The sequence below is a fragment of the Chironomus tepperi genome, unplaced genomic scaffold, assembly GCF_022539635.2.
Source record: "Chironomus tepperi strain 1889 unplaced genomic scaffold, CSIRO-AGI_Ctep_v1 contig_454, whole genome shotgun sequence".
NCBI lineage: Eukaryota > Metazoa > Arthropoda > Insecta > Diptera > Chironomidae > Chironomus > Chironomus tepperi.
This window is the reverse complement of record NW_027226576.1, coordinates 473,318-578,878: the sequence shown is the minus strand read 5'-3', so window position 1 is coordinate 578,878 and position 105,561 is coordinate 473,318. Positions and strand designations below refer to the sequence as shown.

Genomic DNA, 105,561 nt, shown 5'->3' with positions numbered 1-105,561 from the left:
AACTTAAAACTTCACATCCATTTGTTCTGTAATTTATGAGGTTTGAAGGCACATTAGGTCAATGCAATGTATAATTTTATGCATAAATATTTCAAAGTAAAATAGAAAAAGTTTCAGATTTTAAGGACAATCAATTAAAATTTGTAACTACTTTATTGGCAATTTAAACCTTATGGTCTATGATAAAACTGGGTAAAATATAATCAAACTTTTTAGTAATAACTGAACACATTCTCAAGCTGAGTATAATTTTTAAATCATAGAAACACCCAATACATAAATATTGTCACGGCACAAATCGAAAAATATCGATGAAAAAGCAACATTAAAACGGTGATTTCTGAAAGGCAATTTGCGTATTTAATAGAAAAAATAGTTATTGATTTTACATTTTTTTATTTTCTTCTTTTCTTTTTCGTTTAAAGATTATTATTTATTTTTAGACAATGTTCTTTGCTTTTCTGCAAATTCAACAAGTTTTTTATCAACATAAAGACCTTTTCTCTCGCGTATCGAATCCATATACGATTTAGCTTTATTCTCAAAATCAGCTTTATCTCCAAACTGTTCAAGTTCTTCTTCAGTTGTAGGAATCCAAAACGGATCTTGCTCAATTGTCTCCCAATGGCTAAAACTTAGTTGTGGCATAGCAAGTCCAGATGTTTTTACGCGTAATTCATTTGCAAGATCGAAAGATTCAATTACTGGAATGACAGCCTCCAACATCCACATACCGCTACCTTCAATCATATCTGAAATCAGTATCCGACCATTGCGCTTGGATATTTCTGCATAGCATTTTCCTTTATGATAAAAAAAATAAATAAATTAAGTGAGTGGAGTGCATGAAACAAGTATAGAAAATTGTATGTTTTCTTAGTGATCACATACATTAAATCAAGGAAATAAATAATTTGAAACAATATTTCTTTGATTTTTTTTCTCTTTCAATATACATTTTAGTTAAAAACCGCCAACTCTTAAAAGATCAATGAGAGAAATTTATTACAAAGAAGCTGTTAAAATCATTTTAATTCAAAACTGCAGAAAGAAAGAATGAGAAAATAATAATAATAATAATGTTAAAAGACAATTTTCACACATCAATTGAATGCTCATGTTCTCATCTGTGAAAGCTTTTTTTTTTTTTCAGAAATAAAATAAAATACAAATTCATTCATTCATTAACAAGCGAGTAAGTAAATAAACAAGAAATGGATTTAAGGTTGTGGCTTTTGGATAAATTGCATTTTGCAATCTCATCCATAAAAATGAACAAAGTGGATAAAAAGAAGAAGAAATAATGAGATATGTGAGGTTTTCTGAAACTAATGCTTACATATTCAAAGAGAAATGAACTAGATATAATTTTTAAAAGCACAAAACTTCAACACAATACGGTTCTCGTAGCGCATACTTTTGTGGAAATTTAACTGTTACTATTATTTTCTTTCATATTGGACATCATTTAATATAATATTAAAAAATGCAACATTGTAGCAGGCACGTAGCCAACAGGTATTGGGTTGATTAGATGAAATAAATTCAAATAAATCAGCATTTAAGAAATTTCCTAGATAAATTGCAACGTTAATCATTTTCTATTAGTTCAGAAGCATGTTTGCAATCATGACTTGAAGAATATTTGTAGAGCTACACTAGGATTAGAATTATTAATACATTACTAGCCAAAATGGAAATGAAAATTTCACTTTCCTTCATTAAGTCACATTAAGCATTTTAAAGTTTGGGATAATGACCTATTCCCTTATTCGAATATTTACATACATGCATGATGTTTTGAAAAGTAACCATGTTCATTTTAAGAACCGCAAATTGAGGAGAAATTTGTGTACCGTCCTTTTATGCAAAACAAAAATTTCACTTTTAAGACTCAATGTAAATCTTGTGATCATCTTTCTTTATTTTTTTATTATTAGTTCCTTTTCCATTTACTCTTAGATTTTCTTTCACTTTCAATTCGTTCAAAAACGTAAGCAGAGAAAAGAATCGGTGAGAAGCAAACCATAAACCATGTTACTATATACTTAGCTCAATATTATTTCTTTACACATACATAAGGCTCAAAAAGTTCCAATGTCAAGTTTCGTATTTTGATTCTTCCTCAACATTTTGGCCTCAAATTTTCTCTTTTGAAGTGCATTATTGCTGCATACACTTTGTTTTCATTATAATTATCTTAATCGATCATCAAGTCAATTGAAACCAAACATACTTTAAAGTGAAATTTTTTTTCTTATTTCCGGAAAATAATACTTAAGTTCATCCAAAATGCTCTTAACCATACTAAAATGATTACAATGGAGAAGATCTTATTACCATCAATATATCACAACAAAGCAATAAAAGCAATAATCGTATTATTATTACCATAGTAAATTATTGTGGCATAAATAAATACATAAATCTTACATTTCTTGGATGTAGTGAAACTGATCTACATGTAACATGCACATAAATCTATCACGAACGATAAATCTCCAACTTTTTTTTTTCTTTTCTTATACAAAATTTAAATTTTCTCTCAAATTTTTTTACGATTTATTTGGCAGCATGCATCAGAGTACTGCTTTTGTCACTCACAGCTGCACTTAAAAGAAATACATTTTCTTTTAATCTAAAGACAAAATCAAGTGATTTAAATGCGTGTACAGCATACATCAAAACCGCTAGAAAATTACAATAATTGAACTAACAGCTAATAACAAAAACAACAAAATAAGCTTCATTAATAGAATTACAAAAGAACCCTGTGATATAATGAGCAGAAATGGAAATTAATTATATCTGATATCCACAAAAATGTAAGCTGGATCATCTAACTTCGATGAGTATCTGTTTTAGTATGATTACCGCAATGATGATTTAGAATAGTGATACTCAAACTTTGATCCGGTTTTTTTTTTTGGTTGACAGCCTGTTTTCCGCCAAAAATTTTGGAAATGCTTCCAACTGTATCCCATGTATAGTTGTGATTGAGGCGTATCACCAAGGTGTGTCGCGAAAAATATAAGGTTATCAAGCAGTAACATATAGCGATCAAGAGTGTCGCAAAAAATTTGAATACAATTTCAATTTTCATCAAAAAAAGGCCATACTAAGTTAAGGAGAAAAGTGTGTCATTTGAAAACCACTGATTAAGATCTATTCTTTGGATAAGAACAAAAATGTTAGGAATGTTTTTGATGACAGAAGAAGCAAAAAATGTCATTGAACAATTGAGAACAATTGAAATCTGATGGTTCCTTTTTCTTTAAATATGAAATAAAATTATGAAGATTGATCATTATTCATTATTACTATTTTCATGAGAAATTTTGTCTTTTTTTGATTATTTGGATTATTTGTAAGATTTATTTGATTTATAAAGTTTTATACAATTCAGCAATGAGAGGCAGCTATAAAGTTGGGATTTTTTTTTTCTTGAGAGTGAAAATTCTCTCACCATGGTTATGCTTTATCCATCAAAAAACAATGAGAATTCGAAACTTCTTGATCATATTCAGTGTACGCGCATAGACTGGCGCTCGAAAATTTTACTTTTCATTCATAAAGTATTGTGAGCATTTCTTTTTCATGCATTTTACTTCATGCTTTCTTTCTCAAAAAAATTTTATGCTTATAGCTGAGTCTTAGCTTTCTTCTCGAGTTGGATTTAGTTTTCATTATTCCGCGGGCATTAGAAGCAGCAAGTTGTAATTTTTTTATAGATTGTTCGCGCAAGAAATTTTAGTTTACTATAAGTATAAAGATATTTTTAGGGTAAGAAAGGAGAAGAAAATCAAAATCACGTAAAGCGTGTAATTTAATTCTATTGAATTTTAATTTAATTTATGTTGAAAAGAGAACAATGAAGTAAATGAAATTGTTGATCGTACTGGAATTTTTATTTTCAACTAATGCAACGGAATTCAATTAGTTTTTTATTGAAAATTTTTATGTTAAGCAGAGCAATAATTTCAAAGGAACTAAAAAAGCAGTGATTGAATAAATGTAAAGTTTGTGAATATTGAAGGAGACATAAATGAAAATAGTAAAAAATAACAACGAAAGTGAATGTTTAGAAATAAATTTTAGTTTAGACCACCAATTGTTGTTCTGAACAATAAAGAATACAGTCAGTAGTGAAGCGAAAAGAAAACAAAGGCCTTAAAAAATTGTGATAAATAAAGAAAATTATACAGAAGAAAGAAAAAAAAAAGATTTGTGAAAAAATAGTATTACCTAAAATATTTAAGAAAATGTGGGTAAAAGATTTAGTGAAATTTATATTTCTGCTCTCATTTTTCAACATTTTGTCAACATCATCGTTAAAACTGCATTTAAACGAAAATGAAACTGAATCTGATGTAGATAATGAATCGCTACCGAGTATTTGGGATGACGAAGTTGTCACTCGAATGGTACGCGAAGTGTTGGCAAGAGATTTATATCAAGAGAATGAGCTAAAGAAAACGAGACGACAGTATAAACGCGAAGTGCATTCATCTGCAACTGTAGCGCCAAAAGCCAGCAATGAATTACAAACAACCAGAAAAATGGCATCAGTAACGACACAAAAAGTAAAGAAACCATCAAAAGTTACGCAGACAGGAACTAAAAATAAAAATCGTGTCACTTTACCAGCATCAATTACTTTGAATGCCACAAAGGCTACCGTTAAACCCAACGTGCAGTCAACTGTTAGTAATATTAATTTGGGAAGTGTTAACTCTTCATTGAAGATTAAGGTAAGGAGGGATATAAAAAAAAAACAGATAGAATTATACTCAAAAGAAAGAAAAGTCTCTTGATAAAGCATACTATATAAACAAATAAACAAAGGAAAGACGAGGAAATTTAGTCATCGCTTTTACGTTCATTTTACAATCAACACACGTATAATTTGAAATTAAAATTATTGAGAAGCCTCATGCATTCATTTTATTTACTTATTCACGATTATGATGTTCATTCTTTATTTCTTTATTGTGAGCATAAAACTACTGTCATATTATTGTTATTACAACTTTGTACAAGAAAACTTTGTCAAGATTACATTGAAATGTATGCAGCGTAAATATAAAAAGTTTAGCTTAACTTGGTAGAAAATCTTTAATTGTTCACACTTTGTACACTTATATAACGTTTTAAATAACTCTATTTTTCCATAAGCATTAACTAAAAAATTGCATTCATCAAATAATTAACCCTTTCTAGAAACTAACTACATAGAAGAAATCAATTATATGTTTTAGCTCAAAAAATCATAATTATTAATTTTTTTGCAATTTCTTTTGCTTAAGAATCAAGCAATGAAAATAGTTTCGAGATTATTCTAAATATCTTATAGGTGATTTCTTTCAAATGAGTAAATTACTTAAAACGAATTTAATTAAAATAATCGCAAAGCATGAGAGAAAAATTTAAGCATGTATGTAGTTTGCTGAAATTTTAAATAAATTCTTCATCGTTCTCTCAATACAAAGAATTGATAACATTTAACTGTCGATTCCGCCTTTTCATTTCTTCTCTTTTCCACATTAGCATTGAATTTTGTTTAAAGTTTACTAGGAAATAAATTTAAGACATGGAAAATTGATTTGTTTCTTGAAACAATAAGAATCTTATGCTGAGAAATGAAATAACAGTTCTTTTTTGCTTGCTATAGGAATTTCTTCATTCATTTATTTTAGCTTTAATACTATTATAAAGATCCATTTCAAATAGATTGTGCCACATTAAACATGAATTTCTTATGTTTTAAAACCGAAACAGTGTTCAGCTTAAGAATGAACACATAAAATAAAGAGTACAAAACAAATCATTTTCTCTTGCGTTCTTCTATTGAACTTTCTGAACGTATCAATAAATATCTGTATTTTCATATTGAAGCATCGATTTTGCATTTATCTTGTGCTTTTTCGTTGCGCCAAAGAAAAATGGGAATTTGTCCTCATTATTTGTTTTAACAGCAAATTTTCTCTTTTAACAACATTATTTTTATGAATCAAAAATCATTCAATAATTAATAGAGGAAAAAAAGAAAATAAAAAAAAACGACCCACATAAGTCATCTTTAAAAATAATGAATAAAACCATTCATCATAATGATTATAGACAAAACATATCTGGCTCTAACTTTAAAGCATTTTATACACGTAAAATAAGAAAAGAGTTTGATGCTTCATTGACGACTTCCATGTTTATTAAATGCCTTAATTTATTTCTCTATAATTAGTAATAGATTTGAATCCGTTTAGACATAGATTGAAATTTTTTAATTATCACCTGAAATTATGATGGCTTTTCAATCAACATACAAATTAAATTGATTTTCAAATTGACAGCTTTATATAGCATATCAAAAATATAGGTTTTTGTTTTTCGACAATGGACATCATTACGCCTCTAAATTACACAATTATATTTTCTTTTCTTTCTTTTTTTTCTCAAAAAGTCAAAAGAGAGGAAGAAAATCTTTAGCAGAAGTGAAATATTTTGTGGCTGTAAAACTTTTACCTAATTTTATTTTTTGCAAGTCATTTTAAACGTGATTAATTAGTTTTTAAAGCTGACATTTCTTAGCTCCCACAGAGAAGCACGTGACTAGCTATCAATTTCATTATATAGCATAAATACTTAAATTAATATTATCTGTCGGATGTTATTCATTCAATAAATTTACTCATAGAATCACTAATTATATCCATAACAAGATTTGGAGCAATAAATCATTACATTGAATTTTAAATTTGCAGGCAACAACACCACCCACAAAATACCACTACTATCCACACAATCAGCATCCATATTTTCTCCCTGAATGTGCAATTCAACAGGCAAGTGAAAAACAATTTAAACATTTAAAAATTATTAATTTTTCTGCATGAAATAGGTTTGCAATGCTGTATATGTAAGACTGAATTATACACAACCCCTATGCGTCTGTCCACCAAGGTAAGAAATCATTGTAATTATTTCTAAAATTGCGAATCATCAAAAATAGATCTTAACTTTCGCAGAAAAAGACTATTTCCTTCCATTCACTTTTGACATATTGTACCTTTTCATTTGTTTTTGGAAGCAAAATTTATATTTAATCTTAACTTAATATGATTTTTTTTTCTTAATGCCAAAGTAATGAACAAATAATTGCAATAAAATTTAGATGCAATTAAATATTTGGCAAAAAGGAAGTATGAAGAACGCGATAGTACATTTATATTTGAAAGGGAAAGCTCTGTCTTGTTTTTAGCACAATATTTATTTATCTATTCTTTCATTTGAGATGCTACATGAACTTTCATTTAAATAATACTTAGTAACATCTCATTATACTCTTCTTAATTGTTTCGGAAGAAAGAAAGATATAAAGAAAATGAGAATTACTTGACTATAAGGAAATAATAATGAAAAGTAAAATCTAATTGGAAAAGAAGAAAGAAATTAAATTTTTCTTTCAATTCAGCGCATCATTGTAAAATTTTAGCTATCCAAAAAATTCAATTCATTGAATACTTCAATCACTGCGATGGTAATTGTATGCAAATTAATTAAAATAGAAAGATTGAGGGAAAACAAAAGCAGTATTAAGAACATATTTGCATGTTATGGGAAATTTAATCGAATTTTTAATTAGACTCGTGTAGCTAAGCGCTAATCAGCGATAGAGAAATTGTAAACTGAAGAGTGCCTTAAACATTACGAAGCTAAAGCTAGTAAAAGCTTTTTCATTTTCTTAAAAACATTAATCTTAAAATCTAAGTGTTTCACTATGTAGCATCATGTGAAAGTAACTTTTGAATTTCTTTGACATTTTCGTGCATTTGAAAATGGAATTTTTTTCTTTTTTTGGCATTCCACTTTTGATTTTAAATTGTTCATTCCAATATGAATATTCATGAAAATAAAAGTAATTAGCTAGTCTAAAAATAATAACTTCTAATATAATTTATGATTAAGTGTGAATTATTTTTATAGATTTATAGATATCATAAAAATTATTGATACTATTAAATTGATTAAGCTTTTTGGAATATTAACACATTGAGAGACTAAAACCACACATGATTATAAATTTCCTCCATGAGAAAGATCATTAGTTCTTGTATTTGTTAAAGGTCTTTTAGTTATGATTTATTGATTACTTTCATTAGATTTAAAGATGTGCCTGAAAAAACAAGCTTTCATTTTTGTTCATAGAATTGACAGAAATAAGACAGATCACGATCTGAAGTGCTCATTTTCTATTGTTCAATCAGAAATTCAATAAAAAGTAGGTTCATAAATCTCAAATATTTAGTTAAAAATTGTACACAACTAATCAAATGAGGTAAAAAGTACTATCTAACACATTTCACAATTTATTTATATTTCTGAATGAATCAAAACTTTATGTCAGATAAATCAACCTCTTATAAGGTGCGACGAAGATTACGAGAATGAAGAAATGAAAAGAAGTGAATTGATTTTTTTTTTCTTTAGACATGTTCATTGTTTGTACAATTAAGTATGATACAAGTTCAATGTTGTTGCCTTAATTTGTTAATTTTACATGCTAACATCACTCTTGATTGCTTGATATGTCAGTGGCGCTTAATTGAGTTGTTTATATTTTACTTTTCTTTATCCGTCTTTAACTATTGTGTATAAAGTTTTCTTTGTATTTAATTGCAAAGCAGAATCAAGTTTTTTAAAATAAATTAAAATGTAGGTACAAGGAAATAAAAATCTGATCAAAATTTGCTAACAATTTATTGATAAAGTAACGGTAAATGCAATTTTGTGTAATCATCTTTAACTGCAATATTTAGAATTGATTTTTTTTTCATTTCTTTGTATCGATTTCCATACCTACAAATAATCTAAAAATGTAAGTGTTGTTCATTTTATCTTGCTTTATAAAATAAAACCGTAAATTGATAGATTCACTGTGAGAAATTAAAACCCGGCAATGCGAGATTGGATAAAGTTTTTTCTTAAACATTTGAATAAATTCACAAAGTTATTAAATTAAAAATTTTAAAACAGCAAGTTAATAAAACGTGATGCAAACATTCACAATTTTAAAATTTCTTTTATAAATCGTTTTCTTCATGTAATTTATATACTACTAGATATCGTGATCCATGCTCAGCGAGTCTTAATGAAGATGACAATCATACCATAACATTAGTTGGAAATGCAAATAGAAGAGCAGTGACATTAGCAAAAACATGCGAACAAGGAAACGAGTTGCGTGATTGCCGAGCACCACGTGACTGGTCAATTTTAGCACTACAGAATACAAGAACCGGAAAGTCACATTATTTAGTTATTTGCAAATGTCCCAGCAATTTTAGATTAGGTATGTATAATGATCACAATTCGGTGCTACTCAAGCTGACTTTTTTGCCGATAATTTAACATCAGTTCATAATGTTCTTGCAATTATGTAGAGAAACACTGTCATGAAGTATAATAACAGATCACACAACTTTTTGCTCCATTTCTATCGGTAATAATAAGAAATAATGATATATATTTTTCTCTTCCGCAGAGGGGCCTTTACCTCACGATCAACCGACTTATGCGGGATTGCCTGGCATTAATGTTTTCGGGATGCTTTGTGTTCCTTTCAACACGCCAGCACAAGCAAGTAAGTGGCGCCCAGTCATTCATACATCATATAGGTCAAAGAATACAACCATCGAAGCAGTGAGTGAATCGCCTAATGATAGCAGTATGGAACCATAAATTTCTTCAAAAAGAAATAAGTTTTATGACAAAAAAAAAATATATATATATATAACTTTTTCGTCTTGTGTCATGCAAGTTTACATTCAATGCTTTCTTCTCTTTGTTCAGACAAATTTAATTGTTTGATTCTTTTCAATTGTTTAGGCATAAGTCAGGGAAATTGTTAGTGACATTTTTCCCATCTATTTTTACATTTTTTAGAAGAAGTTATAAAGCTTTCACGTCCATTATTGTTAAAAACAAAATATTTTCAGTATTAATGAGAAAACTGTCTTAACTGGGTACTTCGTAAATTTCGTCCAAATTTTAGACACTTTTAATTAATATTATTCAATTGTCGAGATTAACATATTTAATTAGTTTATATATTCAGTAGGAGCATTTATTGCACGTAATTTACGAATCACCCAAGCAGAAAAAAAATTATTTATAAATATATTTAAAGAGAGAGAATAAATGTTTGATAACAATGATAATATTTAAATAAGGAAAAAGTAATTATAACACTTACCAAGAACATCAGCATTGGCTATAATACTCAAGCTATACATTGGACCGACAAGACGTTGCGGCTGTTTTTGAAAAGCAATACGACACGCTTCTTTTACAGATGTAATAATAATGCCGGAAATTGAGCTGTCGCGTTTATCAATACTTTCATCAATTTGAAATTCTTGCATTATAAAACAAATTCCGTGCATTGGTTCCAAACATAATGGACCTGCTTGAATTGCAGACTGAAATCCATTAATAATCGCACGATCATACAGTCCGTCAATTGTTTCTGATGACAACAGGTTGTGATGTATATATTTACTTTTATTAATTAATAAACAGGTGCTTAATTTCTTCGGTCCAATACTCCAAATGTCCGTCATTTCAAATTGTTGTACAATCTCAGAATTTTTTAGTTCAGTTGAAAATGCATCTAATAAGTCTTTATTTACTTCGATGCCAGATGAACCTTCCATAGTACTTGCAAAAATTTTTAGCTGTTCCTTGTTAGATTCCAGAAATTTAACAATATTTTGCGGTAAAGGCGATGCAACGATTTTAATTGTGCATGTATTATTTCGAGCATTTATTGTGACAGATTTATCTTCATCTGAAGATTTTTGAATAGGCTCTACAATCGTTTCTCGAAATTGAACAATCGGTTTTGATACGTTTAATTTAATTTTAGCATAATCTTGTGTCAAATCTCTTATACATTTTTCTAAGTGGACTTCACCTAAAACACATAGCACGTGTTCTCCAGTTTCTTGAATCATAATTTGAACACACGAATCAACCTGATTCAAAAGTTTCAAGCCTTTTATAAGTTTCGGCATATCATCTATATTTGCAGCTTCTACTGCAACTCTGAGGACTGGGGGTGCTAGTATGTCTAAGCCGGAAAACGGTGGGCAACTTTTTGAAGATGATAATGTTGCGGTTTTCGTAACGTATTTTTGAAGCCCCCAAATTCCAACAATCATTCCAGAATGAGCTTCATCTAATGGTTCAAAGTTTCTGGCCATCATCAAATATAATCTTTTTACGTCTACAGGTTCTAATTCTTCTTTATTTCGAATTTTTGGATTATAATCTCGCTTTACCAAATGAACATTTGAATTTTCTCGTAAAACTCCACAGTATATTCTACAAAATGCTATTAGTACTTGTTCGTCAGGTTCATATTCATCTTCAATATCTCTTAATGCGCGATCACAAGCCATTAACTCTCGATAGGAAATTGGAACCATTTTTGCAATGAATACAACAACTTTTGAGGAATCATCTTCTGAGAATTCGACATTAGACGAAAATTTATCAGATGATATTAGCTTACTCAATTTTGATTTGTACATTTCAGTTGGACTTGTGACATGTTTGATTATTCTTTCAAAAATTGATTTTTCTAAAGGTAACCATTCAGTAAATACATTCTTGAGGATTGTCTTACGATTTGCTGATGACATTTTGGGAGGACGATATTTAAGTTTTAATTTCTCACAATAGATGCTTATTTTATCGAAATCATCGTGCATAATGTTGTTATACAATTTCCAGATATTTTCTAGTACAATTTGAACAAATATTGTAGGTTTTCCTTTTGAGTATGCACCGGATTCACATCTTTTGTGTTTTGAATTATAATAAAAATCACCCCACATTGCATCATTGAGAATGTCAGATGGAACACTTAATTTGTCTGCAAACATTGATGAAAAAGCATTCAAGCTAAATCCCTAAATGATTGAAAATAAAGGCTTATTATAAATTGGTATTCTCAATGCATATAATTTTTGCTTACCCATCCATCTTGTGCAGATCCAAAAATTACATTTCCAACTGTTGGATTAAAATATATCGATGAATCGTCGGCGGATTCTAAAGCTGACTCCTGATTATCTTTAGAAAGATCTTCTTGTAATAAAACATCAGACGCAAAAATGTTTCCTATAACAGCGTTGACCTGCTCTAAGACTCTTCTCAAATGCTCTTCAGCTTCCGTTGTACTCATATTTCTTTCTTGAATTAATCGATCGACCTTATTAAGGAATAAAATCGGTTTTAGCTTTTCATTATATGCTTGCTGTAAAGTTGTTCTTGTTTGGGCACAAAGTCCTTCAACAACATCAACTACAATAATAGCACCATCAGCAAGTTTTACAGCAGCACTAGTTTCACTGCTAAAATCAACATGACCAGGTGAATCTATTAAATTAATTAAATATTCTTCTCCGTTTGATTCAAAATAAAGACTAATATTTGAAGCTTTCATTGTAATCTTTCTTTCTTGTTCGTCAGGGCGATTATCCAAATATCTCATTGGACCAGCATTTCTTGTTGAAATTATTCCTTATAAGAAATTGTATTTTTTTATAATTCATAATTCTCACTATCAGGATATAATTTAAAGACATACCATTACTAGCAATCAAATAATCAGCCAGTGTTGTTTTGCCGTGATCAACATGAGCTAAAATACACACATTTCTTATATTGTCAGCATTTTTTTGCAGTTCCTTAATTTTCTGAATCATTTGCGACATTATTTATATTATATTTATATATTTAATATTCCCTAACTAAATCGCTGCGTTCAAGTATTATTAAGTAAGTATCACCTTTCTACAATTTGCTGAAAATTAAAATTTACTCAATCTGTTTACATTTTATTTTTCTCTTGCAAAAAAAACAACAAATTTAGCCACATGTTCGAACTTCGAAGTTTTTTATTTGAAAAAAAAAGACGTTAAATACTCAGTGTTCTCATTGGACAAAAAAGTGAAAAACATGACAATAATTATTTTGATATACCTATATTATAGGCACTAGTTAGAGTATTATTTTTTTGTGTCATAAGTGCACAAGATATGGGCTATTGGAAAGGTATTTTTTAGTGCTTTCGATCACACATGAGATACTTTTGCTCGTACTACATCTAGTAAAGAAAAATGAGTAATTAATTTCACATCATCTGTTTATTAAGGACCAAAAGTAAATACTTTATTCTCCAAAAATATTGATTCAACATTATAATATTTTGTTTAAAAAAAGCTCAAATAAACGATTACAGTTTTCAACATAAATTTAATTGTGCTATATGATAAATTATGACATGCAAAATGCTTTCCATTTTTTTAATATATGATGATTTTCAAATTCATTATAAAAAGATTAATAGTTCTCATATAGCTAGTTTATTTTCATGTGGCTTCCTTCATTTGGTCCAATAAGCTAAACGTCTAAGGCATACTGATGTATTGCTAAGGGTTTTGCATGGAAAAATACTTTACCGAAATTAAAAATAATACATTGCCAATCACTGCGGAACGCTTTTTTCTTTTCCTTTTTTAATTAAATTTTAAAATTGATTTTGTAATTTTTAATATGTTGAAGTATGTATAAAAGATACTTGTTTCATATATAAATATAAATATATTTAAAACCTATTATGATTTTCATTTTGAAACATTAATTTTCTTTAAATAAGCAATAATCGATGCTTTGCACATTTTAGCATACTTTCAAATTAGCCGTAAAAAATTAGATTATCAATACGAATACATTTTTCCTTTAAAAAAAATTATGGCATAAAAATAACTAAAAGTTAATATAAGTGACGAGAATAATGATTCATAAATTTATACAATGCGAAGAGATAAATGAAATTTTATATTGTCTCCCCAAGTAAATTAGGATTAAAATTTTATGATGATTGCATATAATTAAGCGCAAATCAAACACAATCAAAGTTAATTGCTTTAATGGAAAAAATTAAGTTCTAAAAAAACAAAAGATATTGTTTTAGGAAAGCTTCATATAGTATGTTAGGGAAGAATAATGATGCATAAATAGTTTGAAGCAACTCAAAATGATTATTTTTTGTCCTTCCTTTAAAAGAAAAATCAATTAATAAAAAAATAAAAAAAAAAAACTGTTAAAGTATTAAAATAATGATGATGATAAGATAAATGCAAGATAATTTTTTTAAGCAATGTGTTAGTGAGATAAAGAATCATTCTGTCGAATGAGAAACTTTACCAGTCCTTTTCGACTTTCAGACTCCATTCCCATTTTAAATGCTCAGTTTTATCATCATCAGTAAACAGGCTAGAAACAATATATTCTCCTCGAGAAAGTAATCCACTTGGAGCTTCCTCAAAGTTCGTGACGTAGCTTTGAATTTCCGTTTTTGGAGGATAAGAACCAACCTTTAAATGATAAAAAAAACTATGCAATAAAATCAAATGAATATATTTAAATATTATTACCATATGCGTCATTTTATCAACTGGAACTCCAAGTCTATAGGTCTTTTGGACATACTTTAATCCATGAACTATTTCCCGTTGTACAAAAAACTCAATTTTAATCTTGTATTGAATGCCTTCTTTAATTGTAAAAGATTGCTTTTTTAATTGAGTCAAGTCTCCAGATAAATCTAGTTCCAAATCATCCCGACCTTGTACAATAAGAGCCAATTTTTTCACTATTACATTCTTTGGATTATTTGGATCGACTATAACTTTATCCGCTTGAGATCCAAGCAAGGCTTCCTTGTATTTTCGAAGACTTTCATCCTCATTATCTAAAGCCAATATTTCCTCAATTGTTTTTTGTGCTGGTGCTTTATAATTCTCATCATGTTCTTCCTCTTCATGCAATTTATTCTCGTTTTCAGCAGACATTCTAAAAAATATTTTATTTAAAATTTTCTTTTTATGATTTCATGTATGAGTCATAATTAAACATAAGATTTGGGATTTTTCTGATGATTTATCAAACCGGATGATAGAAATTTGAATTCTTTAAAACGCTCCTTACCTTAATTTCTTTAATTTTCAAACCAAAAGTTTTAATTAACTGAATTTAATAATATTTTAATCACAATGAGCACAAAATGAAGCAAAATAGAGAATTTTTTGACCGATTGCAATTTTTTTTTAATTTCGAAAGATTTTAAAACTTTTTTGACGGTTAATACAATTTTCATTGAATTCTAGAAATTTTTTGTTTGTTATTGTGTTGTAAAAAAATTTTGTTCGGGATTACATACCTATCTCTAATTAAGAAGTGTCTACTTAATATAAAAAATAAAAAGAATCTAAATGTCAGGCGATTCCCCTCCTCAAAGAGTAAGCACTATGAAAATTAGTTAATTCATTATTTAATTATATATCACAATATATCATATCATTTTTTTTTTCATTATTTAATAGAGCTTAAGATCAAGTACGAAGGATATTAAACGAAGGAAATCCATTCACGAAAATGACCCAAACATAAGAGATAAATCACCACTATTACAACATCAAAGGGAATACAGCAAATCTCCTGTTCGAAATGATAACTTGTATCCGGATCTAAAACATTTGTTGAATGACAGTAATAGAACTAATGATGATAATGTTGAAGAGGAAAATTCAGAACAGTCAGTACAGTCGGATATAAATACATCAGAGAGACCTCCGAAAACGTATTTCATATCAGTTGCACTTTTTTCTATGCTAATTGTAGTTGTGGCTGTATTAATTTTGTCATCAAGTCGAGTAAACGACGAAAAATCTCTTCCACCTAGAGAACAAGTAAATTGTTCACAATTTATTGATTTAAAAGCTAAATATCCTCAACAGAACGTGAAAATTTTCAAATCACTTAAGGCTTCAATAGAAGGCGTTTTCAATAGAAAATCTAGACCGCCTGTATTTCTATTTTTCTCAACAGACAAGCAAATTCTTCAAGAATTAATGCTCGATGTAGTGAAACTGACGCAAACATGTATAAGGCATTCTTATGAACCAATTAATTTGACTGACTCAGATTTAAATCAAGAAAAGTTCCTTATCGATTATACTAAAATCATTGGAGAATATAAGAGTGAACTAGAAAAAAGAACTATTCTGGTCATCAATAACTTAGATGAATTGTCACCAAATATTGTTCCATCGCTGCATTCTTTCACAGATACTTACAATCCATTAGTTGAAAAATCCATTATATTCCTCTCAATTAGAGTACCTCAAAAACCAATTAATCCAGCGGATTATATATTTACTCATTTGCAACATAAATGGAATGTATTAGCAAGCAACATTAAAGATCCTCTTATCGCGCGCATAATAGATCAAGCATTTTTTTTGGAACCAAGCTATTAAGTTACTTGTAATTATGAAATTATTTTTTACTTACGTAAATGTTTCTGTTCAAATTTAATTATATTTTTTACTACCTATAAATAAATGGCATATTTTTTATGTAATTTTTTACATTCGTTGTCTTTCTGTAACCAGCAACAACATGAATACATTAACGCTAGCTCTTGTTCCACGCAAGTCTTTCCCATTCGTTTTGCTAGTTTTGATGCTGAAATAAGCTTACATTTAGTAATAAAAATCTTTGACAGATAGAGCATATAGTCTTGATTTAAAAGTAGAAGATATTTTGATAAGAAATATACACACTTTATTTTACGTTAAAAATAAATTATAGAAGTTTAGAAAATTTCCAATATATGACAATGCCTTTTTATTGCTCATAAAGGCATTTCATGCAACATACATAATTTTAAATTAGATTTTGCAGAAAACAAGTGTAATATAAAGCAAATAAAAACTATCATTAATTTTTAGGCATTTCTTTTTTTTCCATTCAAATTTTTTACTTAATTTCACAAATTTTCGTTAACTTCACAGTCGAATTTCGATATGAGGATCAATCAATCTATTTTCCAGCACTAACAAAAGACTTTTTTTTGAAGTAAAGATATTTTAAACGCAAGTCATTAATCATCATATCGGACTGCTTTTTCATATTAATTTTTTTGGATTGCATGAAAAATGTATTTTAGAATTAACACATGCTAGAAGTGATCTTTATTTTATTAGTCCATTTTTGTCGCCAAATTATTACTGGATATAATGAGCTGATGATTATGAAAATAGTTAATGTTTAAAATAGGTATTGAATTAATTTATCAGTTTTTTTTTTATCAATTATGAATTTTTCAAACGCGTCTTCGCGTTTTAATTTAGAATTGAAAATTACCATCACCAATGGTTTGATTTGTGAATTGAAACTCATTATTTTGCGTAGATGGTGCAACCATTTGATCTTCTTCATCATTTCCATAGTATTCTTGAAGTATACTATATGCTCGTTCATAAATTTCAGTTTTCTCATGTGTTTGTAAAAATTCAATTTTGTCAAGACCTATAGAAACGTGACAAATCGAAATATATTATTGATTTATTCATATTAAGAAGAAAGCTGAGATCTTACCATAACATTCTTCAATAAGCACAGCGTATGGGTTAGGCTTTTGATAGGATTGTTCGCCTGATTTCAAAATATTTTCAAGCCCATTTAAAGCAACTTGCACGATATTTGCGTCCATGACAGTAAGTAATTCGCACATTGGAGGTATACAGCCTACGGAGACAAGGTATTTGATTTGTTCAGCTGTTCCACCACTTGTTGAATTAGTTACTGCCCAAGCGGCCTCTTTTCTTGTTTTATATTCTGCTGTTCCTAATATTTTAATAAGAAGAGGGAAAATGTTTGCATCAATAATTGCCTGAATCTGTTGCATATTTCCAGCGGCTATATTAGAAATTGTCCAGCATGCTTCTTTCACAATCGTATCTTTTTCCGAATTCAAAAGTTGGTAGAGTGCAGGAAGAGCATTGCAATTGAGAATTACTTGTGTTTGAGCATCATCTCCCGTAACAATATTTCCTACAGCACGAAGTGCTGCAGATATTACATTACATTGCCTATGCCTAAAATTATTAGTTATTTTAACAATAAGTATTTTGTTCAAGAAAATGAGGAAAATTACCCCAAAAGTTCCACAAGTCTACGACATACTCCGGCATCAATAACAGCTTGTATTTTATTGTTTGGTCCATCGCTTAAATAACTGAGTGCCCAGCACGCATCGCTTAGAACCTCATTATCCTCGTGATAAATGAAACGAGCCAAAACAGGTAAGCACTTTGCTACTTTTTGAAAATCAGGTGGAGGATTTTTACCACGACAGAGATTTGATAAAGTCCATACTCCATTCCGACACATATTGAGTCGATTCGTTGTTTCAAGCAATTTCAAAAGTGGAGGTAAAATTCCCGAATCAAGTACCTCATCACGACACATTGCTGAATCTCCAGCAATATTCCCTTTATTGTCATTTTTTTGATAAAGAAAAAAAAAGAAATTAAGTGTCTAAAATTACATAAGTCTTAATATTTCCAATTACCTAAAGCCCATACAACTTGCTCTTGCACATCATTATTTTGACTTGTTTCTAACAATTGCACGAAAACTGGTATGGCTTTTGCTTCTAAAACAATTTGAGTTTGTTGTGATGTTCCTGATGCGATATTAGTTAAAGCCCACGCTGCTTCAAACTGCAATAATGCATAAACTATATTAATGCCATTATTTTAAACAATGACAATTCTTACTGACCTGTAACGTTGTATTTTCATGATTTTGTAAAAGTTCTACAAATCGTGGCACAATTCCTGTCTTAATTACTTCGTCAATAGGCGGGTTAGGTTCTTTGGATAGGAGTTTTCTAAACTTTTGTGTCGCATTAAGCTGATCCATAACGTTCGTGCTATACAAGGCTTGGACAGTTTCGTACCGAATTATAGATTGCTGAGTAGTTGGAATCTCCTGCATTCCTTCCATCGCCTGTCTATGATCCATAAGCATTTCAGAATTGTCACCGTCATCATCATCATCAATTTGTGTATTGAGATTTCGACGTTTAATCAATTGCTGCTCCCGTTTTTGCTTTCTTAATTGAATTCCTTCTTCCTCTCGTCTTCTCCTTAACTCTGCACTATCTAATCCTTGATTTTTATATCGAGCAACATTTCTCGAACTATTCATTTTTCCTGATGACTGTATGTGTGTAAAATGTCAAGAAAACTAAGCATTTATTAGGTAAACTACAAGAAAAATTCGCATCTTAAAGATCGATGCTTTTCATGAAAATTGATAGAAATTATGGAATTTTTTTTTATTAAAAAATTAGTCAAATTTTAACCTTTCACTTTTTAATTTTCTACACATCTTTTTGATTCTTTTCCTTACTTACTAATAAGATATCAGTATTGAATATTCAAATATGTTATTGGAACTTACTTTATATAATAAAATTAAACGTCTAAAGTTGTTAAAAAATCACACTTAATTCTTTTTACTGTGACGAAAAAAATAACTAGGAGAAAAAAGGTACATCAATAAGCACGGATTATTTTGTTCGTGAACACTTGAAATTTAGTAATAGACTGCTTATATCTTAGGTCTTTGTTATTTCAAATTAATTGAATACATTAATAAAATATTATTCCAATAAAGTTTATGAGGTTAATAAACTTTCAAAGTTACACTATAATTTCATTTTTTTTTATAAAACACTTTAACAGCTTTTAAATTTTTGAATTTTTTCATGAATATGTCAAGTGTTTTGCTATAATGTGATATAAGCCCGATCAGCATACATTATTGTTGTCCATATAGCTGGCGAACGGACAGTAAAATTAGGATCAAGAAGCGTCTGTGTGGATAACATATCGACATGCGCTGATCGGAAAGCAATATTGTGAGTTTTAACAATTTTTTCCAAAAACGCTTTGAAAAATTTATAATTCCAATTTCTAGAATTTTGCCGTTAATTAATAAATATTTAGTGGATAATCAGTTGATTTTGAAATCAGTATAGTTAATAAGAAATTACATACATAAATCTCTCTTTTAAAAGTTAATATCACGAAATATTTTGCCGGAAAGAACTCGATAGACCTGTTAATTATTTTGCAATATTGATTGAAAGTTTAGTGTAAAATACCTCGAAAAAAGGATAAGCATTCAAAATGTCTGAAAATCAGCAACCAGGCGACAGCAATTTGACTCCAAAAAAGGATTTTAACTCACCATCTAGTCCAAGTCCTTCAAATATTCATCTAATGCCATCACCAATTATTACGCGAAGAAATAGAACCGCATCGACGTAAGTAAAGTTTATCATGATTAAAATGTATGTTTACTATTCAAACGCCTATATTTTACTGGCACAATACGAATATAAGATGATTTTGAAGGTTAATTGCTTGGTATGAATTTAATTGATTAGTAAGCAAAACAAGAAAATTCATTTGTGCGTTTGAACATTATCTACAGATAAACATGTAAAATGACACTTTTATGAACGTCTTTGATAAATAACATTTTCTAATTATCTATGTATAAGAATTGTAAACATCTATGCCTAGTTCAAAAAATTTGCATCTGAGAGTTATTTTTATCATGTGATGAGAATATATTTGCAAAATGATGCTGCGTAAATTTATACTTTCATGCAAAATGGGATTTTTTTGTTTCTAAGGTATATATTGAAATACTCGATGAGAACAAATATGTTATCTATTTGAATAGGTGTTTCAAATTCGAATAAAAGAATATTCTAAAATTGACTCTTTGCAAAAACGGCAATGATACATCTTTATGCTTTATTTCTTACTTAAAATATTTTTATTTATTAGATGTGATCGTGCAATGAGAAATCCATTAATTCATGGTACAGTAAAAAGTTTCAGTCGCAGTAAAGGGCACGGATTTATTACTCCAAAAGAAGGAGGAGAAGACATTTTTGTGCATATTTCAGAGTAAGACGTGAATTTTTTCTACGGTTGTCTTTTTGATTAATCATACAATGTTTTTAAATTTATACACACTAGCATTGAAGGTGAATATATACCATTAGCTGGAGACGAAGTTGTATACAGAATGTGTGCTATTCCACCAAAGTTCGAAAAATGTCAAGCAATACACGTTCAAATTACTAATCTAACGCCAGAAGTTCATACTCGATGGGAATCACCATGTTTTGACGACGGACATCATCACCATAAGTAAAAATAAAAATATTTGACTTGTTCGTTCCACATACTGTTGATTGCAATTGCACATTATTAATTTACTTGAATTTTGGCCATCGTAAACAAATTCGTTCATTATTATCGTAAATTATATAGCCTAAGTTTTTCATATTTTTTTTATAATGATGATGCCTAAAATAGTCACTTAAAAAAAGTTTTAATGTTCATCTCAAATTAATTTGGGTGCCTGGAGAAAAACGCTGTCAACAAATATTAAATAAAGAGAAAAATTTTAAATTTTTTGAGCATGTTCTTATGACCATAATTTACTTTATTATTTTATTTCTTAAAACAACAATTGCACAATTAACAAATATAAAAAAAAAAAATAAAGAACCGCCAAAGAATGCATTTATAACGGATCACGACAGCATCCAAGTTGAAGATTGTTGAATTTCTTATTAAATGCCTTTTTCATCGAAGGAACCCAATTGCCGCCACCGTCAATCAGGATATTGTCAATAATATCACATAAAGTCATTTGATGCTTTCTAGCATTATCAATTTCTCCATCGTTCATTGATTGTAAAATTTTCAAACTTATTTCCGGATTGATGTTCAATGAAGTCATGATTGCAGATGAAAATCCTAAAGCCAATGCACCACATAAAATAGTGTCACTTCCAAGAAAAACTTGACCATGCTTAAGACACTGCAAACCCTTTTCTAAATCACCTGAAGTATATTTGATTCCGGAAAAAGTTGCTATTTCAGACTTTGCTAATTCCATAAAACTTGCCATTGGAATGTCAACATTTGTAAACATTGGAATATGATAATAATAAAGAGGAATCGATGGGCAGTAAATGGAAATTTTCTTAAGATAATTTACAAGGCTTTGGATATCTTTAGGTTTAAAATAAAGTTCTGGCAAGCACAATACTCCATCTACTTTTAAATTCTCGGCTTGCTTAGCTAAATCAATTATATCACGGAAACAGCATCCACTGATTTGAACCATCAATACAATTTCAAGTTTTTGACAAACTTGATGCCATTTTTCGGTGACTAATTTTCTCTCATTTACATTCATCGACATACCCTCTCCACTAGTTCCGTTCACCAAAACGGCAGAAATTCCACTATCTTTTAAAACTCGAGCATATTCTTCAATAATTTCCAAATTAACATCATTGTTGGAATCAAATGCAGTAAAAACTGGAGCCATTAAACCTTTAAAATTAATTAATTTTGACATTTTTTATTTTAATATTTTTCACGACTTGTTTCTGTATACGAGAGAGTTAAAAGATTATATTGAATGCTTATTATTTTCATAAAAAAAGTAAGCGATAAGAATATGATAAGATTTTTTTTTTTAAAAATAAACAGGCAATTAAATGAAGTAAACAAGAGAGTTTCTTTTACCAAAATAAACTCTTTATTTTTGCTATCTGTTTTTTTTTTGTTTACAGATTACGATAGTATGGGTACGTTCGATAACGATTTTTATATAGCGGTGTGAAGCATCTGGGAGAAGTTACATGTTTTAGTCTTTTTTGGCCACTACTTTTATGTGGTCTTAATGACATAAATTTTTGGGGACTTGTTGTCATATTCACATTTGTTGACATAAAATTCATAGATGCTGTACAGGATGTAGAGTTAGAATAACTTTGAATATCTCTTTTAAGTTGCACAATTACGTCAATCATATCATTCAGTTCACGAGAATATATTTCAAATTCGCATCGATCAATTTTCAACGCCAAATCTCTAACAAACTGATGCATGCATATACTTTGCGATGATACTTGCTTTTGAACTTCATCAAGTGTTGTGGATATTGAATATAATTCATCATTTTTGTTCTCTATTTTATTCGATAAATCAGTATTTTGAGTAGAAGAACCGAAAACATTTGAAGTTTTGAAAAGCTTTTTTAAATCATCTATTTTGTATTGAATTTCATCTCTTAAACTATTCTTGAAAACTTCAAAATTAGATACAAATCTCTGCATGCGTTCATTGATTGATAAAATTTGTTTTTGAAGAATTTTAATAGTATGCTTTATCTCATTTATTTTATCAATTTGTTGCAACTCATGACTGCGGATGACATCAGAAAAATGGCTTTGAATAGAATTAATTTTTGGGAGATCTTCACATTTAACTCTCTTTAGACAGCTACTATGTAATTTCAAGGAATCCGACAAGTCAGAAATTTGTTTCTTTAGCAATAAAATTTCCTCGCTTTCTTCAAAAGATTCTACTGATTTTTTGTTAGATAGTTCATCAAAATCATTTTGTTGTCTTTTAATCCTTTCGTGATCATTAAACATGCTGCAGACTTTGCTTTCAAGCAAAGAAATTCTTCCATCCAGATCATTAGAATTGTTAGAGCAGTTTTGAGCATTCCTTTTGTGAATTTGAATCAAAGAATTTTTACGTCCGATTGAATTAAAGACTTTTTTCTTTATTTTGGTTCCATCTGGTCTAATGTGATACTGAAAATTAATATGCTTTGATTAAACGAGAATAATTTGGAAATGAGGCTTACTTCTTTGAAGTTTATTAAAGGCTCCTGAGACAAACTATCCAAAAGATTTGTAACAATTTCTGCAGAATCACTATCTAGTCCAACACACAGATTATTTAAATTTAATTTCTTTAAAATTACATGAAGAAGTGTATGAAGAATATTAAAATTCTCGCTTTTTATGTTGTGAGGATTTCCTAAAGCTAAATCGACCAAATTTGAAATATATAGCTGCATACTGAATAATTTTTCCAAGCTTTAAAATAAGTTTTAATTAAATATTTAATAAAAAAAAATTTTTGTTTAATGTGAAAATGCCTTCTTTGATTTATTAAACTCTTTTATAATTTGGATTTTTCAAACATTCTATTGGATCAGCTTTAAAGATTGAATTATCACGAGTTATTATAAAAAATTGTTGAGGGATTGGAAACTTATCATGTGTAGTTTCTGGACAGCACGATTTTTCGAACATTTTATTTTGAAAAACTGGATTCAATTTTGTTTTTTTGGAACTTCTTTTTGAGTCTTCAAAATGGCTTTCAATTTTTGAACCTAACTCTGTTTTCATCAATACTTGATTTTTGCATGAAATACAATTTATATTTGAATTCAAACTCATTGATGTGCCTAATGCAAAAGATTTTTGATTGAATGTTGATAAAACTATTCTCAATTCATTGATAAAATTTTCAAAATTTTTGAAGAGACACGCTTTAAAATCTGCATGAACATTTTTATCCATTTTGCCATCAACTTGAATTTTGATGAGAGTAAGAGTCTTTTTGATATTGTCTTGAAATTTATCGAAAGAATTCTGAAGCAATAGCATACTTTCATATTTATTTTCGAGATCTCCAATTTTTGTTAATTCGAGCATAATGTTGTTCAGCTTAATCATCAGTTCCTCAGTAATTAAAAATTTAGCTGATTTTGTTTCTTCACAACTTTGGCATACATTCGTAACAATTCTATCATTTTCATCATTAAATATCGTTTGCAATTCTTTTAATCGTGATTCGAGGCAGTAACATTTGGATTTTAAACTGTCGATGCTTAAAATAGCCTCATCAATCTTCTCTTCATTTTGTTCGCACGCGTAAAATAAATCTTTAAATTTTTCTTCATACATTTTCATTTGTTTTTCATTTCTGCAGATTTGATTTCGTAAAATATCTTCATTTGTCATATAATCGAAATCATGGTGTTCTATTAAGCTTTTCTTTGGAGTTACCAATTTTTCACGTTCAAATTTATGCGTACTCATTAATTTTTCATGCGACTGCAAGTATTCAGTAATTAATTCGTTTTCTGCTGAATTTTCTTGCTCCATTTTTGGTTGGACTAATTCTGTTTTGGAATTTTTTTCGCCATGAATGTTTCTTTGTTTCATGAATGTATGTACTATGGATATTAACTTTTGAACTGAGATTTCTAAAGCTTCCACACGTTTTGTAACATTTAAAAGATTTAATATTTCCGTCATGGGATTTTTCTCATTCCCGTTGCATATATTATGTTTTAGTGCTTCTTTTGACATAAATAATTTTGAAACTGGATCACCAAACTCTTCACCTCGAGTGCACTCAGCTTTATTTTCAGCATTATTTTCCAACTTTTGCACTATTAATCTTATTAATTTTTCTAAATTTTTTATATGAACGGTTCCGTTATCGAAAGTGTTGTTGAGTAAACTGCAAATTTTATCCGGCATAATTGACAAGTTTAGAAGTTTCTTCGAATGAATACAAAGGTTACTATTTATATTTAAATAATTTTGTATTAACAAAAAATGAAGATTTAAAAAACAATTAATATGATACCTCTGTTTATAATAAATTAAAATTAAAAATCTCTTTTTTTAATACTATAGTGACTCAGAAAATTCTTGGGTATGAAATTAAATTTCTCCAAAGTCGTTATTGTTAAAATTTGAAAAAATTATTGATTTAAATTCATCATCCTTATTATTTTACTAAAACTGGATTTTTTTCTTGTTCTTGAATTGGACACTCAAAATGTACAATATGAAAAATTTCATTGGCCGAATTATAAGTTCCAACTATTCGAATGTACGAGATAATACGCGGCTCAAAATAAAATGATTGCCACGATTTAAGTCTTTCATTTCTCTTGTCAACAACTAAATTCCAATCAGTTTCATTTATGCTTGTTTCGATATAAAAGCTATAAGTTCTTTCATCACAGTCCCATAGAAGAATACGGAAAGAACCAATTAAATATGGTTGACCAAGTTGAATCAAAATGTTTCCACTTCCAAGTTGATGACAAGTGTATCCTAATTTACACAAAAAAAATAAATAAGTAATTTTTAATGAGGAAAATAATCGAAATTTTTTTGTACTTACCACAATCCCAATCATAATCTTTTACATTTCCATTCAATAAAGAGTTTTTATTTCTTGAAACGCCTTCTAATACAGTAGCAGATCTACATACTGTAGCAACATTATTTTTTGGAGCAATAATTCCATCAACAATTTTTGGTAAGTTGTTCGTGTACATTGCTTCTAATGATACCAGATGAAATACTTTATTTACAGTGTTGCGAATTCCTTTTATCCGGATGTATTTGACTGGACGATTTGGAAAATATAATTTTTGCCACGACCGGCAATGATAAATAGAATAATCGATGATGCGTTCCCAAAAATTTTCTTCAACAGCCACATCAATTACATAGGAATATGATCGTGTATCCAAATCCCATAGTAAAATTTTAATGCAATTTATAATAAAAATATTCGAAAGTTGAATGACAATTCCAGTATTATCATCTTTTGTTGTAATTGCATGCCTTGTATAACCTTTTTCCATGTCATAAGGATGATTACTATCATCTTCGAGAACAGAAAATCCATCTGAAAATCCTTGAATAACTTTTGCTCCATATTTACTGACTGCAATATTTTCTTCTAAGCACAGTCGTCCACGATGAGGAAGTCGTTGTATTTTTGATTGTTCTCTGACTGTGATTGCTACAAGAATACATATATTTATGATTGATTAAAGGTAATAAAATGTAATATGTACCATCTAATAGTGTGTCAGGTTCCAAAATTCCAGTTGGCCGAACGATTGATAATAAATCCATTGTACTTATTAAAGGTAGCCTTATCTTGCTGACAACTTCTTTAATTTCTTCTGCTTTTAAATCATTGTTGCATTCCATCCACCCTTGTACAGCATTGAAAATTTGAATTTCCTCCGCATAAAAACTATCACGCAAAAGTAATGCAATTAAGCTATCTTTATATAGAAATTTAAAAGACTCATGACTAAGTAGTTCTTCAGCGTTTTTATCAATAAAATTATAACAAATATTAGTTAATGAATGTAACTCATATAGTCTCGATGAATCAAGAATATTGCATACATTTGATAGGTTTAGGGAGTTTTTAAGAAAATTGGATATTTCATCTTTCAATTCTGTGTAACCAAAAAGATTCGACAGTCCCAAAGTATCTAATATAATATTCATCTGTGGCATAATTTTTTGTAAGTTTATCTTTCCCGTATAAATGTATTTTAATAAAATTTTAAAAGCTTCTTTCTGGATGTTTAGTGTAATTTCATTCTTGTTAGATTCACTTAATCCACCATAAAGCATAGCACGAAAATATTCGCTTCTAGCAGCCAAGATGACTTTATGACCTAAAATAAGAGTAACATATTAAATTCTCAGAACTTGTCAACCATATAGCAATATTAATTAAAATCAATTATTGGATTTTTTTTTTGCGCACTAATATTTTTTTCCATCAAAAATTTCTTATTGTTATGGGCTGCATTTACTTCCTTTGGGAATTTATTCAAGTTTATGGTGGTTTAATTTTATGAATATCTAAGTATAGTTTTGGATTGACTTACTTGGAATTCGTTCATTTTCCACTAAAAAAATTACATCCGAATAGTTGTGACTAAGGTATAAATTTGAGAAATCCTCACTTAATTTTTCGGTCAGTACTATTTCACCGACTTTTTTATCATCCTGAAGAAACTTGGACATTTTTTTATCCAATTAATTAAATATTATGCAAAAAATTTTCATATCAAAATATCAATGTTGAATACTTGTCAATTTTTGCCAACTAATTTTTTCACGGCTCGACTCATTCAAATTTATTATTTCCGGTAATTTATTACAAGCAAAAATATTATATTTATTTTATTTACATCCAATGCATTGAAAGGTATTAAATAATTAAATTAGGCACATGAAAAATTCACTAATACCTTTTATTATATCTTTTAGGTCGGTAGATATTTTAAAAATATAACAAAAATTTAATTGTTTATAAAGTGACACATGTGTTGAAAGTATTGCTATTAAACGAAAAAAATATTGTAATTAATAATGAAATTTGTGATAGAACCAGCAACAAAATGTGCAGGAAGATTGGGTATTTTAACAGGAATTGAGAGAATACCGGATAAATCATATAAAACACCTCTCCTCCTATTTACTGATCATAATTTATCAAAAGAGGTTCTTGAAATTTCTGGATTTCAAAATATTGCAGTTTTATTATCATTTGACTCTTCAGTGCAAATGACAAACGCGTTAAAATTGTATAAGAAAGGCATATCTGAATTCATTGGATTAAAAGAATGTCTAACGTTTGTTACAATAAAAAATCCTAGTGAACAAACAATAAGTGGTCATCATGAAAAAGGCTCACTTCCAGTATATAAAAAATCAGGGAAAATTAATGTTACACCTGAAGATTATATGACATTTGTAAAGAGAGCAATTCCTGATTTTTTTGTTACTCTTGCGGACGGAGATACATGGATTGACTGCTCGAAAAAAAGAATCATCAAATCGAATGAAAGAAGCAATGAAATGTTTGATGAATGTATAAAATATCAACAAGATTTTGAGGTCATAACGAGCAAAATGATTGGCACCATTGAAGGAGGATATAGTGATCATGAGAGAAGGAAAAGCATCGAACATATGAAACACCATGACGATAAAATAATTGGATATTTTATAGATGGTCTTCATCGAAACGGACAAGAAGCAGTGTCTTTGAATTCCGCAAAAGTCAATGAAATTGTCAAAACTATTTTATCGATGCTGCCAAATGATAAAGTTAAGATGATGTTTGGAGCATTTTTACCGCATCTTGTCCTTGAACTTGTATCTTTAGGAATTGATGTTTTCGATTCGTCATTTGCAATTCTAGTGACAAAACTGAATCGTGCATTAACTTTTAATTTTAATATCCAAAATCCAACTTTTGATAATTGTCCAGAGATAGATTTAATGGATTCAAAGTAAATATATACTGATCAATATTCTAGCTTTTTTGTCCAAAATTTATAATTAATTTTTTTTAGGTACAAAGATGACTTTTCTCCATTTGTTGAATCGTGTGAATGCTTGGCATGTAAACAACATACGAAAGCTTATACAAATCATCTCCTAAACACAAAAGAATTACTTGGTCCAATGTTGTTAACAATACATAACTTGCATCACTATAAAAAGTTTTTTGAAGCAATTCATGAGTGTATGAAAAATGATAAATTATCAGAACTAAAGAAAATGATTGATATACAGTACAATAATAGAACTTTAAGCTACGACGTACAGAAAAATGCCGCTCAAAAGAAATAATTTTTTTCTTTCATTGAATTATTTTTGCTTTTATATTCTGAATAATAAATGTATTACAGTGAAAAAAATTAAGAAAGCTTTTTTATCGATAATTTTGTAGAGTATGAAGCTGAATTAATTCCGAAAATAGTATATGATAAACGTATGATTAGTTCTTCTGTTTTGTAGATTCTCTCTCTATTGCTCGTTGTTTTGCCTTTTCATACAACGGCATCAGTTGTCCCTTTTCACCCAATATTCTCAGCAATTCCACGATTAAAGGAAGATAATTATGCTTTCGTCGAATATTTTCGATCTAAGAAAGAAATTTTAAGAAAATAAAATAGTTAAATATTAAGCAAAATTAGAGTAAAATATGCCAGTCACCTTATAACGTTTACGTTTCATGATTTCATCATCAATGTTTAATCGTAGTTTTGTTATTTCGTTTTGCTTAGTATCCGTTTCCATATCATCGTCAGACGAGTTAAGGAGAGCATCAAGCTGACGCTGGTAAATCATTTGACGATCAGACACAATCGCCATAAGATTAAAATGAATTTCTCCTTCACTGTATTTCTGAATTCGTTTTTCAATCACTGGACGCACTACATCTAACCAATTTTTATCACCAATTGCTCCTAAGTCAATTGGACCCTCTTTTAAGCCATCTAATTCATAAAGTCGTCCGTCGATTGGTATATATGATATGAAATGATAAACGTCTTCATCTTTTTGATTCTTAGTATTGTCCATTTCAAAAAGTGTTTGACGAGAGAATGAATTATGAACTGTACGGATTTGAGCTGCATTACTCAATGCTAGTCCTTTATTGTAAGCATCAAATGATTGCGTAAATTCTTTAAAATCGCCTAATGTTGATCCAATCTGCAAATCTGGATGGTTTATATTGAGTAATATACTCAGAATAGCTTGTGTTGCACAAGCATTCTGGATCACTTGTTTTGCGAAGAAAATATTTTCAATCCTATTATCCTGAACAACAGTTCCTGACGCTTCATCATCTTTTACCCATTTAAATAAAAATATTAATCCATGAACGGTGCTGAAATCAATGAATTTTTAACAGTTTTCTTCAAAGATATTACAATATGAAGCTTACCCTAAATTCTTAAACTCTTCTGCATCGAGACTCCACAATTCCTCAACCTGTAGTCCAGTAACGCCTTTATAAGACAACAACAATAACAAAAGAATGTTGATCAATAGAAAAATTAAAGAGTCATCAGTAACCTGTAAATTACTTACCAAAATCTCTGATTAACTCAGTAAATACGCCTGAAAATATATGAACTTTTATATGTACTTAATCATTAAACTTGTGCATACCTGGATCACTTTCAATTAAACACCAATTTCCAGCATCCGACATGATTTTTCTTTAATCTTTATTTATTTATTATCGACGAAAATAATACTTTACACAAAACTTGACTTTGCAAGCAAATTTCATTCAAAGCGCTTTTTAGCAATTTTTTAAAAATATTAAAAATCGTTATTAGACAATACGTAAGCAATTGTTAGATAAAAACGTATACGCGTACGTAAATTTTCAATGAATATCAGGCAGGCAGGCAGACATTAGTGACTTGAAATAGTTCAGAATATATACCTACTTTAAAAAAATCCTTTTAAGCGTCAAAAAATGATAATAAGTAAATAAAATTGAAAGTAGTGCAATTCAAATGCGATGGTAGTATCAAAACGAAAGAAAGATAATAAAGAGATTGTACCTCCAACGCCCGAATTAAAAAGGTATATCCAACCGGTTCCTTTAACAAAATAAAAGAATGTGAATGCGAAAAAAAATCGATTTTTTTGTGAAAATTTACTAATGGCTTACTACTTATTTTTTTCTTTGTAAAAAAAAATTTTCAGAACAAAAATTCAGGCACAGAGGAAATTTCCACAAGGACAAGTTCCACCTTCATCTGCATATCTAACGTATAATTTAACAGCAGGAAATGAAACTCCAAAAGAAAAATCACCAGAAAAGGAACTTCTTCCAAATTTGAGACCAAATACAGAAGATTTTTTAACTTTCTTATGCTTTCGTGGCACAAGTTCTTTGCCAAAAGAATTAGATTTTACTAATTCCCTTAGTAATCAGCCTTCTACAAGCGGAACAGCATCTACAACGCGAGTAAATAGTAATGAAAAAAAGAAACAGGACAAAACTGAAAGTAACAAAAAGAAAGTAAATAGTACTAGTATAAATAATAATAGTAACAATTCCATCAAAGGTAATATTAATGATGAAGGAGCAAAAGTTACAAGTGATAAAGAGAAAAAGAACGAAGAGAATCCACAAGCGTCAACAGCCGACAAGAAGGAAACTAAAAAATCATTTATGCCATTCGCAGTTCGCAAACGAGCAGAAGTTCATCCTGTGAGAAATGATAAGAAAAAGGCTCAAAGCAGCAATAATAAAAAGAAACAATCACAAAATTTGCAAAAGGAACATAAACCTGAGACATCAAACGACAATAAAGAAATTCAAAATGAGCAACAGCGAGTGACGAGATCAAATCCAGTAGAAGAGAAGGATCACAAGCCATCACAAATTTTGGGCAACAAGCGAAGGTCACAAAATAATGAAGAAAGTAGTGATAGTTATGCGCTTAATACAAAAAATATCAAGCTAGATAAGTCTCCTAGGATCGAGTTAACTCCAATTGAAAAAGTGCCAATTGAAATATTGAAAAAGGATTCTAAAATTAATGTTAAGAAGAAAAATCAAAATTCTGATGATGTTAAGAGGCAAACAAGACTGTCTGCATTGCGAAATCCAGCAAAAACGTCGACTGAAAAAGAAGAGACTTCCAAAAATGATAACAAAGCACGATCATCCGATAGTGAAAAATATTTTTCATCCTCAGAAGAGGACGATGATAAACCACTTGTTAAACCAGATTCGAAAATTGGTAATAAGAAGAAAAAAATGGAAACTAATAAAAATGCTTCAAATAGTACTTTTAACAAAAGCAAAGGAAATTCTAAAAATGCAACAAATAAGTCAGCAAATGAATTGGGGCTTGTAGTAAAAAATAGCAAGAGGAAAGAAATAGAACAAAAAATTAAAGAAAAAGAGTTTGCTGTTGTAAATGATATATCATTAGAAAAAGTATCTAAAGTTGAAATTGATAAAACTACTGTAGAGAATACAAGTTTGCCCGAAAAGAAAAAAGTTGGAAGGAAAAAAAAGACTCAAAAAGAAATTGAAAAGGATAAGGATAATTCTCAAGCAAATACTACAGATTTAAGTGAAAATGAAACTCGAAGCCGACCAATGCGCAAAACGAAAGAAGCAGCAACGATTTATATGGAATTAATTGGTCGAAAGTTAACGTTACATGATTCATCAGATAATGATTCGTCTTTAGATAGTTTAGAAGTACCAAATCTTAAGCGTGTTGAGCTTTTGGAAAATGAATTGAAAGCAAACGTTGAAAAGGCAAAGGAAGCTCAGGCTGAGAGGAAGAGAATAGAAGATAAGAAGGTAATAAACAATAAATTTTATTTGATTAAATTACTTGTCATTTTGATATTGAAATTTTATTATTAAACTATTATTTTGTTTAAGATTTCAATTAATACGAAAAAAACAACATCAAAAAATGAAACGAAAGGTACAAAAATTGTAGAAAGTGCTACTAAAAATGATGATGAATCGCAAAAGAATGTTAGTTCTGATGATAAAAAGTTAGAGATAAGTTTTAGTGATTCAGATGAGGAGCCATTGGCAACAAAGGTTAAGCAAATTCCTCCAGCAAGTAAAGTAACACCTAAAAAGAGAGGTAGAAAAAGTAATCAAGAATTGGCTGAAATTGCAAGAAAAGCGGAGGAACAAAGACAAGCTGATAAATTAAAACAACAGATTAAAGAGTTGTCAGACACAAAAATTGAAAATCCTTCAAAACAAAATTCATTTGCAAAATTAGAAAGTTTAACTCCACCGACCGTATCAATTCCTGATGAACAGAAAAAGTCAGCAGAAAAGGAAATTGTTAAAAGTACATTTGACGAAATTAAAGAATCTGTACCAAGTTTAGTGAAATCTCAAGAGATTACGAAAACTTCTAAGAGTAATGATGTGAAAGTTGATATTCAATCACAAAATGACGATGATTTTGTAAAAGGTTTTGATACTAACTGCACCAAACCGATTTCGGCGATAAAATCTTCCATTAATCTGTTGCCTAGTAAAGAAGAATCGGAGAAAATATTTGGGATTGCAAGCGTTACTTTGGCGCAAAGTAGTGGCCCTTTAGATACAAAGTGTACTTTAGGAAAATGTGGATCAATTCATAAACCATCTCTTGGTCCAGCTGTTTTGACAGAATCAGCTCTTGGAAATAGTTTATCACCAAAAGATCGTCGAAAGAGTAAAGTAAATATGACCCGTGAACAAATTCAAAAATGGCTAGATGAAGCCTCTTGGACACCAATTCCGGATGATGAAATGGAATCAGTTGATTTAAAAACAACATCAAAAGCTTCAACATCAAGTGCCATTTTATCAAAATCAGGAGATGAATCTCAATCTTCAACTTTAACTAAAGAAAAATTAATAGATCAGTCACCATCAAACTTTAAAGATCAAGTAAAGCAGTCAAAATCAGAGTCTCCTTCCTTACAGAAACTACAAAATTCATTAAGGGCAGAAATTAACAATAGTAAAGCAGCAACTGTTGCTACCAAAGTTGAAGAAAACATTAAGAAGAAAGAAGTCGAATCTCAAAATGCGTCCTTTGATTCCCAAGCATCGAATTCTGCAATAAAATCACCAGTCAATGATAAAAAAGTTCCAATTTATCAGACTCAACAACAAATACAGCAGCAACATAGGAGAACACCAGTTTATAAAGCGACAGTAGAAAAACCGTCAATCAAAACAAAGCTAACACCAATAATTCCAAGTAATTTTGCTGCATTTTCACCGGAAAATGAGCACAGTATTTATTCTTTTGATAGAGAAGACGATGACTTTCCTACACCTACAACTCCGTTCAGAAGAAGTAACTCAAAAACTGATGATAATAATAAGCGAGACAATGAATCTCAAACAAAAGCAAGTGCAACACCATCAAAAAGTGTTCAGCCGTCTCATGTTTCACTAACTTTAAGTCCGGAAGATAACAAGAAGTCGGCATCAATAAGTGTTGGGGTATCCGATGATCATAAAAAAGAAGACTCATTAAAAGTTGATATGCAGGAAAAAGATGACTCAGATTCTGAAGGACATACTTTTTATATTCCTTTGCAAGCGTCAAATACATCATCAGGTAATAAAACAATTCAGGGTGTTGCAGTAAAATTGGGAACGGAAGGAGCCGAAGGTCCAAATCAGAGAATTATAATGCATGCAAAACTAGTTACAAAATCGAAAATCAATTCAACTCCAATTCCTGAATCAATGACAAATGTACAAGAATTGGTAAAAAGTTTAATGGCAAGTAAGGAAACATCTAAACCAGTCCAGCCTGTTCAGCCTAGATTTAAATCAAATGAAGCAGGAGATAATGGTAGTACTTCTTTACAACCCGAACCAAGTACATCTTCTTTGGTTGCCAATCAACGAACTAAACAAACAACTAAACTTGGTGTCATGAATGAAGCTCCGATTTTTAGACCAACAGAAAAAGAATTTCAAGATCCGATTGAATATATTGAAAGAATAACACCACTTGCACAACGATTTGGAATTTGCAGAATTATTCCTCCAGAAACTTTTAAGCCAGAGTGTCGCGTAAGTGATGAAATGAGATTTACAGCTTACAATCAGTACGTTCACAAGATGCTTCATCGCTGGGGTCCAAGTGCAAAAGAATTTGCAGCAATTAAAAAATATTTGGCCACTCAAAGTATTATTTTTCAACGCCCTCCTTTGATAGCAGGTATAGAAGTAGATTTACCAAGATTATATCATACAGTTCAAGAGCTTGGTGGATTAAAAGAAGTTATAGAGAAAAAGAAATGGGTTAAAGTCGCAGAAGATATGTGTATCCCTAAAAGTGCACACGACCGAGTAACAAAACTTGATGATATTTATTGCAAATATCTTTTACCATACGATACACTTTCACCAAATGAACGACAAAAATTATTTGATGAAGTTGAAGCGGATTGGGCAAAGCGAGAAGCTAAAGCACGCAGAAATGCTGATAAAGGTGTCGATTCTGATGAGCAAAATGATTCAGAGTCAGATGAGCAAAATGAGTCTGACGATGAAGAAGAAAGTGATGATAACGAATCCATGGAGTGTATGGTAAAAGGACGAAGCATGGCTCTAAGTCAGTTTTATAGAATAGCTAGAAATATGGTTACATTATGGTTCAAAACACCTGAGCCTGCAAATTCTGAAATCGAAACAGAGTATTGGCGTCATGTTGCTGTTCGTGATAGTCACGTCTGTGTTCATTATGGTTCAATTGATTCTAGTGCTTATGGATACGGATTTCCTGCACACGGACCTAAAACTAAGCTCTCTCCATGCGCAAAGCACCCTTGGAATTTAAAAGTCCTTACAAATAATTGTGGATCGATTTTACGATCATTAGGTCCTGTGATGGGTGTTACAGTTCCAACATTACACGTTGGAATGCTGTTTAGTGCTGTTTGCTGGTATCGTGATCCACATGGTTTACCATGGGTTGAATATTTGCACACGGGAGCAAGCAAAATTTGGTACGCTGTACCTGATGAGCAGAGTTCAAACTTTAGGTCTGCTCTTACTTCATTAGTTCCTTCACATTGCCAAAATAAAACTATTTGGTTGCCATGTGATACAACAATGGTAATTAAATTTAACCTAATTGAATCTATTTTAATTTGATGAATAACAACATTGTCGTCTAATTTTACTTAGGTTCCACCATATATGCTAACAGATCGCAATGTTTCATTATGCAGAACAGAGCAACAACCCGGTCAGTTTGTTGTAGTTTTTCCTAGAGCTTACACCTCAAGCGTTTGTACTGGATATACTGTTTCCGAGAGTGTTTATTTTGCAACACACAACTGGCTAGACACGGCACATCTTGATTTCAAAGTAATTTTTTTTTATTATTTTATATTGAAAGATTTTTTTAGTTCATTTTATGTTTATTCTTTAGGATATCCAAGATAGTTGTGAACCGATGATGTTTTCACTAGAACAACTATTATTTGCAATTGCCAACGATCAAAGGAGCAAGGAAGATACAATTAAAAAGATATTACCAATGCTCAAAGAGGTCTTCGATATGGAAAAGAAAAATCGTAATTTATTAAAGGTAAATAATAAATGACGGTTGGAGAAACAAGTATGTCTATCTATTATTATCCATTCTTATAGGAATCTGGCGTAAATGCAGTAGAGAAAATTCATGAAGTCAAGAAACAAATCAATGCAGAGGAATTGGAATGCAATTATTGCCGAGCAAATTTACATATCTCTTGGATCAAATTGGACGACGATGAAGATGAAAATAATGTTTATTGCTTGAAGCATGCTTTGAGATATATAAATGACAATCGCATTCAAGCAAATCAATGCAAATTACTATACACTTATACGACAGAGGAAATTGAAAAGATGATAAAAAAGTTGAAGCTTAAAGTTGCCAGTGATGAAAATGTTGCCCGTTCATCATTAACAGCTGTTGATTCTCAACAAAAAAGCAAAGGAAAAATAAACCAAAAGGGAAAGGCAACAAGTAACAAATAGTAATATTGCTGTGCATTAAAGGAACAAAACAAGAAAGTATATCCTTTTGACCGATAGCTATAAAGACTAGTCAAGTTTAAAGGATTTTGGAATTATTTGCTTGAAGAATTTAGTATTTTTTTTAGAAAATTTTGATCACTGTAATTTTAAGAAATTTAACATTTTTAGTATCTCCCAAATAATATAAAATTATATATTACCTAGTGAGAAAATAATAATGAGTAACATAGATATAAAAGTGTGTATTATAAAAAGAAGTTGGTACACAAATATTGTGTAAACATAAAAAAATGTCTGATTTTTTGCATTTGCTTCATGATCATAAGATAAAACCTTTATTTTTGATTCATCTTCCAATAAGTAATAATTCCAATTACATACACATTTACACTCATTTTTTGTTTTAAATATTTTTTAATAGATATAAGTTTAATGGAATGAAAACTTTTTATTTTAAATTGTAACATGATTTGAGATTTTTTTAATTTCATAACGTAAAGATTCATTTAGTAGTATAAATATTTATTGCAGTATGTCTAAAAACCTATATGATGAAACAATTAATTTCAAATAAATGTTTGACGTATAGTAGTAAAATAAACATCTAATAGTAATTGTTCAGTCTTGCTTCTTAAAAAAATCATTCGCTTTAAAAATTTTCGGTGCTTCATAAATTCCATCACTGTTCCAATTAGTTTCATTCAAGTCTCTAGATTTGGCAAAAATATTGAGAGACTTCAATATTATATCAATTTTCTTTTCAGGGATATCCAGTTCCTCATCTGCTACGTCAACTTGCTTTTGAATCATACATAAATCAGATTTAATTCTGTCAACCATATTCTCAAGATTATCTATTTGCTCACAAATATTTTCAAATTTAGGCTTAAATTCTAGTAATTGGGTTATATTTTGTTGTGTTATTTCAGAATCATGTCGTATAGTCGGTAGAAATACATTCTCAATTTCATGTATTCTGGTTTGAATGTTATCTGTCGTTGACAAAATTGGAGTTATCTAAAGATTATAAAGTTGTTTTCAAAAAAGAATACTATCATTTTATTATTATTTAGTCACCTCATTCGAAATATCACTGTTGATGAAATAACTTGCATAGTCTTTGCTTAGTTCTTTTGCCATTGTTCCTTCAAATAAACAAACTTATTTATTTCTATGAAAAAAAAAAAACTTAATGAAAAATTCTCTACAATGTTTATATTTTCAAAAAATTAATTCCTAAGTTATGTATTTCTTGTTATTTCATTTGTAAGTATGATCTTAGCTTATGTTGCTTATTGTCACATCATTTACATACAATCCGTTAAGTCGCATTTACAACAGAACTGTAAATTATGTATGGTTCTCATAAACTTGCAAAAATACATACCTACCTTTATCTGATTTATTCGGAAAATAAAACAAACTAATGAATGTTTACATCTTAATCTTTTTGTTTTGTGATTTTAAGTGATCGTACGATAACCTGATATCCTTCAATTATTAAGATTAAGAAGTTATTGGATACAAGTGATAGAATATAACATATGGAAATTCCATTAATTTTACTGATAATGAAAATAACATAAAATTATTAGTGGATCAATTTAAAACAATGGCATTCGACTGATAAATACAAAAGCATTTATTGGAAATTGTTGACAGGTACTACTTACAGCGTAAAGATAGACAAAACAAATTATTATAAAGGTGTTAAGGGAAAGGTGATAATATTTTTAGATATTCTTTTTAAAAGAATCCATAAATAAAGCGTGAAAAACTAATATAGAAGTGTCAATACTGTTAGTAAAAAGACAAATTAAGAAATTTAGACCACTTAGATGTTAACTAATTCGCATCATATTCATTTAATGAGGTTTTGATTAAATGTATATAGATTGTTCCACGTAGATGATTTTTCATTATTTATTCCTCTTTTTCCTACATATGCTTAAAAATGCTTTGTTTAATTTAATAGCATTCAATAATTTGAAATATTATTTTTAAACGTTTCTGATAACAGAGTCAAAATAATTTCAAAATAGTATTATTTCTTCATTAAATTTTGAATTTTTGAGCAATATTTTATTTCCATATGCTAACTTTTTATACTAATTTTCTCTAGATTCAACAAATTGTAAAAAGAAAACCGGGAAAAGCAAAGAAAAAAAAATATTGAAATGATTGGACTCAAGGAATTAAATTAGAAAAAAAAATCCACTAATAAATTGGTATTTCGTAATTCAGTCTAATTAACCATAGAATCGAGAATCAAAATGACCACAATACGATATGCGCGTGTAAAGTCAACAATAACAGATGAAAATAGTGATGATAACACCAATCAGTTACAAACAATTGATAGTGAAGAAGAAGATGATGAAGTCGACGTTCTCTCAGTAAAAATAGCATCTTGTGCTAATGATGACAATCATGCTTCACTTAAGCATAGCACATCTGTTCGAAATACTTTATTAAAAACAGTTCTATGGGTTGGGTTATTAATTTTATGCCACTACATATTGTCGATTGGATTAACATTTTATCAAAGATGGCTATTAAAGGTATGACTTTATACGAAAATTAGACATATAATCATTTACAAATTAACATTTCAATTTAGGGCTACAAGTTTCCTTTCTCAGTCGTCCTTTATCATTTGATGATAAAACTAGTCATGTCTGCGTTAATTAGATTCTTCTATAGATTATGCACCGGGAAACAAAGAGTGAAGCTTTCAGTTTCAACAGCTTTGCGGAAAGTTGCTCCTACATCATTTTTTGGTGCCATTGATATTGGATTTTCTCAATGGGGTTTGGAGTTTGTTGAAGTTGCACTGTAAGAAGTTATAAAAATGTTTCATGATACTATCATATTTTTTACATTAAAAACATTTTCTTTTAATCTATTATTTAGGTACACAATGACGAAATCTACTGTGATTATTTTTATAAGCTTTTTTGCTATAATCTTTCGTCTAGAACGAAAGAGTTGGTCACTTCTTGTTATAGTGGTGATGATATCAGCTGGTTTATTTCTTTTTACATATAAGTCAACTGAATTTGATCTTCTCGGGTTTATTTTATTGTTGATTGCATCATTTAGTAGTGGTGCAAGATGGACATTAGCACAGATAGTTATGCAGAAATCAAAATTAGGCCTTCAAAATCCTATTGGTAAGTGGTTTATATAATTTATTTATTAAGATATATTAGAATATGCTGATTGTTTGAGCAGAATTGCTCAATTTTGTTGATGCTCATTTATGTTGAAAATAATTGATTTTAGATAAATTAAATGTGTTTTTTTTTCAACAGATATGATTTACTATATGCAGCCCTACATGTTAATATCACTTATACCATTTGCTATAGTTTTTGAATCTACAAGACTTTTCGAACATATTTCAATGATCTTTGACATGGATGGCTATGAAATATTTGTTTTATGGGTGAAAATATCAATCGGTGCATTTTTAGCATTTTTCATGGAAATCAGTGAATTCCTTGTCTTATCTAATACCTCTAGTTTAACTTTATCTGTTGCCGGAATCTTTAAAGAGATATGTCAGTTAGTTTTGGCCGTTGAGCTTAATGGTGAACAACTAGGATTCTATAATTTGATAGGTTTAATTTTATGCTTGGGAGGCATTACATCACATGTTATTTATAAGTATTGGCTTCTCACAGACAACATACCTGAACGAATAATTGTTGAGCCTGAATGTCACTATGATATGAATAATCAATATTCTACAAAGTATGATAAAAATAAAAGGACCAGTAACAATAGTAATGTAAACACAGGATTAAATGGTAATGTTAATGAAATGAAACCATCAATGAATAATGGAGCAAGTGTAGTTATTGCATATAACCAGAAAGAACCATTATTAAATTATGATGATACCGAATCAGAAAGTAATGATGAAATGGATAGTAAATCTGCAGAGGTTCTATTTGATATTTTAAAGAGACGTGACGAAACGCGAAAATAACTTTTGGTAATGTTAAAATTCAAAGAAAACTGCTCTGAATAATACTGAGACATTTGATTTTGATTAAAAAAATGAAATTTGAAATTATTTCCTTAATAATCAAAATCAATTCAAAATGCATTATATTGATGTTTTCTTTTAAAATCCTATATATTGCAGTGAGGGTTTTGATTTATAATACATCATTGTATAATTATGTACCATAACATAGATTCTAAATAACTTTTATATGAACCATTCAGAGGATAATCTTTAGCAAATTTCATTCCATAATGCACGAGCAAGATTTCTTTATTTTTTGAAAAAGTAGTTTTTTGATAATTTTTTTTTTTTTGAATCTTGAAGAATTTTTTTTTTTATTTACGAATAACAAAATTTTTTTAAATTAACTTACGTTTTTGAGCAGCTAAAATTAACGTCTGTCAAAAAAAAACATGTTTTACGATTAATTAAATTGATTTCAATTTGATTTTTAAATTGTGTCGTAGACAAAAACTACCTACTTGAGTTAAATTTTTCACGCAAAAAATATTATCTTGTATGAAAATGACACATAGCTACAGATCCCTCTATCCTTTAAAAGTTAGACATCATTTATAAAATTAGAAAGATTCTTTTGTAAAGTTTGATAGTAAATTATTAAAAATTGCACTGTGCCATCTGCACATTCCATGTTGTATTTAGACAAACAAAATATAACACATATGAAATGTTTAGTTCAAGTATAAATATAATATGTGAAAGTTTTAATTTATTCATACCTTTTTAGGATTTAAATGTAAACTCAATGAACCAATGAATTGAAGAATGAATAAAATATATGAATGTTATTATTTAAAAAAGTTTTGCTGTCAATAATATTTAGATACCTCCATATGTATTTCAGAGAATTTTAGAAAACTATAAAAATTTGGTAAATAGCTTAACAATAAATGTGAGGACTCTCAAATTATATTAAAAATATAATACGATCCATTTCACATTTTTTCAAATACCACATCGATGAAAAGTATTGTTGCTAACATTATTCTCTTTCATTCAGAATTTTTTTTTTGTTTTACAATTTTTTCAGTATTTCAGAAACAATAGAAGTGTTAAGTTGCATAGAGAATATTTTACTGCTGACGAACATTGTTTTACTAATAAGAATTGTCGATTTTTAAATATTTATTATTGTATAATTTTTTTTAATATGTGTTTTACAGTGGTTAAAACGTTTGTATGACTAATGAAATCTGTGAAACGTTCTTGAAGAGAGAGAAGAGTTAAAAAAAAGTTAAATTAATTTCTGACAAAACGCAAATAAATTATTTTCCTATAATCATAAATTAGTGTAATACTTACCTCGTATTCGAACCATTTCATTTTGGAAAGTAAGGCAAGGCCATTAGCAATGCATAATTCACACCTATAAAGAATTCATATTACATTTATTCAAGATCATAGTCGGTTTTTGACATTTGAACGCGATATTTTATTTAAATTACATACATGCTGCTTTCAATTAAGTAAATTATAGGTATTAATTAGTATGTATTACACATATTAATTTTTTGGTCCGAATTTGTCCATTTTTTGTTTTATAAATCTGTGTTGTATGTTTTTTTTAAATATTTGAACGATAAAAAAATTTGCTTTGCTCATACAAATATTATTTAACTAATTATAAACTATTGGTGAATACTGATGGAATTTGGGGAATCAACAAGTCGCTTTGCATAAAATTGTTTTGTAAGTATAAATTTCTTAAGTATTATTTAACAGATTAACACATATTAATGTGTGACTATCTTAGTTTTAAAAAGGAAAGATAATTAGATTTTTTTATTTCAAAAAATCAAAATAATTTTTTTGTGCTTTTGGATTTCAAGAATTTAGTTACTTAGATAAGAAAAGGAAACTTAGAACGATATTAAATGACAAAATGAGAAATTTGATATGGTTTCAAAATTTTGGGATATGAATAAAAATGAGGCATGCACATCATTCCTACGTAATCCACTTGAGCTCCAAAATTCGAGTTTCTTCCACATGGAGTCTTGTATCGTCCAGAAAATATTCATTCCATAAACATATAATTTAAGGATGATTCTTGAAGTGAAATATTTGAAATTGTAACCAAATTAAAACTTACAATACTATTAAGCATTAAATGCATATGCTATAATTACAATTTTTCTGATATGATACTTGAAACTTGAGAGCAGTATTTTTTATATTATCATTTTTATCATTAAATAAATATCAAATGCTTGTTTTAGGAAACAAAATTGACGTAAATCGAACGATATTCATATTTAATATCATAAATTAGCGAAGATTGATTTATTTATTTCACTGAAACCCATTAGAGGAATGGAAATGGTTATCTCAAAGTTAACTAAAGCAATTTTAGTGCTTATTGGTTATCTGATAAAACGTTGTAAAAAGAGGAATCTTATTGAGCTAAAGCTCATTCTCATATATTGGAATAAAAAAATTTAGGTTTAATTTTTCATTAAAAGCAGATATTAAGCTCAAATAATACAAAAGTAACAATATAGTCTAATGGTATTTTATACATTTTATGATAAAATCCAAAGTTGATTGCTTGCTTTTATAAATTCTTTGATTTAAAAATAATATCAATTCTTCATTAACTTAATGTACAAGCAATCCTCTCTTCAAACGTATACATAAAAGCTCGAGAGAAATACTTAAAAGTCCTTTTAAAGGACGTAAAAATTAAACTGTAATGAAGATTTATATCAAAGAGTTTTTGTTTGCATTTATTTCTATTGAAATGTCATAAAACAAAGTTTTTTTTTACAAATTTTTAAATGGTCAAATTTGTTTATTAACCATTTTAAATTGAAAATCAATCGTAATTAACACTTTAAATTAATCTTTAATTAATTTTTCTTGAAGCCTTTTCACAATTTCAGGTTCTTATCGCGTTTTCAAAGTGAAAAGCTGCTTATATTGGTATCTGTTCGTTCATACAATCACATAAAATGCTTCAATTTAATTTATTTCCATGCTGTAGCAATAGATTTCCAGAATGAGAATTCGAAAATATTTGAGTGTGTAAAATTTATACCACGGGGAAATTAAAAATAAATGAGATTGAACTCTCTGGATAAACGGAAAAGAGAAACATGCATTTCTCTTGATTTTTCCAAAGAGGGAAATTTTTCTGTTATAGACTTGCAAAATCCATTGATAACAATAAATGCTACTACCTAATTTAAATATATACTTTTTTTCACAAATGTACTATCGTGTTTGTCGCGTTTATGATTTCAACAATTATTCACATATTTGTTAAGTTTCCGTAATTAACCATTTTAAACAAAGAATTTGTTTTAACCAAAATTGAAACTCAAATTTTTTAACAATACTTGACTTTTTGGTTTGTACGATTTAAGCTTTCAATATAATTTGTAGAAATAAGTTGAGATGCAGGTATTAAATATTTATTAATTTATGACTTGATCTCGAGAATTTTTCAATGCCGAAGATAAGAATTTTCTTTTGGAGAATAAGCAAACGTGGCATTTTTTTTTATTTAGGTATAAAGTACATAAATTACAAATACAAATTTTCATCTAAATTTGGCTCTACACTTTTACTACATAATAAATCATATTATAAAACTAAATTTCAGATTCTCAAAATTTAAATATTTAAAGTTTAAAAAATCTAATCCGTGAGTTTTTTCAAAGATTTATTATATTAATGAAGCTTTTATTTGTAAACCCCAAAAAATTGTGTCTTTTTTAATCTTTTTATACATATATATTTTGTAAAACTTGGTAATACTCAAAAAAGGAAGTCTTATAACAGCTTTTATAATGCTTTCCAATCCTTCCCTTTTATTATTGAGTTTGGTTGTTGAAAAGTTAATCAAAGCATTTTAAAGGGGGTGTTCTGAAATATAAATATAACCCCCAGATTTTTCATTCACTTCTACTTTACACTTATCTTTACTTTTTTATTTTAATTTCACCGCATAACAAGCTTTTCTTACACATCATCGCGCTTCTTGTTTCCTTTTCAATATTAAAAGATGAAAAAATAAAATGAAAAAAAGAAGAATTAAATTGAAAAGAAAAAGTGATGGAAGAAAGATGAAATGTTAAGAAACCAAGGGAAATGCTGAAAAACTTTTTGAATTATATTTAAATATTGTTTGCTCTAATATTTTTTCCATTTTATTTTCTTCAAAGAAAGAAAAAAAATCACATACTAATGTTCTTATTTTTCTTGGCTCTGCCTTTGACATTAAGCATGATAAGTAGAAAAGTTATGTTCACAGTGAAACGTCTTTAGTGTTTTTCATTAATACAACGCCAAAAATGAAATGCAGATATATTTATAGCTTCATAATTTAAGCATCAAATCTATTTTATATATAATTTAGAAATATTGAAATCTTGCAAAAATTATTGATACATAATAAATTGAGAGAAATGTGTAGGTATAGTCATTCATATAATAAAAATCATTGAAGTAGAACGACATGAAATTATTGATTGCGTACCGGAAACCAGAACAGAAATAACTTGCTTGAGGGTTTTCTAGCCCATCAATCCATGCATCCATCCTTTCAACCACCTATGTATTTTTATCATTTCCAACGACTATATAAAGTAAAAATATAAAAGTAGAAATGGAAAGAGAGATACAGATGTATGATACACAAGAGAGAATGTGTAAAGGAAAATGAGAACTTTTGCATATTCCTTTAAATAAGAAAACACATTGGGGTTATTATCCTTAGACAAATCATACTTTTCTTTTTTTTTCAAATTAATCAACTGATTATTCGATTGTCACTTATTTATCCATATTGTTTATCAATCCAGTTAAGTTCCAATAATTATGACCTTAATGAAGCAAGAGAGAGAGTAGCAAAAAAGTTTAAAAATAATTCAAACATCACAGTTTTTTTTTCGTCCTTGATTATAGATGCTGTTAGAGAATTCTTTTTATCAAATTGGAGAAAGAGAGCAATGTACTTAGCTTTTAAGTATATCTCAAAGTGCATACAAAAAATTTATTTATAATGATTGCTAACAAACTTTATTAAATCTAGATCTCCAATACATAGTTTGTAGTTTTTTTCGGTAATAAAAGTTAAAAAAGTTCATAATAAAAAATTGTACTGTCTGAGACTACAGAACACTATAAAATTTGGCACTGAAAAATATTTGATGAAAATATAAAAGAAAATCAACTTTTAGGGTATTGTATTTTTTTTAGAAAAAAGAGAATTTTTTTATGAGAATAAGAGTTTAATGAATGTGTGTGAGAGTGAAATTTTCAGCATATTTCCAGACATCTACTACTCTTTTTTGTGCTGTCTCTTTGCTGGTGAATTAAAATCCATTTGTACGTGAAGTTTTACAAGAACGACAAGTAGATGAAGATTTTTTGAATGAATTTAATCAAAAAATTGGGTTAACGTGTTGTTAAAGTGTTCATTGGTACTCGTATCTGCTTTATAGTATATAAAACGTTAGTGTTGTCAAGATTCTTGTATAAAAATTTTAATCGGAAAAAAGTTCAAAGTGAATAGAAAATTTTTTCTTTTTTCATTCAAAATCCAAGGGAAAAATGGGAGATTTGCACCAATACTATTTAAAAGTTGAAAATACTGATGACGTCATAAAATTGTTGCTTTAGTATTGTACACTGGATATTTTTACTAGACTTCCAAATACATTTTATTTCGTATAATATAGTGACTGGAAGTCATAGCCCTGTAAAAATACACACATAAATCTAAAATATCTTCCAATCTTTTTCTCTCTCGTATCACACTCTTTTCTCTCTATTTTTCTCTTCTTTGGCATGAATCGCCGTCGTCATAGATTATGTATCTACTGATAGAAATAATATACAAAATAAAAAATACTTATATTTTATTCGTGAGAGCCGAAAAGAGAAGTTGAAAAGGCTGAAATAAAAAATACAAAAACCAGTTCGTCTAGTAGTATGATTTTTTTTAAACTTGTATAGACACATAATACGTGAAAAAGTGGTATGTTTTGGTGCTACTAAAAATGAAATAAATTTAAAACAAGAAGCCAAATATTGTAAAATTAAAGTTTCAGTGAATTTAGTACAAAAATAATGAAAACGAGCGAAAAAATGATTTCGTGCACAAATCAATAAAAGATGGAAAGTGAGAAAATAATTTCGATTTATTGTGCTCGTTCGCGCTATTGAAGGAAATTGAAAATTTGACATTTCTGTAGTTGTTTATTTTGACTTAAGTTATAAATATATCTTTTTCAAAAGTGTTATGAATTGAAAAAAGAATTATGAAAATTTCAAAAGTCAAAATTTTATTGAAAGTGTAATATGCGCCACAACAAATGTCCAATGGAAAAGTAAATTAATTAAAGGCTATGAAATGTTGTTGAGGATAATAAAATTTCACGACTTTTAGACATGCATAGCTTAAGCTCTTGCAATTAAAAGTATAAATAAATATATATTATACATATTATTTGTGCCATCCTTTATCTTGTCTTCCGATATGTATGGAATATAAATAAAATCAAAGGAATTAAAATTTTAAAAGTGAATAATTATGATTATGAACGCTGGAATATTGTTTGAGTGCTGTATATATAAAAAAATAAAATATTCCCAAAAATACATGAAAATATCGCAAAAATTATTTTCATAAATATCTTCATAAACAATACCTAAAATCTCTTTTTTTTTTGTTTATTTTCGACTTTTTTCTTCATTTCTATTAGGTATTATAATTTTTGAATGCAAATTTTTGATTTAAAATTTAAAGAAAGATAAATCTGAACCACAGACACAAAGTACTACTTATTTTGCTAGTATTCGTTATTCTTATGTGTATTAAGCGGTTTTTGTAATTTATCATATGTTTTAAAAGAAAAATTGGGCTTGAAGATTGATTTGAAAATTCGATACAAATATTGTTTTGATTTCTTTTTATCAATATCCGTTTTAAAATAGCTTCTGAAAACTCATTAGTACATAATGAAAATTAGTTATATAAATCTGGAAAGTGAATGAAATAATAGCAATATTATTTTGGAAAAGAAGATAAAAATACTCAAAGATCAAGGAGCTATTATAATCAATACATAACGACCGATATAACAATATAATTGAACAATGCCAACCAATAACAAAATTCAAAAAACATATATATGCTTTTATGTTTAACAAAAAATCTTTTAAAAATCAATTACTCTGGTGCAGTTATCGAACTGATATTTTGATTAATTTTCAGAATACGAAACAAGATTAAATTAGAATTAGTTTCTTAAAAAATTTGCTATGTATGTCTCGTGAAATTTTTTATTAATTGAAAGGTTGATCAGTTTTTGTGCCTATCTTAAAAAGATTTCAGAAGATATGAAAAGATTTTTAAATTTAAATATGACCTATGTCTATGCATATTTTCAAAAGAAAAAAATACTAACAACTCAGCCTCTAAATTATTTTTTAAAATGAAATAGGTATGTTGTTCCTATTTTTTTTATTTTATCTCTAAAAGCCATCAGTGCCCTTAATCAGAAACATCCTCTAAAACTATTTGAAATGAACAAATGTGTCTTATTCGATTTCACAAAATTGCATTCTCATTTTTCAATTTAGTAATGATGTGATTTAAATTGATATCATTTTCTTTTGTTCTTGTTTCAATCTATTCATGTATAAACAGATTCTTTCTGCTCCATATCATTTCAAGCATAAGTGTACTTATTGTGTATTAGAAACCATTTATTAATAAAAATTCTGTTAATACTAGTTAATGCCAATCTATCTTTCGAGTATATGAACTATATTTTTACTTACCTATTTAGATTGAAATATACCTACATATTCTAAAATTTCGACACATCAACTTGGAATATTTTAATAAATACAGAATCAGAATAATAATAGATAAATGCACAATAAACTATCAGAGAAAAATAAGAGAAAATAGTGTGAAGAGAAACTTACATACTGTATATTCTGCTTGGTCTTTTCAAAATATAAAAAAAAAAATACTAGAACAGATTGTTTTTATTTAAACTCCATACATAAACTATCAATCAATAAAAAAATATATTAAAATAAGATCAATAAAATAAAATTATGCTCATTTGTTTTTTTGTAAATTTGTCTTTTATTCATGAAGGCTAATGAAATCTAAAAAACTAATAAAGAGAAGAAATGGAAGAAAAGTTGCAAAAGTTCACAACTTTATTAAAATCGAGCTACTAATAGAAATGAAAATGGAAAATTAGGTGATCATCTACAAATCTACGGCAAAAAGAAGATAATTATGATTTATCTAAGAATAAATGTGAATGAGAATGCTGGAAAAATGTTAAAGGAAATAAATACTAGTGCAATATTTTTTTGTTAAGGCTTGTCAAAGAAGAGCTGACATCAGATTTCTCATGTGAAAATAATACTTCAAAATCATAAGTTGAAGGATTAGAATAAAAAATTAAACACAAGTTAAAGCTGTAAAAGTTTCAATTAAAAAAAATTTAAAAGTGTTTGCGGAAGCATTTTGGATTAGCCAAAAGTGTTTAATATAAATCTAGTCAGGGTGGCAGCGTCGTCGAAGAGGAAGGCCTCATCAGAAATAAGAGGCCTCGCTATTATGAACGACACAGCCACCACTAACAGACGCGGATCAGTTGATGGTGTTATAACAAGATGTGGATTATGTTCACTTTTATCCAGTCTCTTGAGACGCGCTATGTGCGTTGGATCTCGTCGTGGAAGTGGCGAATCCTATTATCAAGAGCTTGCTGATACTACGGTAAGTCGCATGACATGTTTCTTCTGCTCTTCTACTATTTTTCATATTATACTAAAATCAAAATATTCACGAAGATCATGCTGAAAACAATTCCTGTATACATTTTAACATAACCAAATAACTATATTTTACTGAATTTCCTCTTTTTCCATCCCTAAATCTCCGAAAGCTCTAATGATCGATAAATTAATATCTTCATATTCTGAGGGGTTATGGAAAACTTCAGTTCAAATTTTTGATATGTTTTGACTAAATTAAGTGAAATGTAATATAAACGTTCAGCGGTTGTTCCTAAATATGGAACCAACACTATGATGATTTACGAAGATCATTTAAGTCCACCAAATTATTATTAGCGCTTATTTTGAAAAGATATGTCTAAATAAAATAATAATAATATAAAAAATTATATTTCTGCAAAAGAGAATATTAATATATTTGTTATACAATATAATGTTTATTTGATCTAGCATATGTATGTTAATGCCAAAAACGTTGATTTCAAAAGATCGACCAATTTTCAAAAGATCTTATTGAAACAATAAAAATTTATAATTGTATAAAAATATTGTTGAACCTTTGCAATATACAATACTATTGATTGATATTCTATAAAATGAACATTTCATTGATTCTATTTATAAGTTCATTAATTTAGTGACAACGAAATACGAATTTAACTTATATACACTCATTTTACTTAATTGCGCAATGCTATATAAATGAATTGTACATATTGTGTTGCACATCTAATTATACTCAATTGCACTTATTAGTATGTCTCATGTGCTTAAGCGATTAGAGGTCAATATTTGAATAATACATATATATATATATATATATATATATATATATATATATATATATATATATATATATATATTGTATCAATGAAAATCAAAAAAAAAAAAAAAAGGCAATCAATGAACTCACATGAATTTTCAATTTATCATAGAAGAATTACTTTAGGTCGTATTAAAAGTTTCCTGCCAGATGAGTTCGAAAATTTTTTTTTTACCAAGTTGTTTTCGTTCGAACTTAAGCACAGGGATGTTTTTCACAAACGCACTTGTTTATCCCAGCCAAAAACTTAAAACAATCCCATTTTTCACCATATTATTTTTCCATAAAAAACTAAGATGATCAATAAATTGCAGCTTGCAATTCATATGATTCGAAAAAAGACAAACGAAAAATTGTTTACAAACTTTCATATCGTAAATCGCGTTTGTTTCACAGAGAATAGTTTAAGTAGTACTGCACTAATGTGCCGTGATCTCGTGTGGGGCTAGATGTTCAGAAACACACTAAATTTGTAAAATTTTAGATTTTCTGGTTAAATTTACTAAAAAAAAGTTATCGTTACAAGCAAAATTTTTAGTATGTCGGCCAATAACATGACCTGTTCTAAAAAAAATAAAAATTCAACTCAGGTACTCTCAACTTAAAAATAAATACATATAAGAATAAAAACCTAGTGATATAAATTGCACGTTTCCATAATAATGTAGTACCTTAAATTTCAAATTCTCGAGTACTCATAAATTTATGTAAGTTATAGGTCGACTGAATAGCACAAAAAATTCTATTATTTTTATGCATTGTATAAAATCATTCTTTTCGTAAGAAGGAAAATGTAAAAAAAGCATAAAAGAATTTTCTTTCGTGTTTAAAACAAATGAACATTTATTAACGACTACTATTTTTGATATTAAATAATGTTTTTTTTTTTATGGAATTAAAGCTTCCGTTTGCCCTAATTTTTTTAATTCTGTTTTATTTTTTTAAAAAAAAGTTTTTAAAAATTTTTTTTTTTTAGATTAGTAAACTTTACAAAGAACTTAAGGATTACCGTTAATTTTTTTAATTTTAAAATTATGTTTCACGATACAAAAAATGCATTTAATTATTAAAGGTGTTTTCAAGCTGCTTTGTGTAATATAAAAATTTGGTGACAAAAAATTTGGCACCAGTGATATATTAGATACAAAATATATTACAAAGATTTAACATTACTAAGTAGAATAGTTGAATTTATTTTTGACTTCATCTTTTGGATAATTCAAAAGGAGAGATTCAAAACAAAAATAATTCAAAATGACACCAAAGGGCCTCACTATAAAGCAAACGTAATAAGTGAACGACCATCGAATATTAATTTTTAATTCCACGTAATCAAATCGAATATGAATTCAAATGATACAAAAATATTATATAACCCTGAGCCAAAGCTCTTCTATTAAAAGTTAAATAAAACGAAATTTGTCATGCAAAATATCGACACTTTTGAGAAAAATCAGGACATTTTTAAGTTTGGCACTTTTGGGGTTCTTTTGGACTATTTTAAGTCTTAATATTCAAAGAACTACTTAAATTACGTACGAAACTTGCAAAAAAGTGCAGAAAATAATTGCTTTGGGCTTAAAACCGGACCTTTAAAATGAAAATGTTTTAAATCTGTCAAAAATTCCAATATTTATTCGATTTGTTAAAAAATCGGGACATTTTTAGGCTTTTTCGGGACTCAGCAGCTAGGTAGAAAATTACAGTGGCGTGTCGGCAAAAATACAGCTGATGGCCGCCCTATGTAAATTTAAAAAATGTTAATGCATCAACTGTATTAGTCTTTATTAACATTAAGTAAGAAAACATAATTTCGAGGTGAAATTCTACGCTGTTTTGAAAATATGATTGATTTTGGCATAAATACTGTTTTGATTTTGAAATCATAAAAGTTGAAATTTAGGAATTAATTGAATGAATTCCAGAAAAAAACTTAAATCTTAAGTTTATATAACAAAATCTTAATTGGAAAAGTTTGTCATGAGAAAATATAAGAAAAAAGTGAATGCAATATTTATTTTTTATATTGAAGAAATTTAAATAAAGAAGGTTCGTGTGATTTTAAAAGTTTCTTGATATAAAACTTATTTTTAAACTTTAAACTTCATAAGAATAATCTTTATTTGTGAGTAGTTGTAAAGTTTATTTGTTAAAATCACCAAATTTCATGATACATTTTTAATATCTAGGTAGATTTTTAAGGTTGATAAAAATTTAGAGAATAATGACAAATTTAGATATAGAAACCAAATCTTTGGAACAGCACAATCGAAAAGTTTAATTAAGGAATCTTTTTGCATTACTTCGGGATCATTTGCATCCTAATAATGTTTTAAAATTTAAGAGATTTTATTAAAGTTTAAACCTACTGGTAGAAAATGACACATAAAATTATGGTGGCTACTAAAATAATAATTTGGTAATCTGCACAAAATGGGTTCAATTTTCAAGGATGTTTATTATTTCTTCAATTTCCAATGGTTTTTCGTGAAAAACCATGTTAATTTTCTTCGATCTATATAAATTAGAATACATATTTTAATAAATTGTGTAAATTTTTAATAAATTTTTTATGTTGTATTTGTTATTTCAGGCTCCAGAAGTAGCCACGATGGAAACAACAAACGATACTATTTATATACGCTTGATACGTAAGTAAAAGTTTATTCAACTCAGTAAGATTTGAATTTATTTTGTCATTAAATATCTATTTGTGGTAGTTACTAAGCTTAATTTTGTTATTTAATTATCAAAAACATATAATTAATTGGTAAATCGACAAATTTCGAAGGAAATAATGATTACAAAATAATGTTTAAAAAAATTTAAATGAAAGGAAATTGAAATTATTTGCAAGTTGTATATGAAGGAAAACAATCTTAAAAATAAGAAGAACAAAGGCATTTATTATTTCACAATAATAAAATAAGAAAATTTATAATACAAAGATCTGATATTTAAAGGACACATAATTTTCATAGTCTATTTTTAAAGAATTTGTCATTTTTTTTATTTTTGAAATTAAAAAATGGGAAGAAAATGTGTCATTTTTAATAAATAATAAGTTTTATCAAAAATTAAGTGAGAATGATAAGTAAATACGCATTTTCATCATAAATGATGTTCAAATTTTTTACAAGAATGCTTAAAAAAGAAAACAGATTATTATTTTTCTCAGATTGATGTCATGGACGATTTATTTGCTAATAACTTCATCATTTTTGTACACGGTATATTTTGAAATAATTATTAGGGAACGTTCGTAAATTATGTAACGCCTAGGCGTTAGGGAGTTCACAATAAGGGAGTAAACATTTTAATTAGTATTTAAAATAAAAAAAAAAAAAAAAAACAATTTATATTTAATTTTTATTAATGAATTTATGTTTTTGGGTGCGATGAGCACTTTGAGATGTTGATATTGTTGCCTTTTGATGAAGACGAAGATTTGTCATTATGACGGTTTTTTGTCCAATGGACGATTTGCTTTCACCAAATCTGTACACTTCATGACTAGGGCGGTCATCTGCTGTATTTTTGTCGGGACGCTGCTGTACTTTTTACCCTTACTGCTGTGTCCTGACAAAGCCTTAAAAAGTCCCGATTTTTCAAGAAATCGAAAACTCCATACAAATTTTGGAATTTTTTTGTGCCAAACTTAGAATCAATGCAACGTACAAAGCCACAATTTGTGTCGCGAACCACACAAATCGAATTGGTGTGACTATAACAGCGAAAAAGCATCCGAATCCAACTTGATTTTCCCTTCATTTTAATTAGTGCTTCATTTTAATTAGTGCTTTTGATACAAAAATCTTAAAAGAAGGAGGGGCTTTTTTAGCGTTGCGTAATTTTCGAACGTTCCTTAAGACAGAAAAGTTTATTTTATACGAAAATAAGCTATGAAATTGTGACTAAGAGATCTTAAAAATATTTTCTTGTGATATATTTTCAAATTTTTCTTGAATATCAAAAAAGAAAAAAAAAAAGGTATTTTTGTTCATGTTGTCAAAAGATGTGTTATTTGTAAATCGTAGATTCTACTAGTTTGTGGCAGCGTGAATTCAAATGTGCTACAAAATATTTCTTGTCACTAAGGGTGTCGATTTTTTGGTTTTTCAGAATTTGTCCAAATCCCAAATATCCAAATCCTTGGAAATCCTTTACATAAGAGAAAAAATTATAAAAAATGCAATTTTCATCTTAATTTTTTTAAAAATGGTTTCAAATCCTATAAAATTACAATATTTTACAATTGAAAAACACTAAAAATGCAATCTTTTGCAATGCTACAGAGAAAAAATATAAAAAAAAATCTATTTTATAAAAATTTGGGCTAAAACCCAAGTACTTGGGATATCCCAAATCCTTCCAAATAACCCAAGTACTTGGGATTTGTAATCGACATCTCGACTCGTCAAACTTGATTTCCAAATTTCGAAATTTCTGTATTTTTCCTATTTTTTCAACTGTCTAACTGAATTGATGAATAAACTTTTTTATTTCCTATTGTGTTGTTTCTTGAAGAATTTGAAAACAACTGGAATAAAAATTCAGTTCTAATTCTTCGAAACTTTTTTAAATATAGAAAATTTTAGATACCTAAAAATTATTAATATTAAAAATATAACTTCTTATTGTATTCGATAATTTCGAATTTTGTTTATTTTTTTTAAATTATTTTGAAAAATCGGAACCACTTATAAAAGCATTCATTTCATTAAAATATTGTTGCAAAACTAGTAGTTTCTCTCATCATTATAGATGTAATTCTTGGATTATCTCTCTAAAAATATTAAAAAAATGTTAAAAAATTGATTTTGAAAAAAAATAAAATAAATAAATTTACCGGAGCCATATGTCCTGCACGGTTAAGCTACATGAAAAAAATGGAAAATTTATAAAACGCGAAAATTTTATATTTAAAGTACGTACCCAATACATGCTAAATTTACCATATTTTCGAAGATATCCTTCCAAGTTACCATTTACACTTATACCAGTACGCGGAGCGCTAGCATAATTATCTTTTCCATACCAGTTCATACGATTAACCCATTCTACTGTACCGGAAGTAGAACAAATTAAGTCAAGCTGCCCGTTGTAAACAACCACGTTAACTGAAGTTTCATTTAAAACCTTTTCCACAACATTGACAACAGGTTTCATGAAATCACCAGCTAATGTATCAAATACATAATTTTGTTGTGAACCAAAAATAACTTTATTTGGAAGTTTTAACGCAGGATGTACTTTAGTTTTCATCATTTGATCTAATGATAGTGGCACTGGAGACTCAAAAAGAGAATTTTCCAATCGACGATAGTTTACCATCAATTCATAAGCAGAATCTCGAGGAGTAAATGACCCTAAAATTTTTGCTTCTTCTGATATTTCCCCTCGATAAGGTATGTCATACTGAACATTGTAGAAGTCAATAGCTCTAGCTTCTTCTTCCAATATTACTTCGGTCATATACCATAAATCTGTTGCTAAAGTATATTGTCCTTGTTTAAGAACTCGTTCTGTTCTTTGTGCCATATTGTTAATTTTTTGATATCCATCAACATCTATGAAACCCTAAAATACAAATTTTTTTAAACTTAACATAATGTTTATTGGAAGAACTAATTTATACCAAATTTAATAAGTATGGAGCCCACGATAAAGTATAATCAATTGGAGATGTCCATGCATCACCCAAATATACTCCAACAAGATTTGATTCAATAGTGCCTTGTTGTATTTCTAAATAAAGTTCATATGCAAATTCGATTGCCATTTTTCCACCATATGATTCTCCAAAAATATGCAACGGTACTTTCTTATACTCAGGCAAAACTTCATAAACGCCTTTTAGAAGCGAAACTAAATCTTTTGCGATTTGTTTATTATCAGTTGTAAGAAGACTTATATCATCAACATAACTGAAACCAGTACCAACTGGATTATCAACAAATAAAACCTAAACAGATAATTAATTAAAGTAGAAATAGACGATTAAATTATTTTATTGTTCAAGACTTACATTATGAGTGTTGATCCATGTAAAATTTCTTTCTTGTTCCGCCAAATCAATTGGTCCAAGTATTTCAAAATTCCCATAACCAGTTGAGCTCGATCCAGGACCTCCTTGAAGCCAAAAAATTAGTGGTCTTTCCGTAAATTTTTCCACATTAGCTTTTGTATAATGCATCCACCAAAACATATGAGCTCCTTCTCTTACATCTGTTTTTTTATTAAAAATAAAAGTTTAAATTTCTTATACCATTTTTTTTCTAAAATTTTGATATTTACCAACATATCCCCAATTTTGTGGATTTTCAGCTGGAAACCCGTCATATCTAACTTCTAAAATATTCAATAATTATAAGATTTATAAAAAACCTACTAACTCTTTTGAACTTACCTATAGCCACACTTAGAGATAGTGAATAAAGTACTAAAATCAGTTTGACGATCAAGGCTTTCATGATTACTGTAAAATCTTTAGTTTTTTTTTGTTTAACAACTTATCGCGTTTAAGTCATACAGCCAACTAAATAAAAGCATTGCCTTTCCAATCATAAAGTATCGAATGCTTAAAATTCTTACTAACATTTATTCAGTATGGATAATAATCACACATTTTTTCATTAGAGATTCATCAATACCGGATTCTTATTTTTGAATAAAAACCAATCTAAAAATTCAAACTATTTCCAATGCATTTATCATTGCATACAGGGGCACACAGGATAAAAAAATCCTTATATATATATATTTAACTTGCACTTTTATTTTTATTAGGAATATTGTTACTGAATGGGTCCATGTAGTTAGTCAATCAATCAATTAAAAAGCTTTCAAGTGTGTTTTAATCTTATCAAGTTCTGGCGATATAAATGAAACTCTAGTTTAAATTACCTATACATTTCAATGGCCTATCAAGAAAACTTAATCTTATAATGGATTGGGAACTTATGTGTAACGGAACTTTTATATTTTGTGAAATTTTATATACTCTTAAAAGATTCCGTCCGATTTAGTTTAATATGTTCTTTAACAAAATATTTTGTCATTGCTATTTAATAGGATTACACTTGATAAAGCAATACAGTATAAAAATATTGCTTATATGTATCATAACGGGAATGTATTGCACAGTTAATTTTATTGAATCATAATTTCACTTTTGAACATTTTAATTAAACTTTAAATAATTTATTTAATTGTATACGTAAATAGTTTAACGTTAAACATTTCTACTAGGGATTTCAATACCGGACCAAAATCTCAATCCCGGGATTACGGTATTGGGAAATTCTCAATCCCGGGATCCCGGGATCAATACTGATATTGTATTTTACTCAAAATCCGGTAACAAATTATGCTCAAAACGGTTCAAAACAACTGAAACTAACTAAATTTGAATTAAATTGATGTTGAATTGCCATTTAAAAATGAATCTAATTCAAAAATTGGCTTCTTTAGCTCTACTTTAAATAAGTTTCAATTTCATATTGATTCATATGTAAAAACAGATTCCATGCTTTCATATTCGGGGTTAATTCCGACTAGGATTTTCAATACCGATATTAAAATCTTCCAATATCGGTATTGAATATCAATATTTCATACAAATCAGTTCCGCTATTCAAAACCTTAATCCCAACAAATTTTAACGTCTATAATGATATGAACTGAAAAATTGATGTTAATCAGTTGAGAAATAACTAATCTAATGAAAACGATGATGATTTGTTTTTGGATCAGTATCCGTCTTGTATCAGTCTTGAATAAGTGCAACAAGATATTGTAGAATAAATTGTGAATAAAGATTTTTAATCGTTTTTTAGTCAAAATTTTCAATTTTTAATCAAAAAGTAGAGCTAACGAACAATTTAAGTTCAAGATAAACTATTTCTTTGCAAAAAAATTCAATTTTAAATTTGAATATTGAATGAAAAAAATTGAAAATATTAAGAATTTCTCAATACCGTAATACCGGAATACCGAAATTGAATCCCGGGATTTCGGTATTGGAAAATCGAGCCGAATCCCTTGCCGAATCCCTAGCCGATTGAAAACCCTAATTTCTACACTTCAAAAAAACATTTAAATTTTAGAGAACAATAATGAAGAATTATTTTATGCAATACATTATTCTACAAGTTGTAATATAGTCGAGACGATAACTATTCAAAAAATTGACATTTCTATTGTAAACTATGAGAACAATAAATGCAAATATGAAAAATTCCAATAAATCAACAGTTTATGTATGGTGGTCTGGAGTTTTTGAAAGGCAACCATTTTTTCACATAGGTATATTGTAACCGAAAATCAATTTTAATGGTGATGAAATGAATATAATAACAGATGTCACCTGTTGAATGCTACAAAGTACGAAAGAAAACCGAGAAGCATATAAATGTTTACATAAATAAGTAACGATTGCCTACGACAACAATACGAAAGTAACACGTGAGCCAATCAATATTGTTTCAAAAATACCAGAGACTATTTAAAGAAAAAGGAAAGAAAAACTATTTGTAGATTTTTATCCTTCGTGATGAATAAAATGTATAGTGCAAGGTGCAGAAACTTAAATCACGCATTCAAAATCGTATTATACTTGCTCGAAGAATTGTATTTGATTTATTGTATTGATCTAGAAATTTATCACTGATTAGATTAGTTATATAATATTTTGATTCAATAATGCAATTTTATCTTTATATATATTTAATTTTAGCCGAAGTACCACCATACAGTCGACTTTCATTATCTGACAAAGATCGCCCATTATTAGATGCTTTAATAATAGAGGAAAATACACTAAGTCCGAAAAAGCGTCACGTTTGCAATGGACGTTTTCTAACAATGCATAAAAGGAGACGAAAGAGGCTAACAACCCGTAGTTTAGCATTTGAGCCAGCAATTATTGATGACATATTGCATGGACAAGTAAAATGTGTATTGAGACAAGTTGGCAATTGGCGTTTTAATGCATTCACCTTAGAAACAGTTACTGGAGGTAAAAATTTTTTTGGGTAAATTTCATTTAACACGCTGAAATAAATTTCATGTTCATTTCAGGACGATCATTGCCAGTTTTATGTGTTCATTTGTTTCATCTGTACGGCCTTTTGGACCATTTTAATCTAGATGTAGTTAGATTATGGAAATTATTTAGTCTAATCGAAGAGGGTTATCATAGTACGAACCCATATCACAACTCGATCCACGCAACAGATGTTACTCAAGCTATGCATTGTTTTTTACAAGAAACAAAAATATATGAACATTTGACGCCATTAGAAATATTATCTTCGTTGTTAGGTGCTGTAGCACACGATCTCGATCATCCAGGTGTCAATCAACCATTTCTCATAGCAACATCCAATCATTTGGCTGCTCTTTACGAAAACACGTCTGTTCTAGAAAATCATCATTGGCGTTCTGCGATTGGATGCCTCCTTGAGAGTGGTGTAGCTGAACAGGTAGAGGAATTTCGACATGAAATGGAACAGCAAATAAGCTCTCTCATATTAGCAACTGACATTACTCGTCAACAAGAATTTATAGAAAAATTTAAAGACTTTTTAAACAATAATACATTAAATATGCAAGATGCAGATCATAGACATTTTATATTACAAATTGCATTAAAGTGTGCTGATATATCGAATCCATGCAGGCCATGGGATATATCAAAAAAATGGAGTCTGAAAGTATGTGAGGAATTCTATCGACAAGGCGACTTTGAGCGTCAATTGAATTTACCTGTCACATCGCTGTGCGATCGCCAAACAACAACCGTGCCCAAAATTCAAACTGGCTTCTTTAAATTTGTTGTTTCCCCACTTATGGTTGAGTGGCATCGTTTTCTTAAAACAGAATTATCATATCGTATGATGCGACATCTTAAATACAATGAAAAGCAATGGGATAGTCGATTACAAGCTGAATTGGCTGAAGAAACACGTACTGAAATATCAGATGCTGAATTATTGGAAGAGGATATAGATGAAGCAGATGACGACTCACGAATAGAATATGCTGGAAGTCCTGAAATGATTTTACCTGAAATTAAATCATCTCGCCGAAGTTCATTACAAATTCCGACATATTCATTAAAAGATAGAGAACGCCGTCTTTCTGTTCCAATCCATCCAGTTCCAAAAATAATTCTTCCTCCACGTGATCATATGATGAGACAAGCCGAAGCATTACTTGAAAGTGATGAAAATGAGCATAAATTTGATCAAGATTCATTGTCATTACTCTCTTCAGATAGTGAAAGTGGTCCTCGAGCACGCTCTTCAATAGAAAGTAATGATAATGAACGCCCATTGAGTGCTGAAAATCTTTTACCCGATTTAAATATTGCATCAATGACTGCAAGTGCATGTGCCGATAAACTAAATATTGTAATGCATGGATCAACGAATTTCCCACAGCATATGCTTGGTGTAACTAAACATTTAGTACGTCAACAAACATTTCCACCGTTACAGCCATATGTGAGAGCTCGATATATGTCATCAACGGCTGATCTTGGAACGTGTCCAGAAGCATTACTTGAAAGTCATTCTCCAAGTAGTTCATCAGATTCACCAGGTGAAAATGAAATGAATGTAATTTCATGCAAAAAAGACTTAAAACGTGAAACAGACCAATCTTCCGAAAAAGCATCAAAACTACCTAAGCTTTCCATTGGACTAGGACAAAAAGAAAATTTAGATCCATCTATTCATAGAAAAGGATTGACAAACCGCAGACGAGGTTCTGCACCAGTGACTGTCGCGCTTCCAACAAAATCTGGTGATCAAGATGTCTCCCTATCTTATGTAATAAAATCTTCCGAAAAATTTCGTAGATGTTCAGTTCCTGTAGAAACAATAACTTTAAGTAAGTAACTTTACATGATTTTAAAGTCCATTGCTCGTGATTGTTGCTGTAATTATTAATCTCAAAAAATTAATTTCAAGGTGCCAAAGATTTTGTAGGCACAACATCGCAAGAAAAACTTACTCATCCTGTGATATCATCATCTACACCCACAACACAACAACAGCAGCAACAACAGCAATATCAGCAGCATCGTCGCGGATCAGTCCCATGCGGAAGTGTGAACGGAAAACGAAGAAATCAGAAAAAATTTTTACGACGTCGTTCGTCAAGTGGAACACTTGAAATTTTAACGCCAATTGTTAGCGAATCAATGGAATCAACATCAAGCAATAATGCTAGTGGTAATTCTGCATGGTATAAATTCAAAAAAGAATGGACAATTACTCGTCGTTCTGATTCAGAAACACTCCTAACGAAAAGACGAGGTTCTCTTCCAATTGAAGTTCTAGCAATAGGTTTGGGTGAGTAGTATTGTCTTTTTGAGAGAATTTTTCGAAAAATCTGTAGTTGAATTAAATTTCCCTTTTATTCAAAATTGTGAAAATGATGAAATATTTATTGATAAAGCAAATTGCAGCTCAATATTTGTAAAATTATTTTTTGATTTTTTTCTCGAAAAGTTCAAATATTTGCAGTTGATACTTTATTACTGAGTCATTTTTTTAATTTTAATTAAATCACTTAGGTACTTTACGACATTAAACGAAATAAGGATGGTGTATTTTTGACTTCATCATAAGCAGCACAAGAGATTGAAACAGATGGGATTTTTTTTAAATAAGATGGGATTAATGGAAATATTAGGAATATTTAATCTGAATGATATAAATATCTTAATGAATTCAAAAATCATCTAAGAGTCTCATAAATTTAATTAATTTTAATAAGGAGCCATGTAAAACGTCCATTTGTTGAAAATTCTTGGATCTTAAAACCATAAAATTTACTACAAGTCTTCTGTTAAAGGAAAAAAAAATTATATTAAATTTTCTTTAATAAAAATGAATAAAAGTTCAATAAGATTTCAAAAGCACAACAGAATGACTGAAAAGTTCAATTAAAGACATTTGGCACAAAAAGAAAACATCATGTAAGAAAAATAGCAATTGTTTGTTATTCAACAATAATTACAATGATATAAGTATGTGAAACCGATAAAATATGAACATTCGTTCATATGTTCATATGAATACTGCTTGAATTTATCATATTTTACGAAATTAAAGGAAATTTTTCGTTCAAATTTTTAACATATATTTTTTTTTTAACTTTTTTATCTTTATTTTATTATAGTTGATTAATATATAAGTTTTGATATAATATACGATTACAAGAAGAAAAGAATATTAAGTTTTAATGTATTTTACAAAAATTAAATGTGGGAAATTTATTGCAAATAAATTTGATGAAATTTAATTAGCATTATAATATGATAAGTAATATGAAAATTGTGTCTATTGTAAAAAAAAAACGTAAAAAGGCATTTGACAAAAAGAATTCTTTTTCTTCTGGGCAGGTCCCATCATAATAGTTATTAATAGTATAAAAAAAAATAGTAAGTAAGGATGTTTATATAAAAGATATTCAAACAAAAAATGAGAACTAATAATTAATAAATGAATGATTGTGTAAAACTGATATAAAATTTATAGGAATGAAACGCATAATTAACACTTAATAAAATGAGAAAATCAAATTAAAATATAGGATGATGTTTGTTAAAAATTAGGATCTTTAATAGTAATGCAGTAGATAAGAAAATTTTTTCCTCTCTTACTTCATTACTATATACACCCAAATATTAGTTTTTGTGTATTAAAATGCTCAAAAATTAAATCTTGATCTTTATTGTAGCTCATATGTATACAATAAGTGACGAATTTCACAGTTTATTTATTTTTTTTTTATCTAATCTTATGTTTGTTTAAAATTCAATTCGGATTACTGAATATTTACTTTAAATCTTATTTGAAAATGTATGCTACATACATACACACATAGTGCAGCATATTTCAATTTCTTCCGTCATTTCCTTTCACAAAACATTAACTTAAAATCAACTTTCATGCTTGAAAGCTTGACAAAGATGTTATAATATTAACAAACATATTCCTGTTAAAATAGATATGTATAAACGAACCCTTTCTTTTGGATATTTGCTTTGATTTAAAACATAAGATAAATTTTATACGCTCAAAGGAATTTTGATCCCTTTCAACAATTTTTTCATAGAAAGAAATACTTTTAATTTCATTTTGACTTTCTATACCTTTCAGCAATAAACTCTTTATTTCTATTTCGTAGCATTTCTTTTTTTTAATTGCCCAGTTTTAAATCAATATTTGAATATTATACTAGGTTATAGCAATTCTTACAGAAAGTACAAAAATCTAAATAAGCAGATTAAAATTATATTAAATATTTTTACTGCCTTTCATTCCTTTATGATTTTATTTTTTTTATTTTTGAGAATTTTTTTCTTTTTTTTAATAACCTAAAAAAATTCCTTTAATATTCCTTTTTTTACATTTCAGCTTTATTCAAAATTTATAAAATAAGATTATTTATCAATCAGTTTATAATTATTTAGGTTCCAAAATATTTGCAATTAATATTAGGACGAAAAAAAAACGATCTGCAAGTGCATCGATGTCAATCTACACACTTATGGGTAGTTTTTTTTAGTAAAGTTTAAAAATTAATTTTTAACAAAATACCTAGACAATTACCTAATAAATTATTATGTATTTTTTTTTTTTTTATTTTTGCGATATGAAAATCGAACTTTAAATTTTTTTATTGTAAAATCTGTTATTAAAATGACATAAACAAATTTTCCAAGAATGAAATTTGAGGATTAATTTTATTAAAAGAAAAATCACGAATGTTTTATATTATTAATGTATATTTATTACCCTGATAGATTATTTCATAATTTGAAGAAAAAAAAAGTTGTTTTAGGTTCAAACCTATATTTAATAGGAAACAATTGTACTCTATAAAAAAATGGCAATCAATTTAATGAAATAAATTCTCGACCACATTGACCAAAACCTAAATAAAAAAAAAAAAAACTGGAATAAATATTTTTCCTCGTACCAAACTGTTTCGAGAATTAAAAAAAATATATTAGAAATGAATGACGTGAAAAATGTTTTATTGATAAAGAAAAATTAAAAATTTTAAGCAACAGGGTTTTAATTGTGCTGTTTAAATAAAAATCGAGAAAAAATTTGATTGTTTCTAGTAAATTGCATAAATCACTTTTTGATACTTGCAATTTTGAAAATACAAAAGAAAAAATTAAGCTGGAATTTAAGACTGTTATAATACACTTAAACAAAAAAAAAGGAATAAAATCACCAAAATTAAAACAAAAAAAAGATAAAGTGAAAAAATGTGAATACCAACAAGAATTTAAAGACAAATCTTAAAATTTGAATTTTCATTTAATTCCAAATTATTAAGTTTATTTATTAAGAATCTATTATTATTGTTGTATTTCATTTATTTTCTGTGTGGCGCCAACCAGAAAAATTTGGAAGACGCTGGTTTAATTAGCAAACCGAAATCTGGATTTTTTTTTTGTTTAATAAGTGAAGAAACTCTTGAAATGATTAATTCATATTACGGTTAAAAGTAATGACTTTCTTAGAGCTCAACAATTATTTTTTGCTCTTTCTTCTTTATTTTGATATTACTTATTTGGATACTTTTTCCGGTACTAAGTTTTCATTTCTTGATTTTCTAGATTAATCAATTGGAGTTGGAAATAATTCAATAAAAAAGGTGAAGTTAAACACAGTGATGAGAAACAATTATTGAAATAAAAAAAACCAGTAATAAGTTTTGAAAAAGACATAGAAAATCTTTTTGGAGAAAAACTTGAACGTTTTAAAAAGTTTAAGGAAAACAGTAATAATAATAATAATAATAATAATAATAATAATAATAGAAATAATAATTTAGTCATCATGAATAAGATGAAGTAAATGAAAAACAATCCTTTTTGTGGAAATAATAAGCATATAATTAATATTTGGTGTCATATTATACATGTAAATGATAAGGATTATTAAATAATGATTAAAAACAATTGGAAATAAATAGAAAATGTGTAATGAAGTACACATATGGAACAAAGCAAAAGAATCATGAAAACAACTCAAATATTCATTTAATCTGATCTTATTTAAAAATCAAGAAAAATTAATACCGGCTAATACATAATAACAATGAGAAAATGTTCATTTAAAGAAAATATTTAAATATGTAGATTTTAAGCAAGAGTTTGGCGAAATCTCAAAATAATTCATTACAAATTGTAACAAACATAAAACTGAATTCGAAAAGAAACACACAAAAAATAATTTGATGAAGATTAAATCAAATAAAGAATATTAAAATTAAAGTATGAGCAATTAATTTTTATTTCAACCAAATTTTACAGATACTTATGTAGGTAAAAGGTAAGTGAATTTTAATTAAAAATAAAATAAATAAATAAAAACTCTTCACAAATTTAAAAGTCAATATGCCATTTATATTTAAATGCCTAATATTCTGCATAACGTATAGTATTTTTTTGCCTGAAAGACATGAAAAAGGGATGAATAAAAATAATGGAAAAATGCACGTGACAGTTGCTTACTAGCTTTACGTCATCCAAACAACCATATAATTCATTTATTTTAAGACAATCTGTTTGTGACAATGCTTTTCTCTGTCCAATTTTTTCACCTTTCATTTTTGCTATAAGAGTTGATTTACCCTTTTGTTTTGAGAAGTACGTCGATCCATAATGCATAATAGAGTTCTAAGATTTAGAGAAAAAAATTAAAATGCCTTAAAAATAATTTTAGATGTGTTAATACTTACATAATCATACTCAAAGCTATAAGTTGTGTTTTGTAAGGATTGTTTTTCAAAATTACCCTTGTAGTTTGGAATTATCTAAAAATATTAAACTTTAAATGCTGCAAGGAACAGACCCCTAATTTTACTCACATTGTCCCAAACGACTTTTACAAATCTATCTCGATCATTTCTTGATTGTTCGTGAAAGATTCCGATCGCATGTAATATTTCGTGAATTGCTCTTCCTATATGTATATAGGAAAGCCGTTAAAATAAATTGAATCAAAATGATTAATTAAAATTTTCATCTCATCATACCTTCTCCTCCTGAAAAATGAATTAATAATTTTAATAATATTCACATTCTTAAATTCCGATTTTTTTTTTTTTAATAAATTTACTTGCCTAAACAATTTGGTCCCGATCTGTCTGGTGGCTGGAGTGAGAGAATTTGCGGTCCACCAACCTTACCTACAAAGCTCCAACAACCCTTTAAAATAATATTCTATCACTTTGCATACATTTAATTTTTACTTAAGTAACCTTAAGACAAATTTATGATCTAATAAATCCTAAGCAATAAGCACAGAGCTTTTAGGGCTGTAAACATTTTGCCTAAGCTTATTGTAAGTTACAACTGTTTGAAATCAATGAATATTTGGTTGTAGAACGATAAATTTTTTAAGTAGGTAGGTATTCAAAATTAAGAAATGATTTTTTTTGATGTTTTATAATTTATATAGGTCTATCTAAAAAAATAGCAGACTAAATATTCATACCTTAGGATATTTGATTGGCCATATGAGTAAAAAATCTTTCTGACTTCCGTTCCATTTCGGAAATTTCAAGCAAGTTATTCGACTTATAGTTTGTATTGCTTGATAAATTGTTATCATATCTTCAGGCTCATAAAGTGGAGAAATTGCATACGGAACCGTCCGATTTGGCCAAAGTCTCTTTGGAAAAACATCCCAACGTAGTCCAACTCGCCAGTAATTAAATATATCGTTATTTATGGCAATATCTGATTTTTTGAAAAATAAAATTAAAAGTAAATGTTCCGAAAAAATTAGATACTGTAAAAATATTTAAACCTCCTTGGAATAAATTCGGTGTAACTTCAGGATCTTGATCTTCGAGCAGTGGATCATCAACTATGACTACAATAATGTTCACACTTTTACTTTTAAATAACTAACGGTATGATGTTTATACCTACAGTCTTGTGGTAAAAGTGAATCTCTATCAATTACATCGGGAATATTTGGAAAAATAACTTTTGATTTTACTTCCAACATAGGAAGAGTTATTAAAAATATGATTTCTACAACAATAGCTAACCTTACTGGCACCATTTTAAACAATTTTTAAATCAGCTGATTTTCAAACCATAGATTTAGAAATAAATGATCGCGAATGAATACGTCTACATGTAGAAAATCTCACAGAACAACTGAATGTAAACCGAAAAAATGTCTTCGATTTATTGTTATAACGGTTTTATAGAACAGCAACAACAACTGATAATGAATTTAAGTTAGAAGAAAAAGTTAAAAAAAACCAATGGTGAATATTGACGAAGAAAAATGCGAAAGCTCGCACATGATGAATAAAATCATCGTGTCTGTTGCAATATCATCTTGACTTATTTCAATGACAATTGTCTATTTTTTTAATGCAATAAGTATTGAAAGCAATAAAAACTTGTTAATATGTTCATTTGGGAACCAAAATTAACTCTTTATAAAAAAAAATAATAAAAATGTAAGCGTTGCTAACAAAATTATCGTCAATTAAGTTTATAATTTTTTTTACATATTTTGATCATCAAAAACCTTTATTAGTATGTTAGTAAAATTTCATTCATTGAATTGGTTAATATAAGAAATTAAATCAATAAATTTAATAACATGAGCATTTTTTCAATGGATATTAAAATTAGCGCGAAAATATTAAATATTTTTTAACCGTTATATTAACTCAAAAAAATCCAAAGTTCAAAATTCAAAAGTCTTGACAATTTTATTGGAACTTACATTATTAATCTTGTTCAAATAATTTAATTGGGGTACGATTTTATAGTTAATTGCTTAAAATAATCTGATTTTCCCGCTCAAGCAAAATTGAAATTTGGTCATCTCGGTTAAATGAATTCGCCCATAAAGAATAACAAAAATAAAAGGAGATTAACAAAATTGATCAAAAAAATTAATTTATCCCATAAACAGAGTTTATTAAATGATCAAAATAGTTTTAAATTAGTAAGGAAATTTATTATCATAAGTTCATTGTATTTATAACTTAAGAGCCTTTTAGAAAATAATAGAACTTTTAAAATTTTCGTATGTGTTTACAAATTTTCTCAATATTGAAATTCTTTGTTGTTTATAGATTGAATTATTCGTTAATTTCTATTGTCAGAAAACGGATTATGGCACCACCGCCTCAAAGAAGAAACGCAACACATTCTAGACCGTCGGCACCGACTCCGATGTCTGAAAGACAACAAATGGCCCTGTTAATGCAAATGACTTCTTCGACAACGGAAGCTGGTAATATAATAAATAATATTTGATTCTCTATTCCATTTCTTAACATTTATATTTTAGAGCTAAGTCCAAACAGTCAGAGTAATAAAGTAAAGGATAGAAATGAACGTGGAGAAACACCACTTCACATTGCTGCAAAAAAAGGAGATTTAGAAGGAGCTAAAAAATTGCTGGAACAAGGATCAAACCCAAATGTTACAGATTTTGCTGGTATGATGGACATATTTATAATAAGTTTTATTAATAAGCTATAACTTAATTTTCTTTAGGATGGACGCCGTTGCATGAAGCAGCAAATCATGGACATTATCATTTGGCACAGTTACTTATAAAGTTTGGAGCAAATGTCATGGCTACAGGTTTAGATGACATGACTCCTTTACATGATGCTGCGAGTTTTGGAAATCAAAAGCTAGTAAAAATGCTGATCGAAAAGGGAGCAGATCCGTTGTTTAAGAATAAAAAAGGAAAAACTGCACAAGATATTGCACATCCATCTCTTGTAAATTTCTTTCGAAGTACAATCGGTAAGTTAAAATATTTTATTACAAATTACGCGTTATAAACAAAAAGAACGGAGAATTGATGATGATCATTAGTCATTATAATGATTGTAAAGAGAGCGAGAGTGTACCAGAATAGAGGAACACAAAAAACTTAATAGTTGCATGCATGAATTGATAAAATTATTTTTTTTTATCATTAGCTAATTATGAATTATCTAAATGTTTTAGATTTAAAAATATTAAAGTTAAATTTCTTTAGTACTATTTAATTTATATTAAGATACTTGCACTTAAGTATTTGTTGCTACGCATACATTCTCAAAATTTGCTCACATCAAGATAACTCTCACGGAGAAAATTAACCAGACATATAAAGCTTTAGCATAAGACATTACATTATTATTTTTATTATTATTAATTTTATTTTGTCTACATTGCTTATAATTTTCACATTTCCTTCGATAACTTTCGTCCATTTTTTGCAAGAAAATATGAATAAACTGATTTGTGCTTGGATGTGGCTTGTTTTCAAGCTTTAAAATTCTATCAAGTAAAATAATTCGTTTTATAGGAACTTTTGCACAGTTTAATTAACCAATTACTTCACTTGTAAATGCTTATTTGTTTTTTTTTTGTTTTTAAAAAAAATTATAACACTTAAAATTATAAAAATTATTTTATTTTCTCTCAAAGATATTCTAAATAAACAAAAGAAGACAACAAGTGGAGATTTAAAGAAATCGGCAGATAATGAAGATACAGGAACAGGTGCATCAACAAGTTCCGCACCATCAGATATTTACGAATTTGTTTCAACACCAAAACATTCATCGTGTAGTTCCGGAGATGAAAATCCAATAAAAAGTTTTGAGAAATCGTCGGATGAAAAAAGTGGCACAGATAGTGACACGCCAACAATGACTGCAGCATCTTTAAATGTACAGCAGAAAAGGGCATTAAGTGATCAAATTGATCGAAATGATGGAACATCTTCGCCAACAGATGAGGATTCAAAACGAAAGAAAAGAAAAGATTCCGATTTTGCAGCGAAGGATGTAGTAAATAAGACCAGTGGACCATCAACAGGAACAAATAGGCTTGGTTCTAGAATAATTGGTCAAAAAATTCCTGGTCCAGCATCAAAAACATTAGGACTGATGAATAAAAGCAGTGGAAACATTGAACGCAAAAGTCCATGTGAAAGTCCAAATATTCAAACTACGAAATCACCAGAAGTTGAAACTGACAATGATGATTCGAAGAATGGAGAAGGACCAAAAGTTCCACCTTTAAAAATAGTTATACCGCAGCAACAATCTTCTGCTGGTCCATCGAATGAAACCCAAGAAGGAACACAAAATTCAAATTTGCGTACAAATAAAACAACCATAACAAGAAATGTTTCGGGACTTCCTTATATTATAACAACAGCAAACGAAAGTAGTAACACATCAAATGAAAAAGAAGCGATTAGTGCAGCAACGTCAGTAACAACAAGAGGACAAAGTCCATCTGTAGATTCCAATAAGTCTAGCGATGATACGAAACCATCATGTAAATCAAAAGAATCGCGTATTTTAAGAAGTTCGCAAAGAAGTGGAAAAGATTCGAAAGATGATCGAAGTTCCAATAATTCATCTCCTCAATTGCCTGCTAGTTCTACTCCATCACCAGCAGCTCAGAATACAGATAGTTCCTCTACAATTGGAAATGGAAATGATTCAGAAGGACATCATTTAGGACAAACTGTACAGATTTCTTCAGTTCAAACATCTGTTAGTTCCACATCTACAATAGCTCAAACGTCTTCTTCATCGTTACAAACATCATCTGCAAATAATAATAATCAACAATCAACACAATCTCAGCAACAATCACAAGGAACGTCGACTGGATCAACATCGTCTGTTGAACTTCATCCCAGAAAGAGAAAAATTAAAGCGAGTAGTAAGGAATCATCACAAAATTCCTCAGCTTCCTCTACATCGTCATCATCATCATCATCAAATGCTGATGTAAAGGATAACAACTCAAAAGATGGTCAGGAAAAATCAAATGAGCCCGTTCATCCTCATGATCAACCGTTTGCAAATTGCTATCAAATGTATATAGATTTAAGGAAACAAATTGAACAGCGACATAGAAATTTACATCCAATAGAACCGAGACCACTTAAAGGACTCGAAGACTATCTCATGAATCGAAGGACGTATTCCTTGCAAGGTAAAACTCCTACTGAGCCAAACATAATCATTCCCCCGCTTTTACCAACTCAAATGAAGGATACATTTGTCGAGCAAGAAAAAGAACGTCATAGACTGAAAATGAAGCATATTGTTGAAAAGGAGAAATTAGTTTTATCTAAAGAACAAGAAATTCTTCGTGTCCATTGTAAAGCAGCACAAATGCAAGCAAATCAGCCTCAGCCTTTTTCAGTTTGTACAATTCTAAAAGACGAGGAAGTTTATAATCCAATAACACCAGAACAAGAAGAAAGATATAATAACCGTTCATTCTTCAAAGAGCTTAAAGATTTGGATGACAAATGGGATAAAATTAAAGTACGATGATTTTTCCTTATATATATTTTTTTAATAATCTATTGAAACTAATATACTATTTTACTTTAGGAAGCAATTATAATTAGACATACAAATGAAGCTGAAAGTCTTCATGCTGTTCAGAAAATGGACTGGGGATGGAAGCTAAAGGAAATGGCACTTTGTGATTACAAAGCAACCCCGGAAATTGAGGAACTGCATGTTCCGATGGTTGATGTTAGCGATGAATATACTACACCAAGTATCAAAAATTGAATCAAACATTAAAGATGCATGCATAAAAAATACATTATTAAGAATCAAGTAAATAAAACCACTGCGCATTTGTTATAGAGTTTTATTTTGAACAAATAAAAAATGCACTTCTCTTCTTTTTTTTATGAATACTACAAAGTTGAAGTTTATTTTTCAACAACTATTGCTGAACTCCAAGCTCTTGCATTTACTTCTTTTAATATTGAAGTTAATGAGTTTCCCGGTGCACATTCAAATGTTTTTGGAAAATGTTCATTCTTACCTCTCTCATACATAATATGAAGTAATTGCTCCCATCGAACTGGCTTAATAATTTGTTTTGGTAATTGTTTATAGATTTGATCTGCATTCTTATAAATTTTCCCATCTATACATGAGTGTACATAGATGTAAGGATCGTTAATCTTAATTTTATTCAATGCTTTTTTGAATGGTTCTATTGCGGAGGCCATAAGTTTTGTATGAAATGCTCCACTGACTGGTAGTCGTTTAATTTTTCTAAGCTTAAATTGTTGTTTATTTTTTTCGAGAAAATTAAGAGCTTCTAAACTTCCCGCAACAACCTTGCAGTGGGGAAACAAAAAGTTAGCTATTTGACACTCGGCGTTTTCAATTCCACGTTCAATACACCATTCTTTTGCTTTTGTGCAAGCTTCTCCTAATGAAGAATCCGGTCCATAAAAAACTGTTGCCATTCCTGATGGATTTCTTTCACTTGCCTTTTGCATTTCTTCAGCTCGGATTTGAATTAATTTGATACCCTCGTCAAAAGGAATAGAGCCCGCAAATATTAGTGCCGTAATTTCTCCCAAACTAAATCCTGATGTAGCTACACACGTTTCTATTGCATTTGGTCGGGATTCTTTGAGCCGTTCTAATGATGCTAAAGAAGTTACTGCAATTGCTGGTTGTGCATATACGGTTTGATCTAACTTATGTTTTGGTCCTTTAAGACAAATTTCTAACAAGTCATATCCTAAAACCTCTTTTGCAATCTGAAACATATCTCGAACTTCAGGAATTTTCACTAGTTTCTCTGCCATGCCAACATATTGCGATCCTTGACCCTATGATTATTTAATTACAGAATTAGTATACAATTAAAGCTTAATACAAACAATATAAATTATTTACTGGAAACAAAATTATTGAAGTGTCTCGAGGATCAACTTTTAATCGGTCAACCTTTTTACTTTGATCTCTTTTATCAAACACAGCTCCTTCTGGATAAGGACTTGTGGACCAAGTATTTTCTTTGGAGATAGGTTTCTGATCTAGCCTATAAAAATGTCAATAATATTTTGGTTTGTATTATCATATTTTAAACCATATTAATAATATTACCCGGTTGCTGCAGATTCTAACAAGTCTTTTAATTTTTTACTACATTTTAATTTAGTTGTTGTACTAATATTTCTTAATATTATACGATTTGTGAACATCACTAGCTGTCTATCTTTTTAATTGAACTTATTTTTTACAAAAAAAGTGTACTGCACTTTAAGAATTGTTATGAGGCGAATTGAATTTAATAGAAACATACCTATTCTCAAATTTTGTGTTGCGACGCAAAACATTTTTTAGTAATTATTTTCAATGTAATTTAGATCTTTATTCTTTCTATTCATCAACCAGCTTTTTCATCGGTTAAAATTACATATACAAAATTCTTTAAATCTGCAATAGCTATTTAGTGTACCGAAACATGAAAAAGTTTGTGAAGCACTGTCATTCGAGCAAATTCAAAATCATTAATAATATCTATACAATTTCGTGCTAGTTTATTTAAAAAAAAATATGTGTAGTGTTGCTGAAGGCGATTTTGGTGATGAAGGAGGCATTCATACCATGTTGAAAGATGTTGTCTTAACTGCAATAGAGGATGAGAATTGTAAGAAATGTGCTGTGAAAAAGTGTGTAATAAAACTTGATTTTAAAGAAGCAATGTGTTTATCATGCTTTCTGTATTATGTCAGACACAAGTTTAGAGCAACTTTAGGATCATCTAAAATTCTCAAACGGCAATCTAATGTATTGCTTCAGTTTAAAGGAACGGCTGCAGATGTTTCATTATTACATATGATTCAGAGTGCTTTTGAAGAGGAAAGTTACAAAAGACTTTCGTTTGACTTAAAGATTGTATTTGTGGACGAGAATTCTACAAAGGGAGATATTTTGGAAAATCGAATGATGAAAGTCCAAGAAATTAAAGATGTTTTTCAGCAATTTCCAAGATTCACTTGCTGCTATACTACAATTGCAGACAGTTTAAAAATAATTGAAGATATTACAACAATTTCATTTAAAGATATGGAAACAATAATTAAATCAGAAGAAGATTTTATATCAACTTATAACTTTATTGAAACATATACTTCTAAACAAGACTTTATTGAAATGTGTAAGAAAAATGCTTTAAGAGACATAGCAAATCATCTCAATTGTTCGTACATCTTTTTATCGGATATAAGCGTCGATTTAGCCACAAAATTAATCAGTAATATAGCTCTTGGAAGAGGAGCTTCTGTTGCATACGATGTTTCATTTTGTGATGATAGAATTGATCACATAAAAATTATTAAGCCTTTAAAGGATCTTAATCAAACTGAAGTTGACCATTATGTTAAATTTAATAATTTGAAATTTTGCTCAATAACATCTTCATTGGAAGATAATACTATTGCGAGTATACAAAATTTAACTTCCAACTTCATTAATCAACTACAAAAGAATAGTTTTAATTCAACAATTTCAACCGTTTACAAATGTACCAATAAAATAGCTCCGAATAACAAGAAAATACCTTCCCAGAATAATTCAACTTATTTAAAAATGACACGTCCTTATATTACGGATATGAATCAGCGATGTCTTTTATGCAAATCCGTTTTGGACTACAATCATTCAGAGACCTTATATGCTATTGAATTTTCACGTTGTGTCTCTAGTCAAATAGCTTCAAATATTGAAGGAATCGAAAATCTGCAAAAAATTCAGGAGATGTCAGCAAATGCAAAAAATGGTAATGAGAATGATCGCAATAAATTCTTGTGTCATGGATGCAGGAATATTTTTTCTGGAATGAAGGAAGAGACATTGACAAATATTTTTTGAAATGTTGAACGCAATTTTTATTTAAGTGAAATAAACTATTTTTTTTTTTTGAAATGTAACGATAAGTGTTTTTTTTATGTCCATAGCTTATTTTTTTTTATCTTACATTTCTTCGAACACTAATCGATCACTCCATATTTGCAATGATGCATAAATTTATAAATATATGTAGCTTAAATATTCACACACTGAGTCTAATATTATCATTGACGCATTTTTTCAATGTTAAACGAGTGCATTATGATTCACTCCAAGTGTCAATTTATGTTAAGCATATGATTATAATTCAAAAATATAACTAAATAGGTAGATTAATAAAAGGAAAGATCAGCAATTTGCATCCAAATTTAGTTTTTAGGTAACGGTGGCATTATTGATGGTGGAGGATATGAAGTAAATGCCATTGGAAATTGTGGAAACTGCATTTGTTGCTGCTGTTGGTAATGGTTATTATAAGTAGCTTGGACAGGAAATTGCTGAGACATGTTTTGATCAAAATTAGCATTTGGTGGTTTGTATGAATTTTGCTGATATCCAAAATTTCGTCGGTCATAACTTTTATAACTTGTACCCTCCTTATTATTGGAACCATAACGCATATTGCCATTATTAAATGGACGCTTATTATCGTTGTCTCCAATTGTGTTATTCATACGTGGCCTTTTGTCGGACATTTCATTATTGTTGGGCCGAGGTCGCTTCATTCCTGCATTTGGAATGAATCCTTTAGATTTTCGCATATTTCCCTCTGTTAAAAATTTAAAAAATTTAGTTAGAGAAAATTAGCATATAAATTATCAACTTACTTCTCCCATATGAATTCTTGCTCATTTCGATCAATTCTGGATTAATGATTTGACTAGCTTCTCGTAGAACATTAATTAAATCATTAACTTTGGGTGAATTTGATGGAGTAAAGAAAGTGTATGCGGTTCCAATATTGTTTAATCGTCCTGTTCTGCCAATTCTGTGCACATAGTCTTCAGAGTTATTTGGATAATCATAGTTTATGACATATTTCACATCGTAGACGTCTGATTTTTGTAATTTGATAGATATATTTTTCAAGTGAAAAATGGAAGAGAAAAAAATTCATTTTTCCCAGAAAATTTAAAGAATTTGTGTTTAGAAAAAAACACAGAAGTACCATGGTTAGCATTAAAAAAGAAAAATTAATAAAAGTTATAAAAAATTTGTAAAAAATACAAAGTAAAGAAATTTCTAGTTCACACATTTAATTTCAATCTGTTATGATTATTTTTCCTACCTGCTGGGAAAATGAAAAATGTTTTTAAAGCATTAAACCTTTCATACATCCTCAACTAATTTTCATACAAAATAATTCTGATAAAAATTTTTCGTTCATTTGCTCAATACAATACAATTCAATTAAAATTTTTAAAACCTGTATTTTAATCAAAACGAAATAGAAAATTGAAAATCCTGCAACAGGAAGTGTATACGTAGCAACATTCGTTGGATTAAATCATTGGAAAAGGTAAAGGATAAGACAATATAAATCAAAAAGGCTAATTTTTTAATTATTTTTAAAATGAAATATAGACAAAATGTAGTGTAACACTACATGTCTTGCTTATGAATAAATGACTAATGTGGTGTCGTAGCAAAAGTGGAATTAGGGATCTCGCATAGAATATATAATATACATTGAAAGAAACTTCTGTATATAAAATTAATAACATGAATTTAAGTCACACCAAAAATAAATTTCGGTCACCGGAATCATTTTTAAAAGAGAGATTTTTGCCATAAAAAAAGGTAATTAAAAAATAATCCTCTTATTTGTGAATTTGGGAAAAGAAAATGACAATTTTAAATACTTGAAAGTTCCAACTCTGATTACAAAAATTTTAGATGTGCCTTGGATTCGCACAATGCTCACGACATTACACTTGCATAAAATTAAGCTTCACTGAATTTGAATAGGTCATTCTTACAAAATAATTACTTAATTAAACTTAATCAAATATTTAATCTTAAATATTGGAAAAATACTACTTATCCTATTTACTTGGATTTTTCAATCTCCTTACCATTCTCTTCACAGTACCACTCCACTCGAAAATAATCGCATTCAATATGATTGATAAAATTTATGCTAAATATTAAAATTAGGTATAAATTGTCAACATACATGCAATTATCCATATTTCCAATGGAAGTTTAAAGTGAAGATCCCTTCCTTTTTTATCTCCTTATTTTCACATTGTATGACTTTTTACATAATTTAAAAATAATTCACTTTTCATTCATTTTTCATTTTTATAATAAATATAGTTTTAGATTTATCGGTGTGTAACTTTTTTTTAAAACATTTAGGTATGTGTGTAATATATTTTCATTATTTCTTTTGTTTCAGTCAAAAATTATTGGCCTCAAGATCTTTCATAAAATTTTAGATCTCAAATAGTTTTTTTTATATCATTACTTTTTTTATATCACATAAATTTCATTAATAAGAGTTCTATACACAAACACCAACCCTTAATAGCGATTTTCAAATAGAATTCTAGAAAAGAAAGACTATCGCCAATTATTTTTATCACATCCTTTTTTTTTTTTTTTACAATTAAACCACTTTCAAATTCTTTGCCAATGCAATCACAAATTCTGCAATATGCAAAATTCAAGAAACAAACCTCGTTGTGTGACCGGCGATACCATTTCATATTAATGAAACTGTTACAATAGTGTACAATAACATTAAACGTATAAACTATTTGAATATCGCTTAACCCTTATATGTTAATGCAAATTACGGTAAGTTTTGAGAAACATTTCCCAGTATTCACAAGGCAATTAAAATTAATATAAGCATACTTTACCAAATATTTCACTGGAACTTCTCTTGGTGACCTAAATTTGAACTTCTAAATTTAATAAATTATTATATTAAAAGTAAAAACAGACTAAAAGGAGTTTTAAATAAAATTAAAATATATCTTCGTGAATACTGGAAGCTCATAATATTTAAGCGTAATTTTGCCCTTACAATCTAATGAAATCAATGTTGATGTATGTGATTGAAAATTTTAGTAAAAACTTAAAGAAAAAGAACAATGATAAATAAAATAATATCCATCTGTTTCGATCAAACAAGATCTCGGACCACAATCTGACTGATGTTTAGAAAAAGGGAGAGAAGGTTTTGAAGGATGGACAATAAGAATAAAAGACTTACCAAGTCCTCTGCTAGCAACATCAGTTGCTACTAGTATTTCTACATTGTGACGTCCAGAACGAAATGAACTCAATGTGTAGTCTCTTTCTGTTTGACTTTTATCCCCATGTATTGCTACAGCATTAAATCCACGTCTGTTTATTGCTCGTGTTATTTCATCAGCTCTGCGCTTTGTTTCAACAAAAACAATCGTCTTACGATCATTTTCTGCTGATATATCTGTTAAAATCTTTATTAACTTGGCATCCTTTTCATTTTCATCACAAACATCAATTATTTGAATGATATTATGATTTGCTGAAAGATTCAAAGATCCAATATTAATCTGAATATAATCCTGGAGAAATTCTTCTGCGAGATTCTTAACTTCTCTCGGCCAAGTAGCAGAAAACATCAAAACTTGACGATCTTTTCGGATTTGAGACATTATTTTTCTAATCTGCGGTTCGAAACCCTTAAATAAATAAATAAAAAAAATAGTAGTTAATATGATATAAACGCTTTTTAATAAAGTAAAATAATGCTTACCATGTCTAACATACGATCTGCTTCATCTAAAACAAGATAAGTACAACGACTCAAGTTTACAACACCGCGTTCAAGAAAATCTATCAAACGTCCAGGAGTTGCAATGCAAATGGCACAACCGCGTGCTAAGTCTCGAATTTGATTACTTTTTGCAGCACCTCCATAAATACAGCTTTATATTTTGAATAAAAACGTATAAAAATAATATTAAGTACACGAATGAAAATTAATCGATAATAACTTTTTGCGTTTTAAAAATTAACTCTACTTTGAAGAAAGATGTCACTTACCAATTTGAGATATTATTGCAATTTCCAAAATCATTTGCAACAACTTGTATTTGTTGTGCCAGTTCTCGAGTTGGTGACAAAATCAAAATGATTGGACCTTCACTGTTTCGGACTGTAGGCTGATCTTTCAAATGAATCAATGCTGGTAATAAATAAGAGAGTGTTTTTCCAGATCCAGTTTTGGCAATTCCGACCAAATTACGTCCTGACAAAATTACTGGTAAAGAGCCTGCTTGAATACTTGTGGGCTCGACAAATCCTTGCCGTTGTAATTCATTTGTAATGAACTCAGGAAAATTAGCCTCGTTAAATAATTTTAAAGGCTTGTACAAATCTGCATCGCGACCAATTGTTGTTATTTCATATTTTGTATTCAAATTTTCGATTTCATCTGATGATCTCTTCGAAATCGATGGATCTGGATTGTAAAAATCCTTGCGAAATGGAGCCAAATTTTCAAAATTCGGACTCTTTAAGGTTTCCGTTTGCTGGAAGTTGTTCGCATTTTGATATTTGTTGCGATAATTCATGTTGTTTGATTGATTACTGAACCTTTTAAATATTTTTAACAATTAAATAAAGAAACCAGTGATGTAGCTAATCACGATTCATAAAAGTATTCACACTATGCATCAACATTTCTTTTATATTAAGTATGTATTCCCCCAAATCAATTTTCAATAAAAATTTTGCTTATTCCATAAGCCTTTAGCTTCTAGTTGCTTACCCACTGTACCTCTTTAGATGCATATCATATCATATATGTACCAAATAAATAAAAAACTGAAATCTTAGTTTTGTTTTTAAACCGATTTTTGCGGAAAGTAACTTGATTGTTTCTTAATTAACTATTTATTTTATGAATATTTTCTAAACTAAATCATTATTGTTTTATTTAGCAAGCATAAAATGTAAAAAAATGATATTTACACGCGAATTTGAAAATTGGTGTGAATATGAAGAAAAAAATTTAATTTTTGTTTCATTTCTTTTATTACATGATAATCAAATGATTTCAATGAAATTTCTAAAACATTAGCTAAAATTATTGTGTAACTTACATTTTTCGTTATAGATTTCCTTTTTAAACTATTTAATTGAAATTTTTCAATTTAACAAATTTATTCCAACAAGGATAGTGAAAAATTTTCAGAGAGCAAATTGGAGCGAATTCAAAAAAAAAAGAAAAAATTAAAGGTAAAAGAATGAATTTGAATTCTTAAAATGCGTTAGTGTTAAATTTGAATTTTATTCATCGTATATAGGAATAATAATTTAAATTATTTTTGTTTTATAAGATCCTTTAAAGATTTATACTCCTTTGGAGTGTAATTTTAATCGCTAGTACTTGGTGTAGTATATTCGTCACTAACATCAACCATCGGAACATGCAGTTCCTCAATTTCCGGTGTTGCCTTGTAATCACAAAGTGCTAGTTCTTTTAGCTTCCAATCCCAGTCCATTTTTTGAACAGCATGAAGACTTTCTGCTTCATTTGTGTGCCTAATTATCATCGCTTCCTAAAAAAATTAAAGTAACAAATAAAATTATTTAACAATACTTTTGAGAGAAGTATTTATTAGGAAATTTACCTTAATTTTATCCCATTTGTCATCCAGTTCTTTTAATGCTTGATAAAATACTCTGCCATGTGATCTTTCCCTATTTTTATTTCTGTATTTTTCCTCCTGCTCAGGAGTAATTATATTATATACTTCTTCATCCTTGAGCATTGTGCAAACTGAGAATGGTTGTGATTGATTTGCAATCATTTGTGCTGCTTTACAATGGACACGAAGAATTTCTTGTTCTTTAGATAAAACTAATTTCTCCTTTTCAACAATATGCTTCATTTTCAGTCTATGACGTTCTTTTTCTTGCTCGACAAATGTATCCTTCATTTGAGTTGGTAAAAGCGGGGGAATGATTATGTTTGGCTCAGTAGGAGTTTTACCTTGCAAGGAATACGTCCTTCGATTCATGAGATAGTCTTCGAGTCCTTTAAGTGGCCTCGGTTCTATTGGATGTAAATTTCTATGTCGCTGTTCAATTTGTTTCCTTAAATCTATATACATTTGATAGCAATTTGCAAACGGTTGATCATGAGGATGAACGGGCTCATTTGATTTTTCCTGACCATCTTTTGAGTTGTTATCCTTTACATCAGCATTTGATGATGATGATGATGACGATGTAGAGGAAGCTGAGGAATTTTGTGATGATTCCTTACTACTCGCTTTAATTTTTCTCTTTCTGGGATGAAGTTCAACAGACGAGTTTTGGGACGATGTTGAGCCAATCGACGTTCCTTGTGCTTGTTGCTGAGATTGTGTTGATTGTTGATTATTATTATTTGCAGATGATGTTTGTAACGATGAAGAAGACATTTGAGCTATTGTAGATGTGGAACTAACAGATGTTTGAATTGAAGAAATCTGTACAGTTTGTCCTAAATGATGTCCTTCTGAATCATTTCCATTTCCAATTGTAGAGGAACTATCTGTGTTCTGAGCTGCAGGTGATGGAGTAGAACTAGCTGGCAATTGAGGAGATGAATTATTGGAACTTCGATCATCTTTCGAATCTTTTCCACTTCTTTGCGAACTTCTTAAAATACGCGATTCTTTTGATTTACATGATGGTTTCGTATCCTCGCTAGACTTATTGGAATCTACAGATGGACTTTGTCCTCTTGTTGTTACTGACGTTGCTGCACTAATCGCTTCTTTTTCATTTGATGTGTTACTGCTTTCGTTTGCTGTTGTTATAATATAAGGAAGTCCCGAAACATTTCTTGTTATGGTTGTTTTATTTGTACGCAAATTTGAATTTTGTGTTCCTTCTTGGGTTTCATTCGATGGACCAGCAGAAGATTGTTGCTGCGGTATAACTATTTTTAAAGGTGGAACTTTTGGTCCTTCTCCATTCTTCGAATCATCATTGTCAGTTTCAACTTCTGGTGATTTCGTAGTTTGAATATTTGGACTTTCACATGGACTTTTGCGTTCAATGTTTCCACTGCTTTTATTCATCAGTCCTAATGTTTTTGATGCTGGACCAGGAATTTTTTGACCAATTATTCTAGAACCAAGCCTATTTGTTCCTGTTGATGGTCCACTGGTCTTATTTACTACATCCTTCGCTGCAAAATCGGAATCTTTTCTTTTCTTTCGTTTTGAATCCTCATCTGTTGGCGAAGATGTTCCATCATTTCGATCAATTTGATCACTTAATGCCCTTTTCTGCTGTACATTTAAAGATGCTGCAGTCATTGTTGGCGTATCACTATCTGTGCCACTTTTTTCATCCGACGATTTCTCAAAACTTTTTATTGGATTTTCATCTCCGGAACTACACGATGAATGTTTTGGTGTTGAAACAAATTCGTAAATATCTGATGGTGCGGAACTTGTTGATGCACCTGTTCCTGTATCTTCATTATCTGCCGATTTCTTTAAATCTCCACTTGTTGTCTTCTTTTGTTGCTTATTTGCCATGTCTGCGAAGAAAAACAATTTTTTTGTTTAATTTTAGAAAAAAATAAAAAAAAAAAATTCTAATCTTAAAATTATATTAACTTTTACTCTTAAAGGTGGTGTAGTTGTACTGCATAGTTCTATAGAACTAGATATATTAATGATCAATTGATTTTCAAAATTTAATGCCCAGAGATAACTTTCACTCAATAATACATATTATGCAGGATATTTTAGAAAAAGTTACAAATAAGTTTGAATTTACATCTTTTAAAAAATAATCTTATTTTGTTTTGGTAATACCGGCACACATACATATGAATTAAGAATTCAAAACTGTTGAAGAGGTCATTGATGTTATTTATTTCTGCTAAAATTATTTCATACATTTTGTGTTGAAACATACAGTTTATTCTTTTCTTTTATTCCCACTACTTGGACATGCGAGATAAACGTAAAGATTTATACAAACATAAATATGTTCGCAATAAATACGATTGACAGTACGATATTTTATCGAAATTGTTGGTTTATCTACAACGTTTACAATTCTTAAAAAATAATTTTACCCTTGCTTCGTTAAATTTTTCTTCAAATAAAATTAAATAATACCAAAAAAGTATGCACTCACACGTATTGTGATAAAAGGAAAAAAGTGTGTTTCCTTTGAAACAATACATACTTTCAATAAAATTTATATTTTAGCATTTGATTTCCAAATTGAAATTCATGTGAATGAGGCTGACCTGCCTCATTGTTTTGCATCATCATTCTGAACACACTTGACGGAAACTTATTAGTTTCTAAAATGATATCAAGTGTATTTTGATCAATCTATTAATCTCCTTATATTTAAATTAAAGTCATTTTAATTTGAAAACTTGTTTCAGAGCATTAATCTATCTTAAAGCGTGTAATCTTCACTTGTTTCTTCTCTCGTTTCACTCTCATTTTTCTCTCATATTTTTAATATCATTATAATTTTTGCACTGCCAAAGTTGCAACAGTATGTGTATCTATAGATATTTAATTATTCTTAAAAATCATACTTTTTTTTATTAAATAGCAAGGCTGACCAAATATTTTATAGAAAATATGTATCGTGTCCAACAATTGTGTTATACGCTTTTCTAGTAGAATTGAATTTTGATATTTTGGAATTTAAATTTAGAATCTAATTTTTTTCATATCTAACTTATCTTAATTTAAAATATTAAATGTAACGGATAGCATTACAATTACAGATCTCTTTTTCGTTTTTGGAACAGGAGTCATTTTCAAGGTCGTTTATGTTGACATACTTTATAAATTTTTTTATCGATTTTTTTATTGAAAAAATATTTTACATTGTATATGTTCCAATAAATAAGGAAGTTGAAATTCAAACAATTTTTGAAAATTAGAACATCAGGAGTACTGCACAGAGTATGTCATATGAATGCACAAATCGAGATTGCATATTATATGGCAATACATGCTCATTTTCTCCTTCATTTAGTGTTTGCGCAAATTTTCAACGAATCGATTGTACTGCGGGTTTCACTTTTACTGCTACCTTTTACAAACATTTATTTATTTGTGTGTAAATGCCAAATCAGCACTGGGAGAATATTTTTTTACTTCCAACAACAAATCAGTTATATAGTATCATTATTTCCTTTTTAAGTAGTTTATCATATTATAACTATTTTGTTCTCTTTTGAAGATATAAATTTCAATACTGAAATGTATTTTAGGAGCAAGATAAAAAGCGATTTACGATACTTCAATTATAAATAATAATAATAATAGGTAATTTATATTTCTTAGATAAACATATTCGAATATATTTACACAAGTAATGAGTAATACTATTACTTGTTTACAGTAATTAATAGAAATAAATGTATGTCTATAATATGCAACACAAGTTCACAAGTTTTTTTTAGTTTTTTTTATTGGTACATAATAATGATTAAACTCTCTCATTTCATAATCTAAAAGTGACAAATTTTGACACTTTAATACACGACACAAAAAAACATTCAGAATGAGAATAAACAAAGAAATTTAACGAAAATGAAACGGCGAAACAATACAGTCATCCACAAATACACGAATACTTATTTTATTTTCCTTCTTCTTTTTCTTTGCTAAATTTTCTTCTTTTTTTCATCGTTTGTTCTTTAATTTATATCCGACAGAAGTAAAAACTTGTGAAAAATATTAATGGCAAGCATTACAAATCATTTGTATTATTTTGCTACTTACGTTTTATTTGATTAATTTGAAAAAGAAATATTCTTAGAGAACTTTTTTACTAGGAAAAATTAAAATTTTCTCTTGTACAAAAGTTATTTCGTTGTGAATTTGAGAGATTAAATTATAGAAAAAAATTAAGTTCCATTCAGTTGGCGAAAAACTACTACGAAAACACTTAATTCTTGAGTTCTTTACGCTTATTATCACTAATAAGAAGAAATATTATTTTTTAGATTTAAAATTTTGGTTTTTTGGTATATATAAAAAATAGTACGTTGTCACACGTTGAAAATTCACAGAAGAATGAAAAGAAATGTATGAAAAATTCTATTCGGAAAAAGTATATAGTAATACGTACTCAAAGTTTTGTATGTATTAAAATTATAGCGACTATATGGGAGTATCTCTCATTCTCAATTCTTACGCTCTTCATTTATTTTCCATACATAAAATTTTGTTTCATATTTGGAGTGAATAAACTCTGTTGAAAATTTAAATGCCTTATTCATTACATTCAACACCGGAAAATAAATACGAGGGTAATGAATGCGAATGTGTGTGAGTAAGAAAAAAAAATATTGATAAGAATTTGAGAAAGAGAGAGTGAGTGTTCTTTTCGAGAGAGTGTCATCAATCATTAGCAATTCGTAAATTCATAAATTCTCAATAAGAGAGAAATTTTTTTATTCATAATGTTCTCACCTGTGAAAGTACTGCTGAAGAAATTTACTAGAGATGGATGAGCAATATCTTGTGCAGATTTTCCTTTTTTATTCTTAAACAACGGATCTGCTCCCCTTTCGATCAGCATTTTTACTAGCTTTTGATTTCCAAAACTCGCAGCATCATGTAAAGGAGTCATGTCATCTAAACCTGTAGCCATGACATTTGCTCCAAACTTTATAAGTAACTGTGCCAAATGATAATGTCCATGATTTGCTGCTTCATGCAACGGCGTCCATCCTAAAGAAAATTAAGTTATAGCTTATTAATAAAACTTATTATAAATATGTACATCATACCAGCAAAATCTGTAACATTTGGGTTTGATCCTTGTTCCAGCAATTTTTTAGCTCCTTCTAAATCTCCTTTTTTTGCAGCAATATGAAGTGGTGTTTCTCCACGTTCATTTCTATCCTTTACTTTATTACTCTGACTGTTTGGACTTAGCTCTAAAATATAAATAATAAGAAATAGAATAGAAAATCAAATATTATTTATTATATTACCAGCTTCCGTTGTCGAAGAAGTCATTTGCATTAACAGGGCCATTTGTTGTCTTTCAGACATCGGAGTCGGTGCCGACGATCTAGAATGTGTTGCGTTTCTTCTTTGAGGCGGTGGTGCCATAATCTGTTTTCTGACAATTGAAATTAACAAATAATTCAATCTATAAACAACAAAGAATTTCAATATTGAGAAAATTTGTAAACACATATGAAAATTTTTAAAGTTCTATTATTTTCTAAAAGGCTTTTAAGTTATAAATACAATGAACTTATGATAATAAATTTCCTTACTAATTTAAAACTATTTTGATCATTTAATATACTATGTTTATGGGATAAATTAATTTTTTTGTTCAATTTTGTTAATCTCCTTTTATTTTTGTTATTCTTTAAGGGCGAATTCATTTAACCGAGATGACCAAATTTCATTTTACGCGGTATTTATGCTTTCTTAATTAAAATTTACGGTCTTAATAAAAATTTAAAACGATGGATATGAGTGAAGCTAAAGCATTTTTAAAGAAGAGATTGTATTGTGATAAAACTACTTTATATGGATTTGATAAAGAGAAGGAACAAATTAATGATCTTTTTATACGAACAGCAAAAAATAGTGAAAGTAATTCTGCTATATTAATTGGACCAAAAAAATCTGGAAAATCTACTGTAAGTATATATTTAAATAAAGCGAATTATTTAATTAATATATTTTATTACTTTCAGCTTCTAAATTCTGTTTTATTTGACTTAGTACAAGATAAAGTGTTTGTTTCCAACACTTTATTGATTTATTTAAATGGATTAATTCATATTGATGATCGTTTGGCACTGAAGTCTACAACAGTACAAATGAATCTCGAAAAGGAAGTAGAAGGAAAGACTTTTTCATCATTTTCGGAAAATTTGTCATTTCTATTATCATGTTTGAAGACAGGTTGGTTCTTTAGACTTATCTTCTATTGAATTGTCTCTTCTATTTTAATCAAAACCTTATTTTATTTCTGTTTTAGGAAAAGATTTACAGCGATTAATATTCATAATTGATGAAATCGATCTATTTTGTACACATCATAATCAAACGCTGTTATATAATTTATTTGATGTTGCTCAGTCAGCTCAAACACCGATTTGTGTACTTGGAATTACAAGTCGTTTAGATGTAATTGAACTTTTGGAAAAGCGTGTCAAGTCTAGATTTTCACATAGACAGATCTTCATGCTTCCTGACAGTGAAAACTTTCAAGGTTTTGCTAACATATTTAAATCACTTTTGTTGTTGCCCTCAGCGAAAGAATCTGACATTATTTCTCAGAAATTTGCCAATTTACCACAAAAAGTAATCAAACAAAATAAAATTCCATTTCTACGCAAACATTTTGATCCAAAAGAATTTTCATTATCAAAGAAATGTATTAATGAATGGAATAAAATGATTGAACAGTTGACTTCAAAGAAAAAGGTTCTAAATGCTTTGGAAATACTTTTTAATACAAATGTTTCACTTGGACCGTTAAAAAGATTTTTATATGAACTTCTTTCAATTGAATCAAATATCACTGAAAACGATATTTCTAAATTAGTTGAACATTTATATTTTGAGGATGACAAAGTGAAACTAATCAATGGACTCTCGGTTTTAGAAATATGTTTACTAATTTCAATAAAACATCATTCTGAGATTTATGACAACGACCCATTCAATTTTGAAATCATCCTAACACGCTATAATAAATTTGCCTTAAAAAGTTCAACAATGCAAAACATCGATCGAGAAGTGGTATTGAAAGCCTTTGAAAATTTAAAGGTATTAACGATTTTATGTCAAATTAATTTCAATTTTTAAATATTGGTATTTTTTTTATTCTATTTGTCAGTATCAGGAATTTATTGCTGCCATTGGACATGAAGGCAAAATGCAAAAGGAGTATCAAATGCATAAATTGTTAATATTTCCAGACAATATTGAACGAGCATTGCAGAAATATCATAATCTACCAACAGAAATAGAACATTGGTCAAAAAGCTGTATTATTTAACCTCTATAATTCTTTAATTATTTATGTTTTTGTTACCCCTATTTTATTTCGTACATGTGTGAAGACTGAATACAAATTAGTTTTTTTCAAAAAATTTTTTTTATATAAATAACATTAAATTTTTAAAAGCATATCAGTTACATTGAGTTTTTAGAAAGATAAAGATATGAAGATAACTACAATTTGTGTCTTAATTTTGTTATTCTATTTTGTATCTGCAAATGATGCACCAGGGTTTTTTCTAAAAACTACCAAAAACATACCGAGAGTGAGTAGATCTATAATCATTTTAAACATCATTTAATTGATAATATTCTCAACAAAAAATACAGTTAGGAAAGCGAGTATTTATTAAGCAAGGTTCAAAAAATATTCCACGTTTAGGACGTAGAAGTGAATCTCATGATACAGATGATTCAAAAAATTATAACCACGTGCAGCCCTTTGATTCAAAATTTATATTGGATTTCTTACAAGATGAAATGATGATTGGTGATGGAGATTTAAAATTTTTATCATGGGATGATTTAGATAAAGCATTGGAATTAGATTCTACATTAAAGCAAAAATTAACGAGCATTGCAAGGGATAAAGAAATCGAAGAATTGAGGAAATTTGCTTACGATATGAATTTGATTGGAGATCATGATATGTATGGAATAACTGGAGATCAGAACAAAAATAACAAAATTTATCAAAATTTTATTCCTTTTGAAACTCAAAATAATCATAAATATGACAACAATGAAAATGACTTTTACTATTATTATACCAATGAAGTTAAAAGGAATGGTAAAAGTTTAAAGACTAATCGCTTTCCAAAACTATTTACAAATTAGTATATTGACTTCGTTATATTTACGATTTGTTCCTGAAATTTTTATATATAGAAAAAATAGAAACATAACTCAATAAATATTTGTTGTATCGCAAACTGTTTTCCTTTTTATTTTTGATTCCTTTGTATATATGTCGATCCACATACCAGAAATTTATTAGGAATTAAAAGTTAATTTTTTTAAAGCTATACATATTTAACACAGTTTATTAAAAACCAATGATATGTGTTTATTGGTTTGTAGTTATGGCTGATTGCCTGTGATTGGCTGTTTTATTTTCATACAGATTTTCTTTTCTCTTCATATTTCATCTATGCATTTAAAACGCAAGATTTAAACGATCGAAGAATCACTAATTATTGATTAGGTATTTAATTCCAAATATAACTTAGAAATGTTTTAATTAATTTAAATATTTTCTCAACCCGACAAATAGTGAGCTTGCTCACCTTAAATATCGATTAGTCAAGAGCTTCTATTGGGATTTAAATAAAAACTTTAAATTTCTGGGATTATCAAATTGTTTACAGGTATATACAAACAAATCTCAAAAACTTTCACAATTTCGGTAAAAAAAAGTTTTGCTAGAAAATTTGATGTTTATGAAAAAAAGGGGCGGAGCTTAGAGCGGAATGACAGACATAAGCATGCTCTTTGTCTGCTAGGGTTTTTACCTTACCAATCTTATAAGATTTTGAAATAAATAATATTGCAATCTCTCATTTGAACTAATGAAAAAATGGCAAAAATGAACCAGCTTTTAATAAATTTTATTTAATTCTAGATTAATCATTAAGTGTTCAACAGTCAAATTCAATTATTTTATTATTAAAAATTTTAAGATAATAATTTAATAATAAAAACTCATTCCTTTTAGTACATTTGGTGCGAAAATATGCTGGTTGATATGGATGTTACCGGTATGAAGTATATCTGAAAGGTATCTAAATTTCCCATAGTTAAAAAGGACTATTTTCAATTTTATTTTAATACTTACTCATCTTTTCAAATTCTATTCTGCTATTTTAAAATAATCGGATTTAAAGTCGAGAGGGCTTAAGGTAGGCTTTTCAATTGTTTTGTTATTCATAATGCAGAATCATCTAAAATGTTATTGCATTTTCTGTTTGTGTACCTAATAGATTAATGTAAAATAAAATAATGAAATATCTATGCCTATAAGTATTATACTATGAAGTTCTACATTCATGTTTACCCAGGTATGCAATATTTAATATGACACAAGAAACTAAATTTTCATAAAATATGTATTGGCAATATAATGACATGCACTCTAAAAGCCGCTTATTGTTATTTATTTTCTGAAGTGTAAACATTTTTTTTTAAAGAAAAGAACATGCACAAATTCTGATTGATTTTTGAAATGAAATGGGAGGACATTTATGATAATAAAACGTCTCGTTTTTAACATTTGGAGTGAAGTGAAAGTAAAATTTTAAAATAAGGATGAAAAAGGATCTTGGGTGGTGTTACATTAAACAGCCAAGAATAAAATAAAAACGTGAGAACCATGAAAAATTGAATAAAAAAGAGAAAACTACCACCCGTGGTTAATTGTGATGGTGTAAAATAAAATTGTCTATTTCTTTCTATTTGGCTTTTACCCAATTTTATTGAGTTAGATATTCCTTTAAGGTGTCTTAACTGTTCATATTATGTTATTTTTGAAGTAGATTTATGAGTGTAAACATCAATAAAATTTGATTTTTACAAACATTACACTTACAGAATTGATTTAGAACTATAATTTAAAGAACTATGAAAATTCTTTTCGAATCTACCTTGATTATAAAAAGCGTTTAAAAAAGGATTAAAACAATATTCAATTAAGATTTATCAATTACTGGTTATAATCATCTGATAGAGAACAACATGTAAGTATGTATGTAGAAATATCAAACAGGTATGCTAAGGTAGTTAAGGTGCAATTTACCTGAATTTAAATTTGTTGAATAATTTGCTCTACTTTTAAATTTAAGGGTATTATTACTTTAAAGAAGAGTTTTAGTCCTTTTCTTGTTTTTTACATTCTTTACGGACCATATTAAGGATATATCAAGATTTCCAGCATAGCTTATGTGAAATGATAATAAATAGCTTTAAACTATAATAAACTTCAAACGATGCAATTTCATCTTTCATTTGTCAAGTTGATGTGAAGTAGGAAAGATCTTGGGATGGCGCTATGAAGTTGACTACTTTTTCCTTTTTTTTTTTTAAAAAAAAAGATCCTTTTGTTCGGAAGATTTTCGACATATTCAAGGACATAGACTGTTAATTTTCTTGTACTTTTCTGACGTGTGCTGAGACATTGATTGATCTGTGAGACGAAGATATCGGAAAGTAGAAAGAAAATTGCAGTCTATTTTTGTGAAGAATATTTCGATCTGAATAAAAAATTCTATTTGAAAACCAAAAATCTTTACGAAATCAATTTTTTGACAAGTGTAACCAGTTCTTGAGGGAGCTATTGGCATGAAAGAAAAGAAAGAAAAAAACAATAAAAACTTCTCGCAATTATCTGAGGGCTTTTCTACTATAATTTAAATAATATAAAGTCTCTCGTTCTTTGTCTTTTTCGTTTCTATGTCTGAAATATTCACGTAAATTATTTTAAACACGCAATCCACGACGGATGGTTCCAAGAGACTGAAATTTAAAAATATATATACATATATATAAGATGTATAAAATAAAAAAAACAGCACTTGTTAGATCTTGAAAATTATTTCAGTGTTACAGTTGAGGTTAAAGTCTTTGTTTCTTATTTTTTTGATTTCTTATTATGATTGCAGTGTGAGAATTTTAAATCTAGATAAATACGTAAGATTTACAATAAATATTTCACCACATCAGCAAAAACATTTCATATAGTTCTCTATCATTTTTCCAAGAATTAAAAATGTCCCATGACTAATATAAGATTTCTAAAATAAAGATTTAGTCGCAAGTTAATTCTTAAAAGAAAATTTTATTTCAAAAAAGTACATGCTTGCAATAAAAAAGATTATCAATTGAATGATGAAAAATTTCATTACGTCCAAAATTTTTCAAAAATCAGACTCAATGTGAAAGACGGCAGAAAATAAAGCCAAGTAGTCGAAAGTCGTCGCCACTAAAAATGGAGTATAATTTTCAGAACGAAAATTCATCATGCAAGTTTTGTGTTGTATTACTGATGCGTGGCTTCTACATCTCAGACTTCAATTATTTCTCTTTTGTATCAGTAGTAGCAAGTTTCAAATTTGAGTCCTTTAACAAAAAGCTTAAAGGCAGTAAAATGTTGAATAATAAGCAGTAAGAAAAAATGAATTATTACTATAGAATGACACACATGGAGAATCATCATATAAATGACTCTTTGTACTTGATTCCTTCATACATTCATGTCGGCAGGTCGGCAATTTAGAAAAAAAAACCCAAGCGAGAGCCGCAAAGATATATTGAATAAAAAATATGAAAAGATGTTAAATGTAAGAATCTCAGATCTCAGCATATAATTACAGGCTTCGCTTTTGGAATTTGTTGTGTGTTTTAGGCCCCAGTTTCCGGTTGAGTCTTTTTCCAATCACTTTAATTGCCAATGAAATCATTCATAAAATTTATACATTTATTTCTTAGATTTACAATGAAGACGAATCCTTGAAAATAGTTGCCATTTTATATCCGATGAAATTTATTTTTGTTAAAAATGGGAAGATTATTTTTTCGTAGAACAAAACTTTATTAGATATTACAGTTTCTGGTTTGCTTTATTTATTTATTATATTCACACCAGTTTGTAACATTTTTTTTTTATACATCCATGACAAATTAACTTAAAGGAGAAAATATTATCAATCACTATAGTTGACAAAAGTAGAAAATGTTATGAAAATAATAGAAAGTTAAACTTTTGACGTGAATATGCTTAGAAAGACTTACTACTCTAGAAAAAATAATATTTTTTGACTCCCAGTAAAAAATCATTACTTTTAGCACATCCATCTAAAAAAAAAAGGTTTCATGTTGTGCCTTATAATTTATTTATTGCGCTATAACTCTTTCACTCTTTTCATTTCATATTCACACCAAATTTTCAATTTGGGTGAATATATTGTTTTTGGTCTATCACTGAAACCACTTTTTTTGATTTGCTGGATTACCCTTGGGGAATTGCCCCATATAGTTCCTAGCCAAAGTGCCTGATCTCCAACAGTGTTGGTGCCTGAGAATACGCAATCCCTTTAACAGTTAGAAAACCGCATCTCGATTGGTGCTTCCAGTGCCGAGAAATCGCAAAAAAACGCTTTCTGTCCTTTAGTTAGCAAGTTAGTTAGCAAGTTAGTTAAAGTTAGTTAGCAAGTTAATCGGCTGGATAACTCGCTTCAAACTCAATATTAAGACTTCGGGTTTTTTGCATCTGATAGATATCGGTTATGGCAAGAACTGATTAGTTTTTGGAACCATAAGATGCTTCCAGTGAGGTACATGATGCAAATAACTGTCATTTTTTGCAAAATTATAGCCGATTATTCCAAAACACATTTCGAAAAAATCATATTTTTTGATCATTTTTTCGATGTTACACTGTGTAACAGTAAAAAAATGACCGAAAAAATATTTTTTCAGCACTTGTTACACAGTGTAACATCACTAAAATTACCAACAACCACTTTCATATTGCACCAAATTTTCAATTTCGTATTTTTTGACCATTTTTTCGATGTTACACTGTGTAACAGTGAAAAATTTACCAAAAAAATACGTTTTCAGCTCCGGTTACATAGTGTAACATCAAAAAAATCACAACAAGCACTTTCATATTCACACCAAATTTTCAATTTGGGTGAATATATTGTTTTTGGTCTATCACTGAAACCACTTTTTTTGATTTGCTGGATTACCCTTAGGGAATTGCCCCATATAGTTGCTAGTTAAAAATCTGTGCCTGAGAATACCAATCCAACAGTGAAAACCGCATCTCAATTCGTGCTTCTAGTGCCGAGAAATCGCCAAAAAACGCTTTCTGTCATTAAGTTAGCAAGTTAGCAAGTTAATCGGTGCGATAACTCGTTTCAAACTTAATATTAAGACTTGGGGTTTTTTGCATCTGATAGATATTGTTTGTCGCAAGAGCTGTATTGTTTTTGGAGCCATAAGATGCTTCCACTGAGGCACACGATGCAAAAATCTGTCATTTTTTTGCGATTTATAGCCGATTATTCCAAAACACATTTTAATTTCTTCATAAAACCGAGAGTTTTCGGTTTTTTTGAATAATTCCGAAAACGTCTAGAGATATTAGCACATAGTTTATGTATGCAAAATTTCAACTCATAATAGTGAAACCACTGACCACCAGGGCTATATGAATGTTTTTGTTCGATTCTCCTATTGGTGCACATATAATGAAATTTTTTCTGCATAGGTAATCTTCTATAGCCTATAAAAATCCAACTGCAAAATTTTTAAGATCTAACTCACTTTATCATATTCACACCAAATTTTCAATTTGGGTGAATATATTGTTTTTGGTCTACCATGGAAACCACTTTTTTTGATTTGCTGGATTACCCTTGGGGAATTGCCCCATATAGTTCCTAGCCAAAAATCTGTGCCTGAGAATACCAATCCAACAGTGAAAACCGCATCTCGATTGGTGCTTCCAGTGCCGAGAAATCGCAAAAAAACGCTTTCTGTCCTTTAGTTAGCAAGTTAGTTAGCAAGTTAGTTAGCAAGTTAGTTAGCAAGTTAATCGGCTGGATAACTCGCTTCAAACTCAATATTAAGACTTCGGGTTTTTTGCATCTGATAGATATCGGTTATGGCAAGAACTGATTAGTTTTTGGAACCATAAGATGCTTCCAGTGAGGTACATGATGCAAATAACTGTCATTTTTTGCAAAATTATAGCCGATTATTCCAAAACACATTTCGAAAAAATCATATTTTTTGATCATTTTTTCGATGTTACACTGTGTAACAGTAAAAAAATGACCGAAAAAATATTTTTTCAGCACTTGTTACACAGTGTAACATCACTAAAATTACCAACAACCACTTTCATATTGCACCAAATTTTCAATTTCGTATTTTTTGACCATTTTTTCGATGTTACACTGTGTAACAGTGAAAAATTTACCAAAAAAATACGTTTTCAGCTCCGGTTACATAGTGTAACATCAAAAAAATCACAACAAGCACTTTCATATTCACACCAAATTTTCAATTTGGGTGAATATATTGTTTTTGGTCTATCACTGAAACCACTTTTTTTGATTTGCTGGATTACCCTTAGGGAATTGCCCCATATAGTTGCTAGTTAAAAATCTGTGCCTGAGAATACCAATCCAACAGTGAAAACCGCATCTCAATTCGTGCTTCTAGTGCCGAGAAATCGCCAAAAAACGCTTTCTGTCATTAAGTTAGCAAGTTAGCAAGTTAATCGGTGCGATAACTCGTTTCAAACTTAATATTAAGACTTGGGGTTTTTTGCATCTGATAGATATTGTTTGTCGCAAGAGCTGTATTGTTTTTGGAGCCATAAGATGCTTCCACTGAGGCACACGATGCAAAAATCTGTCATTTTTTTGCGATTTATAGCCGATTATTCCAAAACACATTTTAATTTCTTCATAAAACCGAGAGTTTTCGGTTTTTTTGAATAATTCCGAAAACGTCTAGAGATATTAGCACATAGTTTATGTATGCAAAATTTCAACTCATAATAGTGAAACCACTGACCACCAGGGCTATATGAATGTTTTTGTTCGATTCTCCTATTGGTGCACATATAATGAAATTTTTTCTGCATAGGTAATCTTCTATAGCCTATAAAAATCCAACTGCAAAATTTTTAAGATCTAACTCACTTTATCATATTCACACCAAATTTTCAATTTGGGTGAATATATTGTTTTTGGTCTACCATGGAAACCACTTTTTTTGATTTGCTGGATTACCCTTGGGGAATTGCCCCATATAGTTCCTAGCCAAAAATCTGTGCCTGAGAATACCAATCCAACAGTGAAAACCGCATCTCGATTGGTGCTTCCAGTGCCGAGAAATCGCAAAAAAACGCTTTCTGTCCTTTAGTTAGCAAGTTAGTTAGCAAGTTAGTTAGCAAGTTAGTTAGCAAGTTAATCGGCTGGATAACTCGCTTCAAACTCAATATTAAGACTTCGGGTTTTTTGCATCTGATAGATATCGGTTATGGCAAGAACTGATTAGTTTTTGGAACCATAAGATGCTTCCAGTGAGGTACATGATGCAAATAACTGTCATTTTTTGCAAAATTATAGCCGATTATTCCAAAACACATTTCGAAAAAATCATATTTTTTGATCATTTTTTCGATGTTACACTGTGTAACAGTAAAAAAATGACCGAAAAAATATTTTTTCAGCACTTGTTACACAGTGTAACATCACTAAAATTACCAACAACCACTTTCATATTGCACCAAATTTTCAATTTCGTATTTTTTGACCATTTTTTCGATGTTACACTGTGTAACAGTGAAAAATTTACCAAAAAAATACGTTTTCAGCTCCGGTTACATAGTGTAACATCAAAAAAATCACAACAAGCACTTTCATATTCACACCAAATTTTCAATTTGGGTGAATATATTGTTTTTGGTCTATCACTGAAACCACTTTTTTTGATTTGCTGGATTACCCTTAGGGAATTGCCCCATATAGTTGCTAGTTAAAAATCTGTGCCTGAGAATACCAATCCAACAGTGAAAACCGCATCTCAATTCGTGCTTCTAGTGCCGAGAAATCGCCAAAAAACGCTTTCTGTCATTAAGTTAGCAAGTTAGCAAGTTAATCGGTGCGATAACTCGTTTCAAACTTAATATTAAGACTTGGGGTTTTTTGCATCTGATAGATATTGTTTGTCGCAAGAGCTGTATTGTTTTTGGAGCCATAAGATGCTTCCACTGAGGCACACGATGCAAAAATCTGTCATTTTTTTGCGATTTATAGCCGATTATTCCAAAACACATTTTAATTTCTTCATAAAACCGAGAGTTTTCGGTTTTTTTGAATAATTCCGAAAACGTCTAGAGATATTAGCACATAGTTTATGTATGCAAAATTTCAACTCATAATAGTGAAACCACTGACCACCAGGGCTATATGAATGTTTTTGTTCGATTCTCCTATTGGTGCACATATAATGAAATTTTTTCTGCATAGGTAATCTTCTATAGCCTATAAAAATCCAACTGCAAAATTTTTAAGATCTAACTCACTTTATCATATTCACACCAAATTTTCAATTTGGGTGAATATATTGTTTTTGGTCTACCATGGAAACCACTTTTTTTGATTTGCTGGATTACCCTTGGGGAATTGCCCCATATAGTTCCTAGCCAAAAATCTGTGCCTGAGAATACCAATCCAACAGTGAAAACCGCATCTCGATTGGTGCTTCCAGTGCCGAGAAATCGCAAAAAAACGCTTTCTGTCCTTTAGTTAGCAAGTTAGTTAGCAAGTTAGTTAGCAAGTTAGTTAGCAAGTTAGGCAAGTTCAATCGGCTGGATAACTCCATAAGATGCTTCAAACTCAATATTAAGTTCGGGTTTTTTGCAAAGATGAACTGATTATAATAATAAGCTTCCAGTGAGTAATGATGCAAATAACTGTCAAAAATTATAGCCGATTATTCCAAAACACATTTCGAAAAAATCATATTTTTTGATCATTTTTTCGATGAATTATTACTGTGTAACAGTAAAAAAATGACCGAAAAAATATTTTTTCAGCACTTGTTACACAGTGTAACATCACTAAAATTACCAACAACCACTTTCATATTGCGGTTATGGAGAATCATCATATAAATGACCAAATTTTCAATTTCGTATTTTTTGACCATTTTTTCGATGTTACACTGTGTAACAGTGAAAAATTTACCAAAAAAATACGTTTTCAGCTCCGGTTACATAGTGTAACATCAAAAAAATCACAACAAGCACTTTCATATTCACACCAAATTTTCAATTTGGGTGAATATATTGTTTTTGGTCTATCACTGAAACCACTTTTTTTGATTTGCTGGATTACCCTTAAATTGCCCCATATAGTTGCTAGTTAAAAATCTGTGCCTGAGAATACCAATCCAACAGTGAAAACCGCATCTCAATTCGTGCTTCTAGTGCCGAGAAATCGCCAAAAAACGCTTTCTGTCATTAAGTTAGCAAGTTAGCAAGTTAATCGGTGCGATAACTCGTTTCAAACTTAATATTAAGACTTGGGGTTTTTTGCATCTGATAGATATTGTTTGTCGCAAGAGCTGTATTGTTTTTGGAGCTCATAAGATGCTTCCACTGAGGCACACGATGCAAAAATCTGTCATTTTTTTGCGATTTATAGCCGATTATTCCAAAACACATTTTAATTTCTTCATAAAACCGAGAGTTTTCGGTTTTTTTGAATAATTCCGAAAACGTCTAGAGATATTAGCACATAGTTTATGTATGCAAAATTTCAACTCATAATAGTGAAACCACTGACCACCAGGGCTATATGAATGTTTTTGTTCGATTCTCCTATTGGTGCACATATAATGAAATTTTTTCTGCATAGGTAATCTTCTATAGCCTATAAAAATCCAACTGCAAAATTTTTAAGATCTAACTCACTTTATCATATTCACACCAAATTTTCAATTTGGGTGAATATATTGTTTTTGGTCTACCATGGAAACCACTTTTTTTGATTTGCTGGATTACCCTTGGGGAATTGCCCCATATAGTTCCTAGCCAAAAATCTGTGCCTGAGAATACCAATCCAACAGTGAAAACCGCATCTCGATTGGTGCTTCCAGTGCCGAGAAATCGCAAAAAAACGCTTTCTGTCCTTTAGTTAGCAAGTTAGTTAGCAAGTTAGTTAGCAAGTTAGTTAGCAAGTTAATCGGCTGGATAACTCGCTTCAAACTCAATATTAAGACTTCGGGTTTTTTGCATCTGATAGATATCGGTTATGGCAAGAACTGATTAGTTTTTGGAACCATAAGATGCTTCCAGTGAGGTACATGATGCAAATAACTGTCATTTTTTGCAAAATTATAGCCGATTATTCCAAAACACATTTCGAAAAATATCGCTGCCTCGCTTCGCTCGGCCGCAGACAGTTAAGATTATTTCTTATCATCATTTTCTTTAAGTAAAAAATTAATCATTTATATATGTGTTTTATCCATAATATTATTATAAGTTTATAATATGATATGGCGGAATGTACTCGTAGGAGAGTAAAAGTATTTCGCCCTTAGGTCATGTGTTCAAATCCTACAAGATTTTTTTTAAATTTTTTTTTTTTGAGGTTTTTTTATTGTACGCATAAACTTTGCATAAATCAAGTAATTAAAGATATCATAAATAGAAATTTATGCCAAATTTTAGTTAGCAAAAACTATAGAAAAACTGACCGTTAATTTTGTACGGTTTTACATGAATTTGTATGGTTTTCAGCACTCGAAATTTGAATAAAAATTTAACGGTAAAAACACAAAATTTTCATTGTTAATGAATCAATTGATATTTACTGAATTAATCATATATATTGATATAATACCTAAAATTTATTAACTTTAACTGTTAAAATCAAATTGTATCTTTAAAATTCATGAAGAAATCATTTTTTTGTGATAATTTTAAACAGTTTTTGGAATTTCAAGCATAAGTGCTAAAACGAATTTCGATCCGTTTACGTTGGACTAAAACATGTGATAAAATGCCAACAACTCTGAAGACGTAACGGTTTTCCTTATTTTGTTCTAAAATTTGAAATAAGGAATTTTTTTATTCCTTATTTTAGTACATCGAGTCCGAAATCTTAAAAATACATGATTTCTAAGCAATAAATCAACTTATGAACTATGCAAACATAAATAAAAATGGTATTACTAATTGAAAAGTGAAGAACAGTTGATAAAACTAAAGAGAAAAATAGTAAAATTAATTGAAAAATAATTATCTTTGCTATTGTTGTGTGTGTGTTTACATGTATTAGTAATGTTTACAAAAGTGACCAATCAGAATTAATTCAAGTTTTCTAGTGTGAATTATGCTATTATTGAATTAAAATCCCTTCAAATTGCGAGAAATAATTTAAAAGATTACTAAAATTACAATTATGAAACGTATTAATAGCTGATTACTTCTAAAAAAGTTGAAAATCTAATGATCAAAATTTTACATTGCATATGTATGTGTAAATTTTTTCGTACACAAAATGAATTCAAATTCAAAATTTTGGACTAAGTAACGGAAGCTTTTGCTCTTCAGAGTTGTTGGATAAAATGGACTCTCTTTGGAATCAACTAACAATGAAATTTTGAGATTCAGATCCCTTCTTTTTCACGCATAGCAGACATATGTATGAGTCTATCGAGCAAACTTTCGTACAGATTCTAATGTGATCTACATTAGTACTGTAATCTACCCAAGTCAGGCGCGCGAAGCTCAGCCCGGCTCGTATAGTGATCTATATAAGGATTGTAATCTACACAAGTCGGGCGAGCGAAGCTCAGCCCATATCGTATAGTGATCTATATAAGGACTGTAATCTACCCAAGTCGGGCGAGCGAAGCTCAGCCCGGCTCGTATAGTGATCTATATAAGGACTGTAATCTACCCAAGTCGGGCGAGCGGAGCTCAGCCCGGCTCGTATAGTGATCTATATAAGGACTGTAATCTACCCAAGTCGGGCGCAGAGCATTAGAAACTGCACTTGTATCAAAATATGTTGGCATGAGAAGAAAAATAGTTCGAGCGAAGCTCGAACTGAAGTAGTTCGAACGTAGTTCGGACTTGATTGAGCGAAGCTCACAAATTTTTGCGCCCTGAACGGAGCGAAGCGAGTGAAGGCGTGAAAATTTTCCCAAGCATTAGAAGCTGCACTTATATCAAAATATGTTGCCATGAGAAGAAAAAAAATTCGAGCGAAGCTCGAACTTAAGTAGTTCGAACGTAGTACCCAAGCATTAGAAACTGCGTCCAAGCGAGGCTCGAATTATCACATTTATTTGATAAATCTATTATTTTGTTCAAGTTTTTTTTTTAATTCTTACTTTTCTGATCTACGTATGGTGTGAATATTCCATGAAGCGTGATCCGCTTCATTACTAGTTTTCCATTATGTTTGTATCTTAAGACCAGAAAATATTCATAGTTAAGAAAGCAAAAAGTAGAAATCTAATATCCAGAAATAATTTTTAGTGATGATGATTCTGTTCATTTGTTCACATACAGTTCGGCAGTTTTTGTACTATTATAGAATGATACATTAGCTAAAGCATTTTAAACCAATTTTTCATTTTCAACATTTTTTAACTTACTGCCGCGCTCAAATACAGCCTAAGGTGATTCGTTACTGAAAAAGATTGATATTGTTTCGGTTAGCTTTATTTTCTTTATAATTCCTATTCACAAATAATTAATTGTATTGTAAAATGTTACTGCTTTTGAGTTTTTTCGGAAGCATACATTTTTTAGATAGTATTTTCAATTTTTCAAAAAGTTATCTACAATTCTAAAATGTAAAATATACAAAAAAAAGAGATCGAATTTTTAGTACTTGTTTAATGCGATTACAAAAGATAAGAGAATATATTTGCAATCAAGAATTCTTTTCATGGAGAAAGGGAGACCAAAAAATAGGTACAAATGAAATCACGTGAAAAAGGAGTAGAAAGATGAAAAGATTTTCACCGCATAAGCTGGCGCCACTCTCCTCAAATTTTTTTTATGATCTTCTTATAGTTTTGGATAGATTAAATCCAGCCTGAGCCCATAATTTAAAATTAGATTATGAATGAAGAGGAAACATCATCGTGTTTTTTATTTACCCTAATCTTATGCTAGATGTGACTAGAATCGTCATATCAGGGAAACACGAAATCTACTCGTCATTTCCTTTTGAGATCACAATATCTCGATTATGTCAGATTTGGGAACATCTTGTTGAATGATCATGTAACTCATAGGAGAGATACACCTTTCTATCGTGACTTTTGTTTGTCAAAAAATGAAAGAATGAAAAATAAAAAAATCATGAATGAAACTGTGTAAAGCAACATGGCGATCGAAAGATTTCAGACATAGGAAATCACGATAAATAATCATTTTTGTGAATGAATTGAGAGGCTAATAAATGGCTTCAGCATGAGCGAGATCTATTTTTGACGAGTGAAGATCTTTTAATGAAAATTATTTTTTTTTTTTGGTATTTTTCAAAAAGAGGAACAATTTTAGATAATTACAATAATTGTACGTCTTGGTAATGGAAATAAAGTCAGTTGAATTTTGTTGCCTTTTCATATGTGATTTCTTTTAGGATTATGTATTTTAAGAAGTTTCTTACCTACGATTTTTATTAAATTCCTGAAGCAACTGCTAGATTAAGATAGACTAAAGTTTATTATCAAAAAAACATAAAAAATATTATACTATAATTAAAATTTTTGTCATGAAATTTAAATATTTTTTTCAATAAGATCCGATTCTTCAATTAAAAATGTTACCAATAATCGTTTTTGAACTAACAGGTATTCTACAAAGACAGCTGTATTTTGTATTACTTTACAATGTAAATGTCTGAGCTCGTTCATGTTATGAATGTAGTGATTTGTACATAGAGGGATTTCTTTTTTCTTTTCGAGTAAACAGCATAATATTTATATAATTATTTTAATCGTCGACAAGGTCGAAAGAAAAATTTTTCAACTACAATTTTAGTAATATTTTTTTTTAATAAATATTTAAAGTTCTTTTTATTAAAAAGAGGTGCTCTATTTGCTAAAAAATCAGAAATATGATGTTCTAATACTCATTTTTACAGAAACGCGTACAATATCTATCAATGTAATACGAAGAGTGAAAATATTATGTTCCAACGCGAGATCCCGCATATTATTAATTACTTTTATAGACTAACATTCTGTATAATGAAGTAGGAGGATTTTCTACTTTAAAAATTTTGTTTTGATTTAGAATTTGACCGACATCGGTTAGTATTTTATTCCAGAGAATTATCAGAATAAAATAGAAGTAGAAATATTAAAACCTCTAACTTTTTGATAAATTTAAAGCGTCTTATTTATCTACCGATTGAAGAACTTTTTTTAGTATTAATATATGAGTTCTTCAAAAAGGAAAGAAGCGAAAGAAGAAATGAGCAAGTCTGCACCCGCCCAAAAATACTGGAACTGCTTGGCGCCGTAACTAGCAAGCTAGCAGCCACTTCAAAGCGCTTAGAGCAAAATTATTGTTCCTTTTCTTTCTTTCTTTTTATTAAGAAACGAATGTGTATCCATATAAATATGTATTTCGGCAATTTATTAATTGATGATTCCTCTCAGTTACAAATTATTTTTTTGACCGAGCGAACTACTTGTGAAAAAAACATTAGCATTTAACAATCAAATTTCATGTTTTTGTTCTAGCGACTTAAACTTTTTTTTTGCTGGCTCCTTTTGAAATACTCTGATTTCATGTCCAATTATAAAAAGCAACAAAGTTTTAGAGATACGTCAATAAACACACGGTAAACTTTTCTTGGTAAAAAATTTATTTTCTTTTCAGTCAGCTAATTAACATAATTGTGAGTCGGTTATATCGGCACTCAAAAACGATGCAATGTGTTGAATTTTGCAAAATTCTGTTCTTCTGAAATTATAATATTTTTCATGTTAATAAAATTTCAAGGTTATACCGTTGTTTTGTCTAAGTGTCTTTAAAAATTTATTAATTTAAGCTTCTGAATTTAATTTTTAATGTAAAAAATGCTGATATTATTGTTAAATAAATTTTTAAGGAGCAAAGTTTTTATGTTTCTGCATTTCCGCTTTTTCGCTGCAGAAAATAATTCAACATTTACGATTTTGCTGGAAGAAAAATCATTAAGATGATCATAAAATATTAGTGAGTTGAGATCAAAGACAGCAACATTTATTTTGGTCAAGTTCTAATGCTCAGAAATGGCAAATGAAATATTCATTGAACGTTCAAAACCATTAAAATATTATTTTTTATTACGTAATTAAGAAGTCTTTGAAATTTATCTTCCTTAAATACTGCGCAAAAGAGCATGAATACGTGTTTCAAAAAAAAAAAAAACTTGAGCATTCAATATCTACGCAAACAGAAAAAGACCAGTAGCAAAGATGCCTTCCTGTAAAGTGTTGTTGTAATGAATTCATAAATATTGATGTGCTTTGATGGCTTTTTCAATATATAAATATATATACATATAAAGGTATAGGCTCAAATGAAGTAGCACAGCAGATAAATAAGATAAATTTTAAAGCATACTTAATGAAAATGACAAATGATCGTTTGATGACGATTCACTTTTTTGTTTATTTTTGACTAAGAGAAACATAAGTAATTTGTTGATCGACAAATTGAGCTATTAAGAACCATTTTACATTGTGAATAGTTAAGTTTATTGAAAATTGTTTTACTTTTATTTTCACATCTCATGCTTTGATCTATCTCTAGTGTTTAAAAAGTGTGATCATCAATTAGAATAAAATTGAATAAACTCAACTTTCTGAAATTGTGATTAATGATTTAAATGTGAGAAAGCAAAATAAATAAAATTGGTGTAAGTTGCTTAATTTAGAATTTTTATTTACTTATTGGTAAGCTATATCAACTTTTCATTGTCTGTATGAATATTTAAAATGTAGAAAGAAATTTTTGGAATAAATTAATTCTTCTAACTTCTGTTCAAAGTTTTACTTAAAAATCTTTCCTTTTAACGTTATAGGTCTGTAACTGTTTTAATTGTTATATTTTGAATTAACTTTTCGAATTTTTGACAACTATTGATAAAACATTAAATTTTAGATAATTGAAAACATTTGGAAATTTTAGTATTGTAATGAAAATAAAAACAATTTTCAGTAAAAACTTAAATCTTGTATATTTTTTCTCATAAGTCTCATCTAATGAAATGATTTCAATTGATGTAAAGTATGAAACTATTAAGTCGAAAAATATTTTAAGTGTAAGCATATATCTCGAATAAGTGGCGCTGGCTAGAGCTTACTAAGTGAGTCTGAAAATAAAATTGAATTATCATCGAAATTAATTGTACATCAATATTTGTAAATACACAAGAAAAAAATATAAAACTCCACTTTACATTTTACAAGTGAAAGAAACATTCCATATTCATTTGCAATGCTGCTACCTCGTCATATTTCATGAGTTTTATAAAAAAAAAAAAATATTTTTCATTTATGAAAGAAAATCCGTTTCACGAGTTCTGCTGCTGCTGTATGCTTCACAAGTTGCTGACTAAGCAAATG

At 29.0% G+C, this 105,561-nt stretch overlaps 23 protein-coding genes across 36 annotated transcripts; 11 read left to right on the top strand and 12 right to left on the bottom strand.

Moving 5' to 3' along the window:
* Positions 1-376: 376 nt before the first annotated feature.
* Positions 377-12,945, bottom strand: LOC139098881 (elongation factor-like GTPase 1). Its single transcript, XM_070651248.1, has 4 exons — positions 12,653-12,945; positions 12,038-12,585; positions 10,253-11,972; positions 377-803 (listed from the first exon to the last, which is right to left on the bottom strand). Exons 1-4 carry the CDS (start codon positions 12,777-12,779, stop codon positions 430-432), a joined length of 2,769 nt encoding a protein of 922 aa, XP_070507349.1. The 5' UTR covers positions 12,780-12,945; the 3' UTR covers positions 377-429.
* On the top strand, positions 3,855-10,014 carry dsx-c73A (doublesex cognate 73A). Its single transcript, XM_070651289.1, has 5 exons — positions 3,855-4,751; positions 6,762-6,842; positions 6,899-6,960; positions 9,120-9,349; positions 9,542-10,014. The coding sequence occupies exons 1-5, from the start codon at positions 4,263-4,265 to the stop codon at positions 9,736-9,738; spliced, it is 1,059 nt and encodes a 352-aa protein (XP_070507390.1). The 5' UTR covers positions 3,855-4,262; the 3' UTR covers positions 9,739-10,014.
* Positions 12,946-13,210: 265 nt separating the features above from the next.
* Positions 13,211-15,176, bottom strand: RhoGDI (rho GDP-dissociation inhibitor). Its single transcript, XM_070651308.1, has 4 exons — positions 15,058-15,176; positions 14,505-14,922; positions 14,275-14,444; positions 13,211-14,124 (listed from the first exon to the last, which is right to left on the bottom strand). The coding sequence occupies exons 2-4, from the start codon at positions 14,919-14,921 to the stop codon at positions 14,109-14,111; spliced, it is 603 nt and encodes a 200-aa protein (XP_070507409.1). The 5' UTR covers position 14,922; positions 15,058-15,176; the 3' UTR covers positions 13,211-14,108.
* A 37-nt stretch (positions 15,177-15,213) lies between these two features.
* TORIP (Torsin interacting protein) lies at positions 15,214-16,492 on the top strand. The gene is made up of 2 exons (XM_070651297.1): positions 15,214-15,368; positions 15,453-16,492. Exons 1-2 carry the CDS (start codon positions 15,342-15,344, stop codon positions 16,386-16,388), a joined length of 963 nt encoding a protein of 320 aa, XP_070507398.1. The 5' UTR covers positions 15,214-15,341; the 3' UTR covers positions 16,389-16,492.
* A 180-nt stretch (positions 16,493-16,672) lies between these two features.
* On the bottom strand, positions 16,673-19,495 carry Kap-alpha1 (karyopherin alpha1). 2 transcript variants are annotated; one of them, XM_070651272.1, is made up of 6 exons: positions 19,384-19,495; positions 18,700-19,167; positions 18,488-18,638; positions 18,071-18,407; positions 17,512-18,011; positions 16,673-17,442 (listed from the first exon to the last, which is right to left on the bottom strand). In XM_070651272.1, exons 2-6 carry the CDS (start codon positions 19,126-19,128, stop codon positions 17,261-17,263), a joined length of 1,599 nt encoding a protein of 532 aa, XP_070507373.1. In that variant the 5' UTR covers positions 19,129-19,167; positions 19,384-19,495; the 3' UTR covers positions 16,673-17,260. The 2 variants fall into 2 exon arrangements, with proteins under 2 accessions (XP_070507373.1, XP_070507374.1); XM_070651273.1 differs by having other exon boundaries at positions 18,700-19,140; positions 19,384-19,490.
* A 225-nt stretch (positions 19,496-19,720) lies between these two features.
* On the top strand, positions 19,721-21,444 carry LOC139098929 (cold shock domain-containing protein CG9705). Of its 2 annotated transcripts, none has more exons than XM_070651312.1 (4): positions 19,721-19,843; positions 20,003-20,251; positions 20,784-20,906; positions 20,979-21,444. In XM_070651312.1, the coding sequence occupies exons 2-4, from the start codon at positions 20,115-20,117 to the stop codon at positions 21,154-21,156; spliced, it is 438 nt and encodes a 145-aa protein (XP_070507413.1). In that variant the 5' UTR covers positions 19,721-19,843; positions 20,003-20,114; the 3' UTR covers positions 21,157-21,444. The 2 variants fall into 2 exon arrangements, with proteins under 2 accessions (XP_070507413.1, XP_070507412.1); XM_070651311.1 differs by having other exon boundaries at positions 19,727-19,843; positions 19,903-20,251.
* LOC139098923 (N-acetylneuraminate lyase B-like) lies at positions 21,410-22,436 on the bottom strand. Its single transcript, XM_070651304.1, has one exon. It carries the CDS (start codon positions 22,375-22,377, stop codon positions 21,532-21,534), a length of 846 nt encoding a protein of 281 aa, XP_070507405.1. The 5' UTR covers positions 22,378-22,436; the 3' UTR covers positions 21,410-21,531.
* A 1,518-nt stretch (positions 22,437-23,954) lies between these two features.
* BTBD9 (BTB (POZ) domain containing 9) lies at positions 23,955-27,774 on the bottom strand. Its single transcript, XM_070651271.1, has 4 exons — positions 27,550-27,774; positions 26,713-27,333; positions 26,028-26,657; positions 23,955-25,957 (listed from the first exon to the last, which is right to left on the bottom strand). The coding sequence occupies exons 1-4, from the start codon at positions 27,686-27,688 to the stop codon at positions 25,626-25,628; spliced, it is 1,722 nt and encodes a 573-aa protein (XP_070507372.1). The 5' UTR covers positions 27,689-27,774; the 3' UTR covers positions 23,955-25,625.
* Positions 27,775-27,939: 165 nt separating this feature from the next.
* Positions 27,940-29,375, top strand: LOC139098909 (queuine tRNA-ribosyltransferase accessory subunit 2). Its single transcript, XM_070651287.1, has 2 exons — positions 27,940-28,962; positions 29,026-29,375. The coding sequence occupies exons 1-2, from the start codon at positions 28,037-28,039 to the stop codon at positions 29,303-29,305; spliced, it is 1,206 nt and encodes a 401-aa protein (XP_070507388.1). The 5' UTR covers positions 27,940-28,036; the 3' UTR covers positions 29,306-29,375.
* A 19-nt stretch (positions 29,376-29,394) lies between these two features.
* On the bottom strand, positions 29,395-30,769 carry Uch-L5 (ubiquitin carboxy-terminal hydrolase L5). Its single transcript, XM_070651296.1, has 5 exons — positions 30,635-30,769; positions 30,554-30,583; positions 30,408-30,471; positions 29,672-30,350; positions 29,395-29,600 (listed from the first exon to the last, which is right to left on the bottom strand). The coding sequence occupies exons 1-5, from the start codon at positions 30,675-30,677 to the stop codon at positions 29,454-29,456; spliced, it is 963 nt and encodes a 320-aa protein (XP_070507397.1). The 5' UTR covers positions 30,678-30,769; the 3' UTR covers positions 29,395-29,453.
* A 101-nt stretch (positions 30,770-30,870) lies between these two features.
* Jarid2 (Jumonji, AT rich interactive domain 2) lies at positions 30,871-37,415 on the top strand. 2 transcript variants are annotated; one of them, XM_070651245.1, is made up of 7 exons: positions 30,871-31,060; positions 31,184-31,488; positions 31,549-32,804; positions 32,889-36,101; positions 36,174-36,356; positions 36,421-36,579; positions 36,642-37,415. In XM_070651245.1, the coding sequence occupies exons 1-7, from the start codon at positions 30,996-30,998 to the stop codon at positions 37,011-37,013; spliced, it is 5,553 nt and encodes a 1,850-aa protein (XP_070507346.1). In that variant the 5' UTR covers positions 30,871-30,995; the 3' UTR covers positions 37,014-37,415. The 2 variants fall into 2 exon arrangements, with proteins under 2 accessions (XP_070507346.1, XP_070507345.1); XM_070651244.1 differs by having other exon boundaries at positions 31,184-32,804.
* Positions 37,416-37,631: 216 nt separating this feature from the next.
* Positions 37,632-38,153, bottom strand: Blos4 (biogenesis of lysosome-related organelles complex 1 subunit 4). The gene is made up of 2 exons (XM_070651143.1): positions 38,091-38,153; positions 37,632-38,030 (listed from the first exon to the last, which is right to left on the bottom strand). Exons 1-2 carry the CDS (start codon positions 38,151-38,153, stop codon positions 37,632-37,634), a joined length of 462 nt encoding a protein of 153 aa, XP_070507244.1.
* A 230-nt stretch (positions 38,154-38,383) lies between these two features.
* On the top strand, positions 38,384-41,840 carry LOC139098900 (solute carrier family 35 member C2). Of its 2 annotated transcripts, none has more exons than XM_070651276.1 (5): positions 38,384-38,675; positions 39,136-39,574; positions 39,634-39,848; positions 39,927-40,186; positions 40,328-41,840. In XM_070651276.1, the coding sequence occupies exons 2-5, from the start codon at positions 39,287-39,289 to the stop codon at positions 41,005-41,007; spliced, it is 1,443 nt and encodes a 480-aa protein (XP_070507377.1). In that variant the 5' UTR covers positions 38,384-38,675; positions 39,136-39,286; the 3' UTR covers positions 41,008-41,840. The 2 variants fall into 2 exon arrangements, with proteins under 2 accessions (XP_070507377.1, XP_070507378.1); XM_070651277.1 differs by having other exon boundaries at positions 38,384-38,734.
* Positions 41,841-42,602: 762 nt separating this feature from the next.
* Positions 42,603-63,180, top strand: LOC139098882 (uncharacterized). 6 transcript variants are annotated; one of them, XM_070651250.1, is made up of 7 exons: positions 46,390-46,506; positions 49,169-49,804; positions 53,241-53,298; positions 59,385-59,666; positions 59,729-61,543; positions 61,624-62,007; positions 62,232-63,180. In XM_070651250.1, exons 2-7 carry the CDS (start codon positions 49,643-49,645, stop codon positions 62,246-62,248), a joined length of 2,718 nt encoding a protein of 905 aa, XP_070507351.1. In that variant the 5' UTR covers positions 46,390-46,506; positions 49,169-49,642; the 3' UTR covers positions 62,249-63,180. The 6 variants fall into 6 exon arrangements, with proteins under 6 accessions (XP_070507355.1, XP_070507351.1, XP_070507354.1 ...); XM_070651253.1 differs by having other exon boundaries at positions 46,416-46,475; XM_070651251.1 differs by lacking the exon at positions 46,390-46,506 and adding an exon at positions 46,873-47,032.
* On the bottom strand, positions 55,279-57,211 carry LOC139098901 (retinoid-inducible serine carboxypeptidase-like). The gene is made up of 7 exons (XM_070651278.1): positions 57,057-57,211; positions 56,945-56,998; positions 56,676-56,875; positions 56,286-56,612; positions 55,583-56,227; positions 55,497-55,523; positions 55,279-55,433 (listed from the first exon to the last, which is right to left on the bottom strand). Exons 1-7 carry the CDS (start codon positions 57,118-57,120, stop codon positions 55,368-55,370), a joined length of 1,383 nt encoding a protein of 460 aa, XP_070507379.1. The 5' UTR covers positions 57,121-57,211; the 3' UTR covers positions 55,279-55,367.
* Positions 63,181-66,061: 2,881 nt separating the features above from the next.
* Positions 66,062-67,803, bottom strand: LOC139098931 (hatching enzyme 1.2-like). The gene is made up of 9 exons (XM_070651314.1): positions 67,623-67,803; positions 67,498-67,563; positions 67,183-67,427; positions 66,809-66,893; positions 66,722-66,730; positions 66,554-66,648; positions 66,425-66,499; positions 66,198-66,362; positions 66,062-66,135 (listed from the first exon to the last, which is right to left on the bottom strand). The coding sequence occupies exons 1-9, from the start codon at positions 67,756-67,758 to the stop codon at positions 66,094-66,096; spliced, it is 918 nt and encodes a 305-aa protein (XP_070507415.1). The 5' UTR covers positions 67,759-67,803; the 3' UTR covers positions 66,062-66,093.
* Positions 67,804-68,550: 747 nt separating this feature from the next.
* LOC139098885 (ankyrin repeat domain-containing protein 11-like) lies at positions 68,551-72,412 on the top strand. 2 transcript variants are annotated; one of them, XM_070651259.1, is made up of 6 exons: positions 68,551-68,664; positions 68,795-68,955; positions 69,013-69,162; positions 69,222-69,479; positions 70,152-72,019; positions 72,089-72,412. In XM_070651259.1, the coding sequence occupies exons 2-6, from the start codon at positions 68,835-68,837 to the stop codon at positions 72,272-72,274; spliced, it is 2,583 nt and encodes an 860-aa protein (XP_070507360.1). In that variant the 5' UTR covers positions 68,551-68,664; positions 68,795-68,834; the 3' UTR covers positions 72,275-72,412. The 2 variants fall into 2 exon arrangements, with proteins under 2 accessions (XP_070507360.1, XP_070507361.1); XM_070651260.1 differs by having other exon boundaries at positions 68,558-68,664; positions 68,825-68,955.
* Positions 72,343-74,525, bottom strand: beg (malonyl-CoA-acyl carrier protein transacylase beg). Its single transcript, XM_070651288.1, has 4 exons — positions 73,818-74,525; positions 73,619-73,743; positions 73,409-73,553; positions 72,343-73,341 (listed from the first exon to the last, which is right to left on the bottom strand). The coding sequence occupies exons 2-4, from the start codon at positions 73,714-73,716 to the stop codon at positions 72,421-72,423; spliced, it is 1,164 nt and encodes a 387-aa protein (XP_070507389.1). The 5' UTR covers positions 73,717-73,743; positions 73,818-74,525; the 3' UTR covers positions 72,343-72,420.
* Ctu2 (Cytosolic thiouridylase subunit 2) lies at positions 73,856-75,447 on the top strand. 2 transcript variants are annotated; one of them, XM_070651283.1, is made up of 2 exons: positions 73,856-74,187; positions 74,251-75,447. In XM_070651283.1, exons 1-2 carry the CDS (start codon positions 74,072-74,074, stop codon positions 75,386-75,388), a joined length of 1,254 nt encoding a protein of 417 aa, XP_070507384.1. In that variant the 5' UTR covers positions 73,856-74,071; the 3' UTR covers positions 75,389-75,447. The 2 variants fall into 2 exon arrangements, with proteins under 2 accessions (XP_070507384.1, XP_070507385.1); XM_070651284.1 differs by having other exon boundaries at positions 73,860-74,165.
* Positions 75,381-80,592, bottom strand: LOC139098894 (probable ATP-dependent RNA helicase DDX17). The gene is made up of 6 exons (XM_070651270.1): positions 80,470-80,592; positions 79,409-79,960; positions 79,119-79,290; positions 78,591-79,044; positions 76,195-76,422; positions 75,381-76,136 (listed from the first exon to the last, which is right to left on the bottom strand). Coding segments are annotated over exons 1-6 (1,809 nt in total). The 5' UTR covers positions 80,472-80,592; the 3' UTR covers positions 75,381-75,735.
* Positions 80,593-80,618: 26 nt separating this feature from the next.
* On the bottom strand, positions 80,619-86,760 carry LOC139098884 (ankyrin repeat domain-containing protein 11-like). 3 transcript variants are annotated; one of them, XM_070651256.1, is made up of 6 exons: positions 86,646-86,760; positions 86,355-86,485; positions 86,148-86,297; positions 85,828-86,088; positions 81,001-82,907; positions 80,619-80,928 (listed from the first exon to the last, which is right to left on the bottom strand). In XM_070651256.1, the coding sequence occupies exons 2-6, from the start codon at positions 86,473-86,475 to the stop codon at positions 80,743-80,745; spliced, it is 2,625 nt and encodes an 874-aa protein (XP_070507357.1). In that variant the 5' UTR covers positions 86,476-86,485; positions 86,646-86,760; the 3' UTR covers positions 80,619-80,742. The 3 variants fall into 3 exon arrangements, with proteins under 3 accessions (XP_070507357.1, XP_070507358.1, XP_070507359.1); XM_070651257.1 differs by having other exon boundaries at positions 86,355-86,515; positions 86,646-86,739; XM_070651258.1 differs by lacking the exons at positions 85,828-86,088; positions 86,148-86,297; positions 86,355-86,485; positions 86,646-86,760 and adding an exon at positions 82,987-83,151.
* A 15-nt stretch (positions 86,761-86,775) lies between these two features.
* On the top strand, positions 86,776-88,534 carry Orc4 (origin recognition complex subunit 4). Its single transcript, XM_070651281.1, has 4 exons — positions 86,776-87,020; positions 87,078-87,288; positions 87,365-88,158; positions 88,229-88,534. Exons 1-4 carry the CDS (start codon positions 86,844-86,846, stop codon positions 88,388-88,390), a joined length of 1,344 nt encoding a protein of 447 aa, XP_070507382.1. The 5' UTR covers positions 86,776-86,843; the 3' UTR covers positions 88,391-88,534.
* On the top strand, positions 88,523-89,324 carry ETH (Ecdysis triggering hormone). Its single transcript, XM_070651307.1, has 2 exons — positions 88,523-88,658; positions 88,723-89,324. Exons 1-2 carry the CDS (start codon positions 88,557-88,559, stop codon positions 89,227-89,229), a joined length of 609 nt encoding a protein of 202 aa, XP_070507408.1. The 5' UTR covers positions 88,523-88,556; the 3' UTR covers positions 89,230-89,324.
* The last annotated feature ends 16,237 nt before the right edge of the window (positions 89,325-105,561 follow it).

Coding starts and splice junctions, on each gene's coding strand:
- Kap-alpha1 (XM_070651272.1), bottom strand. CDS start 19,128: ATGAATAGTTCGAGAAATGTTGCTCGATATAAAAATCAAGGATTAGAT. Junction 18,639..18,699: donor ATGAAAATACAACGTTACAG/GTCAGTAAGAAT, acceptor GCATTATTGCAG/TTTGAAGCAGCGTGGGCTTT. Junction 18,408..18,487: donor GCAAGTTGTATGGGCTTTAG/GTAATTGGAAAT, acceptor ATGACAATAAAG/GGAATATTGCTGGAGATTCA.
- TORIP (XM_070651297.1), top strand. CDS start 15,342: ATGTCAGGCGATTCCCCTCCTCAAAGA. Junction 15,369..15,452: donor GCGATTCCCCTCCTCAAAGA/GTAAGCACTATG, acceptor ATTATTTAATAG/AGCTTAAGATCAAGTACGAA.
- LOC139098900 (XM_070651276.1), top strand. CDS start 39,287: ATGACCACAATACGATATGCGCGTGTAAAGTCAACAATAACAGATGAA. Junction 39,575..39,633: donor ATCAAAGATGGCTATTAAAG/GTATGACTTTAT, acceptor ATTTCAATTTAG/GGCTACAAGTTTCCTTTCTC. Junction 40,187..40,327: donor AGGCCTTCAAAATCCTATTG/GTAAGTGGTTTA, acceptor TTTTTTCAACAG/ATATGATTTACTATATGCAG.
- Orc4 (XM_070651281.1), top strand. CDS start 86,844: ATGGATATGAGTGAAGCTAAAGCATTTTTAAAGAAGAGATTGTATTGT. Junction 87,021..87,077: donor AAAAATCTGGAAAATCTACT/GTAAGTATATAT, acceptor TATTACTTTCAG/CTTCTAAATTCTGTTTTATT. Junction 87,289..87,364: donor ATTATCATGTTTGAAGACAG/GTTGGTTCTTTA, acceptor TTTCTGTTTTAG/GAAAAGATTTACAGCGATTA.
- beg (XM_070651288.1), bottom strand. CDS start 73,716: ATGTTCACAAATCGTATAATATTAAGAAATATTAGTACAACAACTAAA. Junction 73,554..73,618: donor TTAGAATCTGCAGCAACCGG/GTAATATTATTA, acceptor ACATTTTTATAG/GCTAGATCAGAAACCTATCT. Junction 73,342..73,408: donor CTTCAATAATTTTGTTTCCA/GTAAATAATTTA, acceptor AAATAATCATAG/GGTCAAGGATCGCAATATGT.
- dsx-c73A (XM_070651289.1), top strand. CDS start 4,263: ATGTGGGTAAAAGATTTAGTGAAATTTATATTTCTGCTCTCATTTTTC. Junction 6,843..6,898: donor CTGAATGTGCAATTCAACAG/GCAAGTGAAAAA, acceptor TGCATGAAATAG/GTTTGCAATGCTGTATATGT. Junction 9,350..9,541: donor TCCCAGCAATTTTAGATTAG/GTATGTATAATG, acceptor TCTCTTCCGCAG/AGGGGCCTTTACCTCACGAT.
- LOC139098882 (XM_070651250.1), top strand. CDS start 49,643: ATGAACGACACAGCCACCACTAACAGACGCGGATCAGTTGATGGTGTT. Junction 53,299..59,384: donor TATTTATATACGCTTGATAC/GTAAGTAAAAGT, acceptor ATTTAATTTTAG/CCGAAGTACCACCATACAGT. Junction 61,544..61,623: donor TGTAGAAACAATAACTTTAA/GTAAGTAACTTT, acceptor ATTAATTTCAAG/GTGCCAAAGATTTTGTAGGC.
- BTBD9 (XM_070651271.1), bottom strand. CDS start 27,688: ATGTCCAAGTTTCTTCAGGATGATAAAAAAGTCGGTGAAATAGTACTG. Junction 27,334..27,549: donor GGAAAATGAACGAATTCCAA/GTAAGTCAATCC, acceptor CTCTTATTTTAG/GTCATAAAGTCATCTTGGCT. Junction 25,958..26,027: donor AGATTATGATTGGGATTGTG/GTAAGTACAAAA, acceptor TGTGTAAATTAG/GATACACTTGTCATCAACTT.
- Ctu2 (XM_070651283.1), top strand. CDS start 74,072: ATGTGTAGTGTTGCTGAAGGCGATTTTGGTGATGAAGGAGGCATTCAT. Junction 74,188..74,250: donor AAGAAATGTGCTGTGAAAAA/GTGTGTAATAAA, acceptor GTATTATGTCAG/ACACAAGTTTAGAGCAACTT.
- LOC139098885 (XM_070651259.1), top strand. CDS start 68,835: ATGGCACCACCGCCTCAAAGAAGAAACGCAACACATTCTAGACCGTCG. Junction 68,956..69,012: donor TTCTTCGACAACGGAAGCTG/GTAATATAATAA, acceptor TTTATATTTTAG/AGCTAAGTCCAAACAGTCAG. Junction 69,480..70,151: donor TTTCTTTCGAAGTACAATCG/GTAAGTTAAAAT, acceptor TTTCTCTCAAAG/ATATTCTAAATAAACAAAAG.
- Blos4 (XM_070651143.1), bottom strand. CDS start 38,153: ATGGCAAAAGAACTAAGCAAAGACTATGCAAGTTATTTCATCAACAGT. Junction 38,031..38,090: donor ACAGTGATATTTCGAATGAG/GTGACTAAATAA, acceptor TATAATCTTTAG/ATAACTCCAATTTTGTCAAC.
- Jarid2 (XM_070651244.1), top strand. CDS start 30,996: ATGGTAGTATCAAAACGAAAGAAAGATAATAAAGAGATTGTACCTCCA. Junction 31,061..31,183: donor CCAACGCCCGAATTAAAAAG/GTATATCCAACC, acceptor AAAAATTTTCAG/AACAAAAATTCAGGCACAGA. Junction 36,357..36,420: donor CGGCACATCTTGATTTCAAA/GTAATTTTTTTT, acceptor TTTATTCTTTAG/GATATCCAAGATAGTTGTGA.
- RhoGDI (XM_070651308.1), bottom strand. CDS start 14,921: ATGTCTGCTGAAAACGAGAATAAATTGCATGAAGAGGAAGAACATGAT. Junction 14,445..14,504: donor TTGATAAAATGACGCATATG/GTAATAATATTT, acceptor TATCATTTAAAG/GTTGGTTCTTATCCTCCAAA.
- LOC139098929 (XM_070651312.1), top strand. CDS start 20,115: ATGTCTGAAAATCAGCAACCAGGCGACAGCAATTTGACTCCAAAAAAG. Junction 20,252..20,783: donor AGAAATAGAACCGCATCGAC/GTAAGTAAAGTT, acceptor TTTATTTATTAG/ATGTGATCGTGCAATGAGAA. Junction 20,907..20,978: donor ATTTTTGTGCATATTTCAGA/GTAAGACGTGAA, acceptor TATACACACTAG/CATTGAAGGTGAATATATAC.
- LOC139098901 (XM_070651278.1), bottom strand. CDS start 57,120: ATGAAAGCCTTGATCGTCAAACTGATTTTAGTACTTTATTCACTATCT. Junction 56,613..56,675: donor CATGGATCAACACTCATAAT/GTAAGTCTTGAA, acceptor TTATCTGTTTAG/GTTTTATTTGTTGATAATCC. Junction 56,228..56,285: donor CTCCATACTTATTAAATTTG/GTATAAATTAGT, acceptor TTTGTATTTTAG/GGTTTCATAGATGTTGATGG.
- LOC139098884 (XM_070651256.1), bottom strand. CDS start 86,475: ATGGCACCACCGCCTCAAAGAAGAAACGCAACACATTCTAGATCGTCG. Junction 86,298..86,354: donor TTCTTCGACAACGGAAGCTG/GTAATATAATAA, acceptor TTTATATTTTAG/AGCTAAGTCCAAACAGTCAG. Junction 80,929..81,000: donor ACAAATGGGATAAAATTAAG/GTAAATTTCCTA, acceptor TAATTTTTTTAG/GAAGCGATGATAATTAGGCA.
- LOC139098894 (XM_070651270.1), bottom strand. Junction 79,291..79,408: donor TGCAATAATATCTCAAATTG/GTAAGTGACATC, acceptor CAAAATATAAAG/CTGTATTTATGGAGGTGCTG. Junction 76,423..78,590: donor TGTTGCTAGCAGAGGACTTG/GTAAGTCTTTTA, acceptor TACAAAAATCAG/ACGTCTACGATGTGAAATAT.
- LOC139098881 (XM_070651248.1), bottom strand. CDS start 12,779: ATGTCGCAAATGATTCAGAAAATTAAGGAACTGCAAAAAAATGCTGAC. Junction 12,586..12,652: donor TTATTTGATTGCTAGTAATG/GTATGTCTTTAA, acceptor ATTTCTTATAAG/GAATAATTTCAACAAGAAAT. Junction 804..10,252: donor AGCCAATGCTGATGTTCTTG/GTAAGTGTTATA, acceptor TTTATCATAAAG/GAAAATGCTATGCAGAAATA.
- ETH (XM_070651307.1), top strand. CDS start 88,557: ATGAAGATAACTACAATTTGTGTCTTAATTTTGTTATTCTATTTTGTA. Junction 88,659..88,722: donor CTACCAAAAACATACCGAGA/GTGAGTAGATCT, acceptor CAAAAAATACAG/TTAGGAAAGCGAGTATTTAT.
- LOC139098923 (XM_070651304.1), bottom strand. CDS start 22,377: ATGTCAAAATTAATTAATTTTAAAGGTTTAATGGCTCCAGTTTTTACT.
- LOC139098909 (XM_070651287.1), top strand. CDS start 28,037: ATGAAATTTGTGATAGAACCAGCAACAAAATGTGCAGGAAGATTGGGT. Junction 28,963..29,025: donor ATAGATTTAATGGATTCAAA/GTAAATATATAC, acceptor AATTTTTTTTAG/GTACAAAGATGACTTTTCTC.
- LOC139098931 (XM_070651314.1), bottom strand. CDS start 67,758: ATGGTGCCAGTAAGGTTAGCTATTGTTGTAGAAATCATATTTTTAATA. Junction 67,564..67,622: donor TTCACTTTTACCACAAGACT/GTAGGTATAAAC, acceptor ACATTATTGTAG/TCATAGTTGATGATCCACTG. Junction 66,363..66,424: donor ATAGCTTTGAGTATGATTAT/GTAAGTATTAAC, acceptor TCTAAATCTTAG/AACTCTATTATGCATTATGG.
- Uch-L5 (XM_070651296.1), bottom strand. CDS start 30,677: ATGTCGGATGCTGGAAATTGGTGTTTAATTGAAAGTGATCCAG. Junction 30,584..30,634: donor TTTAATTGAAAGTGATCCAG/GTATGCACAAGT, acceptor ATATATTTTCAG/GCGTATTTACTGAGTTAATC. Junction 30,351..30,407: donor GAAGAGTTTAAGAATTTAGG/GTAAGCTTCATA, acceptor CATTGATTTCAG/CACCGTTCATGGATTAATAT.